General features: G+C 48.5%; 11 protein-coding genes, 1 non-coding gene and 1 pseudogene across 21 annotated transcripts in view; 8 read left to right on the top strand and 5 right to left on the bottom strand.

The window, feature by feature from the left end:
• adam9a (ADAM metallopeptidase domain 9a) overlaps positions 1 to 10417 on the top strand; it is a 12637-nt gene extending 2220 nt beyond the window's left edge. Inside the window, exons 2-24 of one of the 2 annotated variants that reach the window (XM_014974581.2) lie at positions 1323 to 1423; positions 2423 to 2481; positions 3462 to 3540; positions 4165 to 4241; positions 4350 to 4545; positions 4660 to 4725; positions 4961 to 5032; positions 5290 to 5459; positions 5538 to 5619; positions 5698 to 5831; positions 6092 to 6263; positions 6475 to 6567; positions 6649 to 6756; positions 7551 to 7641; positions 7710 to 7815; positions 7918 to 8101; positions 8185 to 8265; positions 8574 to 8679; positions 8740 to 8887; positions 9079 to 9190; positions 9523 to 9552; positions 9945 to 10012; positions 10110 to 10417. In XM_014974581.2, coding sequence (XP_014830067.2) covers positions 1323 to 1423; positions 2423 to 2481; positions 3462 to 3540; positions 4165 to 4241; positions 4350 to 4545; positions 4660 to 4725; positions 4961 to 5032; positions 5290 to 5459; positions 5538 to 5619; positions 5698 to 5831; positions 6092 to 6263; positions 6475 to 6567; positions 6649 to 6756; positions 7551 to 7641; positions 7710 to 7815; positions 7918 to 8101; positions 8185 to 8265; positions 8574 to 8679; positions 8740 to 8887; positions 9079 to 9190; positions 9523 to 9552; positions 9945 to 10012; positions 10110 to 10179 — 2405 coding nt within the window. In that variant the 3' untranslated portion in view covers positions 10180 to 10417. The remainder of the gene's footprint in view (positions 1 to 1322; positions 1424 to 2422; positions 2482 to 3461; positions 3541 to 4164; positions 4242 to 4349; positions 4546 to 4659; positions 4726 to 4960; positions 5033 to 5289; positions 5460 to 5537; positions 5620 to 5697; positions 5832 to 6091; positions 6264 to 6474; positions 6568 to 6648; positions 6757 to 7550; positions 7642 to 7709; positions 7816 to 7917; positions 8102 to 8184; positions 8266 to 8573; positions 8680 to 8739; positions 8888 to 9078; positions 9191 to 9522; positions 9553 to 9944; positions 10013 to 10109) is intronic. The other variant, XM_014974582.2, reaches the window with a different exon arrangement.
• Positions 10418 to 15022: 4605 nt separating this feature from the next.
• ogdha (oxoglutarate dehydrogenase a) lies at positions 15023 to 39491 on the top strand. Of its 2 annotated transcripts, XM_088008558.1 has the most exons (24): positions 15023 to 15142; positions 17647 to 18004; positions 20597 to 20770; positions 24420 to 24522; positions 27209 to 27253; positions 32451 to 32566; positions 32640 to 32794; positions 32862 to 33008; positions 33467 to 33557; positions 33684 to 33863; positions 33961 to 34089; positions 34167 to 34346; positions 34420 to 34572; positions 34676 to 34778; positions 34863 to 34991; positions 35071 to 35221; positions 35395 to 35522; positions 35594 to 35772; positions 35847 to 35918; positions 37119 to 37244; positions 37326 to 37398; positions 37504 to 37667; positions 38378 to 38532; positions 38605 to 39491. In XM_088008558.1, exons 2-24 carry the CDS (start codon positions 17765 to 17767, stop codon positions 38720 to 38722), a joined length of 3111 nt encoding a protein of 1036 aa, XP_087864684.1. In that variant the 5' UTR covers positions 15023 to 15142; positions 17647 to 17764; the 3' UTR covers positions 38723 to 39491. The 2 variants fall into 2 exon arrangements, with proteins under 2 accessions (XP_087864684.1, XP_087864685.1); XM_088008559.1 differs by lacking the exon at positions 27209 to 27253.
• A 2254-nt stretch (positions 39492 to 41745) lies between these two features.
• On the top strand, positions 41746 to 55575 carry LOC106908469 (zinc finger MIZ domain-containing protein 2-like). 2 transcript variants are annotated; one of them, XM_088008556.1, is made up of 21 exons: positions 41746 to 42248; positions 46249 to 46337; positions 46427 to 46541; positions 46627 to 46823; positions 46909 to 47068; positions 47581 to 47787; positions 47895 to 48036; positions 48114 to 48223; positions 48302 to 48394; positions 50442 to 50616; positions 50722 to 50863; positions 50932 to 51010; positions 51093 to 51224; positions 53198 to 53303; positions 53374 to 53531; positions 53612 to 53679; positions 53764 to 53832; positions 53948 to 54237; positions 54305 to 54546; positions 54620 to 54793; positions 54947 to 55575. In XM_088008556.1, the coding sequence occupies exons 2-21, from the start codon at positions 46288 to 46290 to the stop codon at positions 55049 to 55051; spliced, it is 2814 nt and encodes a 937-aa protein (XP_087864682.1). In that variant the 5' UTR covers positions 41746 to 42248; positions 46249 to 46287; the 3' UTR covers positions 55052 to 55575. The 2 variants fall into 2 exon arrangements, with proteins under 2 accessions (XP_087864682.1, XP_087864683.1); XM_088008557.1 differs by having other exon boundaries at positions 41747 to 42248; positions 48305 to 48394.
• A 2125-nt stretch (positions 55576 to 57700) lies between these two features.
• On the top strand, positions 57701 to 60832 carry ppiaa (peptidylprolyl isomerase Aa (cyclophilin A)). The gene is made up of 4 exons (XM_014968506.2): positions 57701 to 57863; positions 59997 to 60116; positions 60187 to 60359; positions 60428 to 60832. The coding sequence occupies exons 1-4, from the start codon at positions 57795 to 57797 to the stop codon at positions 60558 to 60560; spliced, it is 495 nt and encodes a 164-aa protein (XP_014823992.1). The 5' UTR covers positions 57701 to 57794; the 3' UTR covers positions 60561 to 60832.
• Positions 60833 to 65039: 4207 nt separating this feature from the next.
• On the bottom strand, positions 65040 to 68493 carry LOC106904238 (uncharacterized). Its single transcript, XM_014968493.2, has 3 exons — positions 68080 to 68493; positions 66132 to 66240; positions 65040 to 66065 (listed from the first exon to the last, which is right to left on the bottom strand). Exons 1-3 carry the CDS (start codon positions 68200 to 68202, stop codon positions 65752 to 65754), a joined length of 546 nt encoding a protein of 181 aa, XP_014823979.1. The 5' UTR covers positions 68203 to 68493; the 3' UTR covers positions 65040 to 65751.
• Positions 68494 to 73102: 4609 nt separating this feature from the next.
• On the top strand, positions 73103 to 81897 carry slc18a1 (solute carrier family 18 member A1). Its single transcript, XM_014968510.2, has 16 exons — positions 73103 to 73199; positions 73887 to 74125; positions 77008 to 77132; positions 77482 to 77540; positions 77618 to 77701; positions 77930 to 78022; positions 78117 to 78206; positions 78282 to 78325; positions 78460 to 78520; positions 80308 to 80403; positions 80478 to 80556; positions 80773 to 80824; positions 80945 to 81008; positions 81083 to 81202; positions 81281 to 81414; positions 81679 to 81897. The coding sequence occupies exons 1-16, from the start codon at positions 73103 to 73105 to the stop codon at positions 81796 to 81798; spliced, it is 1557 nt and encodes a 518-aa protein (XP_014823996.2). The 3' UTR covers positions 81799 to 81897.
• On the top strand, positions 79235 to 80027 carry LOC148157557 (uncharacterized; annotated as a pseudogene).
• tti2 (TELO2 interacting protein 2) lies at positions 81816 to 89410 on the top strand. Its single transcript, XM_088008435.1, has 11 exons — positions 81816 to 81894; positions 83519 to 83713; positions 84527 to 84957; positions 85026 to 85192; positions 85280 to 85337; positions 85695 to 85823; positions 86132 to 86224; positions 87313 to 87494; positions 87587 to 88390; positions 88464 to 88623; positions 89036 to 89410. The coding sequence occupies exons 1-11, from the start codon at positions 81816 to 81818 to the stop codon at positions 89123 to 89125; spliced, it is 2388 nt and encodes a 795-aa protein (XP_087864561.1). The 3' UTR covers positions 89126 to 89410.
• On the bottom strand, positions 88890 to 99508 carry cntrl (centriolin). Of its 2 annotated transcripts, none has more exons than XM_088008555.1 (15): positions 99337 to 99508; positions 94799 to 94956; positions 94626 to 94714; positions 94410 to 94517; positions 94241 to 94342; positions 93240 to 93340; positions 92890 to 92998; positions 90907 to 91009; positions 90743 to 90843; positions 90609 to 90670; positions 90406 to 90535; positions 90115 to 90182; positions 89912 to 90052; positions 89723 to 89786; positions 88890 to 89658 (listed from the first exon to the last, which is right to left on the bottom strand). In XM_088008555.1, exons 2-15 carry the CDS (start codon positions 94926 to 94928, stop codon positions 89551 to 89553), a joined length of 1416 nt encoding a protein of 471 aa, XP_087864681.1. In that variant the 5' UTR covers positions 94929 to 94956; positions 99337 to 99508; the 3' UTR covers positions 88890 to 89550. The 2 variants fall into 2 exon arrangements, with proteins under 2 accessions (XP_087864681.1, XP_087864680.1); XM_088008554.1 differs by having other exon boundaries at positions 94799 to 94946; positions 99337 to 99507.
• Positions 91379 to 91451, top strand: trnaa-agc (transfer RNA alanine (anticodon AGC)). Its single transcript has one exon. It is a non-coding gene; the product is annotated as a tRNA-Ala (tRNA).
• A 975-nt stretch (positions 99509 to 100483) lies between the features above and the next one.
• Positions 100484 to 124836, bottom strand: c5 (complement C5). Its single transcript, XM_014968497.2, has 42 exons — positions 124729 to 124836; positions 123230 to 123425; positions 122609 to 122762; positions 122457 to 122527; positions 122282 to 122379; positions 122121 to 122203; positions 121959 to 122049; positions 121769 to 121877; positions 121531 to 121663; positions 121342 to 121457; positions 120981 to 121169; positions 120563 to 120766; positions 120276 to 120488; positions 120045 to 120194; positions 119827 to 119953; positions 119689 to 119754; positions 119115 to 119318; positions 118957 to 119041; positions 116385 to 116470; positions 116148 to 116287; positions 115743 to 115976; positions 115549 to 115609; positions 115377 to 115466; positions 115082 to 115294; positions 114937 to 115012; positions 113478 to 113637; positions 110175 to 110276; positions 108478 to 108649; positions 107796 to 107920; positions 107326 to 107406; positions 107080 to 107232; positions 106940 to 107002; positions 106775 to 106868; positions 106644 to 106683; positions 106472 to 106574; positions 105529 to 105603; positions 103465 to 103570; positions 102215 to 102298; positions 102046 to 102135; positions 101284 to 101373; positions 100849 to 100987; positions 100484 to 100768 (listed from the first exon to the last, which is right to left on the bottom strand). Exons 1-42 carry the CDS (start codon positions 124788 to 124790, stop codon positions 100636 to 100638), a joined length of 5061 nt encoding a protein of 1686 aa, XP_014823983.2. The 5' UTR covers positions 124791 to 124836; the 3' UTR covers positions 100484 to 100635.
• Positions 124837 to 126914: 2078 nt separating this feature from the next.
• On the bottom strand, positions 126915 to 133588 carry LOC148157555 (PR domain zinc finger protein 12-like). Of its 2 annotated transcripts, none has more exons than XM_088008552.1 (6): positions 132822 to 133588; positions 131965 to 132030; positions 131710 to 131834; positions 130538 to 130693; positions 127775 to 127889; positions 126915 to 127672 (listed from the first exon to the last, which is right to left on the bottom strand). In XM_088008552.1, the coding sequence occupies exons 1-6, from the start codon at positions 133063 to 133065 to the stop codon at positions 127170 to 127172; spliced, it is 1209 nt and encodes a 402-aa protein (XP_087864678.1). In that variant the 5' UTR covers positions 133066 to 133588; the 3' UTR covers positions 126915 to 127169. The 2 variants fall into 2 exon arrangements, with proteins under 2 accessions (XP_087864678.1, XP_087864679.1); XM_088008553.1 differs by having other exon boundaries at positions 126915 to 127642.
• Positions 133589 to 136633: 3045 nt separating this feature from the next.
• LOC106930701 (far upstream element-binding protein 3-like) overlaps positions 136634 to 137087 on the bottom strand; it is a 16184-nt gene continuing 15730 nt past the window's right edge. For all 5 annotated transcript variants that reach the window (XM_088008551.1, XM_088008550.1, XM_088008548.1 and 2 more), the window contains one exon: positions 136634 to 137087. This exon is cut by the window's right edge and continues 3139 nt beyond it. The gene's annotated coding sequence lies outside the window, so the exon portion shown is untranslated.

Raw genomic sequence — 137087 nt, 5'->3', positions numbered from 1 at the left:
GAAATCTATTTTATTATTTTCCAAATTCCATTTTAATCATATTTATAAACCCAAAATAATGTAACTATGGTTTAAAATTGTTAAATTAACAGCTGGAGGTCAACGCTTCGTGTTATTCAGTTTCATAAATGCGAAATAAAGGAACTGCTGTGTTTCAACAGAATATTAGATGGTTTTATGAGGTGTTGGTTTAAAAAGCTTCAAACATTATGAGCAAAACTAACAACCTTATTTTTAACATGAAAGAACATTTTCTTTTTAAAAATGATTTAGAGTTGGACTGAACCAAAAATTATCACATGAAAAAAATGTAAATAAAATCATTTGGTTACTTTTATAATGATCAGAAACTTTGTTCAGTTTTATTTCTTCCATCTGTCACAAGAATCACTGAATATATGACTGAACTGATTCCTGACTGAACTGATTCCTGACTGAACTGATTCCTGACTGAACTGATTCCTGACTGAACTGATTCCTGACTGAACTGATTCCTGACTGAACTGATTCCTGACTGAACTGATTCTTGTCTGAACTGATTCCTGACTGAACTGATTCCTGACTGAACTGATTCCTGACTGAACTGATTCCTGACTGAACTGATTCCTGACTGAACTGATTCCTGACTGAACTGATTCCTGACTGAACTGATTCCTGACTGAACTGATTCTTGTCTGAACTGATTCCTGACTGAACTGATTCCTGACTGAACTGATTCCTGACTGAACTGATTCCTGACTGAACTGATTCCTGACTGAACTCTGACTGAACTGATTCCTGACTGAACTGAACTGATTCCTGACTGAACTGATTCCTGACTGAACTGAACTGATTCCTGACTGAACTGATTCCTGACTGAACTGATTCCTGACTGAACTGAACTGATTCCTGACTGAACTGATTCCTGACTGAACTGATTCCTGACTGAACTGATTCCTGACTGAACTGAACTGATTCCTGACTGAACTGATTCTTGTCTGAACTGATTCCTGACTGAACTGATTCCTGTCTGAACTGATTCCTGTCTGAACTGATTCCTGACTGAACTGATTCCTCACTGAACTGATTCCTGACTGAACTGATTCCTGAATGTGACCAGTTTTCCAACTGGTGGAATTAAAAGCTGATAAACAGTTGTAGGCGTCTCAAATTCAGTTTCTTTCTGTGTCTTTGGTCTAGTCCAATCATCAGGCAGTTTGGCAAAAGTAAAGTAAATGTTTTCGGTAAAGTGAGATTCTGATGTTAGCTGAGTCTAGCTAACCTGGCTAACGGTCCGGCGGTTAGCAGCAGGATGATAATAAGCTGAATGTTTCCTTCCTCAGACTCTCAGCAGACCGAGCATCTGGCCTCGTACCAGCTGACTGCTCCTCGGCCAATAGGAGGCCGGCTGAGGCGGGACGCTGAGGGCAGGCCGCCCAATCAGGTACTGGCGTTTTCCACGGCATCACACACACACACACACACACACACACACACACACACACACACACACACACACACACACACTGGTTCTGAAATGTGACTCCGACTCTCAGATATGATTCAACTCGCTTCCAGCTGAAACCTGGTTGCCATGGTTTCAGAGGAGGTGATCGTCTCTCAGATTCGTTTAAGTAAAGTTAGGTGGACTCAAAACTAAACTGTTCTGGACTGGACCAGAACCGGGCCCAGCGGGTCGGTCTGTGACTACCGGGCCTCGCTGAGTTAGAGGACAGAGGGAGCTGATGATGATGATGATGATGATGGTGTGTGGGTGGGGGCCATGCTGACTTCCTGTCCTGACTCACCTCTAACACACACACACACCTGGCAGCCGCAGTGTGTGTGTGATGACACACCTGCAGAGATCAGCAGCGTTTGCCAGGTGAGTCATGTGACCTCTTGACCTTGGAGCTGCAGGTCCAGCTCTGATGGTTCTGCCTCACTGATCCATCAGAGAAACATGGTGGCACAGCGGTTCAGCACAACCCACATATGGAGGCCTCAGTCCTCGACGCGGCCGTCGCCGGTTCGATTCCCGGCCTGGTGACCTTTGCTGCATGTCTTCCCCGTCAATTAAGTATCAAATAAAGGCCATTAGAGCCGATAAAACACGATGAGAGGATAAAGTAAAACTGACTTCGAGTTCCGTTATTCCCTCAGAAACACCTGGAGTCGGTTTCAGAAATCCTGCCGTCTCCATGGCAACCTCCACTGGGGTGCCGAAACACTCACTGCCACAAAGCGCCGCCTCCTTTCAGCAACAGTCACTCCACTGTTACCGACTGCTGCTGCACTTCACACAGAAACTGATTCTCAAAGAAAGAAAACTGCAGTCGGTGCACCCTAGATAACCCTGTTGGGATTAACCGAGTGTGTGTGTGTGTGTGTGTGTGTGTGTGTGTGTGTGTGTGTGTGTGTGTGTGTGTGTGTGTTTCTGCAGGTTTCCTTCATCATCCCAGTGGATGGAAACGATCTCCTCGTCCATCTGCAGAGAAACGAGTGAGTTTGGATGAAGGAACTGTTTCTGACCTCCATGATGCTTCACAGAAGCTGATCTGGTGATCCAGAGGAGATCTGGATGATCCCCTGTGGATCCTCAGACCTGCTGTGGATCCTGATCGTGATGCCGTCTCATCGGTTGTGTTTAGTAATGAGGTTCTGCAGTCGGTGCCTCAGCCAGAACCGACCCAAAGACTCTCAGCCGGCGTTAAAAGATGAGCTGCTGCAGGAACAGAGCAGAAATTCACCTGCTGGTGTCCAGAGAGTCTGAGGCTGAAGGCCAAACGAGCTCAGCATGTAGAGGAAGAACGGCAGCAGGAGCAGCTTCCTGATGATCGGCTGACTCAGCACTTCTGTTAGAGTGTGTGTGTGTGTGTGTGTGTGTGTGGGTGAGTGTGTGTGTGTGTGTGTGAGTGTGTGGGGGTGTGTGTGTGAGTGCGTTTGTTTGTAATACCTTGTGGGGACGATTTTCCTGACATATACTATGTTGTGGGGACCAATCGCTCCTCGTGGGGACCGGAGCCTGGTCCCACGAGGGGAAACCCTGTTTTTGGGTCAGGGGTCAGAGTTAGGGCTAAGGTATGAATTGAGTTTTGGTTGGTTAGGGTTAGGAAAAGGGTAAAGGTCAGGTTTAGGCTGTGGAAATGAATGGAAGTCAATGGAAAGTCCCCACAAAGATAGCCAGACAAACATGTGTGTGTGTGAGTGTGTGTGTGTGTGTGTGAGTGTGTGTGTGTGTGTGTGTGTGTGTGTGTGTGTGTGAGTGTGTGTGTGAGTGTGTGTGTGTGTGTGTGTGTGTGTGTGTGAGTGTGTGTGTGTGTGTGTGTGTGTGTGTGTGAGTGTGTGTGTGTGTGTGTGTGTGTGTGCCACATTTTCCATCCAAACCTCTTTGCTGCTAAATGTTTTAGTTTTGATCTTCCTGGTTCCTCGTTTCTGTTCTGCTGGTTCCGACCCGTTTAATGAGCTGCTGTCGCCTCCAGGGTCCTGCTGCCTCCACATTTCACCGTCTTCACCTACGGCCCAAACGGATCCCTGATCACATCCAGACCACCTGTCCAGGTGAGCGCTTTGCATCATGGGGCATCAGTCTGTGTTGATTTAACATTAACGAGTGTTTTTGGTTGGTGCTTTAGCTCAGCTAGCTTTTTGGTTAGCAGTGCCCAGCGCTGCAGGTTCAGAACCACAGGGACCAGAACCGGCTGGTTCTGAAGCCTCAGTGGGTCCAGAACCGGCTGAGAAGCTGGAGGAGGTTTTATTGCTGGTGAAGCAGCTACTGGTCTGTAGCCGACAGAAACAGGAAGCAGATCATCTGTGTGTCACTTCCTGGAGGCTGATGTGTGATCTGCTGACTCATCTGTTGCTAAGCAACGGTTCTGATCCAGTTTGACCAACAACCAGCTGGAAGCTGAGAGGATTAAAGCTTCTGCTGCTGTTCTGGGTCAGCTGGTTGGTGCAGATGAACACATTGATGATGGTCAGGGACCCAAAGCCTCAGGCTGCAGGGCCACTGCTGGCCCCCGAACCAGGCTTTGAGCTGCAACAGAGAAACTGATGGAGAGGAACTCAGAGACACTGAGTGTGATACAGGAAGTGGCCTCCTGTGGGACAGGAAGCTGGACTCAGCTCCTTCCTGTCAGGATCGGCTCCCCCTGCTGGCCTGACCCGGTATCCTCTCTGTTCCAGAACCACTGCCAGTACCAGGGCTTCGTTCAGGACATGGAGGGCTCTGCTGTGGCCATGAGCGTCTGCAGCGGCCTCAGGTACCGACCCGACAGAACCAGAATCCGGGTCAGAACAGACGGGCTCAGTTTGCCCTGAGTTCTGTCTGCCAGGCGTTTCAGTAATCGGTCCGTCTCCTGGTTTCTCAGAGGAGTGATGCATCTGACCAACGACAGCTACGGCATCGAGCCACTAGGCTCCGCCCCCGAGCAGCACCTGCTCTACCGCCTGCAGGATGTGACATCACAGCCCCGAGGATGTGGAACGCCTCACTACGGGCACGGCGACGCTGCGGAGCATGCTCAGTACGACCCGGAGGAGATCCAGCACCGCCGGCGCAGCAGGGTGAGTTCAGGCCCGAGGGCAGGCAGGAGGCGGACAGAGACACGTTGACCACCAGAGCTGTTTATAAAGACCGAGAGAAAACGGCGCGTTGATCAGAAACATGGCTGCTTCCAGGTAAAGAGAGCCGTTCTCCACAAGACTCACTATGTGGAGCTGCTGCTGGTGGTCGACAACGACAGGGTGAGACACACACACACACACACACACACACACACACACACACACACACACACACACACACACACACACACGCACACACACACACACACACACACACACACACACACACACACGCACACACACACACACACACACACCTACACACACACACACACACACACACACAGCACCTGTACTGTCAGTAAGCCCCGCCTCCCTCAGCCTCTGTGCTGATTGGTCGTCTCTTATTCTGCAGTTTAAACACATGAATGGAAACGAGACGGCGGTCAGAGAGCAGATGATTCACCTGGCGAACCTCATAGACGGCGTAAGAACACACACACACAGACACGGACACACACACACACACACACACACACACACACACACTGACTGCTTACTGAGACTTTTCAGACCTTATACAAACGATCAGCTGTGTCGCCGTTTTAAACTCCGAATGAAAAATCGAGTGAAACTTTTTGAGGTTCTGCTGTCAGACTGAACTTGGTAACAAACGGTTTCCGGATCGGCTCTCGGCGCTGCGCTCCGATTGGTCGCTAAGGTTCTGCGTCTGACCCGGTGCAGATCTACATGCAGCTGAACGTCCGGGTGGTTCTGGTCGGTCTGGACATCTGGACCAAGCAGAACCTGATCAGCACGGAGGGCGGAGCCGGCGAGGTGCTGAGCCGCTTCACCCAGTGGAGGGAGAAGGAGCTGGTTCCCCGGCGGCGCCACGACTCGGCCCAGCTCATCCTGTGAGTCAGAGGAGGAGGAGGAGGAGGAGGAAGGTGGTGATGATGATGATGATGATGAAGGTCTTGTTGGTGCTGCAGGATGAAGAGCTTTGGTGTAACAGCAGGAATGGCGTTCGTCTCCACCGTCTGCTCCAGAAGCCATGGAGGAGGAATCAACGCGGTAACGTTGCTTTTGACATGACCTTTGACCCTGACCCGTGTCGGCCGCCGGAGCCTCATCCTCTCTCTCGCCTCTCAGTTCCTGAACAACAACGTCGCGGCCTTCGCCTCCATCGTGGCTCATGAACTCGGACACAACCTGGGGATGAACCACGACGACGGGCGGACCTGCAGCTGCCCCGCCGCCGCCTGCATCATGCACTCCGGAGCCACGTAGGACGCCACGCCGCCCGGACAGAACCAGAGCCCGTCCGGACCTCGTTCCTCCCCGGAGCCTCCCTCTCCTGCTGAAGGGGTCAGAGGTCGGACACAGACCTCCTCTCCTAACCCCCGTCCAGACCTGAGATGTTCCCAGTTAGACCGCTGAGGAGCATGAGGGAAAGTCCGGGGCGGAATGAGAGCTGGATCGGACCGTCTGGATCGGACCGTTCCACAGAACTCACCATCTTCATCGCTCTCTTCTGTTTCTGCAGAGGATCCAAAAACTTCAGCAGCTGCAGCGCCGACGACTTTGAGAAGATGATCCTGTCGACGGGAGGAACGTGTCTCCTGAACGTCCCCCGGCCCGACGAGGCCTACAGCGCCCCCTACTGTGGAAACAGGCTGGTGGACGTCGGGGAGGAGTGCGACTGTGGATCAGAGAAGGTCTGAAGCTTTCAGCTCATCGAGGTCCTTTGGTTTCATGAGCTACGCTGAAAACCAGCTAACATGATTGGCTGGAGATCTGCTATTTGCTAGGGCTAACACTATCAGCTAGAGCTAAAACCATTAGCTACAGCTAGCATTATTAGCTGTATTATGAACCCAGAGTTCGGTTCTGAGAGCTTAGAGTCTGACCCGGATGGTTTGTGTGCAGGAGTGTGAGGAGGACCCCTGCTGTGAGTATCGGACCTGTAAGCTGAGGCCTGGGGCTCAGTGTGCGTCTGGAGAGTGCTGCTCCGGCTGTCAGGTAACCGCCGCCGGCCGCTGGAGAACGGCTCTCCGGAGCGAACCTCAGAACCAAACCGGGTCCGGATCTGTCTGTCTGCAGTTCCTCCCTGGAGGAACGGTGTGCCGCTCCAAGAAGGACCAGGAGTGTGATCTGCCAGAGTACTGCAACGGCTCCACCTCCTTCTGTCAGAGCGACGTCTTTGTCCAGGTGAGTCTCCGTCTCCCCGTCTGCCTCCCCACAGGCGTCCACAGGGTGGCGCTGCGTCCTCAGGGGCGTCCTCAGGGTGGCGCTGCGTCCTCAGGGGCGTCCTCAGGGTGGCGCCGCGTCCTCAGGGTGGCGCTGTGTCCTCAGGGTGGCGCTGCGTCCTCAGGGGCGTCCTCAGGGTGGCGCCGCGTCCTCAGGGTGACGCTGTGTCCTCAGGGTGACGCTGCGTCCTCAGGGGCGTCCTGAGGGGTTTGCCGCGTCCTCAGGGTGGCGCCGCGTCCTCAGGGTGACGCTGTGTCCTCAGGGTGACGCTGCGTCCTCAGGGGCGTCCTGAGGGGTTTGCCGCGTCCTCAGGGTGGCGCTGCGTCCTCAGGGTGGCGCTGCGTCCTCAGGGGCGTCCTCAGGGTGGCGCCGCGTCCTCAGGGTGACGCTGTGTCCTCAGGGTGACGCTGCGTCCTCAGGGTGGCGCTGCGTCCTCAGGGTGGCGCTGCGTCCTCAGGGTGACGCTGCGTCCTCAGGGTGACGCTGCGTCCTCAGGGTGACGCTGTGTCCTCAGGGTGACGCTGCGTCCTCAGGGTGGCGCTGCGTCCTCAGGGGCGTCCTCAGGGTGGCGCCGCGTCCTCAGGGTGGCGCCGCGTCCTCAGGGTGACGCTGTGTCCTCAGGGTGACGCTGCGTCCTGAGGGGCGTCCTGAGGGGTTTGCCGCGTCCTCAGGGTGGCGCCGCGTCTTCAGGGGCGTCCTCAGGGTGCCGCCGCGTCCTCAGGGTGGCGCCGCCTCTAACTCGTTGTGCGTTTCAGAACGGACATCCCTGCCGGAACCAGCAGGCTTACTGCTACAACGGGAGGTGCCAGCACCTGGACGGACAGTGCCAGGCCCTGTTTGGACCCAGTAGGTTCTGGATCATCTTCGACCCGGTCGGGATGTTCTGGAATCTTCTGACTCTTCCTCGTCTGCAGAGGCAACAGCCGCTCCGGACATCTGCTTCAAAGACGTCAACAGCAAAGGAGATCGCTTCGGCAACTGTGGCTACCAGCACTCCGGCTACAAGAAGTGTGAGAGCAGGTAACACACACACACACACACACACACACACACACACACCCTACCTAGCCCCGGCGCAGGCGAGGCCCATCCCCTCCGGGTCACATGACTCTGTCTCCATAGAAACGCTCAGTGCGGGAAGCTGCAGTGTCTGAACGTGAAGGGGGGGACGGTGTTCGGCATCCTGCCGTCCATCATCACCACTCCGATACACGGAGCCACCTGCTTCGGGGTCGACTTCATGCTGGGATCCGACGTTCCCGACCCGGGAATGGTGAACGAAGGGACCAAGTGTGGAGACAACAAGGTGATGGGAGGACTGGGAGGACTGGGAGGACTGGTTACTAGGAGACGCTGATGAAGCTGCTTTTCTTCTTATGTCGTGTTCAGGTGTGTATGAACTTTGAGTGTCGCAGTGCAGACGTCCTGAGCTACGACTGTGATGTGGAGACAAAGTGCCATGGACACGGGGTGAGACGGGGGGCAGGTTGGGGGTGAGACGGGGGGCAGGTTGGGGGTGAGACGGGGGGCAGGTTGGGGGTGAGACGGGGGGCAGGTTGGGGGTGAGACGGGGGGCAGGTTGGGGGTGAGACAGGGGGCAGGTTGGGGGTGAGACGGGGGGCAGGTTGGGGGTGAGACGGGGGGCAGGTTGGGGGTGAGACGGGGGGCAGGTTGGGGGAAAAGGGGGCAGGATGGGGGTGGATCAGGGTGACACAGCGGGTGGATCCGGCCTGCAAGGCGAACCGGGTCATGTGACCCAGTCCCTGTGTCCCTCCCAGGTGTGTAACAGCAACAGGAACTGCCACTGCGACTACGGCTGGTCGCCGCCGTCCTGCAAGCTGTCGGGCTACGGCGGCAGCGTGGACAGCGGACCCACGTGGAACGGTACTGTCCATGTGTCCCGCGGCGTCCCCGCTCCATGCTGACTCGGTGTGTCGTCCACAGATAAGGACACGTCTCTCAGGGACGGCCTCCTCGTCTTCTTCTTCCTCGTCCTTCCTCTGCTGGCTCTGGGAGCGTTTGTCTTCCTGCGCCGCAACGAGCTGCTGCGGCGCCTCGGACTGAGCCGCAGGAAGAGGTCGCAGGGATACCAGTGAGTACCGACCCGCTGCAGCCCGTCATGAGACAGGAAGTCCCGAGACAGGAAGTCCCGCCTGTAACGGTTTGAGTTCCTGCTTTTGATGAGATTTCATGAGATGAATCTCCGGGTCTTGAGCGCCCCCTGCAGTTTGCAGTGTTTGTTTGTGTTTCTGTGTTGTGAACTTTTCTCCGTTTCGTCTTCAGGGCCGACGGAGCGACTTCGACCAAACCGACCAATCCCGGCAGAGCCCCGCCTCCCAGAGCACAGCCGCCCCCTGCTGGCCGCGGCACTGCGAACTTCATCGTCAGGGACGGGGTGAGTCTGCTGCAGCGATGCTGCTGCTTCACTTTCATAGCTTCCAGGTGGAAGAGATGCTGAGATATTGATGTGTTGGTTGGCTCTTATTGATTCATTTCTGATGAACTTAGCAGCTGATCAGTAATCAATCACCACCAATAATCCATCTGCATTCTGACGCATCATGACACTAAACCTTTGATTTAAAATTCAAACAGATTGGCTTATTGAGGGGATGTGTGTGTGTGTGTGTGTGTGTGTGTGTGTGTGTGTGTGTGTGTGTGTGTGTGAGTGACAGACTGTTAAGTGGAGCTAATTTAAATAAACTAACATCCGGTGTTTTCTCACAGCATCACGCTCAGCTGCTGCCGCCGCTGCAGGTAAAATCCTCTCACCTCACTGCTGCAGGAGTTATAATAATATTAATAACAATAATAATAATAACAATAATAATAACAATAACAATAATAATAATAATAATAATAATAATAATGCAGTCACAGCTCTAATGTCTATTCTGTCTCAAACTTTAACCTTCTGACATTTTGACTTCACTGTTCTGCTGAATAAAAATAAACTGAGCTGGACTGAAAGTGAAGCTCCTTATAGTTGGACGTCTGTCTGTTGGACAGACGTCCCTGATGTCCTGATGTCCCTGATGTCCTGATGTCCTGATGTCCCTGATGTCCTGATGTCCCTGATGTCCTGATGTCCTGATGTCCTGCAAAACAGTGACATAAAATTGATATTTTACTTCCTGTTGTGTTTTCAGGTGGTGGAGACCAGTGAGACCAGTGAGAGAGCTCCGCCCTTCGCTGCAAGGCCGCCGCCGCCTCCTCTGTAGGAACGCTTACCTGGCCTACACACCTACACACACCTACACACACCTTGATGAGGAGCAGAAACCTGACATCTTTTCTGTCTTTGTCTTCTGTAGAAAACCGAAACCTTCTGCTGCATCTCAGCCTCTGGTGCCTCAAAGACCCGCCCCCGCTCCGCCTGTTTAGCCAATCAGGAGCTTCCTCTCGACTCCGCCCTCCTCCTCTTCCTCCTGACCTTCAGTCTGCTCTCTCTGGTTCCTTAGCAACACCCAGGGACGGATCAATGAGGCGGATCAGCCGACCTGGAGGTGCAGCCGGACTTGGACTGGGCCGACAGGTCGGACTTGGACTGGGCCGACAGGCCGGACTTGGACTGGGCCGACAGGTCGGACTTGGACTGGGCCGACAGGTCGGACTTGGACTGGGCCGACAGGCCGGACTTGGACTGGGCCGACAGGCCGGACTTGGACTGGGCCGACAGGCCGGACTTGGACTGGGCCGACAGGCCGGACTTGGACTGGGCCGACAGGTCGGACTTGGACTGGGCCGACAGGCCGGACTTGGACTGGGCCGACAGGTCGGACTTGGACTGGGCCGACAGGCCGGACTTGGACTGGGCCGACAGGTCGGACTTGGACTGGGCCGACAGGCCGGACTTGGACTGGGCCGACAGGTCGGACTTGGACTGGGCCGACAGGCCGGACTTGGACTGGGCCGACAGGTCGGGCGGGTCGCAGCAGGACTGAACCGAAGCGGCTCTTGCATTTGTTCACCTTAACTTGGTCAGGTGACCTCTGCTGTAGCCAAACCAGCCAATCAGATAAATCAAATAGCAGCTAAACAAACAGTTCATGTTCATAAAGCGGTTACTGGAGCAGAAATAACGCTGAGTTCACCCACTGCCACACGGAGCAGTTGCATTCAGATTCTACTGGGGCTGAATGTAACTGGGAACACTGGGCTCCCAGTGTTCCCAGTTACATGATGATAAACCTTAGCAGAAGCACTGGCCCAGCTCTAGTGCAACTTTATGATGCAATAAAATTATTATATTCCTTCATAAGTTTTACATAGCAAATCAACAATACCCATAAAATGCTAATATGTCATTCCCATCAGCTGCTGAGCTGTTAGCCTGTAAGCTAACAATTCATAAACTGACTGCTAATATAGTAACTTATAGCCTTGATATTTATGCAGTTAAATATAGACAGAAAATACTTTTTTAACTTTCCAATCATTCTCTAAAATTATTAAAATATCCAATTTGGGTGTTAGCAGGTGATGCTAACTACATTAGCATGCTACATTAGCATTTTCCAGACTGAGCAGCAGCAGTGTTTTTAATCAAACCATTTAAAACGTTTTATATAATGTTTGAGTTATTACTAATAAATATTATTAAAAACATACTAAATCAGTAATATTTACAATGCTGTCAGAAAACCACCGTATCTGTCTAGTTAGTGTTAGCATGCTAACATTAGCATCTTCTGTTACAGCAGCGGTGAATTAGACTTGATGACAAAAGTTTCAAACACTGTTTCAGTGCTTCATTGATGTTTATTAGCGACAATTCTGTATTATCTATTAATTCAATAAATAATCTTTAAAATATCAGAAAACCACAATTATGTTAGCATAACATTAGCATCTTCTGTTCTGGTGGCAGTGAATTAGACTTGATGAAAAAGTTTCAGTGCTTAATAAATAATCTATTAATCCAACCAATAATCTTTAATTATTATGGATTTCTTTATCTGAAAACCACAATTATCTGAGGACTTATTGTTAGCATGCTAACATTAGCGCTTCAGTGCATCAAGACTTAATGGCATGTGCGATTTTTGTAAATTTTTGCCATGTTTTGAATTTGTCAGGAAACACCAGAAAAATGTGGTTGAGGGTGTGAATTTTAAGTGTTAGCATGCTAACATTAGCATTACTGCACCTGCATCACTGGACATTACTGGAGTCATTGTCTACATCACACAGTAAAAGAGATGTTTAATAAAAAGGAGCATGACATCTTGCCAGTAAAAAGAAGGTAGCCTCGCTCTGATTGGCTGGTCTGTGTTGCAGGGGGCGGAGCCTTCACCTGCTTTCTGTAATCTTTTCTAGTTAAAGAGTCGGTGTAGTCGTGTTGAACTGCAGCTCCGCTCAGCACTGTCATAGGAATGTAACGCACCCTACAGGCGCCGTGTGGAGGTGCGTTTAGTTTCAGCACCCCGCCCCGCCCGGCTCACTCAGTATTCTCCCAGTATGCAACACGAGGAGCTCAGGGCGGCTCAGACTTTTGGTTTTCCATGTGTGGTACGCAGCGTCTGCACGATTTATGCAGCAGCGAAGAAAACGTGTCTGCAGCGCTGCACTGACTGGACCTGGGTCTGGATCCATGTCTGGACCTTGATCTGGATCTGGATCCATGTCTGGACCTGGACCCGGGTCTGGACCCGGGTCTGGACCTGGTGGACTCTCCCTGCTCTTCTTTGCACAGAACCCTGAGTACTCTGCGTTAGGGCTAGCTAACTTTGTGCCAACTGACTCTTGGATGCCAAACCGAGACGTGAGGCGGGCAGAAGCGTCCGGTCGGCGCCGGCCGGCCGGTCGGTTTGGAGGAAACGACTCAGATCTCATGCTGAGGCTCAAACCAGCTGAACGCTCAGACATCATGGCCGCCCGGTTCAAACACGGCGACTCCTCCTGACTCCTCCACCACTAGGACAAGATTTCCTCTTTAAAAGCTGGAAACTGATTGGGTTTTTAAAATCATTATTTCTCCTCTGTCATTTCAGTACGGCAGTCAAAAAGGGACAAATCTACCTTGGGCTCTTAATCAGATTTTTTACGGATAATTTTGACCTCTAGTTTACTTTTTACCTCTGGTTTGATGCTGATTCTACGATTCGCTGCTTTAGACGGCGTTACTGTACATTTTACTAGATGTCTCTGCGTTTCACAGAATGCTGCGTAGCTTCTGCTGAACGGTTCGTCCCGTCCGTAGCTCTGGCTCAGATATCTAATGTATGATCCAGGTAGGATCCATGTCAAGAATTAAATATGAAAAATATAAAATATTACTCAGAGATATTATCAAAACATCAGCTGCTAATACACGTTTCTTTTTTGGTAATTTCCAGTGGTGGACACATCTCTGCTAGAGCTAATATTTCATCCTTTTTAGCTTTTTCTAGCTCTGAAAACATTTAGCATACTTAGCTTCCCCTAAATTAATGTGTCCATATAAATTCTAAAGCACTGATTTATTTGGCTGTTTTGTAAAGTTTCAAGTGAATAACATTTGACGCCTGTGATTTGGACATTTATAGTCATACTCTTATTTTGAAAGTGGTGAAGATGCAGCAATTCTGCTTCCTCACATTCTATTTTTTTAATCAAGAAACTTTGAGCAACTGGCAAAATGCAACAAACAAGCAAACGGCGTTGGTGTAGTGCTTTAGCATTAGCTTATGCTAAATACCATGTTGGTGTAGCTGTTTAGCGTTAGCGCAGCTAACTTTGTAGTTAGCCATGCCCACCACTGGTAATTTCTTTTCCCCTGAACCTGTAGGGGGCGCTGGTGCACACAGTTGTCACTGTACAATACAATAAAGGATCATAAACATGAAGGTCAAGAATATTTCCATTAATAATAAAACTGAGAAAATATTAAACCCTTTCAACTGAAAATTCACGGAAACTGACAAATTTTCACCAGAAATTCTGGTTGCATTTAAACTTTATACTGTTACATGTCGAAGTACATTCAGAAGAGTAGAAACAATCATCCTGCAAATATATTCAAAATAAATAATACAATAAATTAAAGAAGTTATTTGGAGGTGATTTGTTTAGCAGGAGGCCAGAGATTAAAGCCATATCTTTAAATCTGATGGTTTGAGTCCAAACGTGAGATTTGTTCAAAGCGTCTGATCGGTTTGTTCACCGGGTCTGATCCCAGTTCGGTCCTTCAGGTTGGGATCATGAGCAGAGAGGAGAGGAAATCCATTCACTTTCTCTCTTTACATTTATAAATCAATAATATATATGGATATAATTCACGAGTGTTGAATGTAAAGTAGGGCTAATAGATGTGAGCTTGTTTCATTGATGGTGAACCTGAGTTGGACACAGAATCTTATTTTCTGTTACAAAATGATTTTATGGGATTTTTGTTTGTTTGGTTTGATTCTGTTTCTGGTCATCAAAAATATTTCATGTTTTTATGTCGGTGTTAAATAAAACTCTTTCTGCCCCGACTGGAGGTCAGAAATTCATACGTTCATTCATCCTGACAGGAAGTCTGACTGTTTTTAAACGAGGATGCTCATGGACCCACTGCGGTTGCTACGGCAACAGTGATGTATTTCAGCTTCAAACCGTAATTTAATAAACTTGATTAAATCTGATTGTGTTGGTTTGAATCATGTCAGACGCTTTTCATCTTTTAATAATTAATCATTTTTATTGAGCAGGAAACATTGATGAAGAACGTGTAGAAATGTTTCTGGACCGCTCAGTTTGTTAAAATGATTGTAACGGTCAGTTTGAGTTATTTTTGGTAAAACAGGAAGCTCAGGTTCTTATTCTCTGATCTACACAGACTCAAATATTTACATACACGCCTCATAAACCTTAAATATTTAATGAGGCAGAGGTCAAAGCTTTGGAAAGGCCGTTCTAGCATGATGCTGCCACCACCATGCTTTTCTCCTCCAGACAATGTTAGTTACTGTGACCAAACAGCTCAGTTGTTACCTTAATCACCCAAACAAAAGCAGTAAACTTAAAATATCCAGTTCTGCGTTCCCGTTGTACGCAGAACTGGGATTTTTATTTTATTTTATTTTTTTATTATAAATTTGTACAGTTCATCTGCAAGAAAAATAGACTTGGGGTTTAGTTACTCTATAAAAAAGTATGTCTTTCTTATTTCAAATACAGTATTTGTGGAAAAAATGTTTTTATGCCAAAGACCAGCATAAAATTAGCTTGTAGAAATTATAAAGTTTAACTGGAAGTTTTCCTGAGTCCCGCTCCTCCTGTTGTACGTCGTGACGTCAGCGACGTCCTCGCTGTCATCACTTCACCGGGAGAGAAGGGCGTCCGGGTAACTGGCCGAGAGCGGAGCCGCTGGACTCTTCTGGAGGTTAGTACCCGGCTCAGAGTGCTCTATGCTGGGCTGTAGTGTGTGTAGAGACGGCCTGCTGCTGTCTCTGTGATGAAGGAGGATTTCAGTCTGAGCTTAAACATTTTCTAAACCGTGTTTGGTGTTAGCATGCTGCGCTGCTAGCCTCGTGTGAGCTAACAGCAGTCCGAGCTGAACTCTGAGGTCACCAGTGAAAAGCAGCCCCATCTGAGGCGGCTCGGTCACTCTGGGGTTCGGTTCGGTCCGTTTTCATTTGCTGAGTTACTCTGGTTAGCGCCAGGTTATCTGCGGAGCTAACCGGCTAATTACATAACCTGATGTGTTAGCCATGAAGGTAATCAGCCTCTCTGCGGAGGAATATCCCGCACTATTTGGCCTGTTGGAGCAGTTTTTAACCGTTGAATCCCTCCCAGCAGCTGATTTTCCAGAGTTTTAATAAGCTGTCTGTAATTTTGAGGAACTTATGACTCGTGAAAGGACAAAGTTACCGACAGCTTCAGTAGCCAATAGCCGGACGGGCTTTCTGAGGAGCAGCCAATCAGAGGGCCGGCTGGACCGCTGGTGGGCGTGTCCAGACGGGGACTGCAGCCGCACAACAAGGTCAAAACAGAACCTCCAGCTGGGTCTGGGCGGAGGTTCTGACGGCTCTGACCGAACCAGAACCAACCGGGTCAAGTTTCAGCTGAGGGACACGAACTGTGGAGAAGTTCTTCAGAACTTCCCAGAACTCCAGCTGGTTGCCATGGTGACTGGACCAGAACCAGCTGGGTGTCTGAGCAGCATCAGGTCCAGAACGGAGTTTCACTCTGATGAACGTTCTTTAATGAACGTTTTAAATGACTAGATGCTGATGAGGCATAACATTATGACCACACAGTGAACTAATAATATGCGTTTGGTCTCAGAGCAGTTACAGAACCTCCGTGTTGGATCAGAACCTCCCCCGGTCTGGTCTGTCCTGGTGAACAAGTTCAGTAATCTGCTTCTGTTACATTCCACTCAGTACATCATTCATGGATCAGTACTGGAATAACAAGATCCCGGGTTTCATTTCCGAACGGGTTACCATGACAACCTGATCTGAAGACGTGATTGGTGGATTCACCTGTTCAGAGATGAACACCTGATGACCGCTGAAGTTCTGCCGGGTCCAAACGGTTGGCCGCTGGTCCTTTGGGCCGGTTCTGTTTGGAGGAGTGAACACTAAGCAAACTCTGGTTCAGTTCTGATGCAGATGTGAACAGCAAGCGGACCGGACCGCACCCAAAACAGGGAGTGGACTATAGAACAGGGCATTCTGGGTAAATGCAGCCAAAGCACACGTTAGCCTAGCGCTAGCAATTAAAATGTCTCGATTACATCATTGAGATGTTGTAGCTTCAGTCTCCAGTCGGTCCGGGTTCACAGGAGACCAGAACCAGCAGGAACCCGACGAGCTGATGGCTACGTCCTGGTTCTGACCCGGTTAGGGGAGTAACCGTACATCCATCTATATCCATTAAATGATTAACGATGCAAAATGTAAATATGGATCCAGACCATCATTTAAGAAACTTTTTACTTTGATTGTTTCAGTTCCTGTCAGAGATAAATCGGTGGAGTTTTAGTTTGGTTCATATAAACATGAAATATTGTTTGGGTGTCAGATCACAACAATGTGAATGAAAATGTATCAGAACAGACTTCATATCAGCAGTCCGGTCAATCAATCCGTTTATTGGTTTATCAAATTCAGCAGTGAGGCGGCTCCAGGTGTTTCACCTGAAAAACAAAATCACAAAGTTACAAAGAAAACTGCAAGAACTGATCATCATCGATCATCTGAACAGATCAATACGTCGTGATAAGCGATTAATCGTTTTAACCAGTGCCAGGACTGGGGGGTTATCTTAAACCAGTTAAACCAGCAGCTGACTGGTGGTCTGTGTGGAGCAGCTGATCAAACGATTAATTGATTATTTGAATAATTGATTAATCGTTAACTGGATTATATAGATAAATTAGCAGTAATGAAGCCAAAACTGTACAATAAGATAAACATTTTACATTTAATATAAAAACTGTTTAGTCTATGAATCTGTTTTACCAGAACCAGAAAAAGTCTCCCAATAATCACCTTCAACATCTAATTATTGATCAGGTAATCAATAACAATAATCAGATTTTCTCATGTTCAAACATTCACTAAAGGAATGATGTTGATTTTCTTATTTAAAAAGGATCAATGTGTATCAATCACTGGATTGATCATGTTAATGTTTATATGAATGGTTAGCTGCAGCCCTGATGATCTGGACCTTCTCTGGTTCTGTTCTGAACAGAACCAGCTGGGTCCAGACCAGCAGAACCGGAGCAGAACTTCCTGCTGGAGAAGCTATTCAGTTTCTGCTCAAACTGAATCGTTTGAGCAGATTGGTTGATCAGATCAGAACAAACGTCCGATTGGTTCCTCACATCACGACCATAACTCACACTCTCTGTCTCTCTCACTCTCCCTCCCTCAGTGGACGTTTGATTCGACGCTTCCTGTGCAGCGGCGGCCCGGGTGGAGCTTACTGTCTGAGGCGCAGGACGTCCGGCCCGTCGGACCGATCGGCACCACCGTGTGTGTGAGGACTGCTCATGCATCGCTTAAGGACTTGTGCGGCGCGGTTGCGCCCGCTCACCGCCTCGCAGGCGGCGCAGACTGTCGGCCAGCAGCGGCCAATCACAGCCACCGGCGCCACTGGCTCAAGGACGTTTCAGCCAATCAGGAGCTTCTCGGCGCCGGTGGCGTCGGAGCCGTTCCTGAACGGGACGAGCTCCAACTACGTGGAGGAGATGTACTACGCCTGGCTGGAGAATCCCAAGAGTGTCCACAAGGTGAGGCGCCCCCTGCTGGACCGGGGTCAGAGGTCAGGCCTGAGTGAACAACTGGAGAAATGGTGGCGCCTCCTACTGGTCTGATGAGAATCCTCCCTGGTTCTGGAGAGAAATGTTATTTGGGTCCAGAAGGTTCTGAAGATCCACATGCTTTTACTGTCTGGTCATGTGACAGCCGGTTCTGGTCCAGGTTCTGTTTGGAGGCATGACCTGATGACCTCTATTGTTCTGATCCGACGGGTCAGAACCCGTAAATCCCACGTCCAGACGGGAGTCTGAAGGCGACTCAGCTGCCATCAGAACCGACCCGATATCGTTCCAGCGCCGCTAAAGGACACCGGCTAATTTTAGCTCCCCGACGCTCCGACACATGGCTCAGCTGCTGCACTGGACCAGAACCAGAACCTCTGCATGTTCTGGTCCATATTTCCTGCCGGAGCGGTTGGGTGTTAAGTTCAGGTCAGAACAGGAACCGGGTCCAGAGCGGTTCCTGGCAGGAAGAGGGTTTAAATCTGTTAACCTGGCAGCAGCGACGCTTTTATTCAGTTATTTATCCCTCTAAACATGTTTAAAACACTAAACTGTGCCAGTACTGACGGGTTTTGGTTCCACCAGAACATCAATAAAAATAAAAAATATCAATTAGAATGAATAATAATCAATAATTGCAGATTAGTGATGGTCATCACCCTCTGGATGTACCTGCTGTCCTGCAGGTGCCTGTTTTTAAATGTTTCAGTTGAATTCAATCGGAGGCGCTGAACCACGTGGACTGATCGCTACCGTAATGTTTGGACTATACTGATCGCTACCGTAATGTTTGGACTATACTGATCGCTACCGTAATGTTTGGACTATACTGATCGCTACCGTAATGTTTGGACTATACTGATCGCTACCGTAATGTTTGGACTATACTGATCGCTACCGTAATGTTTGGACTACAGTGATCCTTCGCTCTATCGCGGTTCACCTTTCACCGTCTCGCTGCTTCGCGGATTATTTTTTTGTGCAGTTTTTTTCACAGTGCATTGTGTTCTGCGTCCTGATTGGCTAAACAGTCTCTGCGGTTCTTCTCTACCTGTGTGCCAATAATGTTACCGTATTTAAATACAAGTAATACAGATTGGCCATTCAGGAGATGAAAGCTGAAAACTTTGAATGCCTGCTGGAAAAAACTGGCCAGAATCAGAGCAGAACCCGACCGGAGGCTCAGATCCGTCGCTCTGCCGTAGATCCAGCTGTGAATTTCACAGGGCAGCTTGGAGGAGACGCTTTAATGACACGACTCCTGATCACATTAAGGCCCGATTGATGAACACGCACATCGCTGACCTGGAAACAGGTTTTGTTCTTTGGTTTCAATGAAGAGTATTTATTTATGCTGTGTAATAATCGTAAAAAATAAAAGTAACTACTTCACGGATTTCACTAATCGCGGGTTATTTTCGGAACGCAACCCCTAAGAAAAACGAGGGATCTCTGTACACTGATCACTACCGTAATGTTTGGACTATGAGCGGCTACAGTTTCAAATGCTTTGAGCTTTAACCACAAACTCTCCGGTAAATAAACTAACTAATGTTTGTTTAGGAAGTAGAGCGTCCTCACTCAGACACAAAACACCAGGTTTAATTTATTTTCCATTATTTTGTTAATAAAGGTGGGAAAATAAAAAGATTAATTAACTCAAAGGAAAACCTCAGGGTGCTTAACATATTTATACAACTTTTTCTCTTCATAGTTATCCTCAGGCTCAGTAGTAGGGAAATTACGGTAACCACCAGGACTGAATGAAATGTTATGAATTCATCATTTCAGCATCTCACAGGAGAGTCTGGAGTCCAAGTGTCACGAACTTGTGTTTTTCATGTCCATGTGATATTCAGCCTCACACCAGATATTAATGACATCACCATAAAGGTTAAAGGTCACAGAAGGATGGACCATTCAGCCCCACAACCCTCCAAACAGGATGTCCATCTCTTCATCACAGTATTGCTCCCATTGCTGTGATCTCAGTTAGTCAGCCATGTTGTTCAGCTTAGTTGAAAATGTCTGAAATGTTTCTATTAAGTTACATTTATCTGAGTTGAGTCGGGTCTCAGAACCAGAACCGGTCCTGCTCTGCATGGTTAAACATCATTTCTGCTGTTTATTAATAAGCATCCCAGAATAATCGCTCTGTTCTCCATGAGAGTGGGGAGAAATTATTTTTCACACTTTGCAGTTCTTGACCACCAAAGGACTTCTACACTTTTTCTTCTACATGTGGAATTTGAGTGAAGACAAAATATTGCAAATTCCTTGTAAATATTCCTAAAGTAGCACCAAAAAATTCACTAAAACTATTGTGAAATCTCCGAGGGACTGATAAAGTTTTGTAACTAAGAGGGTCAGAGATTTTTGTGGTTATTGACCCCTGTGGCGCCGACGCGCTAATGAATCTGTTTTTCTGATTCCTGCTCTTGTGTGATTTTCACAACAAATTTACGCCCAACGTGGGGAACGATAAGTCACATACATGCATACGTTAAAACCCTCCTCCCATCCATCCTGCCTGACCTCTGACCTCTTCTTCCTTCCCTCCAGTCGTGGGACGTGTTTTTCCGTAACGCCAACGCCGGCGCGCCCCCCGGCGCCGCCTACCAGTCTCCTCTGGGTCTGGCGGCTCCTCAGCTGTCCTCGCTGGTCGGCGCTCAGCCCAACGCGGAGAAGCTGGTGGAGGATCATCTGGCTGTCCAGACCCTCATCAGAGCCTACCAGGTACGAACTGTAACCTTCTGTGAACCAGTGAACTATGAACCTGAACTGATTCAGTTTCAGTCACTTTGACCTGATTCTGCTGAAGTTGGAACAAGTCTGTGGTTTTTATGTGAACTGCAGTAAACTCAGGCCCTGTTTGCACGATAAAAAGTTCTGGTGAAAATGGAAGTTTTGCTGAGTTTGTGCTTCACATTTACACGAAAATAGCGAATGTTTTCCCTGACAGTGGCACAGTTTGACAACGGGTTCCAAACGTACCGCTTGTAAACAGAGTAAATGGATCTTTTCTGTCAGGGAATCATGGGCTCATGCAGTATGACGCAAAACAGCTGCTGCTACAATCCACAGAAGAAGAAACTGCCGACAGGTGTTACGACGATCCGCGCTTCCCCGTCAGATACGTTTCCCCTCGTCTCCTCGCCGCTCTGCACCGCCAGGCGGCAAAATACGCTCCTGGTTGTTCAGCGCTTTTATCCAGAGAACTACGGACACCGTGAAAGCTCAAACATGTTTCAGCAAAGTTTCCCACTTTTTTTTTACTCTTTTGCAACTGGGCTCTCATCAGTGTGTGTGTTGGCCCAGATTCTGGGGAAATGCGAATCGACTGTCAGGTAGAACTTTGTTTAATGCAGAACCTAGCAGCCACTAGTGGCGTGGCGAAGGCACTGCACCTTTTCGATGTGTAAACAGAGATTGTAATTGGAATGGCTTCAAGTAAATGTGTTAATAGAAATGAAAAAAAAAAATTTGTTGGATCGTTGTCATGAAAACGGCCTCAGAAAAGATTCTCATCCTTTTCTGCACATTAACTGGTTGAAATCTCCATATTTATAAAGTGATTAATTATTTAGTGAAATTGTTTGAACTTGACTGAACGTCGGTGTGAAACTGAGCTGAAATCTTTAGCTTTCTGTTTCTTTCAGCCATGATTCCTCTGATTTCTCTGAACATGTCGAGTGTTTCTGTCTGGGTTATGAGAGAAAAGGGCCTAGTCCATGTAGCCGATACCTGGGAAGACATTTTCATTGGTTTTGGTCTTTCATCCACATGAAAACGCAGTTTAATATTAAAAACAATTATTTATAAAAAGTCTGACCAAAGTGAAGGTTTCAAAAACCTGTATCTGTTTGTGTGTTTATGGGAAACAGATTTAAAATCCGACGCTTTAAAGTCTGCGACAAATAATTCACAGATTTATCCACAGACTCACTTTAACATTTATTTCCAGTTATTACTTGTGATTATGCTCAGTCCAACATGATAGACTATAAATTTAACATTGCACCCACCATTAGTGTAACTTTAGCTGTGATGCTAATTAGCGACAGTAGGCACTTAAGGAAAGCAACTGCCCATTCAGTCTTGGTATGTTGATTATTTTCTACATACTGAGAGACTGTGAAGCTGTTTCTGAGCAGCCATTTCTTTCCACTGCTGCAGCGTTGTGGAGGAATCAAACCTTCCTCTGCACAGCCAGGTCAGAGAGGGAGCAGTTCTTCTCTTGAAAACAAATACTTCCTGCTTTCTGACTGAAGCAACACTGAAGGCGCCGCTGCACTGTTTCCATGGTAACAGATTACTGTACTAATGAGGCTTTTATTTTCCAGGTGAATTAATATGGAGAAGAAAAGCTGGGATGTGGCTTAAATAAAAATTAGAGCTGAAGTCTTTATTATGAACATATAATCTAAATTATAGAATCTATCACAGTATATATATATATAACTTTTATTTATGTTGGTTGTCTCATTGAGATCCAAAATCTCATTTACAAGAGCGGCCTGCTTATGTCTGTACAGTGATATTGAAACTTGTTCATCGCTCCATCAGCCAGCAGAGAGTCAGTTTCCCTCCTGCAGGCCGACAGTTTTCAGCTGCTTCAGTCCAGCTGCAGATTCATAACCAGTCACTTCCAAACCAAAGCTGCGTTTGGCCGCTCACCGTGGAGCAAAAACAAACCCTGACCCCGGATACGAGGCGGCAGCAAATCTAATACCCAGAGCTCACGGAGGAGAGCCCAGCTGACGGCATCGCAGCTGAACATCTGATCAGGGATCAGTGGCAGCATTTAAACTGACTGCATGTTTGTTACAGGAAGCAGTAGTCGCAGCCGGAGCTTCAGGTTAAAATAAGTCCAGGTGAATCTGAGCAGGAACTTGAAATGATTCATATTCCTGCATCATGAGTCATAAGACGAGAGCAAAGATCAGATGGAGAGATTAAATCAATCTCACAGTGCTGGGTCTTACTGTACAGCTGCTTCATGTATTTAGGCCCTTTTTAGTTCATGTTCTCATATGCAAATGAGGGGCGGGGCTTTCTCTGGGGGCGGGGCTAATCTGAGCGCACACACCTGAGAGACGTGAACTTCAGGTAAAGCAGTTCTGTCAGGGATGAGAACGTCGGCACGACTCCGACCAAAACACAACCAGATGTTAAATCAGTTTCATGATCCAGCCAGTCGAATCGCCTCCATGTTGACTTCTGTGAACGGTGTCCAAAGCGAAAGAGGAAGAACGTAGACGCCACGCAGCAGCGCTCTGTTTGCAGCAGTAAAGATGGCTGCCAGTGTCTACAGATGGATTTTAACGTTACTCGTCACCAGACAACAGAAGCTGATTAAAACTTAGCAACCATCGTTTGGATTCACCGTCTGGCTTCCTCTGCTGCTCAGTTTTGGCAGATGTCTCAATCAACGACGTAAAGGTCGGATAAAATGCAGACAAAACTATTGGATACGATTTGGTTCCTCATTTAGAAGCAGAACAAATCTGATGATGTGAACTCTGCCAATCACTGCCCTCTGATTAGCCCCGCCCCCAGAGAAAGTCCCGCCCCCCTAACCCTAGCCTGTAATTTAAACTGAGGTAAGAAATAAAAGTCTATGAAATAAGTAGAGCTGCCTTTAAATAAATGAACCAATAAAATGAGGATTAAACTAAACCAGAAGATCCTGGAATGAGATCTGCTGGTGAAACCTTCGTAACTCTGCAGCTGCGTTTCCATTGATCGTATAAATGCACAAATTGGGATAAAAATAAACTTGCTTAATGGAAACGCCACATCAAAAATAGTTTTCTGATAAAATGTTTTCTAGGATCCTGTGGTTTTTCAGCCGGATTTCATAAAATTGCCATGGAAACAGTTTTTTTCACACCAGTCATGTGATCAACAACTGGATGTTACTACTGGCGGAAATGAAGAAGACGACAGCAGGAAGGAAGGAGGGAGACGATGCTGCGCATTTTTTAATGTCGCGTGAATAAACTTTAACGTGAGATTCCAAATTTTTTCTTAGTTAATGGAAACGTAGCAGGAATCTGTTTTTCCACGTTAGCGGCACACATGAAGCGCAGCTGGAGAGTGTTAACGGTGTGTGTGTGCTCGGGCTGGGTGTGTGTGTGTGTTCAGGTCCTGGGCCATCACAACGCAGCTGTGTGAATTTTGACGACGCTCCGGTCAGCGCCGGCTTCCAGGACGTCGGTGAGACGCCAGAACAGAACCAGAACTCTGGTGTTAATGTTGCTCTTCCTCCCACCCATCCTCCTCCTCCTCTAACCCTCTAACACTCCCCCTCTGTTGTGACTCTTCATCACTCTTCCTCCTCCTCCTGTCCTGTCCTGGGTGGGTTCTGTGTCGCCCTCTGTAGATCCGGGGGCACCACGTGGCCCAGCTGGACCCGCTGGGCATCATGGACGCCGATCTGGACTCGTGCGTTCCCACTGACATTATCACATCGTCCGACAAGCTGGGTGAGGACCTCCACCCTCAGTCAGCCTCCACCTCTTTCCCTCCACACTCACCCCAGCTGGAAGGTTTCCCCGATCGGGAATGCGTCCCACACTAAAATCCTGGATGTGCGCCAGAGGAAGTTCCCTCTGAAACGTTCTCACATGCCAGGAAGGTTCCAGCGTCTCGTTCAATCGTCCATCGTGGCGTCTGGAAACTTCTGGCATATGAAGAACGTCTAGAGCATTAACCCACAGATCTCAGCTAACTGGAGCTTCTCTACTGGTTTGTCTTCTGTTGGAAGTCAAACCAGTTAGAGAACTAAAAGTTTGTAAAAATGGCAATCACTGTTTTTAATCTTCTGTCTCACTAAAACAACATAATTGTTGGCCTTATTGTTTTAGACGGTGGTCATTAAAATTCCTTCATAAAGACTCAAAGCTGGGAGAAATGATCAGATTATCTGTTTTCTGACTGAAAACTCTAGTTCAGACTAAAACCAGCTTTTATCCATTAAACGCCTCCAGTGGGATCGCCACCTAGTGGTGGAGTGTGATTTAAAACACTCCCGTCTATTTTTAGATTGGAATGTGAAACTAGACTGGGACTAAAGAATCCCAGGAAGTTGATCCACTTCCCCTCTCCAGCATCAGGTTGGCCCACTTTTACCTCCAGCTAATGTTTATGATCATCCCTTCAGGGTTAGCATAGTTGGCGTTTTAGTTAGCGGTGCTAATGTTCGGATTTAGCATAGCTAACATTTTAGTTAGCGGTGCTAATGTTCAGATTTAGCATAGCTAACATTTTAGTTAGCGGTGCTAATGTTCAGATTTAGCATAGTTAGCATTTTAGTTAGCGGTGCTAATGTTCAGATTTAGTATAGCTAGTGTTTTAGTTAGCTGTGCTAATGTTCAGATTAGTTAGCGGTGCTAATGTTCAGATTTAGCATAGCTAGTGTTTTATTTAGCGGTGCTTATGTTCAGATTTAGCATAGCTAGCGTTTTAGTTAGCTGTGCTTATGTTCAGATTTAGCATAGCTAGTGTTTTAGTTAGTGGTGCTTATGTTCAGATTTAGCATAGTTAGCATTTTAGTTAGCGGTGCCGACCACTGATCATAGTGAAGCCCTAGAATCCTGAGATGATCTGGGCTGTGTGACATGGATCAGAACGCGGTCCGCTGTGGTGACTGAATGATGCTCAAAGGTCCAAAGTGACCCAATAAACCCTCCACCACCAGCATGACCAGGTGGTTTCAGTAGAGACCTGGTGGTACCATCAGTGGTACCATCAGAACCCTGCAGTAGTTTTCCACATCAGGGTAATTTAGCTTTAGTTCAACTTCCTGTTGGAGGACCAATCAGGGCTGCTTTTGGTCTGAACCTGAGGAACCATCACCAAGATGTCTGATTAGTTCCAGCTCTGCTCTGACTGAACTAGCTCTATGTATAGAGGTATAAACATAGACCGTGGCTTCTTGTTGACTTGTCAGCTCTGAACGCTTGTTGGTTCTGACCGGCTGGAGGATTGTTGGGTCACTGCTGCAGCTTCCGTGTCTGTAATTAATGCTAACGATAGCAGCTAGCAGCTTTAGCTCCAGTTGATGTGAAGATCTGAGTCATGATTGGAGGAGAGAGGAGATGGACGTCATGTGACCCCGCCCCCAGAGCGGCTGGCAGGTCAACATGGCCGCCGCTTTGTTTAGTCCTGAACTGAAAGGAAACCCTGGAGATTAAATGATCCAGCATGACCAACCTCAAAGACCCGGAGGTCATCACCAAAGATGGACCATCAGAACCAGGAGAACCAGAGGAAGGTTCTGGTTGCTGTGATTATAAAGTTTGATTCAACATTTTTGGTTAAAATTTAAAAACACAATGTCTGAATCCTCCAGATGTATAAATAATTTTGAGCCGGGTACCAGACATACAGTGTTTAGAACCCGATCAGAACTCAGGTCCACATACCAACAGAACCAGCCCACTGTGACCCGGTGCCTCTGATCCACAGAGCCCAGAGCTTCAGGATGTTCCATAGTTTAGAAGGACCCCACATCAGTGTCTGACCTCAGAGTTACTCCATACCATGTGCCAGGAATCTGACCCGGTACCGGTTCTGCTGCTGGACTGGAGGCTCACCTGCTCAGAAGGTTCTGGTTCTGGTCCACACTATTGAACTGATCAGATGAATGGATCAGAACACATTCAAAACAGCCATAGCTTTAATTAACCAGAGAAGAAGAAACATTATGGAACCAAGAACCTGGTCCACAACGGCCAAGCAGAACGAACCCGACTCTATTCAGATACAAACGGTTCTGTTGGGCCAAAGTTAGAAATGCTGTTGCTTTGCTGAACCAGGAATTAGCCGCATCCCAGCGAATGGCTTGCTGCTGTGGTTCTGAACCAGGAATAAGTCGCATCCCGGTGGAACAGTTGTGGTTCTGAACCAGGAATTAGCCGCGTCCCGGTGGAATGGCTTGGTGCGTGGTTCTGATTGGGTCGAGTTCTGACTAACCCCAGCATGGTGTGGCCTTCATCTCTCCCTCGCTGCGCCGGAGCCGGAGGTTCTGTAGAACCGGGCGGTGCTGGGGGTGCAGAGATGCCGCGGGCCGGATGGTGTTGGTGTGGTGGTGGCGGTCGAACAGGCTGACGGTCATTAATGTTGTCTGGGTGTTTCTCCCCATCGCTGCCCCCTGCTGGTGACCTCCAGACGTGGCTGTGCTCAAGAAGAGGCTGAGGTTCCTAACGGTAGGAGGTATGAGACGCTGCTGCTGCTGCTGCTGCTGCCGCTCTGTAGATCGGCTTCACTTCGCTGCTCAGCTGTCTGCCGGTTCTGACCCGGTCCATCACATTGCAGCTGTCCTCTCCGTCTCGGTCCAATGGTCAGTCGGGACTGATGGACACCACAAAGCAGAACATCCTCCGGTTCTGTTCAGTTTTTATATAATTAGCTGCAGTTCGGTAGGAAGGTTTTCGACTCTGTGGATGTTTTACGTTTCGTTTCGTCTCTGAATCCATCAACATCAGATAAATTTGCTTTTTCACCTAGAAGAAAATAAGACGTTAAAGCTGTAGAACCTAACTTCTAATGAGACAGATGACCTGTGAAAAGATCCATCTCCTGGAGCTAGCCTGAGCTAGCATCGCTACCGACCAAAAACAGCCAATCAGAGCCCGGAGGCAGGTCTTAGCGCTGTCAATCATCTTCATGTACTCGCTGCAACATGTGCCAACGGCGTAGAAACGATTTACAGGAAAACTGTTAATCTGTCGTCATCAGTGGCTATGCTAACAAGCCTTAGCATTGATGACGGCATATGCTGGCTGCAGAGAGCAAGGGACGGGAGAGGGATGAGCAGCGCCATACAGGATAGTGATGTACAGCGCCAAGACCCGCCTCCTGGCTCTGGTTGTTTCCAGTTAGCACTGGGAACACTGGAAGCTCGATGTTTTCACAGATTATCTGCATCATAAGGTCAAAGTGAAACTGATTTCTACAAAATAATGACAGAAATGTCAACATTGAAATGAAGGATTGTATAAATATTCACAATCAGTTTAAAGTGACTGACCTAATCCAACAGAGGTCCAGCCAAATGGCGCCTCTGAACTGGACTCTTCGATAATGCAGCGCAGCATGCGTATGAAAACATGCGGCTCCGGATGCAGGCTGGTGTTTTTATTGGCAGTTTGAGTTACCATGGCAACACAGTTAGCCAAAAACCACGCCTTTAAAACACCGTGGGAATATTTGAGGATTTTCTGCGTCGTCACAGTTTCAGATAGATATGGATGAACCTGTTCTCCGTTCAGACGTTTAGTCTGTAGTTTTTCCTCTCGGCTCCAAAAGTTTGAGGAAAAACTGATTTCAGTGAAACTGCCGGTCAGTCAGGATGACGGTGTTTTTATATCACCAAGATTCTTTAATTCATTGTCATGACAGATTTGTGTTTACTGTCATGATGTTTGGTCGCATTGTTGCCCCGTCTAGAAGAGACGGTTTCCTGTGGAAATGAAAATCCAGTCTAATCTGTTATAGGGCTGTTGTAAACAAATATTTTAGTAACCGAGTAATCTATCAATTATTTTTACAATTAATCGAGTAATTGGATAAAAAAAAAATATTGGTTAGTTTGGCATAACGGAGGTGTTACTGTCAGATATATCAGTCAAATTTTCACATTTGATCTTCCCCAACAGTTACTTTTCTGTAGTTTAGGAACCAACCTGTAACAATAACAGCTCACTTTCTAAGTGAACCTGAAGAAAAGTTACACAAAGATCTGAAATTATATGTAATAATAAAGAGGCTCACAGATACGCTGATAAAAATGATCCAGTTTTTAGTTTCTGTTCATCTTCAGTGAGTTTAACAGATGAACTCTCACCTCGGCCCAAACCTGCCAAGCTTTGGGTTTGACAAAACGGGAAATGTCTCCTGGATTGGGGGGTTTGGGGTTGGAGGGCAGGCGGAGTAAGACCGGGGGGCAATTCGGGATATTTACGGCTCCTCCGTCCGTCACTCAGAAACTCATCTACCAGCCATGTGACATTTATTGTGCGGTTCGTCCTAAAGCTGCTCTTCCACTGTCAGCATCAGCCGCCCGCCGTGTTCAGCCTCTGCCTGTAGAAATCCTCCTCAGCTTCTTCCCGCCGTTCGCTTCCAGCTCCGGAGCAGAAAGGCTGCCGGACTCCCGGATCGCTCCGGTCATCTTAAGGATGATTATTGGTTCCCCGAAAACGATGAAAACCCGGAATTATCACTAATCAGTAAAATCCCCGCGGGCCGAACTTGAAGATTGGACATTATGACGATAGCTCTTACGTCACAACTCGGAGGCGGAAGTCAGAGCGACGCGCAACGCAAATAATGTTCCGGCCGGAACACGGCGCGCTAAATGATAAAACATAAACTAACGAAGCTTCGAGGCAGGAAAATTTTCCTGGAGGAATTTTAGTGATCGAGGAACTGGAATCATTAGAGGAATCGTTTCAGCCCTAATCTGTAATCCACTCTAGTTTTCACTTTAATGTTTTACAAAATTATAATTTTGTAAATTGTCTTAAACTCAGATTATGTTGGTCAGGATTTCTTTATGAAGTTCCCACAGAACTCCTTACTGGATCTGGACCGGTTCTGGTCTCAGAGGCCCGGTTCTGCTCCTACAGTTTAAAAGTCTGATCCACTTTAGAGCCGTTCTGGTTCTGGAACAGTTCCTGGAGCAAACATTCGGACCAGAGCTCGCTGCTGTCCCCCCTCCCCTCCCTGTTTCTGAAGCTTCTAGCTGAAGGTCGCTTCCTGCTCTGCAGATATGACAGGCCAGAACCGGGTTTTAACTGGGTCAGAACCAGATCAGGTTGGACATGGTTCGGTTCTGAACATAGGAGCTGTAGGAGCTTTTCCATTTTCTTGCTGAGTTCTTCTTAACGGAACCGGTTCCTGGATCCAGTTTATGACAGACGGATCCGACTGAAACCAAGAACTCGTCTGCTCTGACTGGACCAGGTCCTCAGGTCCAACTGACCTGGTGTCTCCTTTAGACCCGGTGTCTAAAGGTTGCAGGACGTCGGCGGCTCGAATCCGGGGGTAAAAAGTCCAGATTCCGTCCGAGTCGGTTCCCATGGAAACGGGAGAAAATGGGTCAAAAGTTTCTTTAGAAGAAAATTTTAAACATCAAACAGAAGAGAAGAAATCATCGGGGCACAAGATATCCGGAAGACAGAGACAACCCGAGACCAGAACCAGGAGGAAGAACCTGAGCAGCGTCCTACTGGTTCAGACGGCAAAACCAGTGAAACCAGAGAGACCCGACATGCTTCCATTAAACCTCCGGGGTGTAACCGGTTTGTCGTTTGGCAAGGAGCAACGCCAACACCTACCGACTTCACTCATCAACGTCCAGTCAGACAGGAAGTCTCCAACCCAAACCGGAGTAAACAAACATGGCCGCCGGGGAAGAAGCAGTGGAGACGGTTTGTGGACGACATTAAACGTCTCCAACGTCCATCGTTTTGGATTCCCCTCCACGTTTCCGTCACCTCGCACGTCACACTCAGCAGGCTACGACATCGGGCCAGGAATATTCTGGATCCGTCCGGATAGCCTCCCGTCCAGATCCGGTCGCTCTGAACTCTCATCATCCAGATCATCTTCAGATCGCCAGGAGGAAAATCTCAACCTAAAGCTCTAACCGCACGACCCAGGCTGCTCAGACTGTGGCGCCTCCATCAGCGGAGCGCCAGAGGTAGAAGGGGTCAGAGGTCATCTGGGGCGTTTTGGGTTTTTCCAGACTCTTCATCAGATGCCTCAGAGACTCTGTTGGTACCGCGATGAACATCAGACCTGAGATCTGCTGCAGGGCTTCCTGTGATTAGTTGAGTCTGTGAGCAGAACTCTCTGATTGGCCGAGAGGACCCCACCCAGGTCCTCTTTTCTCACCTGTCTCCATCGTAACGCCTCGCCCCGCCTCAATAACATGTTCATGTCATCTGTTCATGCGTCTGCAGAGAAGCGACATGTTACCGTCAGAACCAGATCTGGACCCGTCCTCTCTGGGAGAACCGCCCTACTGTAACCGTGGCAACACGTCAGCCTTTAATTTGTAGTTCATCCTCTGGTTTCTTCTCAGCTCTGGTCTCAGCTTGTTCTGTTTTGTTGGTCAAATTTCTGCGTCAGATCCTAAAATTCAGATTAAACACCAAGATGGCCGAAGGCCCGGTCAGAGACGCTAACGGGTCTCTGCAGAACCTGCCGACCCGGTCAGCCAACCAGCATCAGGATGTCCTGAATTCGCTCCGTCCCCGTGTGGAGACGCTCAGATTTTCTTGTTAAATTAGTTTGAGAACAAATATGTGGAGATTCTGCTTGTTGAGGAAAAACCTCCAGCCTCCAGGTCGCCCTCTGCTGGCCAGGCTAGGAAGCAGCTAACGGTTCAGATGTTGAAGGTTTCCTTCCAGTTCTGGACTAACGAGACCAGGACGAACCTGGATGAAAAGTTGGCTGCGCTAACCCAAAAGCATTTTTCAGAACTATTAGTTATGCTAATGCTGAAGCACTATACCAGCATCTCACAGAAGCTAATGCTTAATCAATATGCTAACACTGCAATTAGCAAAAGCTAATGCTAAAGCAATAGGCCAACGCTGTATTTAGCCGAAGCTAATGCTAAAGCAATAGGCTAACTCTGTATTAATGGAAGCTAATGCTAAAGCAATAGGCTAGCGCTGTATGCAGCAGAAGGTAATGCTAAAGCAATAGGCTACCACTGTACTTAGCATAAGCTAATGCTAAAGCAATAGGCTAGTACTGTATGCAGCAGACGCTAATACTAAAGCAATAGGCTAATGCTGTATTTAGCAGAAGCTAATGCTAAAGCAATAGGCTACCGCTGTATTTAGCAGAAGCTAATGCAATAAGCTAACGCTGTATTTAGCAGAAGCTAATGCTAAAGCAATAGGCTAATGCTTTATTTAGCGGAAGCTGAGGCAACATGGATGCGTTTCTAAAGCATCCTGAATCCTGGCGCGTCCCAACCAGGGATTTAAAACCAGGTTTCTGGTTTAGCTCCACCTGGATCCGTCTCTGGATTAAGCTGTAATTCACCCTGAGCAGCAGGACCGGTTCTGGACCGGTTCTGAAGAGGTTGAGGGGGAGATCTGGATCCGGCTGGTGTCATGGCAGCTCAGTCCTGAACATAGTGGAGGACTCCAGAGTGAAACAAAGTTTGAACCGTTTTGGTTCTGATCAGGAGGAACCAACATGTTTGAAGATCTGCTTCATGCTGATTGGCTCTAATCCTCTCACCTCTTCCTCCTCTTCCTCATCTGTCTGGTTTTCATCTCTAACTTCATTTCCTTCACCTTCAATCTTCTGGTTCTTCACCTCCTTCCTCTTGTTTCTCCTCTTCCTCCTCCCTCCCTTCCTGTCCCGCTTTGCATCATGGGACTTGTAGGCTTCTACGGTCTGGACGAATCGGACCTGGAGAAGGTGTTCCGGCTTCCCACCACCACCTTCATCGGCGGCTCGGAGACGGCGCTGCCGCTCAAGGAGATCATCCGCCGCCTGGAGGTAGGTGGGACGCGTCGCCCCCGGGGGGTATGTAAACATGTGACCCTCTGACTCAGACTGTGTGTGGCTTCAGATGGCCTACTGCCAGCACATCGGGGTGGAGTTCATGTTCATCAACGACCTGGAGCAGTGCCAGTGGATCCGCCAGAAGTTTGAGACTCCAGGAGTGATGCAGTTCACTCTGGAGGAGAAGAGGACGCTGCTGGCCCGGATGGTCCGCTCCACCAGGTAGGCCTCGCCTGCGGGGCGGCCGGGGCGGCGGGGCCGGGATCACCTGACCTCTGGCTCTGTTCAGGTTTGAGGAGTTTCTGCAGAAGAAATGGTCTGCAGAGAAACGATTCGGACTGGAGGGCTGCGAGTCTCTGATCCCGGCTCTGAAGACCATCATCGACAAATCCTCTGAGAACGGAGTGGAGAACGTCATCATGGGCATGCCGCACAGGTAACACACACAGGTGACACACACAGGTGACACACACTCAGGTAACACACACACACACAGGTAACACACACAGGTAACACACACTCAGGTAACACACACACAGGTAACACACACAGGTATCATATCCGACTGTTTCTAAGTATTTTATAATTTTAGTCAGTAAAATAAAAACCAGAGTTTTAAAGTGAATCATAAACATTTTAAATTTTTCAGTTTGTTGTTTCAGTCGGTAAAAAATAAATGTTTACTTTCTGCTTCGTAACGATTTAACTGAACATCCGTTAAATTTATAAACCAACTTGTTTGCCTGATGAAGACGTTTCCTCTCAGGTTGAGTTTCTCAGTTAAATGAAGTAAAAGCTGAAAAATGTCTCAGCTCGGTTCCTCTGGTTCTGGTCACCAGAACCAGAGGAACCAGGGGAAACTGCTGCTTGGTCTGATGCTCTTTGTGTTTCCAGGGGTCGGCTGAACGTTTTGGCCAATGTGATCCGTAAAGAACTGGAGCAGATCTTCTGCCAGTTCGACTCCAAACTGGAGGCGGCCGATGAGGTACTGCGACTCCATCAGGGGTAGAAACCCTGATGCTGTTGGTCTCTAATCAGTGTTGAGTTTCTGAGGTTTGAGGGATTCCTCATGTACACTAACAGACTGTGTGAACCTGCTGCGATTCCTCAGGGCTCCGGAGACGTGAAGTACCACCTGGGCATGTACCACCGTCGGATCAACCGGGTCACGGACCGGAACATCACTCTGTCTCTGGTGGCCAACCCGTCCCACCTGGAGGCCGTGGACCCCGTGGTCCAGGGCAAAACCAAGGCGGAGCAGTTCTACTGCGGAGACACCGACGGGAACCGAGTGAGTCTGAATGCAGGAAATTCCTGCAGCACCGCTGCACAAACCCAAACGGATCCGATCGGTCTGACACTGATCTACCTGTCCGCTCCGTGTCCAGGTGATGTCCATCCTGCTGCATGGAGACGCCGCCTTCGCCGGCCAGGGCATCGTCTATGAGACCTTCCACCTGTCGGACCTGCCGTCCTACACCACGCACGGCACCGTGCACGTGGTGGTCAACAACCAGGTGACGCCTGGCGACCAGCTGGGGGCGCAGAGTGAGACTAGCCTCCTATCGGCTCACCATCCCGTCTCCATCTGCAGATCGGCTTCACCACCGACCCGCGCATGGCCCGCTCCTCTCCGTACCCGACGGACGTCGCCCGCGTCGTCAACGCCCCGATCTTCCACGTCAACGCCGACGACCCCGAGGCCGTCACCTACGTCTGCAAGGTGGCGGCGGAGTGGAGGGCCACCTTTCACAAAGACGTGGTGGTCGACCTGGTGAGTGCCCCCGCCTCCCGCAGCGCGGCCCTGCAGCCTGACCTCTGACCCTGCCGCCATGCCTACCGCCCAGGTGTGCTACCGCCGGATGGGCCACAACGAGATGGACGAGCCGATGTTCACCCAGCCGCTGATGTACAAGCAGATCAAGAAGCAGAAACCGGTTCTGCAGAAATACGCCGAGAAGCTGATCGCAGAGGGAGCCGTGAGCCGGCAGGAGTACGAGGTGAACCCTGGACCGGAACCCTGGACCAGAACCCTGGACCGGACGGTCACAGGTTCTGTTGGTGCAGGATAAAGGTTTTGATGGGTTTTGTGTCTGAATGCAGGAGGAGATCGCCAAGTACGATAAGATCTGCGAAGAGGCGTTCGCTCGCTCCAAAGACGAGAAGATCCTGCACATCAAGCACTGGCTGGACTCTCCGTGGCCCGGTGAGCTCGGGGGGTTCTGGGCCGGTTCCGGGTCGGCCGGTGGTGCAGAAACCAGAACCTTGACGTCCTGAATGTCCTCCTCAGGTTTTTTCACTCTGGACGGGCAGCCCAAGTCGATGAGCTGCCCGAGCACGGGGATCTCTGAGGAGAACCTGAACCAGATCGGACTGGTGGCGTCCTCCGTCCCCGTGGAGGACTTCACCATCCACGGAGGTCCGCTCCGCTCCGGAACCGCTGCAGCCTCTGCTGGGTGGAACCGGCCCCTAAACGGACTCTGTTGTTGTTGGACCAGGTCTGAGTCGCATCCTGAAGGGCCGAGGCGAGATGGTCCGGAACCGGACCGTGGACTGGGCTCTGGCCGAGTACATGGCGCTGGGCTCCCTGCTGAAGGAGGGCATCCACGTCCGGCTGTCGGGTCAGGATGTCGAGAGAGGAACGTTCAGGTAACCCTGGTGGGAGGAACCTCTGACCCAAACAGAACCAGGACTGGACCGCAGCTAGCAGAACTTCAGGGTTAGAGTCTGTAGGCTCTCCATTGGTTCTGGTCAGGTCCGGTTTGTTTAGAGCAGCCCTGGTTCTGTTGGATGGGTTCTGTAACCTTCTTGTCCCCTCTCAGCCACCGTCACCACGTCCTCCATGACCAGAACGTCGACAAGAGAACCTGCATCCCCATGAACCACCTGGCGCCGGACCAGGCCCCCTACACCGTCTGCAACAGCTCGCTGTCCGAGTACGGAGTGCTGGGTGAGTCCCTCCGGGTCCTCGGGTTCTGCAGGTCGGTCCTGTCTCTGAGGTTCTGACCCGGTTCCCTGCAGGCTTTGAGCTGGGCTTCGCCATGGCGAGCCCCAACGCGCTGATCCTGTGGGAGGCCCAGTTCGGAGACTTCCACAACACGGCGCAGTGCATCATCGACCAGTTCATCTGCCCGGGTCAGGCCAAGTGGGTCCGGCAGAACGGCATCGTCCTGCTGCTGCCGCACGGCATGGAGGGCATGGTGAGGCTCCGGAACCAGAACCGGGTCTGGCCTTCAGAACTTCTCCTAACACGCCGCTCTGCTCGCATCCGCAGGGTCCAGAACATTCCTCGGCCCGGCCCGAACGGTTCCTCCAGATGTGCAACGACGACCCGGACGTCATGCCAGTAGGTTTACAGAACTCTTCAGCCACGAGGCAGTTCAGTTCGGTTCAGTTCAGTTTTGTTCAGTTCAGTTCGGTTCAGTTCAGTTCAGTTTGGTTCGGTTCAGTTCAGTTCACTTTGGTTCAGTTCGGTTCAGTTCAGTTCAGTTTGGTTCAGTTCAGTTTGGTTCAGTTCAGTTTGGTTCAGTTCAGTTCGGTTCAGTTTGGTTCACTTTAGTTTGGTTCAGTTCAGTTCAGTTCAGTATAGTTCACTTCAGTTTGGTTCGGTTTAGTTCGGTTCGGTTCAGTTTGGTTCAGTTCAGTATAGTTCACTTCAGTTTGGTTCGGTTTAGTTCGGTTCAGTTTGGTTCGGTTCAGTTCAGTTCAGTATAGTTCACTTCAGTTTGGTTCGGTTCAGTTCAGTTCAGTATAGTTCACTTCAGTTTGGTTCGGTTCAGTTCAGTTCAGTATAGTTCACTTCAGTTTGGTTCGGTTTAGTTCGGTTCGGTTCAGTTTGGTTCGGTTCAGTTCAGTATAGTTCACTTCAGTTTGGTTCGGTTTAGTTCGGTTCAGTTTGGTTCGGTTCAGTTCAGTATAGTTCACTTCAGTTTGGTTCGGTTCAGTTCAGTTCAGTATAGTTCACTTCAGTTTGGTTCGGTTCAGTTCAGTTCAGTATAGTTCACTTCAGTTTGGTTCGGTTTAGTTCGGTTCGGTTCGGTTCAGTTTGGTTCGGTTCACTTCAGTTTGGTTCGGTTTGGTTCAGTTCGGTTCAGTTCAGTTTGGTTCAGTTCAGTTCGGTTCAGTTCAGTTTGGTTCAGTTCAGTTCGGTTCAGTTCAGTTCAGTTTGGTTCAGTTCAGTTTGGTTCAGTTCAGTTTGGTTCAGTTCGGTTCAGTTCAGTATAGTTCATTTCAGTTTGGTTCGGTTTAGTTCGGTTCGGTTCAGTTTGGTTCGGTTCAGTTCAGTTCAGTATAGTTCACTTCAGTTTGGTTCAGTTTGGTTCGGTTCAGTTCGGTTCGGTTCAATTTGGTTAAATTTAAAAACACTTTTGAACCCAAAGGAAATTAAATTTAAGGTACAAAGATCTTCAAACTGGGAAACAGGAAATAAACATATGGTTCTGATAACAGAACCCAAACTGGTACCAGCACGGCGTTTGGGTCGGCCGGCTCTGGTACCGGTACAGTGTGTGAGTCTGTAGGTTCTGACTGTGGTTCCGTCCTCCAGAACCTGTCGGAGGACCTGGCGGTCCGGCAGCTGTACGACTGTAACTGGATCGTGGTGAACTGCTCCAGTCCTGGGAACTACTTCCATGTTCTGAGGAGGCAGATCCTGCTGCCCTTCAGGAAGCCGGTACCGCCCACAGCCTTCACTTCCTATGTGGGCTTTTATTTTGAAAACTGACCTGTTCTGTTGGACTTCCTGTTTCTTCAGCTGATCGTTTTCACTCCCAAGTCTCTGCTGCGCCATCCTGACGCCCGCTCCAGCTTCGACGGCATGCTGCCCGGTAACGCCGCCGCCGCCGCTCATGGTTCTGATGCTAGCAGCTAGCTGCTAGCCCGGGTTGCTCAGCCTGGCCTTCGGCCTTCCTCCTCTTCCTCCCTGTGTGCAGGAACCCACTTCCAGAGGCTGATCCCGGACGATGGGCCGGCGGCGCAGCGGCCCGACGCCGTGAAGAGGCTGATCTTCTGCACTGGGAAGGTTTACTACGAGCTGACCAAAGAGAGGAAGAAGAGAGGCCTGGAGGAGACGGTGGCCATCAGCCGCATGGAGCAGGTACCAGGACCGGCCCGCTGTCCTCCAGCTGCCCCTCCAGTCTGACTGGGCTGTGTTCCACCGCCAGCATGCAGGCGGATTATCACAGCAGAACTCGTAAAAATCAGTTTATCTGGGTTTGTAGCCGCGCTCTGAGACGGACCTGAAAGGTGAACATGAACGCCTCAGCTCTGACGCCGCAGGATGCTCTGCAGTCTGCAATGTGAAATCTGTTTGGGATGCAGACAGGAACTCCAACCGGACCTCAGTAGACGGATCACACGGCGCAGCAGGAATGCTGGTGTTTCCTGGTGGCACCAGCAGGGGGCAGCACGTGTTTCAATGCTGTTAAACAGCAGGATTTTTATTGATTTTGATCAGAAAATAATGAATACATGTTTCTTTATTATTTAGTTTTTTCCAAGCTTTCCTCAACATAACTAAACATATGAACAAAAAAATACAACAAAATGAAAAATAGGAGGATGTCGTACAGTGAGCATGGAAATGAAGTTCAGGACCGTTTGCCACCAGACATGTTCCATATTTATCCCAGATGTTCAGTTTCTGCCTGTTTGTGTTTAAACTCCGAGTCCAAACGGGTCTCTTTAAATCCCTCTTTAAAGGAAGATTCCTGCATTCTCAGCCAAATCAAATGAATAATAAATGTTTCCAGTTTTTGCTGAGCCAGCAGACGGTAAGCCCCGCCCCTCCCTCCCTCTGCCCTGCAGCTCTCCCCGTTCCCGTTCGACCAGGTGAAGGCGGAGTTTGAGCGTTTCCCCAACGCCGACCTGGTGTGGTGTCAGGAGGAGCACAAGAACCAGGGTTACTACGACTACGTGAAGCCGCGCATCAGGACCACCATCAACAAGGCCAAGAACGTCGGGTAAGCGCCGCGCCGCCTCGGCCAGAGCCGGAGCGCTGCCGGCTCTGACTCCGCCCCCTCTCTGTGCCTCAGGTACGCCGGCAGAGACCCGGCGGCGGCACCGGCCACCGGAAACAAGAACACACACCTGGTGGAGCTGCGGCGCTTCCTGGACACGGCCTTTGACCTGGAGGCGTTCAGCGAGCAGTAGACCGCCGTACTGGACTCACACACACAGATAAACACACACACTCGCTCTGCAGCAGGGTTTATCGTTTCCTCGTCATGATTCATGCAGAATCGATCAGATTTATCCATAAATTCAGTAATTATTGAATTGGAGTCGAAGCAGCAGAAACATTCGGGTTTCGGTTTGAAGTTTCCTCTGAAATCGGCTGATTTAACGTCGTCACAACAAACTCCACACACACACATCCCTCCGTCCACACACACACGCACACCAGCTGCAGATAACCGTCAGAGTGACGCCTCCCGTTTCCTCCACTCACTCAGAGGATCGGAGCTGCTTCTTCTTCTCCTGAGTCGTTTTATTTTAGCTTTTAAGGCTCTTTAGCATCGTTAGCAGGGATCAGAGGGAGTTTGGTGGTGCTTCTCTTCTTTGTAATTAGTCACCATGGTAACGCCTATCACTGAGATTTTATCCTATTTTTCTGAGGGTATGTTTGGGATGAACCAACCAGGCGCTGCTGATTTAGCCCCGCCCTCCCCGCGCCGGTCTGCGTTCATCTCGTGCCAAATTGCGCCGCCGTCAGTTTTTCTGTTTGGTCATTTTTCTGGTCGCAGCTGAACTGACAGCGGAAAACCGGAAGAATCGTCAGCAGAGGAGGAAGTCGGCTGCAGGTGGCGATCCGAGCTTCTGAGACACAAAGATTAAAAATCATTTATTTATTTTCATATTAGGGGATTGAAATCTGCTGCGTTGTTTTGCTTCATCCAATAAAGAAATCTGCTGAACAGACTGCCTGGTTTCAGGTTTTCATTTCATAGCAGTGCTCTCAAACATTTGATCATTTTAAGTATCAGATGTTACCATGGAGATCTGAGCTGCAGGAGGCCTCTGCAGCGCCTCCCCTCTGCTTTGGAGGAACTGCAGCTCCTGGTTTATGAGCTGCTTCCTGTCGGAGCCTCTTTGCTTCTTTCTTATTAAACTGCACATCATCACGTTCACTGATGCATCTTTTGGAAATGTTTCAGATGGGGTCACTGTTGTTGGGTGGGGAACAGAGAGAGTTAAGGCCAGAAACACCCTGCAGGTGAAACAGCCGCCATGTCGTAACTCAGTGCTGCTTGTACTATAATCTGTGTGGCTGATAATTTCTCTCTTGTTGAGGCTCTTAAGTCAGCTAAGTTTGTTGCAGGGAAACGGTTACACCTGGAAATCAGTTGAGTTAAAGAGCTGATTCAAACTAAGACAGTTCATCAGGTGTTGTGGTTTTAAAGACCAACTCAGACTTGATCAAAGGGAGCATCACCGACCTCACTGCTGTGTGAAGGACTTTGGGTTCAGTACATTCATTCACACGATGTTTCACATCAGGCTGAAACTGGTCCAACTAAACCGTTAACGGTTTCTGTTGGCTTCAGCTGACTCGTCCTCAACAGTGAAATTAAACGTTATATGTACATCATCACTGAATGTCTGGGTTCATTTATCTCTTTATCTTTTTGTAAAAGTTGTTGAACATGTTTGGTTAAAATGATTTAAGGCAATGGAAACAAACTGTTTGAAAATGTAGGAATGTGCTTTTTATCTATTTTTTTCCTTATTTACTTGCATCCTAACCAGTAAAGCATCACAATCCTGTCAGTGAACAGCTGAGACTTTCAGGACCTAAAATAATTTTTCAACAGAAATGAGACCTTTTGTTTCATTAAAATGTCACTTTGTTGATTTATTAATGAGTAAATGTGAAGAAAATAATAATTTACAATGAAATTATTCTGAGTTTCCATAATCTTTGACTCCTGATGAGATTCTGGTGTAAAACGTTTGGACACCCCGATGAAAGGTTGATGAGGCCATCTAGTGGCCAAGACAGGAAACAGCAGCACGAACAGAAACGATCCGGTAGAACCGGAACCCGCTTGGTTCCTCCGGGTTCCGGTTCTGTTTATGACGTCCTGACATAAATCCATTCTCCTATATCTCTGACGTCATATCCGAGGGTCTGTATGAGCAGAACTGATGACGTGATTGGTTATTCCAAAATTACCATTTAATGCTCTTTATTTCTTTAATGTTATCATCTGTGATCAGACCAGAATAACGAGTCATTCTGATCAAATACAATCTATAAATCATCTATAACATGTTTAGATTTAATAAGCAGTGCGTCACCCAGTGCTTCCCTTCATTAAACCTTCATAAACCCTGATTTATGTTCAGCAAAGCCAAATCCAAACCTTCCTGGAGGATCCGCTCCGTCTCAGTTTAGTTACAGAAACAAAAGTTTCTCTAGTTGACAGCATAAAACATCAGAGCATCAAATTATACTGATAATTTTAATCTATAAAGAACTTTTAACATAAAATCACAAACTGTGAGAAACTTTCAGCAGGAGTTAGAGACCCGAATGAGAGTAACGGATGTCTCTCCATGAACATCTTTAAACATCTTCATATTTCAGGAAATATTTAACTGACTACATGCTGATTGTCCATCCATTTTCGTTCCACCCCAGTGGGGTCAGGAGGTGCCAGTCTGTCGCAGAGCAACACAGAGACAGACAGGACAACCTGACAGTCATGTTTTTGGACTGTGGGAGGCAGGAGCAGAACCCAGAGAAAAGGAGAACATGCAGAAAGATCCCGGGCTGGGAATCGAACCCAGGACCTTCTGGCAGCAAATGCTACCTACTGCACCACTGTGCAGCCCCATGCTGATCCTCCAAATGTAGACACAAACAGGTCGGAATGTTTTCAGAGTCCTGCTTGATTGGAATAAAATAATATGTTTATATCTAAAAGCATAACTTCTTTGAATAAAAGTTTAAATTAATAAATGCTAGATGTTTTTTTCCCTTTTTGTATTGCGTCACAGAAAACAAATGTCCTGTCAACCAGATTTAGTGTTTTAGTGACTCTGCTCCATTTACATACTGGCGCGGCAGTCGGTGCGCTTGGTGGGCGGGGTTTGGACTCCGCTCTAATTCCCTTTTTCAACTCCAAAATGAATCATGTTGTAAATTGACTGAACGTGCTGAAAAACATCCGGTTAGCAGCAGGTTACTGCTCTGATTCACCGTCCTCATGTTAAACCGGAGGAACTCCGCCCCTGTGGCTTTTAACCGGATCGTTCTCCAGCGGATTGCCAAGGAGCGAACCCCCACACCGTGAGCAGTGAACCAGAGAAGGAAACACTAGCCGCTGCTAACCTCCTCGCTGTGGTTAACCCTCGTTGTTCCGGTTCGTTTCTCTGGATTTCTGTGTGAACTCTCCTAGAGCTCCAGCGGATTGCGGTTCCTTCTGAGGCCGGATTATCAGCCGCAGAAACCGGCTACAGGCAGTGTGAACTGGCCGGAGCTGAATCTCTCGATCCCGGATCTTTACTGGATATATTCTCTGAACATTTTTGGATCTTTCAGGACGCCCCGCGTCTTCAGTTGGTGGGACCGTGAAGGCTCATCGGGCTCTCGGTTCTTGATGCCTCGGAGGCCCCGCGGAGCTCAGACTGCGGAGCCCCGGAGTAGGGCTCGGACACCGGGGAATTAAAGAAGGTATGTCCGCTGTGTGACAGGAGTTCTGCCGGCTCCTGGGTGTGTGTGATCGGAGTGTGTGAGATGTGTGTCCCGTGGACTCGGGAGGTCTGCTCGATGGAGACTAACTGGGAGACCCTCAGCTGAAGGTTTCATGCTGGAGAATCTGCTGCTGCTAACCTATTAGCATTCCATTGTCACCGCTAGCTAGGCTGCCATGCTAACTGTAAAAATACAATAATTGTATGTAAAATATGTCAGGTTGAACGTATAAACAGATGTTAGTTGTGGATATTTAAACCACTTAATTTCATGTAACATTTATCGGTCGTGAACTTCCGGTTGTTGTTGTTTTCCTGTTAGCATGCTAATGCTAATGTTAGCATGCTAGTCCTAGCTTCCCTCAAAATGTCTCCGGTGGCCGTCATTGTTCCTCGGGGGAGCCGGAGGCAGAGGGGCGGCTCACGGAGGAGACGGGGCCCGCTTTGGACACTTTTCTGTTTTCATTATTAATTAAACGGTTGTTATTAATAACATTCATGTGTCACGATCGCGCTGGCAGTGGGGTTGGTAGTTTAAAACCCGTCCAGAGAGCAGAGCAGAAATAAAATGAAATCAGTTTTTATTCTCCGTTATTACGTGGTGAAACAGCCCGCGCGTGGTTTCACACTCAGATACACCCACGGTCTGCTGTCTGCCTTCTGTTTCACAGAATAATATTGACCTCTGACCTTTACAGTGAAACATGTTGAGTGATTCCTGATGAGGCAGCCCAGGTTACCCAGCAGGAAACTAGTTAACAACCTTAGCTGGTCATGGAAACCAGCTAAGGACCACTAACCCGTAGCCATGGAAACCAGCTAAGGACCACTAACCCGTAGCCATGGAAACCAGCTAAGGACCACTAACCCGTAGCCATGGAAACCAGCTAAGGACCACTAGCCCATAGCCATGGAACCCAGCTAAGGACCACTAACCCGTAGCCATGGAAACCAGCTAAGGACCCTTAGCTATGGTTAGATATTCCTGCAGCCAGTGTTGCCATGGGAACGTTCCTATGTTGGAACCCGACAGGTTCTGGTCAGAGTGGATGGTCTTGCAATCCAGTTCTGAGGTTCTGTTGGACCTGCTGAAGGCCTGGTTCTGGTTCTGATGAGGCTTCAGTGAACACGGGTCAGGAGGTTCTGCTGAGGCCCGTGTCTTCCTGGTTTTACTGCAACATTTTTCCCTGAATATTCATCTAAATAATATTCTGGTTCTGGTTCTGGTTCTGACGAGAAGAACCTTGGGAAGCCGGAGAACTGGTTCTGATTTGTCGGAGCGGTTCTGGCCAGTCTGGGTGTTAACTACAGCTGGACCGGATCACAGGGTTGGTTTGTTTTAGGAGAACTAGGAAGACTCTTGTTTTTGTTTCCTGCTTCTCAGAGCTACTTCCTGTTTCCTGCTTCCTGCGGTTCCACCCAGCAGAACTTTGATCTGTTGAACTGATGGACCTGTTTGGCGGTGAAACTGGAAGCAGGTCGGGTTCAGGGCCGGTCGGGTGACTCAGGTGAGTCAGCTGCAGGTGTGATCGGGCGGCGCCGGTTCTGCCGTTGGACCGGTTTTAACGTCGCTGTTCTGGTCAGAACCTCCCTGAGGAACGTAAAGGTGATTGGACTGGACCGACGGGAGAACCAATCAGATGCCTGCAGACAGAGACCATGAAAGATCCTGTGATTGAGGAGGTCTCACTCCTCCCACTGGTTCTGATCCGACTCCACCTGAAAACATCCTGCAGGGCGGCTTCCAGTTGAGCGCTGAATCACAGGGAGACTCAAGGATCAGGAACTTCCTGGAGGTGGAGCCTCCGTTGTTTACTTCCTGTCCTCAGCTTGCAGGTGAACAGGCTCACCTGGAGATCAGTTGATCTTCCAGGAACAAGGAAGAAATCAACCAAAACAGCTGATAGTTTCTCCAGATTGAGTTGATGCTACCAGTTAGCTTAGCTATCGCTGACAGGTTGAGCATCTAAAGCTTTTCCTCTGCCTACATCTCCCAGAATGCTGTGCGGTTCTGGATCAGAGTTCAGTGAAATATTCTATCAGACATATTGATTGATAGTAATCGTATGTCTATTGATTTATACATATTGTTATTGATTTATTGGTCAGCCCTACTTCCTGTTTTGTTTCTGTCATTTGATCTTAAATTAAAGAAGTTTAGTGAACTGACAGTAAAACTCTTTCCCGCTTTAGACAGAACTAACACTTTGATTCGTCGGTTTGTTCTCTAACTTCATATAAAGTCCTAACAGCAGATTAGTGTGAAATGTTTCTCCAAACCTTTATAAAGTGTATCATAACGGAACAACAGATTAATAATAATAATGTCTCGCTGTTGATAATGAAACATTTATTACTTTATTAGGCCAATAATTTTACACAGTTTGTGTTTTAAATATTTTATGAGGTTCTCAGTTTATGAGCCAAAATAATTCCTAAAAATGTAACTTAATTTATTCACTCTACTAGATTATCATTAATGGTTGTTATAATAGAATAATCTACTTTTTGTTACCAAAAATCATGAATTTTATTTAATTCCAGTTTATGGATTATTTAATTTATTTAGTAGATTATTTAATTTTAGTAAGTTCAGACATCTCATTAACCACAGGTTCTTTAACCCCTTAACTCTTGCCCCCTAAATCACCAAAAATGGCTGAAAAGACAAACCCAAATGAAATCAGCTGCTGTTCTTGAACAGTTTGGAGTACATGCAACAGCCTGGTCTCTTTATGAAGAAGACAAGCTAAATTTTCCATTTTTGCTCCCAAAAATACTGTAAGTAGGTTGTAGCTATTATGTTTGTAATACAAAAAAATAATAATTTTGCTTATTTCTTGTAAATACATATTGAGTGCTGAATGTATGGACTGGAAAATGCAATAAATCTGTAGAATCAAGTATTCTGCTCATGGATTTCAAGATAGCACAAAAAGAAATGTCATTTTGGATATATTTATTTATGAGGATGTACAGGTGTGGTCCAAGTGTGTCATTTGGAGTCTCCATTTGGCGTCTCCAAATGGCACACTTGGACAACACCTGGTATACAAACTTCAAATGACTGTAACTCCTCAGTGCTTCAACATACAGTCATCAATGAGGCTCTAATGAAAGATAATGACCAGAAGAATCCTCTGGTAAGGTAATTTTATTTATATAGCACATTTTCAGCAACTAAGCAATTCTAAGTGCTTGAGATGATTTAAAAGGAAATAAAAACAAAATAACAAACAAAAAAAGAAGAAAGGACACATTAGGGCAAATGGCAACATTCAGACAAAACAAAGGGCAAAACAAAGACACAAGTGAAGGCGGTGACATCACAGGGCCATGAAACCAGGTTGCTCAGCCTCCCAGCAAAGTCTGATGAAAATGTTGTTATCCAGGAATGTCCCTGGGACACTCAGCTCCATGGATAACAGGAGGGGGTGAGGAGGGAAGGAGCGTTATGTTTACATATCTTCAAGGAGATTAGAGATATGCAGCCCTTCCAAGGCCACACGGGGAAAACCAATTCAGAAACAGAACGTCTTAGGTCAGGAAGATTATAAATTTCAATCCTCCCTAAAGTCTCTCTGATACATCTCAGTTCCAATCATCCAAATTAGTTTGGCCGTTCCACTGAGCCGAAACCAGCAACTTCTCCAAGATCGATTCCGTCCCGTTAGTGAGTTTTAGAGTCCTCGTCTCTGTCCACACCAACAGTCTGAGTGTTCGCTAGTTTGACCAAATCTGTCACAAAATTGTCGATAATATTATATATAAAATATATATTTGATCAGGATGATTTGTAACATTTTAACTTAAATGTTCAGTTCTGAGCCCTGAGGGACTCCACAGGTAAATATCAGCAGGTTGAACAGATTGTCTCTAAATGTTTTTATCGTAGCAGAAACTGGTTCTGGTTGGTGCTGAGCGGGCCCCAGGTGGCTGATGGGAAATGTAGTTTAACACGGCCTGTCTCTGTGTGCCAGGGTTCTGTTTGCTGGATTGGGCCGCCGGTTCCGTCTGCCATGAACCCTCTGAACCAGATGAAGAGCGGCCTGGGCCCCAACCCCCACAGGTAGGTCTGGTTCTGGTTCTGGTCTGAGCCCAGACTCGATCTAACGTATCCCGCTCTGGTTACCATGACAACACTCTCCATCTCCACAGTGACGGGTCGTACCCCTACGACCCAGCCAGCTGGCAGCAGCCCCCCAACCAGCCCACCGGGTCCCTGTCAGTGGTCACCACCGTGTGGGGCGTCCCCAACCCGCCCGCCAGCCAGGTATGACATCATCAGGCATCTGTGACATCACCAGCAGGCGTCTGCGACATCACCAGGCCGGTCTGAGCTGTGTTTGTGTCCCCAGGGCCTGGGCGGAGGCGGAATGGGCCCCGGGTCCAATGCAGCCGGGGGCCCCATGATGCAGGGCTCCGGGGGCCCTGGCATGTCAGGGGGCCCCGGATCCTACCTGGGCCAGCCGGGCTACGGGGAGCCGGGGAAGGGCTACCTGTACGGCAGGACCGGCGGGGGGTACGGAGGGGCCCCGGGGGGCTACTCGGGCAGGTGGGGCCCTCATTGATCGATTGATTGATTGATTTTTGGTTCCAGATCAGCAGTAACCCCCCTGCTGCGGTTCTGTCGTCCCCAGTTACCCCCCGGCCCCCGGAGGCTCCAGAGGCTCTGAGTTTACCCAGGCTGCTGCCGCTGCCGCCGTGGCCGCCGCCGCCGCTGCCACGGCAACCGCCACCGCCACGGCAACCGTAGCCGCCATCCAGGAGAAACAGAACCAGGAGATGAGCTACGGACAGGTGAGCGGGCCGAGGCGCCCCCTACTGGACGCTCCGGGTCACCAGAACCAAAGTTACTAAAGCTAGAAAAGGAAAAACATTTTTATTAACTGGAATAAATAAAAACTGTAACTAACTGGAGCTTTAATGTCTATAAAACTAAAACACACTGGAATACAGATATGATGCGCTTTGTGTTTGTGTTTATGAATCCATTTTAGCATCTGAAACTGATGTTTACGTCGGCTGCTTACGGCTCCTCCTGGTGCTTGCGCTAGGCCGCAAAACGGCGACAGCAAATGTGCAGCTGCTTGTTCAACGCCAATGAATCCATTTGTTGAAAATGTGAACATCTGTTCAGTCCAATCGACGTAAAATGATCAAAAACAACCAAACATAAACATAAAACCAATTAAAACTCAATAAACTAAAACTAAGCTACAATTAAAAAGCTAAACCTGTTAAAACCCTGAACAGAACCAGAGCTGGTTCTGCTGGTTCTGCGTGTTGAACCCGTTTCCTGTCCGTCTCAGATGGCGGCCCCCGGCTACAGCAGCCAGTTCATGGGCATGTCGGGCCCCCGCGGTCCCGGCCCCACCAGGGGCCCGCCCTCCATGGGCTCCATGTACGGCCCTGGGGCGGGCCAGCAGAGGGTTCCCCAGCACCCAAACTACGGCGCCGGCCCCCAGCAGGGACACATGCGGCCCCCACAGGGCCTGAAGCGGCCCTACAGCGCCGAGGTGAGACTGCATGACGAGCCACCAGGTGGCTGGTTCTGTTGGTTCTGTTAGCTAACTGACCCGGTTCTGTTGGTTCTGTTGGCTAACTGACCCGGTTCTGCTCCCAGTCGTTCCCAGGAATGTCCCAGCAGTACGGCGTTCCCTCTGGGGTCAGCGTGATGAGCGGCCCTGGAGGAGCCGGGGCCTCCGGTGGAGCCGGACCCGCGGGGCCCGGTCAGTACTCTGGACCCAACATGCAGTACCACCCAGGTACCGATCCTCCAGAACCGTTTTCAGTCGATTTGGACCGAAATGCAGAAGTTAAACCGGCTGGTCTTCCTCCTCAGGTCCTGGTGGTCCAGGCTCCGCCCCCCAGTGCTCTGGCTCCGCCCCCTCCTATAAGATGCCCCTCCCACAGTATCCGCCCTCCGGAGGTCCGAACTCCCAGTTCTACAAGGTGAGCTCCGGGTTTGATCCTCAGAACTGCTGGACCGGACCGGACCGGACCGCATGGCTAATACTGGGTTCTGTTCAGCAGGACCAGTTCAACGGCCAGACTGGGAACCTGAACGCTCTGCCAGCAGGGGGCGCCGCAGGCGGCTACAACGCCTTCAACCAGCAGGCAGGGGTGAGACGCTTCACACTGACCCAACTGTTCTGGTTCTGGTTCTGGTTCTGGACGTTTTTAGTTAAACAGCTGAAACTGAATCAGTGAATGTCTATATTTTAATGAATTAGTTTAATCGATTTTAACACGATTTCCCCAGATTTGAAGGTCCGGTGAATCCTTTACGGCCCACCATATCCCATGATTCATTGCGGGTCCAAACCGGGCGTTCAGGCAGCGCATCAATGGCGATGAAGAGCGAATAATTATTTAGCTATATTACACTTTAAATGACACAACGTTTTTAGGAGAGAATGTAAACTTGTGTAAGTCTCAGATATCTGCTCGGTTCACCAAAACATAATCTGCTCTGACCTTTCCGGACCCGTCTGCTCCGCTGCGTTAACGGCCAGCTGCCCGCCGGCCGGGCGCCGCAGGTCCGGTTCACCGGAGGAGAACGCCTGACTCCCGGCACATTGCTATAAAAACTCCCGCTGGCTTTCCCCACTGGGTGGGAGTTAAACACCGACATTATTAGACAGGTTGTAAAACGTTTGGTTTACATTTCCTTTATTCCTGAGCAAATCGGTTTGATTGATTCAAGTTAAGCCGTCAAACATAATAGTTTTATTTAACTGTAATGGCTTTCCTGGAGAGCATTATGTTTGAAAATGAATAATTAGCTTACATTTATTCCTTGTAGAAAAGTGCAGTACACGTTTGAACATTTTAGAATCAAACATAAACTTTTTATTTTTTACTGTGGAACAGTCTTTACTGTAAAAGGTGAAGAATAGTACAGAAACCATAAATACATGACTGAAGAACAAACTTCGGCTCCGTTGTTTTTCTCCTCTCTGCTTTGCGCTGTCACGGTTGCTAGGCAACGTGAGTTACGCTGAGGTGGGGGCGGGGCAGTTGGTGAAGCTACACCTGTCCCAATCCACTGCTTTTCTCTCCTGGTCGGCGTTTATTCACGGTCTGTGAAGGATGCAGACCCTGAATTCGGACACAGCTTATGTTTTAAAAACATTAAAAGTCGACAGGAAATATGAAAATATGTGTGATGGGACGACATTATTGATAAGAGACAAACACACAAAAATGACAAACACAATAAAATACCACTAAAATAATTTACATTTTATACATTTCAGTTAAATCCTAATTATTTAGTCAGCCAGTTGATCTTCAAACAGTTTGATTGGTTTGGTTTAAGATTTATATCTCCAATAACTCCCACCTGCAGGGGGCAGCACTTCTGACAGTCTGTGATCGATGTGGAGAGAAGCAAAAACCGAGACATTTACCGCTTTGAATGAGCGCAGAGAACCGAGCAAAACAAATGATCCCCGCTAATATTTCTAAAATTTGGAATGAATTCAGAAAAACACTCAGCTTGAGACTGGTTTCCATAGCAACAGATTTGATCCGGGTTGAGACAAAACCGTAGAGCCAAACCATCCGGTCCAGGTTTTAGAGGAACAGGACTCAACAGAGTCCGGGTGAAATCCGGTCTAGATGAACTGATCCGGTCTAAATGAACTGATCCGGTCTAGATGAACTGATCCGGTCTAGATGAACTGATCCGGTCTAGATGAACTGATCCGGTCTGAATGAACTGATCCGGTCTAGATTAACTGTTCCGGTCTGAATGAATGAACTGTTCCGGTCTGAATGAATGAACTGTTCCGGTCTGAATGAATGAACTGTTCCGGTCTAAATGAACTGATCCGGTCTAGATTAACTGATCCGGTCTGAATGAACTTTTCCGGTCTGAATGAACTGTTCAGATCTGAATGAACTGTTCCGGTCTAAATGAACTGATCCGGTCTAGATTAACTGATTCGGTCTGAATGAACTGTTCCAATCTGAATGAACTGATCCGGTCTAGATGAACTGATCCGGTCTGAATGAACTGTTCCGGTCTAGATTAACTGATCCGGTCTGAATGAACTGTTCCGGTCTAAATGAACTGATCCGGTCTGAATGAACTGTTCCGGTCTAAATGAACTGATCCGGTCTGAATGAACTGATCCGGTCTGAATGAACTGTTCTTTCTTCCCAGCCGGGTCGAGGGTTACCTGGTTACCCATCCTCTCCCGTCCCCGGAAACCCGACGCCTCCCATCACCCCCGGCAGCTCCATGGCTCCGCCCTACATGTCGCCTGGCAACACCGATGTAAAGCCGATGGCGTCTTCCTTCCTGTCGGACATCAAGCCCAACATGGCGCCCCCTACAGGTAGACTCCGAGATCAGCTGATCTGTCATTCAGGACGGTGCTCCAGCTGTCCTGAATAACTGTGATGTCACAGGAATGCTCAGATGTGTGACTTCCTGTTTATAGGTAACCCTAGTGACGACCTTCGGCTGACCTTCCCAGTGAGGGACGGCGTGGTTCTGGAGCCGTTCCGGCTGGAGCACAACCTGGCCGTCAGCAACCACGTGTTCCAGCTGCGCGAGTCCGTCTACAAGACGCTCATCATGAGGTATTGGCCCGGTTCTGCCCCGGCTCTGACCCTGGTCTGGCCAAATTCTGACCCGGTTCTGTCTCCAGGCCCGACCTGGAGCTGCAGTTCAAGTGCTACCACCACGAGGACCGACAGATGAACACCAACTGGCCCGCCTCCGTCCAGGTCCGACCTCGCTGCCGGTCCTGCCCTCCCTCTGGACTCGGCGCTGCAGGTCAAAGGTTAACGGTGTATCTCCGTCCCTCAGGTCAGCGTCAACGCCACGCCGCTCACCATCAAGCGAGGAGACAACAAGACGTCCCATAAGCCGCTCTACCTGAAGCAGGTCTGCCAGCCGGGCCGGAACACCATCCAGATCACCGTCACCGCCTGCTGCTGCGTAAGATCACCGATCAATAACCGCCGATCAGTAACTCAATGGGTTGAACGTTAACCCTTTCTAACCCACCAGATTCTAACGCCTGATTTCACCTGCAGCTGCGTTCCATGATGCTACTTCCTGTTAGCACGTTTTTTACAAACAAGTTAGAAATGACAGAGATGGGAAAAAAATCAATTAGACAAGAGAGGCAAGTGTTTTTTGGTATATGGGGCCCCTGTGGCCCCCAGTCTCTCCGTGTGGCCCCCAGTCTCTCCCTGTGGCCCCCAGTCTAACGGCCCTCTGTGGCCCCCAGTCTCTCCCTGTGGCCCCCAGTCTAACGGCCCTCTGTGGCCCCCAGTCTAACGGCCCTCTGTGGTCCCCAGTCTAACGGCCCTCTCTCCCTGTGGCCCCCAGTCTAACGGCCCTCTGTGGCCCCCAGTCTAACGGCCCTCTGTGGCCCCCAGTCTCTCCCTGTGGCCCCCAGTCTAACGGCCCTCTGTGGCCCCCAGCCTAACGGCCCTCTGTGGCCCCCAGTCTCTCCCTGTGGCCCCCAGCCTAACGGCCCTCTCTCCCTGTGGCCCCCAGTCTTAACGGCCCTCTGTGGCCCCCAGTCTAACGGCCCTCTCTCCCTGTGGCCCCCAGTCTTAACGGCCCTCTGTGGCCCCCAGTCTTAACGGCCCTCTGTGGCCCCCAGTCTAACGGCCCTCTGTGGCCCCCAGTCTCTCCGTGTGGCCTCCAGTCTAACGGCCCTCTGTGGCCCCCAGTCTCTCCGTGTGGCCCCCAGTCTCTCCCTGTGGCCCCCAGTCTAACGGCCCTCTGTGGCCCCCAGTCTCTCCCTGTGGCCCCCAGTCTAACGGCCCTCTGTGGCCCCCAGTCTAACGGCCCTCTGTGGTCCCCAGTCTAACGGCCCTCTCTCCCTGTGGCCCCCAGTCTAACGGCCCTCTGTGGCCCCCAGTCTAACGGCCCTCTGTGGCCCCCAGTCTAACGGCCCTCTCTCCCTGTGGCCCCCAGTCTAACGGCCCTCTGTGGCCCCCAGTCTCTCTGTGTGGCCCCCAGTCTCTCCCTGTGGCCCCCAGTCTAACGGCCCTCTGTGGCCCCCAGTCTAACGGCCCTCTGTGGCCCCCAGTCTAACGGCCCTCTCTCCCTGTGGCCCCCAGTCTTAACGGCCCTCTGTGGCCCCCAGTCTTAACGGCCCTCTGTGGCCCCCAGTCTAACGGCCCTCTGTGGCCCCCAGTCTCTCCGTGTGGCCTCCAGTCTAACGGCCCTCTGTGGCCCCCAGTCTCTCCGTGTGGCCCCCAGTCTCTCCCTGTGGCCCCCAGTCTAACGGCCCTCTGTGGCCCCCAGTCTCTCCCTGTGGCCCCCAGTCTAACGGCCCTCTGTGGCCCCCAGTCTAACGGCCCTCTGTGGCCCCCAGTCTAACGGCCCTCTGTGGCCCCCAGTCTAACGGCCCTCTCTCCCTGTGGCCCCCAGTCTAACGGCCCTCTCTCCCTGTGGCCCCCAGTCTAACGGCCCTCTGTGGCCCCCAGTCTAACGGCCCTCTGTGGCCCCCAGTCTAACGGCCCTCTCTCCCTGTGGCCCCCAGTCTAACGGCCCTCTGTGGCCCCCAGTCTAACGGCCCTCTGTGGCCCCCAGTCTCTCCGTGTGGCCCCCAGTCTCTCCGTGTGGCCCCCAGTCTCTCCCTGTGGCCCCCAGTCTAACGGCCCTCTGTGGCCCCCAGTCTAACGGCCCTCTGTGGCCCCCAGTCTAACGGCCCTCTGTGGCCCCCAGTCTCTCCCTGTGGCCCCCAGTCTAACGGCCCTCTGTGGCCCCCAGTCTAACGGCCCTCTGTGGCCCCCAGTCTCTCCCTGTGGCCCCCAGTCTAACGGCCCTCTGTGGCCCCCAGTCTCTCCGTGTGGCCCCCAGTCTCTCCCTGTGGCCCCCAGTCTAACGGCCCTCTGTGGCCCCCAGTCTCTCCCTGTGGCCCCCAGTCTAACGGCCCTCTCTGTCCCCAGTCCCACCTGTTCGTCCTCCAGCTGGTCCACCGTCCCACCGTCCGCTCCGTCCTCCAGGGCCTGATGAAGAAGCGGCTGCTGCCTGCTGAGCACTGCGTCACCAAGAGTGAGTCCTCCTTCATCGCTGCGAGGCTCTGTGTCCTCCTGACCTCTGACCTCTGACCCTGTTCTCTAAGTTAAGAGGAACTTCAGCAGCGGCTCGATTCCCGGGACCACCGGGTTGAACGGAGAGGACGGCGTGGAGCAGACGGCCATCAAGGTGTCGCTGAAATGTCCCATCACCTTCAGACGGATCCAGCTTCCCGCCAGGGGCCACGACTGCCGACACATACAGGTGAGGGCGGCAGCCAATCAGAGCTCTGGCTGTGCTGTGATGTCATCGCGTGCCCACCCTGCTGCCGTTTGTCTCCGCAGTGCTTCGACCTGGAGTCGTACCTGCAACTCAACTGTGAGAGAGGAACCTGGAGGTGTCCGGTGTGCAAGTAAGGAGCTCGGTCCACAGAACCCATCCAGAGTTCTGCTGACCCGACCCGACCCAACCCGACCTGGCCCTGTCTGTGTTTCAGTAAAACGGCTCTGCTGGAGGGACTGGAAGTGGACCAGTACATGCTGGGAATCCTCATCTACGTCCAGAAGTCAGACTTCTTCTTCTCCTGTCCTGTTGCCGTCTGGTACCGGGTCCTGTTTGGTTCCGGTGCCTGGTTCGGTACCGGCAGAACCTGACTCTTCCTCTCTCCTCATCTTCCTCAGCTCCGACTACGAGGAGATCACCATCGACCCGGTCTGCAGCTGGAAGCCGGTTCCGGTGAAACCCGATATCCACGTGAAGGAGGAGTCGGACGGTCCGGTTCTGAAGCGCTGCCGGACGCTCAGCCCGAGTCACATGGTGCTGCCCAGCGTCATGGAGATGATCGCATCACTAGGCCCCGCCCCCTCCTCTTCGTCCTCCATGACAGCGCCTCCTGCCTCCTCTTCCTCGCCGATGCCCTACCCCTCCCTGCCACCAGGAGGCAGCAACACTCCAGACTTCCCGGCAACAGGTTGGTCATATGACCCCATCTGATCCAGGTTCTGACCCGGTTCTGATCCGTGTCTCTCGTCCCTCAGCTCCGTCTTTCCCCGCTCCGTCTGCCGCCTTCTCGGACTTCGCCGGGCCCGGTTCTCCCAGCATTCGGACCTTCACCACTGGGCCTGGTTCTCCCAGCATTCGGACCTTCACCGCCGGGCCCGGTTCTCCCAGCCTTCGGACCTTCTCCTCCCCTGGCCCGCCGCCGCTGTCCTACCAGCCAGATCTGTCCAGCGCCCTGCTGACGCCCGACAAGGCGCCGCCACACCAGCTGGGCCCGCAGGTACCGCTGCTGGTTCTGCTGGTCTATCAGAACCAGTTGGTGTTCTGGTTCTGACTTCCTGTCCCTCCCTCAGGTGCCGGCCCGTTTGGACTCCGTCTCCCATGGTGCCTCTCTCTCCCAGCAGCAGCAACAGGGTCTCCATGGCAACGGTCAGATGATGCAGCGCGGCAACCAGAACCCTCGTCTCCAAGGCGACGGCTCCTTTGGGCTCGGCGGGTCCACGGATGTTCCAGAACCTTCTCTGGATGTGAGTAGAACCGAGTCGGTCCAAAATGTTCAGGATCGGAAAAGGTTTGATTGACCGGGTCGGATCAGAACCAGCTTCAGCTAGCAGTAAATGCAGAGTAGACCAGAACTCTGGTTCTGGTTCTGACCCGCTTTCCGACCCATTTGTCTGCAGCTGCTTCCAGACCTGACGAACCCGGACGAACTGCTCTCCTACCTCGGACCTCCGGACCTGCCCAACAACAACGACGACCTGCTGAGTTTGTTCGAGAACAACTGAGGAGTCCAGAACCGGACCGGACTGGAGTAGCTGCTCCCTCACAGACGGAACCGCACAGACTGCAGAACTTTAAATCGTTTGGACCTGGTTCTGTGTGTAACTGAAGTCGTTCTCATTTTACTGGTTTTATCTCCTGATTCTGGTTCAGACCTGTCGGCCCGGCTGCAGTGCTGTGGACCGGTTCTGGACCTGAGGCTGGTTCTCGTTCTGACCCGTTGAGCTACAGAACCAAAATGAGGTCCGGTTCTGGTTCCAGAACCTGGGATCTGGTATAACTGTTAACTAGTTCCGGTACTGTGGACCCGCTCAGAACCAGCGCCTGCTGGGCCAGAAGAACCAGTGGCTGCCGGCTGCTCTCAGCCAATCAGAGTCTCTTCCAGACCAAGCCCCGCCCTCTGTGAGCTGATTGGCGGGGCGTGACTTCTGTGTTGCCGGGGCAACAGCTGTGATCCAGTAACAACATTAGCATAAAGAGTCATGAGACGAGTTCATAACCTTTGTAATTTAATAAACGCTGGAAAGACGCGAGTCTGCCGAGTGTTTCAGTCTGCAGGTCAAAGGTCACCAAAGGTCTGGGGTTCTGGGAATTATCCAGTTTCACTTTGGGTGCGTGTCTGTAGGGGTGTAACCATGGCAACACAGAACAACCAACAGGACCAGCAGGAACAAGGTAACTAATCCTGGTTTGGTCTGGTTCAGGTCCGGTTCGGGTCCAGGACCAGGTCCGGTCTGGATCCAGTCCAGGTCCAGTCTGGAATGGATCCAGACTGGACTGGATCCAAACCAGGTCCGGTTTGGATCCAGTCCAGGTCCGGTTCGGGTCCAGGTCCGGTCTGGTTTCAGTTTAACTCAGAGTTTATAAGGAAAGTTCTCAGAAGTTTTCCAAAAGAATTCGGATCATCTTTTCTAAAATGACTCCAGTCAGAGGCGTCTTCAGGTGTGCTGTAACACAGACTGCTACAGGAGATCCTTCCGCCATCAAGATGTATTGTTGCTCTGGGATTATTTATTTCAATTTGAAAGGAAATATTATATAATGTCTATCATGTTGTTAGTTAGCAGTTGGATCATGTTTTAGTTCAAAAGCTGTTTTCCAGTCAGGATTATGTTAGAATTATGGATTAAAAACCCTGAATGTGAATCCTTTAACTGAGCCGTCCTGCACCTCGCTGCAGGATGTCAGAACCTGAGCAGGTTTGATCACTGGGAGGAGAATCGAAAATGGCTTTTCCTCTTTTCAGGATACAAAGTTCTTCCTTCCACCAAATCATCTGGATTTGGTTCAACGTGAGCTCATTCCTGAAGGTCAAACCGAACCTCATCTGTCTGCTAAAGCTGCTGCTGGTTCAGCGGCGTCCTCTGGTGGCGAAGTAGAAATACTACAGTTCTCTGAGCAAGCTCAGATCATCCTGAGGTTCAAATCAATGGAGCAGAAAACCTCAATGAATTGATGACCTGAACTGTTTAGGATATTTTAAAGAAACTTTATTGCAGAAAAAGACAAATCTTACAAGCACACATTGTTCTTGTTCAGGTATGTTGAGTAACTGTCAGTCAGTGGTTATAGTAAGAAAAGAAACAGAATAACATGAAAGTCATATGAGACAATCACTGATTAATATTAGAAAATAGAATAAACACAAATTGTAATGAACTGAACAGCTGGAGTTTTTGTACGGGGTTTTAATGGGTAGATGTCAAAAGCCAAACAGGACATTGCTTAAACTTCAGCTGCCTTACCAGAGGAACCTGCAGACCTACGGGGTTCCATTGGTCCCAAAGATAAATTCACGCGTGACTCGCCACTAACTTAGAGCATTTCTAAATAAAGCCTTCATTTCTTCAAACGTTCAGATAAATCCCTGCAACTGGGAATATTTAGTTTCTATGGAGTGAAAAACATTCAGTTCAGCTCAAATTACCATTAACACTAAATAGAATAACAGTCTAGGAAATGCATTCGCCCCTTTGGATGTTAAACCCTCTTATTGCTTTAATAAATTAAATAATGATTAATAATATGTGGCTTTTTGACGGAGAAATTTCCAAAAACTATTCTATTCCTGTTCTGAGTGGTTCTATCCTGGTTCTGGGCGGTTCGACCCGGTTCTGGGTGAATTTCTCACCCACAATGCTCTGGGTCTTTTAAACCTCTGTGTTTCTCTTTCCCGGTGCTGTCTGATTGGCTGTCGGTGTTCTCTGTAATTTTCCGGTTATACCGGGACACGCGCACTAACTTTGTGCTGATTGAACCGGGCCGACCGACCGCACCCTGAGCGCGTGACCGCGCAGCCACATTTTCACCCCGGCATCGGGGGCGCGCCTTCACTGCGGGGCTCTGCGTGAGCACAAGTCTGTGATGCTTGGCGCGCATTGCCCGCTCTGCTGTGAGTTTAACTCTGTGACCGGGATGTCTAAGCGGGGCGGGGTTTAACGGGCATGTTTGAAAACATTAAATGCGTCTCCGAGCCGGAGTACGCTGTCATAACAATGCAACAGACTCAAAAATGTACGTCGCTATTAAAGCGCTTGCGTTGGCTGCTGCGGATGCTGATTAGCTCAAAAACGTGCCACTCACTACGTCCCCATAACTGATTGGCTGGCTGAAACTAAGTCCCGCCCACCAGGCTCTTATATAAATTTGCTCGGAACTCGGCCATCTTTTTCGGTTTCCTGTGGCCTGCCTCGTCCTCTCGCCGGAAAACTCCTTGGTCCAGCCATTTCAAGCCAGCCTGCAGTTATCATGGCCAAGCCCAGAGTCTTCTTCGACATCACCGCTGACGGCTCCCCTGTGGGCCGCATCGTCATGGAGGTAAGGCGGCTGACAGCCGGCGGTTGCCGCTGGCTGGTGTGCGTGGGTGAAACTGGTGTTCATCGGGGGTTCGCTCGGCTTCACGCCGCCCTCCAGCCGCCTCTGTCCCGCAGCTTTTTCCGGAGCTTTCCGCAGCGGCTGACCCGAACCGAAACCGGAGCCCGTAGCGGCTCCAGCCGCGGATACTGGCGCTCTGTTCCGGTATCGGTCCTATTAGACCCGCGGCTTTAACGGGACCCGTCGCCGTCACGCGCAGCCTCCACGAGGCGCGCGAGTCTTTGTTGCAGGGTCGCGCGGCCTACTTCCCGCGGCTGGAGCTGCGGTGCGCGAGGCCCGCTGCGGTGGTTTTTCCCGCGTGTAATCTGGGCGGGACCTCAGCGGCACGACACGCGGGGCGTGCGGGTCGGCAGGCGCGGCCGCTGCGGGCCCGGCCCGGTTCTGGAAAGTTCCACTGAGCTGGCGCGGAGGGGGAGGGGCGCCGTCTGAACGCTGCGAAATGCGGATGCAAGTAGGAAGATCCAGTTAAGCCCCCCGGTTCGGTTCGAGGATACCGAGGGGTTCAGGAACGTTCTCGGGGAGCCGGTCTGACTCATGAGTTCCGCTGCTGTTGAGCCAGGCTCTGGGCGTTCCCGGAGTTGACCCTTGGATCCTGCTGAGGGCTCCGGTTACCTCCCGGGCCGCAACCCGGCCTCCTGCAGCTGCTGCAGCCATGCGGCGCTGCAGCAGCTGCAGGTGCTGAAGTTGGCTTCCGATTCGGCGATAGGAACCTAATCTGCTGCAAGTTCAAAACGAAGACACTTCTAATCTGCTCTGGTTGCAGATTATTTAAAACAGTTAATTAGTGACACTTCAATAAAGGGTAATTATCTTTTTCTGGCTTTGGACCAAATTAGAAAGTCCAGGCAAATTTTTTCTTATATTTAGTTTGCAAGAATTCTTTACAGGAAAAATGAAGTTTAAAAACGGGCACAAGTTAAACTAGACAAAATGAGGTGTGAGGAGGAGAACTTGCTGTTGGAATAAATTGATAAACTGTCATTTTGCTTTGTAGATTAACAGTTGCAGATTAAAACATAAAAAATCTAAAATGTACATAAAATATGAAGTTAAAACACCTGAACTCATCAAACCTGGTCTGGATTATTCTGCTGGGTTTGCAGAATATTTCAGATAAAGTTTGTCATTAGACACTAAAAAGGAAATGTATCTGTTTTTATTCCTCTGAACCAGATTAGAAAGAATCCAGACCTACAACAGCTAGACTCTTAAAATCTGGACGGGATTATTCTGCACTGACTGCAGACAACTTTAGTGAATCGTTAATTGAAAAGTCACATTAACAGGTTAATTCTTTACATCTGGATCAAAGTAGAAAAACTTCAGATGCATAAAAAGCACAAACTGCCTTTTATTGACATTTCAGGATCTTTTTTAGAATATTCTGCTGTTGGTGTAAAATAATCCCGTCCATGTTTGAAGTGTTTCGGGTTTTAATCTGAAGCAGGTGAAAGACGCTCCAGGTGAATCGCCCAATCAGAAGCCGAATCATCCAGGTTCTGATCGGGCTGCAGAGGGTCTGGTTCTGTTAGACTTGATCCTTCAGGGTTAGATGGTTCTTCCATGTGAAACTTGAGCCCCTCTGGCCGAATCGGGCCCTCCATGACTCTGACCTTTAGACCTGGAGTCTAAAACAGCAGGAAATCGTCGTTTTCTCTCATTACTAAAAAAATTTTTATCAGCTTAGCAAAACGCCGTCTCGTGGCTTCTGGTTTTAGTTTCCAGGATGATCCGACCATAAATCTGTGTAGTTCTCAGTAAACTAGCTTAAAGAGCGAAACGGCTAGCTACCAAGTCAAAGATAAATGTGGAAAATGTTCCAATAAAGTGTTTAAGCTCATGTTTATGATTGAGAAACTGATTAGCATTTATGCTATAAATTTAATGTATGTTTTGTCCTCTAGGCGCCCCCCGGTGGCCATCACTCTGAAAGGCTGTGCAGGACATTGAATAAGATTTAACCTCTAGAAGTTCTCTCTGAATCAGATGAAACGTTAATAATTGATCAGTTTATTGGGTTTTATGGATGATTTGGTCGTTGCTAAGCCATGTTGCCAACTCTGCGCCGCTCTGCAGCTCCGTGCCGACGTGGTTCCCAAGACGGCGGAGAACTTCCGGGCGCTGTGCACTGGAGAGAAGGGCTTTGGCTACAAGGGGTCGTCCTTCCACCGCGTCATCCCGGACTTCATGTGCCAGGTGAGGCCGCCGCTCCGGCTCGACCCGCGGGTCGGTCCGATCACGCCACTCACCTCTGTCTGGCCTGCAGGGCGGCGACTTCACCAACCACAATGGAACCGGCGGGAAGTCCATCTACGGCAACAAGTTCGCCGACGAGAACTTCAGCCTGACGCACACCGGGCCGGGCATCCTGTCCATGGCCAACGCCGGGCCCAACACCAACGGCTCGCAGTTCTTCATCTGCACCGTGAAGACCACATGGTACGGCGCCAGCCCATCGCCGCCCGCCGCGTGGTGAGCCTCGGCTAATCCCTTCTCTTTGTCTGCAGGCTGGACGGGAAACACGTGGTGTTCGGCAGCGTGGTGGAGGGAATGGATGTCGTCAAGAAGATGGAGTCCTACGGAACCTCTTCAGGGAAACCCAAGGCCAAGCTCGTCATCGCCGACTGCGGCCAGCTCTGAGCGCCATGGCAAACCCCCCCACCCCAACACACCCCCTGCTGACCCTGTAGTCTGGCCCCTGTTAGGCTCCGCCCCCTCCATAAATCAACATTCCTATCGATGGAGATTCAGCAGATTTCGTCCTGTTTGTGTTCAGTCGACTGATAATGTTGCTGCATCTGTGACTTTGCCTTTCTGAAGTTTCTTTTGCATTAACGTTTTTCCACAAAGTCCTGACGTTTTTTTTTGTTAAATCAAATGAAATGAGGAAATAAAAGATGCCTTGATAATTACACCAGTCTCTGGGTTTTAATGTTAAACTGATTCTGCTGCAGCCACCTGCTGGAGGGTTCCTGGAACTGCACCCTGAATGACGCAGTGACGTCAGTTGGTGTCTCAGTGAATCTTGGTTTCTGATTTGATGCTTTAAGACAGGGGTGTCAAACTCAATTTCACCGAGGGCCACTTCAGCATATTGGCCACCCTCAAAGGGCCACATTGACGGTACAAATCAGGAGTACCCAGCTGCAGTCCTCTAGACTGCAACTTTTAGATGCATCCCTGCTAAAACACACCAGGCAAAAGGTTGACTTCCCTCATTAGCAGCAACTCAGTTCTGTAGAGCCTTATAATGAGTAAATGATCCAGGTGTGTTAGAGAAGGAACGCATCTAAAGTTGCAGATGGTAGCTCTGGAAAACTAGACTTGGGCAGCCCTAGCATAAAATGTATGAAAATACAATGTTAAAAATAAATTAAACACCTCATATTGTTAAATAACTCTTTGGAGCTTCTGGTTAGGAAGCCCATTCGAAACCTTTGTTTGAAATGGCACGTTAAATTCAAGTCTCCATTACAGACCAGAGAAAACTAAAGAGAATGCAACACTGTGTTAATCCATTTGAGGAGCCGGCAGTTTATCTTGAGGAAATAAATGACGATGCAAAAGTTAATTAGATTGTAACATGCGCAGTGCGCTGCTCAACCACTGCGGACGCTGCTCCGCTACTGCGAAGAATTAAAAACCGCTGGAAGTAACTCATCCAGCGGATTTAACAAATGGAGCCTTCTGGGTTCACGTTACCCAGGAGAGCGGCGCTCTGGAGGAGCTGCAGACGTGACATCTGTCCGTTTCGGAGAAGCGAAAAAAAAAAAAAAAAAAAATCCTTAAAGCGCACACCGGACCCCGCAGGGTAAAACACTCAGAGTCCAGTTGATCTGTTTGGATCAGACAGATCCAACTGACTGATGAATTAGCGCAGATTTTTCTGCAGATGGGAACCAGGAGGAAGTTGTTCAGACCCCAGCGGGTGAAGTGATGCTAATTTAAGTGAAGTCGCTTAATTTAATTTATTAAAAGTTATTGGGGCCTCAGTCAGTGGTTTTTTTGTCACTACGGAGAAAAATGTAGATACATTTATCTGTTTAATCTGTGATGGGATCTGGATTCACGGTGAATATTAACTAAACCGCATAAAATGCGGCTAAATAGCCGATGTTAATATGATTATAATTTAAGGGATAAAAATAGTACAGGGCCAATTTTTTTTTTTTTTTTTTTTTTTTATGTTGTCGGTCAAGATAATGGATAACAAAATAAGTCTAGCGCCACCTGCCGCCCTGACACCAACTCACACATCTTCATTCACAGTCTTACTTGTAAATCGATGTTTCTTTTCTTGGACGTTTTGATGTTAGCTTGTCGATGTCTCAGTTTTATTCGCTGGTAAAATCAATAAGCAGCTTAAGGTGACTCTGCTGCTCTCTAGTGGCGAGAAGCCGTAATGTTGGCTGGTAACAATCGGAATGCATTATGGGAGATGTAGTTTGTAGTCAATTCGTGCTCAAAACCTATTTTAAGTCAGTCATGGGCCTATAAAACGCTGGGGGGCCACATAAAATGACATGGCGGGCCACATGTGGCCCGCGGGCCTTGAGTTTGACACATGTGCTTTAAGATGAACCGACCTGATCAAGTTTTGGTTCATCCACCATTAACGGTACTTGATGTAAAATGTTGTCTTGTATGCAAGTTGTTCATATGGATGTCGCCGTGTTTCTACCGCACTGCATCCTGGGTAAGTGGAGCGAGCGCTAGGTGTTGCTGCGCTAGGAATGAGAGAATGAAGAGGACAAACAGGAAGAGGAGGGATGAAGAAGCTGGTTGGAAATGCTAACGGGACGGCTAGCTGCTAAGACTAGCGGTTTCCAACTCAACATGTTTACGGTAAACCTCGGGGTTAAAACGTCACCTGCTCACAGCTGAACACTAAACCCTGACTGGAAGGGGGAAAGTGATGCAGTCTCGTTATAAAATTCTATTTATCATTTTGTAAAACAAAAATTTTCATTTTGACATTAACCCTTTCATGCATAGTGGTCACAACAGTGGACAGTTATCTAAAAGCCATTTTCTTGAGCTTCTTGATTTTTATGTTATAAATGCACACAGACCACTGAAGTGGACACTAATGCGTCATAAAATACACCAACTACTGGCCATCAGCTGCAAATGCAAGAAATAATTTTTGTTAAATCAGTGATTCTTGAGCATAGGGACAAAACAGGTCCTATGGATAAAGCATGAAATTTGAATAAAATATACACAAAATATCTTTTTTTCAAATATCTAACTAAACTAACCTGGGTCATGTGAGCACAACAATGTATATTTTTCTTTTTTTTGCTGAATATTTTTTTATTTTAAACATTGTAGTCGGTGGATGATGCCTGTAAAAGCCCTTGTCCAGGAGCAGAACTCAACACATTCTTATAGTTTAAAACAATTAAAGAAATACTAAAATTATATATTATGACAATTAAGTATAAGTAGTCATATAAATAATTATAAAAGTATCGATAAATTGAATTAAAAATAATTTTTAGATATTTTCCAACTCCGTTGAAATTTGTCCTTAGTTTTTGTCAACTAAGGACCCCATGACGTTGTCTTTTCTCTTCCTTTGCTAAGAGGGCTAGTTAGCTCTGGTTAGCTTAAGTTATTCTTTAGTTTTTTCTTCTGTTTTATTCCTAAGTTGTTTGTCACAACCATGATGTGTCAACTCCATAACTGACAATTTACAAAACTTTGATGAAATTTTGCGAAATAAAAGCTTAATTTTGGTAAACTGTAAAGATTTCATGGACCTGACGAGCTACAATATGGCCTCCTTCAGAATAACATCATATAAATTGAGGTAGTTTGGCATTTCGTCAACTCCGTCAGATGTCAACTCCGTCAGAGTTTTTCTGACTCTTTCAGTGAAATTGTTGTCAAATCTCACTTAATTGTGCAACTAATTCATTTTAATGTATTTTACATGAATTGCATTACTTCACATGTACCAAGTTTTTCATTTTACTCACTAGTTTGTCACCACCTTCAGTTCTGTGTCAACTCCGTCATGCACTGTCAACTCCATCAGATGGACTTTTTCTTGTTTTTTGTTTTAAATAATATTTATTTTATTTCTTGAGAAGCATTTGTCTGTAAATTGAGTAAAAATATCACTAATGGGGTATTTTAAAAATCATTTTAGATTTATTTTTGTCAGATGGTGATGACAGTTTTGGGTCAGGTCGATTAAAAATGTAATTTTTTTTTTTAAATTCGCAACTGGGAGCCTGTACCTTAGCATCTTCATATTTTCTAAACATTATTGGTCATATTTGCATACATAAGGTTGAGAAATAATTTAAAAAAATATGGGAAAATTAAAACCCATTTTGTCCCTATTCTCAAGAATCACTGAAATCCAATATGGCCGACCGACCCGGTCCCTCCTATGTGGTCATCGGGGCCCTCGGGGCAGTCACCCCCAAACTGGAGCAGTGGCTCAAACAGATCCCAGGAACAACATCAGACATCTCAGTCCAGAAATGTGCAGTTCTAGGCACAGCCAAGATACTGGAGGAGAACCTGAAGCTCCCAGTCCTCTGGTAGAGGACCCGAGCTCAGAGGATGAAAGAGAGAGAGAGAGAGAGAGAGAGAGAGACCACCTGCAGAGGGTGAGAAGGGAATTTTTTTTAAATGTTTTCTTTCCTACCTTTTTTATGCCTTAAGAAAATAAAAAAAAATTGGAAAAAAATCCTGACACAAAGGATCATAATTCATGCATGAAAGGGCTAAAAAAAAAATCTTTTTTTTTTTTTTAAATCAAAATACAAAAATTTTGCTCCTGATTCATAAAAACAAGAGTAAAACATGGAAGGAGTTGAATACTTTCTTCAGCCACTGAGTTTAATCATTAGAAACAGAATTAGATCAAAGTTAAACAAAATGGATCAAAAAATATATTATTAAATCAGAATTTAATAAATTAGAATCTGGTTCTGAGATCAAAACGACCTTTAATTATTTACTGTTATGGAAAAATTAAATTTATATTCAGCTCAAATTTTACTGACGAGTTTCTGACAGGAGTTCAAAGGTCAGCAGCAGTTACTCTGCTCGTCCGCCAGGGGGCAGCATTTACATGTTTTCCAGAGAAAAAGTCAGATATTCAGATTTATAACAAATTAACTTTTATTGAGATTTAATCAGAAAAATATCAACAGGATGATACGAGTCATTTCTATATTTACAGGTGACCTTTGACCTCTGAATGACAGGAAAATATCCCTGATACCACCAGAACCTCGATTTGTTCATCTGAAACCGGGATGAACGTTCTCAGTTTATGTTCAGATGGTGACCTTTGACCCCCAGCTGAGTTCTGGTTGGAGGTTTTAGAACAGTTCCCTCCACAGTTTCAGCCTGGACCCGAGGTTCTGGTTCCGGTTCTTTCTGGGTCCGACCTGCAGATTTACAAGTCAGCAAAACCAGAACCGGGCCGATGCTAGAGTGGAGCCGTTCTGCTGAACAGAACAGAACCACTGTGTTTAATCCGGATCAGAACATCTTAGTTTATGCTAACTGGAAACAGAAGAAAGGCTTTATGGGTCGGTCCGTCTGGAACCAAAAGGTTCTGGTTCAGCTCAGGTTCTGCCATGTTGGACCAGATCGCCTGCAGACTGCTGCAGGGAGATGAAGTCAGAACCAGATCAGGTATTTGGGTCCACTCTGAGTTCTGATCCAGTTTTTGAGCCGCTCATGTGAACGTTTATTGGGTTTTCCCTAAAGAGGAGAAGAAGACAGTGTCCATAAGGTTGAATGGAGGGCCCGGTCACGGTCCCCAGGCCTCAGTTTGGACCCCAGCCGCGGCTCAGTTCCTTCAGCAGCTCCGCTCTGCCGTCCTCTTCTTCTTCCGGCCGGAGTGTCTGGTCTTCCTCTGGGCCGGTCCGGACCGGACCACGCAGACACCCTGCCGCTTGCTGCTGGTCTGGTCGGCGCCGCCCGCCGCGGCGCACGCCAGCCCGGCGGCGCAGTCGCAGCGGCCCAGGTTGCGGCGGCGCTTGGTGGCGCCCCGCAGCAGGCAGGCCTCGCCCTCCAGCGGGATCCTCTGGCACCGCTTCCCGGTCAGGTACCGGACGCAGCAGAGCCCGGCGGCGCAGTCCCCGGATCGGACGCAGCTCGACATCTCTGGAGCTAAAACATGCTAGGCGTTAGAGCGGGGCCACAGGGCATGCTGGGAGTTGGAGTCCAGAAACTCACCTTTGGTTCTGTTGAAGCTGTCTGTGATTCTGTCTTTGACTTGCTGTCGGTCCAGCTGTCGGTTGGTGTTGGAGTGTCTCCTCTGAGCTCTGTTACTGCAGCCTCCCCTCTGGAGAACAGAAGCGCATCGTCAGCATATCGACTGATGACGGAAACATACGGCTTCAGCAGCTCAGGTCGCTGATTAACAGTCTGCTTTGGATGTAAATCAACCGATGAGCTGCTAAAAATAAGTAAACTTTTTTTTTATCTGGACAGAAAATCAGCTTACATGAGGAAAAGTAGCATCAACTAAGCTAAGCTAGGCTAAAATGAGCTAATGGAAGCAAAAATAATATGAGCTAACCTAAATTAAGTTACAAAATGTGCTAAATTAGAATGGCAGTGGGGGAAAGTAAAACTAAAACAGACCAAAATAAATAAAGATCTGTAATGGAAAGGTAGGATAAACACTGGCCTAATTACAAGTTGCTAACTGAAACAACAGAATTTAGCTGAACTTGGAAAAATAGGTAAGATTATGTTAACCAATTTAAAAAATCAAAGTTAGAAAAACTAAGATATTCTAAATAAGGTCAAATAAATCAAGTCATGAAGAGCAAACATAGGATAAACTGAGTTAACGAGGCTAAACTAAAGCATGTTAACTAGAAAAGGTAAACTAGGGACACAAAAGACCAATCAAACTTAAATAAACTAAGCTTAGTTTAGCGAACCAACATTGCTAACTAATTAAACCAAACAAAGCTAGAAAACGTGAAGTAGGAAACACTGAGCTAACAAGCTAAGCTGAATGAGGCTCAGTTAGGAAAAGGAAAAAAACTGGAAAAAGTAGATGAAGCTAAGATATATTCAGCTAAGCTAACCCTGAGCTAAGACACGTTAAGCTAGGAAAGCTAAACAGAAACCCCAAACAAAAGCTGGCTTGATTAAAGTTAAAATGAGTTTTTAATGTTTTTGGGTCGTTGGCTGGAAAACGAGCTTTAAAAATAAACATTTAAAATGACGTCTAACGTTGTTGGAGCTAAAATCTCCTCTGACTCTGAATCTGTTTCATCTGTGGGATTTTCTCCAGATCACAGCTGTTCAAAGTGGATTAGATTTAATCCAAATTAAAATAAATAAGGACAAAACCAAAACTTTTAAATTAAAATCTACTGACAAAGATGCTGAATTAATGCGACACACGATGATCATCTTTTCCAAGCATTCTGCTTTCCTTTGGTTGCCATAGTAACTGGAAACACATCCTCATTGACTTACACTCTAAATTTCACCTTGGTTCTTCAGATCTGCTTTTAATTTCTGTATTTGGTTGATTTTGTCCCTCGGGACTAAACGTTTGGACACTCCTGCTTTAAATGAGCCTTCATGACTAAACTTTGAGTCTAAAACTGGATCTTTGATCATGAATCAAACAGAAACTGGTTCATCCTTTGAGTTTAGCAGCTTTTCATGCTCGAATCCATGAAAACACAAGATAAAAGCTTCACATACTGAAAGCTGGATGAATCTCTCAGGGTTTTCCTTAAATTAATTGATTCATCTCCGTTTTCTCTCTGTTTTATTTGCATCTTGAGAACATTGGACCCGAATCATTTTAAAATGTCTCAATGCCGGATCTTACAGCAGGAAAGAAACGAGTCTGGACTGCAGAACCACAAAAGAAAAAGATAATTTCTGTTGTTTATTTGCAGATGTATTTTATCTGAGATTCTCAGCATCATTAGATGAATGTTTAATCAATTTTTACCTCAAATGATAAAATACAGAAATGAGGAGTCAGAGAATATAAAGACAGAGAACAGTAAGATAAACTGACAGCAGATTATCGGGCAGCTAGCATTAGCAGAAACCCCTCAGTTTGATTCAACCGACAGGGGAGGAAGAGAAGAGGAGGAGGAGAGGAAGAGTTTTCAGGCTGGGGGTGTGAATACTTCAGCCTCACCTGCTGCTCGGCGCTCTGCAGCACCACCTCTTTGGACGACCGGATGGTGTTGGAGTCCAGCGCCAAACCGCAGACCAGCGACGCGCACAGGAAGCTGCGATAGATCCACATCCTGTGATCCATCAGCCCAAGCTTCCTCTGAAAACACTCCTCTTCCTCAGGCTCTATTCCTCTTCCTCAAGATCTTCTCCTCCTCTCTCCCAGCCAGCCAGGTGAGTGCTGTGCTGCCTTCAGGAGCCGTGGGGTTTTATAGTGCTGCGCTGCCTCTGATCCGTCTCCGCTGAGCCGGCAGAGCCTCAGAAGTCTGGCGTGGCGTTTGAAGCTCGACCGCATCAGTCGGTGGGACAGCGCCGCCTTCGCTTCCTTCCTGGAAGGCCTCAGGTGAGGCGGCCGTTTGAAACCCGACACCACAGAGACCGCAGAGAGATTAAAACACACCTGGGAAGCCGAGCAGGTAGCGCTGCTGCGTTTGAAGGCGTGTGTGGTTTTCCCTTCATGTGGTCCTGAGGTCACCATGGCGACTCATCAGGCTGGAGCTGCGGCGCTCCGGCGGCGGATGTGCGGCTGTTTGCGGGCGATTAAAGCCGAGTTAACCGATGATGAAAACAGATTTAAACCTCAAGAGCTCTTCTAACGGAGTGAGGAAGTTTGTTTCTGTCAGCAGAGAAGAAGAAGAAAGGAGCAGAGCTTAGATGGGATTACAGGAAGCTGCTTTAATCTCCAGATTTAAACACAAACTGATTTAAATTAGCTAAAAAATACTGGAAAACATTTCATGAAAGAACAGGATCAGAGAGAAAATCTGACATCCGTCCATCCTTCTGGACTCAGAGATGAAAGAATGAAACTGAGGCTCTACTTCTCCCAAACTCCTGCCTTTGACCTTTGACCTGAGTAAAGCCTGACGTAATGTTAGCTTGCAATCTAATCTTGTTAAAGCAACAACATTGTAACAGACACCCAACACTCTCTCACACACGCACACACGCACACACACACACACACACACACACACACACACACACACACATTTACTGAACCTTACAAATATACACGCTGTTGTTAGTGTGATGGCTGGTCATATAGCGGCATCTTCACAGGTCTGACAAACAAATCAATCCTCCAGCTGCAGCTGATCCAGAAGCTGCTGCTGTTGTTCTGACTAGAACCAGGAAGATGGAGACATAACACCAGTTATAAAGTCCCTACACCTGTAGCTCCCTGTAGCTCAGAAAACAGACTTTAAAATACTGTTAGTTTATAAATCACTGAACAGTTTAGCACCATAACACATTAAAGATCTGTTATTGCTGTACCAACCGTCCAAGCCCCTCGGGTTCTGGTTCTGGTTCTACTCTGCATCCAGAACCAGAACCAAATGAGGAGAAGCAGCATTCAGCTTCTATGCATCACAAATTTGGAACAAATTTCCAGAAAACTGTAAAACAGCTGAAACACCGAGAGCCTTTAAATCCAGACTAAAACCCACCTGATTAGAGTTTATTTGAAACATAGTCAGTTACTCATCGACTTAATGTGATGTTTTGATTAATTATATGCTGCATATCTTGCTGCTGAAATGTGCAGTGCAAATAAAATTTGATTAATGATTGATTTATTACGTTTTGTATATTTAGTTAATTTCATTAAAGAAATGAAACTCACCATTTCATTAATATTTAGCCTTCACTACTTATAGATATCTCTGAAAAATCTCTACAATAACTTATTAAAACAGTGGTTGCTCTTATTTTGAAATTTAATTAACAGATGTTAAATTTGTAGTCACTGAGAAACGTCTATGATGACATGTTCGGCCAATCATTTTGACTTGATTTTGTTCATCCAATCAGGTGCAGCCTTTGAGAAGCGTCTTCCTTTGGCCCCGCCCACTTCCTCTGTAGATGAAGAACAGATGAAGAACTTGCTGTGATCGAGTTCTACAGCCGGTCCTCCTCTGGTCTGGTCATTATCAGCAGCTCAGAACACCTGCTCTGTCAGGCTAATGTAGCTGGAGGCTCCTCAGTGCCCTGCTGTCTGGTTGCTGGGTGCCCCGGTGGCCCTCTGGTGGCCCTCCTGGGGGCCCCCAGTGTTCTGGGGCCTCCTGACATTATCTCCAGCCCTGTACCGCTGACCCAAACTGGGCTGCTGCCAGAAGGATGAGCGGTGGTGGACGATTTGGAAACTGATCAGTGCTGATGTTAAAACGGAGACATACTCGTCATCTAGATCACATCTGACCTTTAACCTTCTCCTGCATCTGTTTCATCTCTGCTCATATGTGGATCATGTGCCAACACAACATACATGAAGTGTGTCCTGCTGCCGTGTAAGCAGAGCGGCAGCGTGTTGAGAAGGGAGCCGGAGATAAGATCTGAAGCCCGCAGGTTGTTCCAGGACTTCAATAAGAGAGGAGCAGACGTTCGCAATTACAAGCACACACACACACACACACACACACACACACACACACACACACACACACACACACACACACACACACACACACACACACACACACACTGTGTCTCTCTCTCACACAAACACACATGTTTGCATGGCTATCTTTGTGGGGACTTTCCATTGACTTCAATTCATTTCCATAACCTAAACCTTATCCTTACCCTATCCATCACATACCTAACCCTAACCAAAATTTAATTCACACTTTAGTCCTAAATCTAATCCCTGACCCAAAAACAGCATTTCCCCTTGTGTATGTGTCAGGAAAAAGGTATTACAAACAAACACACACACACACACACACACACACACACTCACTCTCTTTCTCTCTCTCTCTTTCTCTTTCTCTATCTCTCTCTATCTCTCTTTTTGTCTCTCACACACACACACACACACACACACTCTCTCTCTCTGTCTCTCTCTCTCTCTATCTCTATCTCTCTCTTTGTCTCTCTCACACACACACACACACACACTCTCTCTCTCTCTCTCTGTCTCTCTCTCTATCTCTCTCTCTATCTCTCTCTTTGTCTCTCACACACACACACACTCACAACAACACTGACACACGTCAGCCAGCCTCCTTTCTGTGGCTCTGACCCAAACAAGGTTCTGATCTGAACCTGAAATGGAGTCAGACACGTTAAGCATCCTGAATGTCCCCATAATTCACAGAATCCTCACAATGACTGAAAAAGTCCCCATAAATTATAAAAACAAGAATGTGGGGAGTTTAGATTTTGAGACTGTTTGTCTCCATGATGTCTGAGTTTATCCCAATCAGAATGAAAAAGAGGAAACATCCACCTCATCTCCTCCTCCCCCATCTTCCCACTCCCTCCTTTCTGGGTGGGTTTATAGCCGGACGTTCAGCTTGTGGACGGAGAATAAAAGAGCATCTCAGCTTCAGGTAGGACCACCTGTTTGCTTCTGACTCAGTGTTTTTACCTTAAATTTGATCTGTAAATAAAGTGTTAACAGACTGCAGAACATGTTTGCATTATGGTAATAACATTTTATTCTGATCTTTCTTTTTAAAAATAATCAAATTTTAAGGTTTCATTTTGACAATTTTTTAATATTTAGTGGATTTAAATTTTATCTTGGTTATTTTATCTCAGGCGTTTTAACAATTTTTACTTTAAATTTTAATGTTTATTAAAATAAATTTATTTAAAAATGCTTTTTTTCATTTTAAGTTTATTAGTCTTTTTACTTTTTATTTTATTTGGATTTTCTACTTTAGTTAAATTTTTCTAATTTATTTTTTATTTTAAAATAGTCTTTGCTGGTGTTATTTCTGAATCAATCATCTGTCTGTTAAAGGAAAGGTTTCTGTGAAGTTCAATTTCTGGAAAATCTTTAATTTCTTGAAACTCCAGCAGATGATCTGCTGTGTTCTTTCCTTTTGTACCCAACAAATAACTGAAAAGAAAAATTAAATTTTAGATCAATTTTGTTGTGGAAACAGGAGAGCGGAGGTAGAAATGGGAAATGAGATGGAGGACGATAAGAGAAGAAGGCGGCATGTGGATGTGGGATAATTACATTACGGAGACAGGAAACAGCATCTGAAACAATCAGCAGACCCAAAACTTAACGAACCTGCTGCTGACGTTATGAAAGTTAATTTCTGGGAATAAATTCATAATGTTACAATTTAGTTTTTACCCTCAATGTCTTACAACCAAAGATATTTAATTACTGCTTTTATCAGTTTTTAAATAGTTTCTTCATCTGTCTCGTTATGATCCAGAGGAGTTTGATCAGAAACGTGGTTGAGTTAAATTCACTAACTATGATAGAAACTACCAAACACTGACGGATGTGCAGGAATAATGGGGTGTACATGATTTAAAGCTGGTTTTACTGTTTTTCTCTGAACATTTTTAGCCTGGTGGTGAGTTGAAATCTGTAAATCTCCAATCTGGTTATGAAAAAAACTTCAGCTTTAGAGAGCATTCAAACTCGACAATAAAACACGGAAGGAGAGCAGGAGGAGAAGAGGGTGATCACAGGATATCAGAGGCATCGAGTGAGAAATTATCACTAAAGACCAAAGCTGCTGACCGTCCAGAGTGTCGGGTCAGACGTCAGGCGGAGTGGCTGCAGACGGCGGGATCAGACTAATACCTGGATCATGCATGATAACAGCCCGGCTTGGACTTTATTAAAGATCAGATGTGATATGCAGGAGCAACAGAAGCAATATGAAGTCAGCATGAATGGAAATAAAACAGAAATTCACTTTCATCAAATGATAATCTGACAGAAAAACTGGTGAAAAACAGGAAACGGTTCAAATTACACTGTAAAACACAGTGTGTTATTATTATTGTCATTATTGTTGTCCTCTGCAGTGACAGGTGTTTGTGTTGGTTCTGGTGTGGGTGTGCGTGTGTGTGCGTGTGTGTGGGTGTGTGTGTGTGTGCGTGTGTGGGGGTGTGTGGGTGTGCGTGTGTGTGGGTGTGCGTGTGTGTGTGTGTGCGTGTGTGTGCGTGTGTGTGCGTGTGTGTGTGTGTGTGTGTGTGTGCGCGTGCGTGTGTGCGCGCGCGCAGGCATGGCGTGGCTGCTCCAGAGTCGTGGCTCTCCCAGGTTGGTGCTGGTGGTGGTCTGCGTTGCTCTGCTGCTCGACAACATGCTGCTCACCGTCGTCGGTGAGGGAACAACGACACACTCTAAACTTTGACTAGGACTGGATCGACGGGTTCTGAAATCTCCTTTGCTATTCAACCCTCTGAGTCAGAACTACAGGTCCAGTCAGGTTGGATGGAGAATATCCCATTTAAAGTGAGATTCAGGTCCAGACTTTGACTAGGCCGTTATAACCGCTGATCTGAACCATCCCAGGCTCGTTCTCCTGCTGAACTTTGACCCCTGTCTCAGGGATGAACTTAAACCTTTTACAAAGTATTCACCTTTAAATCTCTTTCCCCAGATGAGATCAATTCTGCTTTTATTGCTCCAAACTGATGATATTTACTGTTTTATAAAAATCACCTGACAAATATTTCCCATAATAAATCTGATACACACATTGAGTTTTTACTTAATGTTGCTGTTTTGGCACCAAAAATTTGGACTGCCTGTTGTAGAACCAGCCTGCCCCAGGGGAACCAACCCAGCTGGGCTCCTGCAGAACCGCGCTCTGACCCGGCGGGTCTGCGCTGTCACTCTCTGTTAGCCGCAGCGGCGCTCAGGTTCTGCAGGGATCAGAGGTCACACACTCACATGTTTCCCCTCCTGAGCCTGAACTTTAGATCGGACTGTTCCGGCTCAGACCCGTCCCTCTTTCTGCTGGTTCTGGTGCCTCTGACATCATCAGAACCGTTTTCCTCTTTCAGTTCCCATCATCCCGACCTTCCTGTATGCCATGGAGCATCCGGAACCGCAGACCGTCCCGGACACTGTGCCCTCCCGGACCTCCAGCAGCAGAACCGCCACCCTCGGTCCAGAGGCGCAGCAGAACCCCCGGCCGTCCCCTCTGGTGTCTTTATTTAACAATGTGACCTTTGACCTGCAGGAGAGCCGAACTGAGGTGACTGCAGACCTGCTTCTGGCCAACCAGACCTCCAACAAGTCGGTAGGTCCATCTTCATCGTCGCTCAGCCGGGTCGGCTCCGAGTCAGACACGGCTTCATTTAAACATCATGTTCCTTCAGCTCGCCTCCTGATGACCTTTGACCCGGCTGAAAACTGAAGTTTTAATAATTTGTCTCTGAGAATCTTACAGTAAAAATCAGGAATTCAAATTCTCCACTATTCCCACTTTATAACAGGAGTTTTATTAGACAGTCGGTGTTTATTGAGGATTTTAACGTTCATTTTTAATTTAGCTCATTTATTTATTTGATTTATTTTATTTTTAGTTATTATTTGTGATTCAGGTTATTCCTCTCATGTCACATCAGCACTAATAAACCTTTTGGTTCAGTGGTGAAGAACTTGAGCTCCTTCTTTGGTCTTTTTAGGGATTTTTTTTGCTTTCATCACTTCCTGTTTTGATCTTCTGTCGTCCTTGTCCGTATGAAAAGTGATCTACAAATAAAAATTTGTTGATTGATTGATGTTCGTCTGCTCATCTATAACCTTCCTTCCTCCCTCCCTCCCTCCCTTCCTTCTTTTCTTCCTTCCTTCCTTCCTTCCTCGCTCCCTCCCTGTCTTCTTTTCTCCTTTCCTCCTTTCCTTCCTTCCTTCCTTCCTTCCTTCCTTCCTCCCTCCCTCCCTCCCTCCCTTCCTTGCTTCCTTCCTTCCTTGCTTGCTTGCTTGCTTGCTTGCTTCCTCCCTCCCTCCCTCCCTCCCTTCCTTGCTTCCTTCCTTCCTTGCTTGCTTGCTTGCTTGCTTGCTTGCTTCCTTCCTCCCTCCCTCCCTTCCTTGCTTCCTTCCTTCCTTGCTTGCTTGCTTGCTTGCTCCCTCCCTCCTTCCCTTCCTCCCTCCCTCCCTCCCTCCCTCCCTTCCTTCCTTCCTTCCTTCCTTCCTTGCTTCCTTCCTTCCTTGCTTGCTTGCTTGCTTGCTCGCTCCCTCCCTCCCTCCCTCCTTCCCTTCCTCCCTCCCTCCCTTCCTTGCTTCCTTCCTTCCTTGCTTGCTTGCTTGCTTGCTCCCTCCCTCCCTTCCTCCCTCCCTCCCTCCCTCCCTCCCTCCTTCCCTTCCTCCCTTCCTCCCTCCCTCCCTCCTTCCTTCCTTCCTTCCTTCCTTCCTTGCTTGCTTGCTTGCTTGCTTCCTCCCTTTCTTGCTTCCTTCCTTCCTTGCTTGCTCCCTCCCTCCCTCCCTTCCTCCCTCCTCCCTCCCTCCCTCCCTCCTTCCCTTCCTCCCTCCTCCCTCCCTCCCTCCCTCCCTTCCTTCCTTCCTTCCTTGCTTGCTTGCTTCCTTCCTCCCTCCCTCCCTCCCTCCCTCCCTCCCTTCCTTCCTTCCTTCCTTCCTTCCTTCCTTCCTTCCTTCCTTCCTTGCTTGCTTGCTTGCTTGCTCCCTCCCTCCCTTCCTTCCTTCCTTCCTTCCTTGCTTGCTTGCTTGCTCCCTCCCTCCCTTCCTCCCTCCCTCCCTTCCTCCCTCCTCCCTCCCTCCCTCCCTCCTTTCCTTCCTTCCTTCCTTCCTTCCTTCCTTCCTTCCTTCCTTCCTTGCTTGCTTGCTCCCTCCCTCCCTCCCTCCCAACCTCCCTCCCTTCCTTCCTTCCTTCCTTCCTTCCTTCCTTCCTTCCTTGCTTGCTTGCTTCCTCCCTCCCTCCCTCCCTCCCTTCCTTCCTTCCTTCCTTCCTTGCTTCCTTCCTCCCTCCCTCCTTCCCTTCCTCCCTCCTCCCTCCCTCCCTCCCTCCCTTCCTTCCTTCCTTCCTTCCTTCCTTCCTTGCTTGCTTGCTTGCTTGCTTCCTTCCTCCCTCCCTCCCTCCCTCCCTCCCTCCCTTCCTTCCTTCCTTCCTTCCTTCCTTCCTTCCTTCCTTCCTTCCTTCCTTCCTTCCTTCCTTGCTTGCTTGCTTGCTTGCTTGCTTCCTCCCTTCCTTCCTTCCTTCCTTCCTTCCTTCCTTGCTTGCTTGCTTGCTTGCTTGCTTGCTTCCTCCCTCCCTCCCTCCCTCCCTTCCTTCCTTCCTTCCTTCCTTGCTTGCTTGCTTGCTTCCTCCCTCCCTCCCTCCCTCCCTCCCTTCCTTCCTTCCTTCCTTGCTTGCTTGCTCCCTCCCTCCCTCCCTTCCTCCCTCCCTCCCTCCCTTCCTTCCTTCCTTCCTTCCTTCCTTCCTTGCTTGCTTGCTTGCTCCCTCCCTCCCTCCCTCCCTCCCTTCCTTCCTTCCTTCCTTCCTTCCTTCCTTCCTTCCTTCCTTCCTTGCTTGCTTGCTTGCTTGCTTGCTTCCTCCCTCCCTCCCTCCCTCCCTTCCTTCCTTCCTTCCTTCCTTCCTTCCTTGCTTGCTTGCTTCCTCCCTCCCTCCCTCCCTTCCTTCCTTCCTTCCTTCCTTCCTTCCTTCCTTCCTTCCTTGCTTGCTTGCTTGCTTCCTCCCTCCCTCCCTCCCTCCCTCCCTTCCTTCCTTCCTTCCTTCCTTCCTTGCTTGCTTGCTTGCTTGCTTGCTTCCTTCCTTCCTTCCTTCCTTCCTTGCTTGCTTGCTTGCTTGCTTCCTCCCTCCCTCCCTCCCTTCCTTCCTTCCTTCCTTCCTTGCTTGCTTGCTCGCTCCCTCCCTCCCTCCCTCCCTCCCTTCCTTCCTTCCTTGCTTGCTTCCTCCCTCCCTCCCTCCCTCCCTCCCTTCCTTCCTTCCTTCCTTCCTTGCTTGCTTGCTTCCTCCCTCCCTCCCTCCCTCCCTTCCTTCCTTCCTTGCTTGCTTCCTCCCTCCCTCCCTCCCTTCCTTCCTTCCTTCCTTGCTTGCTTGCTCGCTCCCTCCCTCCCTCCCTCCCTCCCTTCCTTCCTCCCTCCCTCCCTCCCTCCCTTCCTTCCTTCCTTGCTTGCTTGCTCCCTCCCTCCCTCCCTTCCTCCCTCCTCCCTCCCTCCCTCCAGGCCTCCTCCTGTCTTCAGGACAGTGTTTTCCTGGAGGAGGAAAATGTTCGGGTTGGTTTGTTGTTTGCCTCTAAAGCTTTGGTCCAGCTGCTGGTCAACCCGTTTGTTGGTCCGCTCACCAACAGGTATTATCACATTAATAAACCCTTTATAAATTGTGGAAACATTTATTATTATTTATTTATTATTATTATTATTATTACGCTGTTGTTAAGCTAAATAATAAAGCTGGTATTGAGCTGTTTATTAGTTGTCTTTTAGAAGCTGGCCTGCTGTTTGCCATTTATTAGTCATTTTTCTGCTGTTCATCATCTTTTTATCTGCTGTTTATTATCTGTTAATTAGTTGTTAATTAGTTGTTCATTAGCTGGTTATTAGCCATTTATAATTCTGTAGAAACCTCCCAGTATTGGCTCTGAATTTCTGTTTAGATTGACTCAAACTGGGTCAGTGTTTGTCCTTGTGTGTCTGCAGGATCGGTTACCACATCCCGATGTTCGCAGGATTTATCATCATGTTTGTTTCCACCATCAGTGAGTTTTTCCTCTCAGACTCAGACCAGCCTCCTGCCGAGTGTTTCCGCGTGTCTCTGACTCCAGGTCCCTGTCAGTGTTTGCTTTCTCAGGGACGTACGCGCTGCTGTTCTTCGCCCGCTCGCTGCAGGGAATCGGCTCGTCCTTCTCGTCTGTGGCGGGTCAGAACCAACAAACACGGACAGAACCTGTAATCAGTCAACACGCAGCGATTAGCCGTCTGTTAAGTTAAACTATAAAACATTTGGGATCCGTTAAGGCAGAATCAGACGAAACCACAGGTCAGAGGTCATAGAACAGAACGTTAGAGATGGCTGCAGTTCCCACCCTGAACACTAGATGTCAGCGTTGGTTCCGCAAACGTCTCACTGCTCTGGTTTCACCTTCAGGTCTGGGGATGTTGGCCAGCGTCTACACCGACGATGACGAGCGAGGCGTGGCGATGGGCGTCGCCCTGGGAGGGCTCGCCATGGGAGTCCTGAGTGAGACACACACACACACACACACACACACTGCGACCAGGTGTGTGTTCCTCTGCGTCAGTGTGGGTTCATCATGTCCGCCTCTGTGTTTCAGTCGGAGCGCCGTTTGGCAGCGTGATGTACCACTTTGTGGGGAAGAGCGCCCCCTTCCTGATCCTGGCCTTCCTGGCTGTGTTTGATGGAGGTAAGAAGTGGCAGGAGGAAGTAGAGCCCCCTGCTGGTGGGAGAGGTGATGATCAGGTGTTTCTGTGTGTTGCAGCGTTGCAGCTGTGCATCCTGCAGCCCTCTAAGATCTGCCCTGGGGTGAGTCCAGCACTGATCCATCTGCCCCCATCCACCTCTTCTCCTCTCCGTCTGTTAGCTGTTAGCTTCTGGGCTTTTCCCGAGTTCAGTTCTGGTTCTGTTGGTTCTGACCCGGTTGGGTTTGTGTGTTTCAGAGTGTGGAGGGAACGCCGCTACTGACCCTGCTGAAAGACCCGTACATCCTGATCAGCGCAGGTACAGAAGCTTTGGTCCTTCACCTGGACCTATGCAGGACGCTGTCCAACTGTCCGTCTAACTGTCCCCCCATATCTATCCCTCCATCCCTTCATCCCTCCATCCCTTCATCCCTCCATCCCTTCATCCCTCCATCCCTCTGCCCCTCATCCCTTCATCCCTCCATCCCCTCATCCCTCCATCCCTCCATCCCTCTGCCCCTCATCCGTCCATTCCTCCATCCCTCCATCCCTCTGCCCCTCATCCCTCCATCTCTTCATCCCCTCATCCCTCCATTCCTCCATCCCTCCATCCCTCTGCCCCTCATCCCTCCATTCCTCCATCCCTCCATCCCTCTGCCCCTCATCCCTCCATCTCTTCATCCCCTCATCCCTCCATTCCTCCATCCCTCCATCCCTCTGCCCCTCATCCCTCCATCTCTTCATCCCTCCATCCCTTCATCCCTCCATCCCTCCATCCCCTCATCCCTCCATTCCTCCATCCCTCATCCCTTCATCCCTTCATCCCTCTGCCCCTCATCCCTTCATCCCTCCATCCCTCTGCCCCTCATCCCTCCATCCCTTCATCCCTCTGCCCCTCATCCCTCCATTCCTCCATCCCTCATCCCTTCATCCCTTCATCCCTCCATCCCTCTGCCCCTCATCCCTCCATCTCTTCATCCCCTCATCCCTCCATTCCTCCATCCCTCCATCCCTCTGCCCCTCATCCCTCCATCTCTTCATCCCTCCATCCCTTCATCCCTCCATCCCTCCATCCCCTCATCCCTCCATTCCTCCATCCCTCATCCCTTCATCCCTTAATCCGTCTGCCCCTCATCCCTTCATCCCTCCATCCCTCTGCCCCTCATCCCTCCATCCCTTCATCCCTCTGCCCCTCATCCCTCCATTCCTCCATCCCTCATCCCTTCATCCCTTCATCCCTCCATCCCTCTGCCCCTCATCCCTCCATCCCTCTGCCCCTCATCCCTTCATCCCTCCATCCCCTCATCCCTCCATCCCTCCATCCCTCTGCCCCTCATCCCTCCATCCCTTCATCCCTCCATCCCTCCATCCCTCTGCCCCTCATCCCTCCATCCCTCCATCCCTCCATCCCTCTGCCCCTCATCCCTCCATTCCTCCATCCCTCCATCCCTCCATCCCTCCATCCCTCCATCCCTCTGCCCCTCATCCCTCCATCCCTCTGCCCCTCATCCCTCCATCCCTCTGCCCCTCATCCCTTCATCCCTCCATCCCCTCATCCCTCCATCCCTCCATCCCTCTGCCCCTCATCCCTCCATCCCTTCATCCCTCCATCCCTCCATCCCTCTGCCCCTCATCCCTCCATCCCTCCATCCCTCCATCCCTCTGCCCCTCATCCCTCCATTCCTCCATCCCTCCATCCCTCCATCCCTCCATCCCTCTGCCCCTCATCCCTCCATCCCTCCATCCCTCCATCCCTCTGCCCCTCATCCCTCCATTCCTCCATCCCTCCATCCCTCCATCCCTCCATCCCTCCATCCCTCTGCCCCTCATCCCTCCATCCCTCTGCCCCTCATCCCTCCATCCCTCTGCCCCTCATCCCTTCATCCCTCCATCCCCTCATCCCTCCATCCCTCCATCCCTCTGCCCCTCATCCCTCCATCCCTTCATCCCTCCATCCCTCCATCCCTCTGCCCCTCATCCCTCCATCCCTCCATCCCTCCATCCCTCTGCCCCTCATCCCTCCATTCCTCCATCCCTCCATCCCTCCATCCCTCCATCCCTCTGCCCCTCATCCGTCCATTCCTCCATCCCTCCATCCCTCTGCAGGGTCTCTGTGCTTCGCCAACATGGGTGTGGCCATCTTGGAGCCCACGCTGCCCATCTGGATGATGCAGACCATGTGTTCCCCAAAGTGGCAGCTCGGTACGACCCTCTGGCCAATCAGATCTCAGCTTGCTGCCGGAGAGCTCTGATTGGCTGTCCTCCGTGTGTTGCAGGAATGGCCTTCCTCCCAGCCAGCGTCTCCTACCTGATCGGAACCAACCTGTTCGGACTTCTGGCCAACAAGATGGGACGGTCAGTACCAGAACTCCTGGTTCTGGTCCAGAACCTGAGCTGCTGGTTCTGATGGTCAGAGCAGTGAAACTGTATTTCCTGAAACTGAATCTCTGGAAGCCCAAACAATGAAAGTGATCCGACCCGGTTCTGACCCTGGTCTGACCCGATTCTGGTCTGGTTCTGACCCTGTTCTGACCCGACCCGGCTGGTTTCAGGTTCTGTGTGTGTCTGCAGGTGGCTCTGCTCCATGGTGGGAATGTTCATCGTCGGAGTCAGCCTGCTGTGTGTGAGTCCAAGCCCCGCCCCTCTGTTACCATGGCAACAGCCACTTTCATCAACAGATTAACCGTCTCGTCATCCATCTTGTCTCCCACTCATGGCGATTCTGATGCGTCTCGTCTCCCAGGTTCCCTTCGCCACCAGTATCTACGGTCTGATTGGTCCAAACGGCGGCCTGGGCTTCGCTATCGGTGACCTTGACCTCCTGACCTGATGTGACCTGTCTTGGTGTGGCGCTGTGGTGACGTGTGTTTTGCTCCTCCAGGAATGGTGGACTCCTCCATGATGGCCATCATGGCGTACCTGGTGGACATCCGCCACGCCTCGGTGTACGGCAGCGTGTACGCCATCGCGGATGTGGCGCTCTGCATGGGCTTCGCCATCGGTAACGGCACCAGGAGGACAACATGGTGGAGCGTCAGACTTCCTGCAGAATTCACCGTCATTCCCTCTGCTGTTCCAGGCCCGTCCACCGGGGGCGCTCTGGTCCAGGCGGTGGGCTTCCCCTGCCTCATGGTGTTCATCGGGGTGATCAACATCCTGTACGCGCCGCTCTGCTTCCTGCTGCGAAACCCGGCTGTTCTGGAGGAGAAGATGGTAACTATGGCAACCTGAGATGGAGGTCTGTGATTGGTCCAGTTTAGATGGAGGTTTGTGGTTGGTCCAGTTTAGATGGAGGTTTGTGGTTGGTCCAATGGGTCTGGCCCTACTGGCCCTTCTGGTTCTGGTTCTAATTCTGGTGTTCCTCAGGGATGACCCCTGAGCCTCTCCATGTTCCCTGGTTTAGTGATGACCAAACGTCAGACCGTCCAATCAGCAGCCTGTTCTCTGTCGCTGCAGCTGAGTGTTGGTGTGTTTCAGGCGATCATCGACCAGGAGTGTGTGATGCACAGGAAAAGCTACAACACGACCAGAGACAGCCGCGAGTTTCCTCTCAGCGACTACAGCGAAGAAGAAGAGGAAGAGGAGACGGAGGAGTGAGATGCTCGCGTCCCGCCATGGCGTCTCCCGAAGACACCACACTTCCTGTTCAGAGACAGGGGGGCTCGGTTCCAGCTGGAGGACATCCTCCGGGGTGTGAATACTTTAAAGACGCCTCTGCGGCTTCAGCTGCCGCTGCTTCTGGTTCCTCTTGTTGTTCTGTGTTTGTGCAAAAATAACAGGACGATTCAACAGGCCTCATGTCTCCTGTCGTCTCTGAGCCGAACGTGTCTCACCGGGTTTCAGTCTTCACAGAAATGTCCTATAAGTCCAGCAGAGGGACATTAGGCACAGCAGCAGGGTGAAGCCAGAGGAGGAGATCACAGATTTATACTAAAAGTAGTAAAATAGTAAAAACAGGAAAGGACCGATTCACGACAGAGCTGCAGTCTGCTGCAGCTGAACTGGTTTGGTTTTGTCCAGTCCGGTTCGGTCCAGTTCAACTCGGTGACCTGATGAAACGTTTCTACTGAGGATAAAAATAATTTATGTTTTTAAAACCAAAATATAAATATACATATTTTTTAATGATAGAAACATTTTAGTGACTGCTTTCATTCGGGTTCAAAGGTCGGCATGTTGTGATTGGACAGGTCAACTGTCCCTTCATGACACGTGTGTGTGTGTGTGTGTGTGTGTGTGTGTGTGTGTGTGTGTGTGTGTGTGTGTGTGTCAGCAGCTTCAGAGACCTCCTGCTCCTTTCAACCATCAAGGCGGCTCCTTTGGTCGCAGGAACCGCTGCAGGCTGCAGATCTGATGCTGATTCATCATTAATCAGAGGATCCAGATCATTTAATCTGGTGCTACTGCACACACACACACACACACACACACACACACACACACACACACACACACACACACACACACACACACACACACACAGGTTTCTGCAACACTCACTGCTGCAGAGCCGTTAAAAAAATTAAATGGATACATTATTGATCCCACAGGAAATGAAATGTTGCTGAAACTCATGTTGTTTATTGCAGATGGTGAAGGTCCGATCCGTTGCTGATAAAAACCAGAAAATAATAAAACTTTGACCTCATTCTGAATGAAGCGGCTCTGGATCAGCCTGTTTTCTGTTTACAATAAATAATATTTATGTTTTAATTTATTTATATATTTCTACTTTAAAGGCGACTGATTTTATTTTCAAGTCAACATTAATCAGATTTACTCGTTTACTGAACACAAATACTCAAATCATTTCATTAAGCATAAAGTTGCTTCTGACAGGATCCAGCGGGCAGCAACAAGAAAAACTTTTAAAATCTGTAAAAATGTTGCTTAGTTTCCATTTTTAATGATTCAACAGGAAATAAACGTGATTTCACTCAGCCGGACAGTTCCTGACGGAAGGAGCGCCACCTGCTGGACAAACATAAGAACTGAACCCAGATGGCTGGAAGTCCTGAATAAAAAGGGATTTTTTTAAATTTTTGGATAATTTGAGGACTATAAAAAGAAATCTACTTTTTACTAAAAATCCATGTTTTCTGGTAACCTGCATTTATTCAGCAAAGACAAAATGGTTTAAAAATACAAAACAAATTAAATATTCACAGAATTTCTTCATGGATAATATTTAATACGTTAAAATTAAAAATTTTCTGTTTATTTATTTATTTTCATAATAATAATGGACGGTCTCAGCTGGACCGTCTTTATAAAGGTTCTGTTTAAACCCTGACCCGGTCCGGTTTTCCTCCCTGAGGTCCAGATTCTGGTCCGGATCAGCAGAATTCCAGTTCCTGCTCCGTGTTTCCTCCGGAACACCAGGGGGCGGCACGGCGCTCCTCCTTCAGTCGGAAGTTGTCACCGGAAGTTCCCGCCAGTTGCATGTTCGGCTCGGCCAGCAGAAACCGAACTGAAACCGAATCGGAGCGGCTTCTGGTTCCGCGGATCCCAGGTCAGTTAGTCCAGCAGGATCCGGTTCATTTCGTTCCTTTGAGCAGTTCAGTTCTGACTCTTAAGATCCAGACCGGTACTGCCTCATGCGGGAAGTTTGGTTCCGAGCAGCTGGAGGTTCCTCAGACCGGTTCCGGTTCTGGTTCCGTTGGAACCAGCGGGTCCAGTTCAGACTGTAAATAGGGTTAGAAATGAAAACAGTATTGGAGTTCATTCATTTCTGTTTCTGTACCAGGTCCGTTTACCAGTTCCAGAACCCGACCAGAACCTCTCAGTGTAATTTACCGTGAGAAATAATGAGATTTGGTTTTATATGAAAAAAGGCTTTAATGCCGAAAAATGATGAGATGTTAGAAGCCATGCATGTCCAGATGGATCAGAACCAGAGCTACATTCACCGTCCATCGCTGGTCCACTGAGCTCAGCTGATGGACGGAACCAGGCAAAGACGGGAGAGTTCAGCTTTTATTCTTCTCTGCAGTCTGTTTATGTATGACTGCCGGTAGACACACATAAACATGGTTTTACACGCTGCAGCGGGTAAGCAGTTAAAAGATTTGGAGGAAAAGGAAGAAGAGAAACGGCAGCAGGAATCAGCTGCTTGACTACTTCCGGTCAGCGGATCTGTTTCTCCTGTATTTTATGGTTTATGTTCATTCATTTTGTTTATTTTATCAGTTTTTTGTTTATTTGTCTCCTCTTAACCTCAGATGACGATTTTTTTCTTCCTGCATCGTTTTAATTTTTCTTCTTCTTATCAGGATGGAGCTTTCACCTCTTCTTCATGACCTTCATCTCTCCTCCTCCTCCTCAGAGAAGCCACACCCCTCTAATCCCCTTCCACCAATCACAGAGCTCCTCTCTGAGCTGCAGAAGAAGCTGACTGGGGTGGCTGAAAGCAGCACTCTGATTGGCCAGGTTGAGCATCTGTTCCAGGCTGCAGATCCTGATTGGCTGTTCACTCCGCTGTTGGATGACCAGGACAGCGGGTGGGCGGAGCTTCAGGCAGGGTACAGCTCAGTGATCAGTGCTCTGATTGGCTGTGCCGCGCTGCCGGTGTGCGAGGAGGACTGCGGCTCGTTAGACGCCTCAGCCTATCAGAGCGTCCCGGAGCGGGCTGCCGCCGTAAGCTCCGCCCTCACAGTGCTGCTGGGGAACTGGGAGAAAGGGGGCGGAGCCAGAAGAGCCAGGCTGCTCCTCGCTGTGGCTCCACCCATCTACCTGTTCTCTGTTACACATTTCCAGGTAAGTTGCTGCTGACATCAGCATTGGTTCTGGTGGTTCTGGTGGTTCTGATGGCTCCATCTCTGCAGGACGAGGTTTGGACCAACGCCGCCTCCAGAACCGCGGCGCGGCGCCTTCAGGGGGCGCTGCTGAGGGCGGGCGGATGGAGAGACTCCGCCCACCTGCTGACGGGGGAGGAGGAGGACAGGTGCATTCTGGATGGAGTCCTGGACATCCTGCAGCCTCAGCTGACCAGGTAAGACCAGAACCTGTGACCTGGTTAGTTCTGTCAGAACCTCACCTGGCCGCTTGTCATTCCTCTCACTTCCTGTTTGTGTCTCAGGGAGTCATGGCGACGGTGTGCCGCCTTGAAGCTGCAGTTCTCCTGGACGCTGCTGCAGGTTGGTCATCGCGTTGCCATGGCAACAACCCTGTGATAGCAGCATGATGATGAAGTCTGAACGTTAATGATATAATATCACGGTGCTGAATATTAGTGAACATTTTAAGGAGTTTCTTTGTAAAATAATGAAATAAAACTCTTAATATGAATATGTTTCTGAATATCCAGAATGTGAAATCAGTTTAAATCAGCTTCTGTTTATTGACCAATCAGATTTATTATAGATTCATTAAGTTTTTTTATGGGCGGAGTCAAAGCAAATACGCCACCTGCTGGTAGAAAGTGTTTCCTACATAAATGACCGATTAAAGTGTCTGATGTGTTGATCAGCCAATCACAGCTCTGGTTTTCACAGGTGACCCGCCCCTTCCTGTCCCCCTTCCTGCCTCGCCTCCTCCCCCCTTCCCTCCTCCTGAATGACGACTACAGGCCGGAAAACTGCATGCTGGGAGTTCGCTGTCTGCATCACATCGTTCTCAACACGGTCAGAACTTTTCCACCTATAATTAGAAATTAATATGAAATGTTTTGAGAGCCTCACGACACACAGAGGGTATCAGTATTGTTGAATGCAGCGCGTTAGCATTAGCTTCCGCTGAATAGCATGTTTATATAGCGCCTTAGCGTTAGCGTATCTCAGGTTTATGATTAATGCTTTAGGGTTAACGCAGCTAACTTTTCAGCTTGTGGTGCTCACCGCTGCTCAGCCATTGTGGTGGTGGTGATGATGATGGTGGTGATGATGATGATGATGGTGGTGGTGGTGATGATGATGATGATGTCTATGTCCAGCCCGCTGCAGACCTTCGTCAGTTTAACAGAGCCGAGGTTCTGTACCAGGCTCTGTTCAGACACCTGTACACGAGCGAGGCCGCCGTCATCCAGGTAGCACACACACACACACACACACACACACACACACACACACACACACACACACACACACAGAGAGAGAGAGAGTCGTGTTTTCATGTCTTGTGGGGACTTTACATTGACTTGGTCTGAACTCTGGAAATTTGTATAAAACAAAATTCATCGTCTATGTACCTGAAACCTGTAGACAAAATAGAAATTAAGGAAATAGTTAATCAATGTAACAATAAAAAATAAATGGACTGGAATGAAATTAACATATCACTTATAAAAAAGATAATCGATGATATTGCAGATCCTCTGACTTACATCTGCAACTTGTCATTCATAACTGGGACATTTCCTAATGCAATGAAAATTGCAAAGGTTATTCCTCTATTTAAATCTGGCGATGTTTTTAAAAATTACAGACCTGTGTCCCTACTGTCCATTTTCTAAAATACTAGAAAAATGCTAGTGGTTAGATAATTTCATTGAAAAGCAAAACATTCTGACACCATGTGTTAATTCATAGTTTTGATGCCTTCAGTGTGAATCTACAATTTTCATAGTCATGAAAATGAAGAAAACTCTTTGAATGAAAAGGTGTCCAAACCTTTGGTCTGTACTGTATTTCAAAATATGTTCTATAAGATGACTGTTTTATAGTTTGTAAATGCTATTGATGATATAAATAGTGTTTAAATAATTGTACATATTTAAATATCATGTAAAATGGAAACAACCCAACAATCTTTTTGATGTTCTGACAGTTAATTGATTATAAATTGATGAGTATGAAAGGGCCAGGACATTATGCGATATATCTTTTACCTGCTCCTTTTTGAACAGAAAATATAAAATTTGCATGTCACATGGGCAAAATAATTTGTTTTACCTTTTATTTCCTTAGTTTGTTTCATTCTATTTTATTTTGGGTTTTTTTAATTTCTTGATTGTCTTTTCTGTCTGTTCGAAATAAAATAAATAAACTCTGACCCCTAACCCAAAAACAGCTTTTCCCTCATGGGGACCAAGAAATTGTCCTCACAAGGATATAAAAACCTGGTTCACACACACACTTTCTGACCCACTCTTCACCTCTGACCTCTGACCTGCAGCTCGTCCTCTCCTGCCTGCTCGACCTGCTGCTGGTTCTGGAGAAGCCCCCCTCCTCTTACTGCCACAGGAAGCCATGTCGCCATGACGACGTGCTGCATCTGGTTCTGACCCACATGGAGGCGGAGCATAAGGTGGCGCTGCGGCGCGTCTACGCCTCAGCCCTGCCGCTCTACGTGGAGAGGTGCGTTTGATTCTTACACCTCGACTCCACATCAGAACCCGACCCAAACAGAACCCGACCCAAACAGTGGCTTCATGCTGTGAGGTGTCCAGGGTGGGCGTGGCTTCATGCTGTGATGTGTCCAGGGTGGGCGTGGCCTCATGCTGTGATGTGTCAAGGGTGGGCGTGGCCTCATGCTGTGATGTGTCAAGGGTGGGCGTGGCTTCATGGTGTGATGTGTCCAGGGTGGGCGTGGCTTCATGCTGTGATGTGTCCAGGCTGGGCGTGGCTTCATGCTGTGATGTGTCCAGAGTGGGCGTGGCCTCATGCTGTGATGTGTCCGTGGTGGGCGTGGCCTCATGCTGTGATGTGTCCGTGGTGGGCGTGGCTTCATGGTGTGATGTCTCCATAGTAGGCGTGGCTTCATGCTGTGACGTGTCCAGGGTGGGCGTGGCCTCATGCTGTGATGTGTCCAGTGTGGGCGTGGCTTCATGCTGTGACGTGTCCATAGTAGGCGTGGCTTCATGCTGTGATGTGTCCAGGGTGGGCGTGGCTTCATGCTGTGACGTGTCCAGGGTGGGCGTGGCCTCATGCTGTGATGTGTCCATAGTAGGCGTGGCTTCATGCTGTGACGTGTCCATAGTAGGCGTGGCTTCATGCTGTGACGTGTCCAGGGTGGGCGTGGCTTCATGCTGTGACGTGTCCATAGTAGGCGTGGCTTCATGCTGTGACGTGTCCAGGGTGGGCGTGGCTTCATGCTGTGATGTGTCCAGGGTGGGCGTGGCTGTGTGCAGACACCTGCGGCGGCTGATGCCGGTTCTGTTGAGTTACCTGGAGATCGGGGATCCGCCGGAGGAGTCGGTTCGGCTGAAGATGCTGGAGGTTCTGCAGTCGACCATCAGGCTGGCGTGGCCACGGTAACGGGAAACCTGCCGGAACCAGTTCTCTCTGAAGAACCTGACCCTAAAATCTGACCTCTGACCCCATCAGGATGGCGAGCCGCGCCGATGCCCTGCTGCGCTGTTTGCTGCGGCTGCTGGTCGACGTCTCTGCAGACCCGGGACTCAGCGACTCGGTCCGGCTGCAGCTGATGGAGGGAAGCTCCGCCTCCCTGCGCCTGTTGGACGCCACTACGCAGCGACGCGTTCGGGTGAGTCACCTGGTGGTGGCGCTGCAGCGACGCGTTCAGATTACAGCAATTAAACACATTTTTATTAGTGTTTCTGTTTTTATCAATAAAAATAATCACAATTACAATAGGCCTTCGCAGCGCTTAGCTGCTCGGGCCTAATAACAAAATTGATGTGGAAAGATGAAACTGTAGAAAATAGAATAAAGATTGCAACAAATATCCATTTAAACGTCAGATGAACAAAACTGAAAATGAAACCATTAAAAATAAAATATAAACTGATATGGAACACAAAGTAAAATGTTTATTTGTTTTATCCATCATTTGTGTAAAAATTTAATTATTTTGTACAATAAAAATACATTAACAATGATAAATTGTGAAGTAAATCCACTGAGCTGATTATTGATTCAGGTTTCTCCGTTTGCAGCGGCTCCTCCTGCAGGTCGACAGCCGCCACTGCAGCCCTCAGGTTCTCTGTTGCCTGGCAACCGTGACAGCAGAGCAAGAGCACACCTGAAGTACCTGGAGGCAGAGCTTTAAGAGACCGAGCAGCACAAACACCTGAACCGAGCCGGAGCCGAGTCCGAAGTCCGGCCCACCAGAACCGGAACAAAACCAGCAGGAAATGGGGACTCACTTCCTACTGGGTTTTCAGAGTAAAACCCTGAGACGTTTTGGAGCAGAAGGTCAGATCAGTCCTGGGGAGACGGAAGGACCCAAACAGGCCCAGAGGATCAGCAGCTGGCTGCATAAATCGAATGTTTTTTTGGTTTCACACAATAAAGTTTTTCTGTAGATCTTCCTTTTTGTCAGTCTTTTATAACCCCGCCTCTTCCATGCAGCTCCTGCCTCTATGATGACCTTTTGTAGCTCCTCCTTTAGTGACCCACTGTGGCTCCACCCTCCAATGGCTCTGCCTTCTTCTGTAGCTCCGCCCCCCCCTCAAATGATGAAGGCCGGACAGGACGTTCTGGTCCCAGACCTGTCAGTGCGTCTCCTCCGGTCCTCCAGCTCTCTGCTGCCCCCTGGCAGCCAGGCGCTGCGCTGCTCCTGCAGGAGAACCCAAGCTGTAAACGGCGCCCCCTCCTGAAGGTTCTGAACCTCCGGCAGTTACCTGACAGGTGAGAGAATCCAGGCGCTCCTGAGCCTCCTGACAGTCTGACAGCAGATCAGCTAGTCTGCGCACACACAAACAAACACACACACACACACACACACACACACACACACACACACACACACACACAGTGAGCCTGTCTCCTGGCGGTTTTTATTGTGAAGGAGCTGCAGGTGCTTGCCTCACCTATTTGCAGCCCTCATGACCTTTGACTCCAGCTGCTGCAGCTCCTCCTGTCGGCTCCTCAGCTCCTCCTCTATCTTCCTGAGGTGCTGCTCCTCTTCCTCCCTCTTCCTCCTCAGCAGCTCCGCCCCCTCCTGCAGCTCCCTGAGAGGACATTCCAGCATGAGGAAGAGGAGGAGGAGAAAGAGGAAGAGAATAGAGTTTACCTGAGGTGCCATGTGGCCTCCAGCAGACAGGTGGTGCTGTCGTCCAGTCGGTGCTGCAGCGAATCAGTCTGACAGGAACAGAGGAGGTCAGGAGGTTCTGGTGCTCAGAGTGTGTCCTTGTATTTGATGCTGTGGGAACCAACGCCTGGTCCCCACAAGGGGAAATGCTGTTTTTGGGTTAGGGCTTAGGTTTAGGACTACGGTGTGAATTGAGTTTTGCTTAATAGAAAAAATGGAAGTCAATGGAAAGTCCCAGCAAAGATAGAAAGACAGGTTTGCGTGTGTGTTTACGTCTCTCCTGGCCGTCCGGCGGCAGCTCTGAGCCTCCAGCAGCAGCCGGTCGGCCTGGCGAAGCTCCGCCCGTCTCTGCAGCAGAGTTTCCTCCAAACACATCAACTCATCACACACCTGCAGCACACTCCTACACACACACAGGTCTGTTTCTATAGCTTCATCAGTCATTTATCAGCAGATAATCAACGTGAATCTGGGACCTGTGTCGCTGCAGGGACCGTTGCATCTTCTTCTCCATGCAGTCTGACACACATCTGCCTCCCTGCTGACACACACACACACAGATGAAAGCAAGTGCTCAGTGACAGCACCTATGCTGGTGTGAGACCGTCACCTTATCTCTACGCCGTGACATCCTGCCCCCTGCTGGAGGACCCTGGGAGGTCCCAGCAGAAACAACTTCAGTTGGGTCATTGGATGTCGGACGAATTCGTCCTGCAGGAAATGCATCATCAGCCTGTGATCCCACTCTGCCCACAGTGTCTGAGACACACTAACCTCCTGGAGGAAGCTCTTCCTGATGTCGCCCCCTGTCGGGAGAACTGAGGTACTGCAGCTCCAAACCGGAGTCCTGAGTCCCTTGAGAGGCCAGACTGGGAGCCTGAGACACAAAGCTGAACTTTAACCTCTCAGCAAATAAAACGAGATCTAATTAGCTGAACATGGCTAAGCATAAAAACAACACAAATAACTCCTGAACAAGTTCCTGAAACTAAGAGACACTGCTTTCTCTTCTCAAAACCCCAGTTAGTAGTGGCAGATGGCTGCTGGTACTGAGCCCGGTTCTGGTTCTGCTGGAGGTTTCTTCCTGTTAAAGGGGAGATTTACTCTGTCTCCCCCTGCTGGTCCAGTTCCTTCTGCTGAAGGACCAACAACATCCCAGCTGACAGAAACAAACTGAACCCAGAACCTCTGGGTCCAATCCACCACGGTTGCAGTTCTGTTACCGGCCACCCGCAGAACCACAGCAGGGGAATTAGCTCAGATGGTAGAGCGCTCGCTTAGCATGTGAGAGGTAGCGGGATCGATGCCCGCATTCTCCAGTGACCTTTTGACCCCTGCTGGTGCAGCCTGAGGACCCCGACCCTGGATCAGCCTGACATCCTGCTGGAGAACCACAGGAAGGAGGAATATCCTGTTTCCCATGATCCAGGTGTTCCTGTGGCTCCCGGCTCTCTGAAAACCCTTCAGGGTTATTTTTAGACTCAGCAGGAACCTGGTGCTGCCCCTACTGCGCCCTGAACTGCCCCTCCTCCAGGATTTATCTCTGTCTGCTGTGAATTTCTAATTCCATTGCAGGAAAAACTAAAATCAAACACAAAAACTCTTCCATGGCTTTTAGTCTTGAGGTTTAATCTGAAATAGAGCTTAATCTAGAAACCATGTTGATACATCGGTGCGCTATTATTACATCTATTACATCTGTGATTCTGACATCTTAAGACAGGCCCACTGATTCACTATTAGCTGTCTAAATGCAACGCTAAGGTAACTCATATTATGACATGCTAAACTAAGGTAACATAGGCTAAAATATGCTAAATTAAAATATGCTATCATAATAACAGCTAAAATACATTAAAGTGAAACAAGCTAAAATATTGCGAGGTAAAGCAAGGTGAAATATAACAAAAGCTAAAATATGCTAAGGTCACACAGCCCAAAATATGCTAAGCTAAAGGGAGCTAAAGTAAATTATCATAAGCTGAAATATGCTACACTAATCCATCCATCCATTATTGATACCTGATTTTCCTTGCAGGGTCACAGAGTTTGGGGGTGAGAGGGAGCTGTGTCTGTCTCCAGCGTCCATTGGGTCAGATGTCCCGTGATTGACCCCTCACCAGTCCATCACACAACATTTTATTATGTTTGTTTGATGCTTTTACACTATTCTTGTTTTCTTCTTCATTTTTATGTTAATTCTTTTTTATATAATTTGAAGCATTTTATCTGAATAAAACTGTTTTACTGACTTAACATGCAGGGCCTAAAGGTACTGTTCTTGTTTCAGAACCTTTGCCTGGGTCGGTTCTGGACCGGGATGAAGTGAAACAGCAAAACCAGAAAACTGAAAGATTAAAGCCGAAAACCAAAGGCTCAGATCAGATTCTGGTTCTGGTCCGGTCAGGACCTGGGATTATGTGGACATGCAGACTGTTGCCGATAAATCCCTTTTTAAATCGTTGTGATTTAAATTCTAGATTCTAGAAAACTGATTTGAAATCATGTTTGTTGTAATTTGGCTCAAAATAAATAAACTGAGCTGAAATGAAAACATGGAGCGTTTCCTCCTGACCTGAGTCTGTAACCTGACCTGTGGCAGGGGCCAGGGGTCAAAAGGTCACTGGAGAATGCAGGCATTGATCCCGCTCTACTAGAACCGGACCTGTGACTCAGATCCAGCATTGAGTTCTGAGCAGTCTGTCCGCTCCGGTCTCTGGCTGTTATTATAAGTGGACACACCCAGCTGGTACTGACCAGGTTCTGCTCCACTGTCTGGGTCTGGGCCTGTCGGACCTCCTGCCTGCCGGTCTGGTTCTGGTGGGCCGACCCGTGGAGCCGCTTGGTGCTCAGAGAGTCTGTAGAACTGGGAGAAGCAGACATGAAATCAGGTTCTGTTGACTGACCGACCAGAACCAACCAGAACCTGAAACATCTCCAAAGTAGAACCTGATGCTGCTCTGCAAACTGGACATAGTCAGAACCAGAACTTCCTAGTAGTCGGAATGTTCGGCTCAGAACTGCAGATCCAGACGGACCGGTTCAGGTCCAAAAGACTCCGGACTGCTTCACAGTAAATCTGCTGGAACCAGCAGCAGTTCTGGTACCTGGTTCCATCCTGTGGTTCCGTCTGGTTCTCTGGTTCTGGTAGAGTGTCGGGAAGCTGCTCCAGCTGGATCCGAGTTGGGTTAAACTGTTCCTGTTGGACCTGCAGACAGACAGAACCTAACTGCGTTAACTCTGGTTCTGGTTCCAGATGGATTGTCCTGCTGGTTTTGGGAATAAAGCTCAGCTGCAGGAAGGGGCAGAACTGGGTCAAGCATCAGAACAGAACCACATATGGAAATATCACATCTGCACTCCGGGACTGAAGGGGGCGCCATTTCCTACCCCAGCTGTGGTTTTATGTTTTCTGGTCGTTTCTGGCAACATAAAAGATAATTTCTCTGATAAAACGTCACACTTTATTTTCTAAAGGAAGAAAAACAAAAGGTAAAATAAAAATCGGTTCAGTTTATATCTGTGAATCTATGCCCGTGTATTCATTTATTTGATCATGCGAGGATCGTATTCTGCTGCATAACTCATTTATTTGTTTTTCCCATTTGCTAAATGAAGTTTCTTGAAGAAATCAAATATTTGTTGACTGTAAATGCTGCTTTGTTTTGCAATGTTGCTTTATATCTAATTTATTTCTATAATTCCTCCTGTAAATATTATTTATAAAGCCTGGTTTATTATGAGTGTAGTTTATGTTCTATTTCTATTGTTAACGTTTTATTTGAATAAAAAAAAGGCTGGCCCCATTGCAATGTGGAAGTCAAGGGGGCGCTATTACCATATTAGCTGTGATATTTCAGAAAACATAATTATAAATATCAATATAGTTACAACTAAACAGATCATGTATTTTGTATTAATCAATATATTTGATTTATTCAACATTGTAATATAAAATATAATTAAGAAATTAACTGTGGTTAATATAGTAAATGGCGCCCCCTTCAGTTCAGGAGTTCAAATGTGATATTTCCATATATGGTATGGTTCTGACTCCGCCCCTCCCTGCATCCAGGTGCTTCTTAAACCTGGAACCTCCCAGTGTCACCTGGTGGGCTGGCTCCGCCCTCCGCTGCCGAAGCTCCACCTCTAGCTCCGCCTGTCGGACCCTCAGAGCCTGAACCTCCGTCCACAGCGCAGACAGCTCCTCCTGCTGGACACAGAGGGGATTAACACCATGACTTCATGAGACAGTGACCTCTACTCGACCTTCTGACCTGAGGGTCCTGCACCATCCTGCAGTATCTATTGGAGTCCTGCAGGAGGCGCCGCAGGCTCTGGTTCTCCGCCTGAAGAACATGGACCTGCTGCTGATAGCGCCGGGCCTGAAACAAACAGAGACGATGGATGAACCAGGTCGTCCCCCAGGTGAACCGGGATGAACCCCCTCTGCCACCCTGGTAGCCCCTCCCTCTGCACCCCTCCAGGTGTACCTGCTGCCTCAGTCCTCTCAGGTACTCCTGCAGTCCAGTAGTCGCCTCCTGCAGATCCCTCTGCAGCGCTTCGTTGGCCAGAATCTGACCTGCAGCAGCACAACATGATGTTGTTTAAACACCCAATCAGAAGGCTGGAGGTCCGGAGCAGCTCTGTGATTGGTTGTCCTCACTGCTGGTCAGCTGCTGCTCCAGCTCTTTGATCTCCTGCGTCTCCATGGCGATGCGTGACAGGAGATCATCAAGGCGTCCCTCCAGCTGGCCGTCCTTCCTGCTCATGGTGCTGGGTAGCCGGACCCTCATGTGGTTCTGCAGCAGGTTCTGATTGGACCTCAGACACAAGCAACGAATCACTGGAATGATCTGGATTTAAAGTCACAGCGTTTAATCTGAGCAGCACCAGACGACCCGGTTAATGTCTGAGATAAGACCTAAGTTACGTCTTACGGGTAAGACGGACGCTTTTCCCTCCGGCACCTCCCTGCCCACCATGCTGTGGGACAGAGGTGCAAGTTGGATTCGTAACTGGCGAATCGCAGCCCAGCTGAGGAACTTAAAACTCACCAGCGGGATGAAATCGATGTTGAAGAAGTTGCTAGTTTCAGTCCGGCAGGAACGACCACACTAACTTGGATTATTGGAATGAACAGAGATGCATTGGTGAGACTGTAGGGTACATTGAAATTTAAAATGTACCTGGCCTAAAGCATATTGTCTGTATCTGAAATGGCTCCCCTGCGTTAGCCGTGGCTGGATGGCTATCTCAAATCTCCTGGAAGAAACGTAAACTTGACGCTCCAGCCCATCCCACTCCTTTCTGAAGACATCCGTGCTCCCAAGAGGACTTGCTCTTAGATAAGACCATCATAACAGAGACCGCTAGGAGAGCTAGCTCGTACAGGGTCATGGACATACACATACACAGCAGACACTCTCAATTTTTGTTTGCTGCCTCCATATCTGTGCCTTATCATCCTACTTATTCTTTACTTTTATAAATGGTGGCGTACTCATTACTTTAGACCAACAGTTAGCTTTATACTTTTAATATCGAAGTAAGACCCAGAGAAACTCCTGCTAGCTTACTTAGCAACCCAGAACAAGAAGAACCAACATTTAGCTTTATATTGCCCAAATCCAGAACTCACTTTTTCCTCCTGGTGGGACCTGAACTCCTCACCAGGGAAGCGTCCAGGAGGCATCCTGACCAGATGGCCGAGCCTCAACTGGCTCCTCTCGACGTGGAGGAGCAGCAGCTCTACTCTGAGTCCCTCCTGGATGACCGAGCTTCTCTCTCTAAGGGAGAGCCCAGCCACCCTGCAGAGGAAACCCGTTTCGGCCGCTTGTATCCGGGACCTCGTTCTTTCGGTCATGACCCAAAGCTCATGACCATAGATGAGGGTGGGAACGAAGATCGACCGGTAAATCGAGAGCTTCGCTTTTTGACTCAGCTCTTTCTTCACTACAATGGACCGATACAGCGCCCGCTTCACGGCAGTCACTGTGCCGATCCGCATGTCGATCTCCCGCTCCCTTCTTCCCCCATTCGTGAACAAGATCCCCAGATACTTAACCCTCCTGTTATGTTTGTTTCTGAGGTACAGCAATAATGTTCCTGGTCAATTTGACCCAGGGAGTGTTTAATCATGCAATAGTGTCAGAAACCAAAAAATTCCTCCCAAACATTTTTATACCTGATTATTAACTCTAATACTAACCATTTCAATCAATATTTGTGCTGTGATGTTTTTTTTTATTTCTCACAAATAAAGGATCAATGACGACAATTTACTCACTTGGACATAAAAAAAATTCATTTACTGAAAAAAACCTACAAACAAAAAATAATTTCCTTCAAATTGATCTTTTGTAAATTTTTTTATATTATATTTTGATATTTTTTTCAATGGGTGATCTTTATAATTGAACTTGAGACACGTATACTGTTCAGGGTCAAACTGACCTGGTGATTAAAATCAAGACAAATGAGTCATGCAGAGTATTTATGTTTCCCTCCACTTCTGCCAGTGTCACTCAGTGCGGGTGGAGTTTGTCCATGGAAACAGAAAATGTTCCCGTCAAAAGCTGTATGAACACCTGCTTTCTCGCAGTTTCCTAGTTAAGTAAAGACAATAGTGAGAAACTGGGTTTGTGTGTGTGTGTGTGTGTGGGGGGGACCAGGGGGTGAAGCATATAGAATTTGACTTTTTTTTTTAACCCTTTTTACCCTACAACTTGACTACCGGGTCAAATTGACCCGAACACTATCTATGTAATATGTAGACGCAGGGGGGGTTGCAAATGTGTAAAATTAATATATTTTCAATTTATATTTAGAGTGCACCTATTAAGACAAACAGAAAAAGTTTCATGCAAAAGAAATACTTCCAACTATTTTTTTTGGTCATTTTAAACTTTAAAACGGGGAACCCGGAACATAACAGGAGGGTTGAAGTGAACTCTGAACCGGTAGAAAACCTGTCTGAATGCAACCTGACTATAGACCGTTCCAAAAGCAGGAAGGTGGCCACAGTGCAGGACATTCTGGTCACAGATTACTCTCTGCTCTGGGTTAATGGAGATGGTGTCGGTTGTCATGGCAACGGGTCTGCATGCCGACACTAGGCACAGGAAAGCAGAATATAAATGGTTTGAAGTTGTTTTACAACTGCTTATCAGCTCAGTCTCATTGCTGTGGCGCTGCAGATGCTGTAATTTTTAAACCTTTAATAAATGACAAAAACTGATCTAATTGCCTCATTTATTTGAACATAATCATCAAATAGGATGGAGAAATTTGCTTAGTTCTCTCTTGCATCTTGATAGGAACCAAACTGCAGGGGTCCTGTGGTGGCGGACAAAGCACAACCCACGTATTGAGGCCTTGGTCCTCGTGGCGGTGGCCGCAGGTTCGATTCCCGGCCTGGTGACATTGCCGCATGTCTTCCTCCTCTTTCCTGTCAAACTACTTTCTAATAAAGGCCACTAGAGCCAACAAAACCTTTAAAAAAAGAAACCAAACTGCTTATATAGATTTATATTAAGGGAGAATACTTACAATCATCAGCAATGTCCTCAGCTTTAATTTAAGCATGTTTATAGAAACTGGCTAAGAAATAAAGGCGCTGCGATCATTTTGTGATTCCTGCTCATCCCGCACTGGAACAGCCTGGTTTAGTGGACAGACTCACCGCGCAGTAATGGCGCCTGCAGGAGCGTCGCTAGCGTTAGCGGCTAACAGGATGTACCGTATATGAATGAAGAAATCCTGCAACCGCTAAAATCTGACACCGCTGTTTTTGTTTACTTTTTGTGAAGAAGGAAGTTGCGCTGCTCTTCTTCAGAGGTTTTGTGTCAATTTCTTCAGTAGTTCTTGGTGCAGCGCCCCCACAGGTGATGGGGGGAACAGGTTTTTCAGTTAGTTTTAGTCGTTTGACTCAGTGCAGTGTGAATGCAAACTACAGTTCTTAAAATGTAACAAATGTTACAATTTTAGTTCCCATTCGAACCGAGTCTACCGGACTATCCGGTCTGAATACACCCTAAGACAAATATCTGGCCACTAAACTAAATATTCTATTTTGTGTCAAACTAAATAGTTAGCCATCAAGTTAAATATGTAGCTAAAACTTTATTTTAAGCTAAATAATTAGAACAAAAATAATATTTAATTGTCAAGCTGAATATCTAGATAAATATTTAGTTTGAGGCTAAATATGAATAATTAACCAAATTATTGCTGTTAATTTTGATTGGGTGGCGTTTGCAAACACAGAAATGTCCTTCAACATTTTTTAGCTGAAGCTGTCGGTCATTTATGATGACATCGTCACTTCAGATTAAAGACACACCATCCTGACTTCAACAATAAACACAAAGGGGAGTTCATGACTCCAAATGAGAACACATCCAGAGCTCCATCAGAGGTCAAAGGTCACCATCTGTAATGTAGAGGCAATCCGTCTTCATCTTTCAGCCAATAAAACATCAAATTATTCAGACCAGAACCAGACACGGTTTACTCTAGGTTTGGATCAGAACCCGGAGTAGTGAATGGAGGATGCTTGGATCGCACTTTAGCGTATTATTGTAGTTCGTAGGTTTGAAACTGTTTATCTTAATTGAAGGTGGGTCGCGACGTTCCTCTGCCACTTTGTGAAGCCGCTCACAGAAGCGTAGAATCAACGTAAATCTCACAATTTACTCAATTTAGTTCTACTGATACCTAAACATTAAAGACAAACCTGCAAAACATTTTTAAGTTTAGGATCTGTAATAATTTACACACCTTCCAGCAACAAGTCCAACTAATTTACTTGTTTAATTAATTAAATATTTTTATTGTGTTGTTGAGGAAGTACCTTACATGCTTTTTTTTTTTTGCCTGGATGTTGTTTGGACTCTCCAGTTCTGGATGACCTTTATAAAGTCAGTAAGATCCTAAGATGGTTCTGTTCTGTTGTTTTATTTTGGATTTATGAGTATAAAATTAAATTCTTCATAATTCAGTCTTAATGTGAAAAGCATATAACACAGAGACAAAACCTGGACCATGTTTTCCTAACAGTCTGGACTTCCGGTTGGAAGCTCCTCCTCTTTGTCTGATGAGGTCAGGTTCGGTTCTGAACTTCTGGATCAGAACCGAGTTTCTGCAGTTTTCCTGAGGAAGCTCCAGCTCCTCTTCCTCGGACCCTCGGCTTGTTTTACTCACAGCGTTCAGCTCTCTGTCCTCTTCTCCATCTTCTCCTCTCATTCCTCCATCTTCGCCTCCTTCTCTCCGTTACAAACTTCTGCTCTTCCCTTCACTCTGTTGAATAAAAACAGGAAATCGCTCTCTCTTTCTCAGCCAATTAGAGAAGAGTCTGCGGGGTGACCAGGAGCTGCTGTCCAATAGGAGCACAGAAAAGGCAGAGCGTGTCAGTACGTCTTAAAGAGATAGCGACCTGATTCGATTATCTACTTCGGGGATTTATGGAAGGAGGAATATTTACAGACTCGTTCAATAAATTATTAAACCATTAATAAAAAGCAAATTTATTTAAGGAATTTTGTCACTAATTCAAACACACTAAATAGATTAATAACACAGAGATCAATCTTTGAAAGCTTTTATTTCTGTAAATTATTTTTTCCTCTTATAGCTAATGGAAATAAGCAATTTAAAATTATATATTACATCCTGTGTAATATTAAATAAGACATTGATAACCAACAAAAATTAAGAATGAAACTAAAATAAACATGTTTTATTTTTTAAGATCTCAACTAAAATATTAAAAACAGAGCCGTTTTCTACTTTACACAAACATGTTCTATAAATTAGGACTTTCCTCCCAGTATGTCTTGTTGTCAGATCAAACTTACCTGTTTCTGTCACTCTGGTAAAAATAAATAAATAAATAAAGTCTTTACTTCCAGATACTATGAAGATCCGGTATAAAGAAGATAATTTATCCTCTTTATCCTGGACCTCATTATTTCAAGACACCAACTCGAAATTTCAAGATAATTTTTTTTTTTTTTACCGGAGTGGTGCAAACAGGCTTCCATAGATTTTTACTCCAGGTTTAACTCATTTACATCCATGCAGGTTTCCTCTCCTGTTTTCTTTTCCTAACCAGAAATCAGGAAGCGTCTGGAGTTGAACCAGAGACTCTTGATCTGTTACCAGCCCCTCCCCCACATGTTGCTGCTGTTCTGTGTTTTCAGTCAGGATCCAGATGAACCTCAGAATAAACTCTGAGCTGCTGCAGAACCTGAGCCTCCAGGTGACCTTTGACCCCTTCAAAACTTCTAGTGATAATCCAGATTAATTTCATTCTCCACCATCTTTGAGCAGAATAAAAACACTGCGATGCTTTTTAAGAGACATTTTTGTTTAATAACTTCATTTATTTTCCAACACTAGAAAAAATACATCTGTATTAATAATGAATGTTTAATAAATGCAGAGTTCTGCCTCGGACCCATTCATGTTTAAACCGTGTCCAGAAATGACCCGGTCCGTGGGTCAGGGGCAGCCGAACAGCTGCAGGTCCACAGCGTAGCTCATCAGCTGGGAGTTGTAGTCCTGACACTCTGAAGAACTACAAGCTGCGGGCCACAGCTCCACCAGCGCCTCCGAGTCCAGAGGCAGCCGGTACCTGTTGGTCCAGAAACACCACAGGTGAGACCCTAACCGAGCTGAGCAGAACCTGGGCAGAACCTTAGCAGAACCACCCACCTGGAGCCGCCACCCTGCGTGACCTCTGACCCCCCGGAGCCCAGTACCAGGTACTGCTGGTTGTTCTGCAGCTCCACACTGCTGCAGGTCACCTTCTTTACCAGGTCCAGGTTGCTGCCCGGACTGGCTGCTTCCAGCACTGGGACCAGAACCAGAACCAGAACCAGAGTCAGAGTAAAGTCAGGAAGGACCCGGTTCTACTGGGCCCACAGAGCCAGACCAGATCATCTCAGTCACAGAACCAGAGCACCGTCCTGTCGGACTCAGCGCTACGTTGCATGCTAGCTCCACTTAGCGCCTCATGAAGCGTTACAAGAGAAAAAAGTGAATAGAAAAACTAAACTTCAGTCATTCTGATGTTAGTGACTGAGTGAAAGACCATGCAGTGGCGTCCATGGTTGCTATTGCGTTTCCATGGTAACAAGCTGGTCTCACCTTCAGACTTCTTGAAGACCTCAGCTACGGTGGCTGTGTAGGTCATAAAGTCTCCCTCCGCTGCCGAGGATTTCACCGTCACCTTGAAGGCTGCAGAGGAAGCAGGCAGACCAATCAGAGCTGCATTCAGTGTTTTTATGAGAAGCCTCATATTTCCCTAATTTAATGTATTTGTTTTTATATTAATGCAGTGATTATTACTTTTCTGTAATATTTTAATCAAACTTTTAATATTAAAACAAAAACAAATTGAAACACCTCAAATCTACCAAACAGGCCCATGATAATTTATTATTATTATAAATAACATCTTTAAACTAATCATTAGTTATATTTCTGGGTCTCCTGACCTCCATCACCTGGCTGTTTGTCGGCCCCCATCTGTTTTCACATTATGGTAAGATCCCAAATCCTCACATGTGATTGGCTGCATGGCAGCCTAGTGGCCAATCAGATCAAAGTTCTACTGTGAGGAGGGCGGGACCACTGAGAGGGAGAGCTGAGGACCAGATGCAGCTCCTCCAGGAGCCTCTAGGGGGAGTGTTGGGGGTTTTCCAACATAATAATTAAACCATATTATTATTGCCTCACAATTCCTTTAACTTTACCTGTAAGAGATTATAAACCCTCCAGGTGAGTTTAGAGCTGCTGCTGTGACCAGATCATTTCATCTTTAACCTCCGATAACGATCCGATCTGAGAACCTCCATCTGTTTAACAAGACTGCAGCTAAAAGCATCCAATCAGCTTCCAGTCTCTCACCGTATTTGATATGCGGCTGGCAGGTCTCCTCGATGCGTTTGGCTGCGGTCAGAGTGGCGTCCATGCTCCCTCTGTAGGTTGCACATGCAGCTGCAGGGTCACACAGCACTCAGCTTAATAAGGTCAGCTGCAGCTGGAGCCAGCCATTCAGAACAGAAACCCGCCTCACCTGCCATGCACTGGCACTGTTCGCCCACACAGAGGCGCTGCAGCCTCTGCAGCTCACTGGAGAACTGCTTGGTGCACAGGCTGCCTGGAAACAGAAACGTTGCAGGTTAGCAGCAGATTCTCATCAACATGGAAACAGAGAAAAAAAGATTTTATGAGATTTGCTCAATGAAAACATTAGAAAAAGGTTGGAAACCTGGGAACCGGGACCGTCCCCAGGTAGGGCCAAATATTAACGTCCGGAGTGGGTTTGATGTAGGACCACTCTGGGAGAACAGTAGGACCCAAAGACACAGCAGACCTTAATCCAGAGTTTCTCCATCCTGGTCCTCAGGCCCCCTGTCCTGCATGTTTTAGGTGTTTCCCTTCTACCACAACTGGACTGTATCTCTGGGTGATTAACAGGATCTGCAGCACCTGGTGGTCATGTAATCATGTGAATCAGCTGTTCTGGAACATCTAAGACATGCAGAGCAGGGAGGTGAGGACCAGGTGGAGAAACTGGTTTAGCACTTTGCTAACGGGTAACCTTCAGAGCACTTAGATTCTCCTAAATTAATTTTCTCTATAAATTGTGAAGTGCTAATTTACTTGGCTGTTTTGTAAACTTTCAGTTGAAGAAAGTTTGACATTTTTATTGAAGATTTGGATACTGACTGTTAAGAATTCCCTTAATATTTATGCTCTTATTTTGAAGTCTGTTTACACAGCAATTTCATTTCCTGTCTCCACATTCTTTTTTTCTCAAGAATCTTTAGTAAATAAATGGAAAATATACAGCAAGCCAACAAATGAGGTACACAGAAGAAAACAACTCTGATATAAAAAACAGGGATGTTAGTTAAACTGTTGCTCTGCAGTAAAAAATTGTGCTGCTTCTTCCTGACCAGAGCTCTACCGCGGCTAATCAGGCTAAATCAGCAACAGAGTTAGCAAAACTCAACAAATATAAAACTGAGAGCGGGTTCTGATCCGAAGAACCACTTCCTGAAGCTGGTCATCAACACATGGAGGGCAACATGGGTGAATTTAGCATTTTAGCATTAGCCACAAATAAATCCCACGTAATGTTTACAGCTGAGGCTTTAGCATTCATGTAGCTAGCTTTTTAGTTAGCGGTGCTCAGATAAGAATAATCCAGTTTAATCTGAAAAATTTGAGCAAAACTTTAACACTCAGTTACTCACTGACAAGAAGATGGTTCAGGTCCAAATGTAAGACTACATGTCCCAGCATTCACTGCAGGCTCACCTTTGTCCTGAGGTTCTGTGACGGTCATCAGGGACTCAGCAGCACCAATCACCCTGAACCTGGTTCTGACCCGAAACTCGACACACAGGAAGACCTCAGAGGGAACCTGAGGGTCAAAAGATGGGAAATAACAAAAATACTGACGGAGGCTTCTAATCATCATCACCATCATCATCATCATGTGTAGGTTAGCACAATGCCAGGATGGAAAAACATCAGCGATGACCTGAAAGAAGCAACTGCTGCTGGGAAGGGTCAAAGGTCATCTCTAAGCTACCTGAAATCTGTCATTCCGGAGAGAGTAAGATTATTCCCAATGTTGTTGCTGGGACGTCCGGAGTTGTCTTTGTGAATAAAAATGGGTTTTATTTACCTCAACACAAGAAAACTCATTCTGCCACACCTGGTGCCTATCGGCTCCTCAGCAGAACGAAAAACAGAAGATCGGCTCTCAAACGGCACGTTGGAGGAGCAAAACAGGCACATTCAGTGACATGCAGGAAATATTAGTACAGAGGATCAAGGCACAAGACAGACAAAATAAAGTTCTGAAGGAATTAACTTAAAACAAATTGGGTGGAGAACCTGAGATACACATGAACAGTAAAATAAACTAATAAATTCAGTGTCTCTCCCACCAAGATGATAAAAACTAACAAGAACTTAAAATAATTACAAAATTAAAATTAATTAGTTAAAAAAAAAATAAATACTAAAAAACAAATAGAAGAAAATTAAAATAAAATAAGCCCTGCGACAGACAGGCGACCCGTCCAGGCCGTCCAGGCGACCCGGCCAGGCGACCCGGCCAGGCTGGCCAGGCGACCCGGCCAGGCGACCCGGCCAGGCGACCCGTCCAGGCTGGCCAGGCGACCCGGCCAGGCGACCCGGCCAGGCGACCCGGCCAGGCGACCCGTCCAGGCGACCCGGCCAGGCGACCCGGCCAGGCGACCCGTCCAGGCCGGCCAGGTGACCCGTCCAGGCGACCCGGCCAGGCGACCCGTCCAGGCGACCCGGCCAGGCGACCCGGCCAGGCGACCCGGCCAGGTGACCTGTCCAGGCCGGCCAGGCGACCCGTCCAGGCCGGCCAGGCGACCCGTCCAGGCCGGCCAGGCGACCCGGCCAGGCTGGCCAGGCGACACGGCCAGGCGACCCGGCCAGGCGACCCGGCCAGGCTGGCCAGGCGACCCGGCCAGGCGACCCGGCCAGGCGACCCGGCCAGGCGACCCGTCCAGGCGACCCGGCCAGGCGACCCGGCCAGGCGACCCGTCCAGGCCGGCCAGGCGACCCGTCCAGGTGACCCGGCCAGGCGACCCGTCCAGGCGACCCGGCCAGGCGACCCGGCCAGGCGACCCGGCCAGGCGACCCGGCCAGGCTGGCCAGGCGACCCGGCCAGGCGACCCGGCCAGGCGACCCGGCCAGGCGACCCGGCCAGGCAACCCGTCCAGGCGACCCGGCCAGGCGACCCGGCCAGGCGACCCGTCCAGGCCGGCCAGGTGACCCGTCCAGGTGACCCGGCCAGGCGACCCGTCCAGGCGACCCGTCCAGGCGACCCGGCCAGGCGACCCGGCCAGGCGACCCGGCCAGGCGACCCGGCCAGGCCGGCCAGGCGACCCGTCCAGGCGACCCGGCCAGGCCGTCCAGGCGACCCGTCCAGGCGACCCGGCCAGGCCGGCCAGGCGACCCGGCCAGGCGACCCGTCCAGGCGACCCGTCCAGGCGACCCGGCCAGCGACCCCGCCTCTCGCCTGGAGCGACAGCTGGAGGCAGCAGCGGCTCCTGACCCACTGAGGGACCAGGGTGTTAGGAAATGGATGGATGGATGAAATAAGATGAAAAAATTAAGATAACAGGAAAAGGTAAAATTGGATGATTCCAGAGAGGAAACTGTTTCAATGTTCAGCTCGGGGTCAGAGGTCAGAGCATGAAGCTCAGAGAGATGAGGAGCTCCATCTCTGACACTACAGGCCTCAGTCAGAAGGTTAAAGGTCACAACCCTGAACTGGACGAAGCGAGGTGCTGCGATGGCCTAGTCAAAGTCCAGAGCTCAGGGTGAGGTACTCACAGAGTCCATCTGGATGATGACTGTGTCTCCCTGGAGCTGATAGTGGGAGATAGACGGGTACTCTCCGTCTGTGAACTGAAGACCAGCAGAGAGAAAAGTTCAGCATCTCCTCAGAAATTCAAAAACCAAAAGATCAGATAAAAAATGACAGATTTAAGGTAAATGTGGCCACGAGCAGCTGAGACTCTCTGGCTTCACCTCGCTCAGACTTTACCGACGGCGGAGACGCTGCAGGGGGAGACGGCCCCAACCCAAGGGTCAGAGGTCAGAGGTCAGCCTGACCTCTGGTTTACCACTGGAACAACTGAAACTGGCTCTAGATCCTAAAGCTCTAGATCTATAGCTCTATTTCCCGTTATAACCTGAGCCAGTGGGAGCATGTAGATATTGAGTATTAGGACTAGGACTGAACCTTGGGGAACCCCACAGGTGACCTCTGACCTCTTTGATAAGAAGTTTCCTATTGAAACAAAGAAATCCTTCTTCTTTATGGGAGCATTCACACCAGCCCCGTTTAGTCCAATTCCATTAAAGACTTTATCAAAAGTTCTAGAAATTAGAAACTCCAATCCCGTTGGTGAGGTGTGAATGCTAACCGACCTCTGACCTCTGACCTCTGGTCCTCCAAACCTCAGTATCACTTCTGAGGAAGTGAACTCTGGTTCAGTTTGAATGTGAATCTCAAGCAGACCAGAGACCGCTCCAAAAGCAGGAAGTGGACTACAGAGCAGGGCATTCTGGGTAAACACAACCAAAGCGCTAGCAGCAGAAGGGCAGCTTTCCAGTTGTTTCAGTAACTGTCACGGTCAACAGAACCAGAACCAGCACTTCTTCCATGATTTGTATTTATGTGGATGTCAATGAACAGTTTGATGATGGCGGTCTCCATGGTAACCATGGAAACCGGACTGAAAGACGTCAAAGCGGTTTGTAGGCCGTTTACCTGTCTCAGGTCCTCCAGGTACGGCTCCACGCCTGTGGGCAGCTGGATCTTCATGACGGTCAGAAGCGACTCGGTGTAAACCTCGTTGGGTGGAGGTCGGTACCTGGAACACAAAGGTCACAGCGTCCACCACTGAGGATCCGGGGAAGCGGGTCAGGTTTTACCTTCTTACTTCACGCAGGCGACCAGGTGAGGAGCCTGCATGGTTGGATCTGAGGGGCAGAGCAAGAGCATGAGGTGGAAAGATCAAACAGAGTTTTCTTAAATCCAGCTGGGGGGGCGAGGGCCATGAGGAGGACGTACTGCTGGAGACGCCAGGTCCGACCAGCTCGATGGTCAGGTCAAAGTTACAGGAGGTCTGGGTGGACGCTGTGGTCTGATAGTAAACTGTCTTCATCTGGAGACACAGACAGACCGTTACTGGGAGCACATCTCACCTGTCAGGTGACCACAACAAGCCCCGCCCACCTTCACACTGGACACGCCCCTCCCATAGCCGGTGCTCACGATGATGTCATCATTCTTCGTTATCTTTGACAGAAACAGAGGAGAAGTGAGTGGTTCTGTTGGGGCTGTGGCCCCGCCCCTCCAGGTGGGCTGGGCCTCACCTGGAGGGGCGGGGCCACCGGGCGGCTGCGGCTCAGCTGGACTTGGCTCAGCTCTTCCTGCCTGCTGTTGCGGATTCTGATGTCCTGGTTGAGCACGGCTTTAGGAACGACCTTGCTGTACTCCGTCAGGGCCTCCAGGGTCAGAACCATGTCCTGAAGTCACACACCACCACAGAAGAAGAAAAGAAGCTGAACTGGGCTTGGAACTCAGTGTCGCCCACTGCTGGAGGAGTGGAACACTTTTACCTTGATGGAGTAGAATCCTTCTCCGTAGTGCTGATCCTGAGTCAGCCAGGAAACCACGGGGTTGGCGTAATGGATCCTCCCCTTGAAGAGACAAACCAAATTACTGAGGCAGTACCGCCCTCTACAGGCAGAGAGAGGAGCTGCAGACACACCGCCCTCTACAGGCAGAGAGAGGAGCTGCAGACACACCGCCCTCTACAGGCAGAGAGAGGAGCTGCAGACACACCGCCCTCTACAGGCAGAGAGGGGAGCTGCAGACACACCGCCCTCTACAGGCAGAGAGAGGAGCTGCAGACACACCGCCCTCTACAGGCAGAGAGAGGAGCTGCAGACACACCGCCCTCTACAGGCAGAGAGAGGAGCTGCAGACACACCGCCCTCTACAGGCAGAAGGGAAAATGATTGTGTGATATTATAAAAGTGTAAATTAAATGTTTTTATCAGCCTTATGAAGGGGAAGCTGTTTGCACCTTGAGCAGGACGGTCAGCAGGACGTACGCCGTTATCTCCACCGTCTGACCGCTGGATTTATCAGGCTTCAGCCAATCAGCCGTCACGCTGGGCTCCTGCCAGTACCGCTGCAAAACCGGGTTCCCTGGACATAGAAAGCAGCATCATGACACCTCTGGTATGTCTGGGGATTCAAAGACACATGCTGCCATGGCAACACAAACACAAACAAAAACAAATGCATAAGAAGAAGGGCTGCACAGTGGTGCAGTTGGTAGAGCTGTTGCCTTGCAGCAAGAAGGTTCTGGGTTCAATTCCCAGCCCGGGGTCTTTCTGCGTGTTTGCCTGTTCTCCCTGTGCCTGGTGGGCTCTCTCTGGGTTCTCCAGCTTCCTCCCACAGTGAAAAAAAACATGACTGGTTATTTGGTTTCTCTAAATCCTCACTATGTGTGTGGATGGTTGGTTGTCCTGTGTTGCTCTGCAACAGACAGGTGACCTGTCCAGGTGACCCCACCTCTCACCCAGAACGTTAGCTGGAGAGGCAGCAGCTCCTCCTGACCCACTGAGGGACAATGTGTAAGAAAATGGATGGACATCAGATTGAAAAAAAAGAACTAATAAATACTGAAGGAATCAACAAACCCAAAGATCCCTCAAACATGAAGAGGGAATCTTGGTTTTGAATGAATGTGAAACAATCACCTTTCTGCCGCGCCTGCTGCTCCAGGCCGGTCAGCAGCTGCGTCGCCTCCGCGCTGCTGGGGTCCTGCAGCGTCAGAGCGTAGGTCGCCACCGCACGCACATACATGCTCTTCACATTCAGGGCATGCTGGGAAAGGTAGTTTGCTGCTGAACGCTTGCTGCTGTCATGGAACTGAGAGGAGGAACAACAAGGAGACGAATCAACATGGAACAGAACCCAGTTAAAAAAAATCTTTTACTGCAGCTGCAGCTTCTCATGAAAATGAAAATCAAAAGTGAATCTATTCATGAGCAATTCAGCGAAAACCGACTCAGTTCTTTTCAGTTCATGGTAGGAACAAACCACGTAAACCAAGACTTCTTGTTTCCAGGGAAGAAGAAAACGCGACACTCGGGAGAATTTCTCTACCAAAGTTCAATATGGGAAAGACGAAGACAGAGACGTCTGCCGTCTTCATGCTGCAGCAAATTAAACTTTCAACCAACTGGAAAACTGACAGACTTTAGTTTAGTTTCCACCACCAGTTTCCATGGCAACCACTAAAGGCAGACTGCATGCTGGGTGTTTGGCTGGGTGGAATACTGACACCTGCTGGACATTAAAAATCCCTACAGGTGATTTGATGATCTAGACCAGGGTTGGGCAGTCCTGGTCCTGGAGGGCCGAGTCCTGCAGCTCTTAATGTCTCCCTGGTCCAACACACCTGGATCCAGCAGCTGAATCTCCTCCTGGTTCTCCAGTCCTGCTAACGACCTCAGTATTTGACTCAGGAGTGTTGAAGCAGAGACACATCTACTAGTTGCAGGAGGCCCTCCCCTGGTCTAGACCATACAATAAGATTTAAGTCTTTGTATTTTATTGTATATTATGTCATATCTTCAGTTAAATTTAATATCTGATATTGTTAGATACAGTCGATAAAAGAAGTTTTTCCAACATTTAGTCTGTTACGCTGTTTGGACACAACTTCTCCTGCTGTAATTGAATTAAATAATACATTTATATGACATAATTTATAAAAAGCACCTGAGTAATTTGTAGAATGGCTGCATATCTGAGTTTATCTGGACTTCATTCTGATGCCTCAGCATTGAGGAGGTGGATTTATTTAAATAGACAGTTCAGTCAAACATATGCGACATTTAACCTGCAGAACATGATATGAAAGTAAACTAAGAGTTTCAGCTGAATTTGGATTCAGATCAAGTAGAAACTGACAGAACCGGATGAAACAACAAAATGAAAACTCATTTATTTTCCAATATAAAATCAAAATGTTCCCACAGTGAGGAAACCTTTTATTTGAGGCTGTAAAAGGTTAAGAATCCGTTTGACAGATCGACAGATTGGCTTCCCTATAAACACAGTTTGGTGCGTTAAAGTCATTCCGGTCAGGCGACTGGCTGAAACGATACGTTTTGGTCTGAACGCATGCACCGACCATCACTAGTGCTCGGGAAATCCTCCTCTGTTCTACCATCACAAACACAAACATGTAACTGAGGCTTTAACTGGACAAGTGAACTCAGCTGATGAGCAGCTGGTGGAGGCTCCGTGATGCTGCGGGCCCAAACTGCTCAGACATGATTCTACTGACAAAACAAATCCATCTTCTTCCAGGGGCCTTCCCACCCTGACCTTTGACCTCTGACCCTGATGTTCAACTCTTTAGGACGACCCAGCAGTGAGTTCTCACCTGGAGCTGCAGGATGGGGTCTCTGATGCTCGTCGCTCGGTGTAAAGCCACCAGCACCAAGGAAGTGACGAAGACCGACTGCTCCTCATCAGACCCAAAAACCTGGAACACAGACTGACCATCACAGAGGAGCCGACCGCCAGAGGAGGCCAGAGGAGGCCAGAGGAGGCCAGAGGGGGACAGAGGGGGACAGAGGAGGACAGAGGAGGCCAGAGGAGGCCAGAGGGGGACAGAGGAGGCCAGAGGGCGGCAGAGGAGGACAAAAGAGGCCAGAGGAGGACAAAAGAGGCCAGAGGAGGCCATAGGAGGACAGAGGGGGACAGAAGAGGCCAGAAGAGGCCAGAGGAGGCCAGAGGGGGACAGAGGAGGCCAGAGGGGGACAGAGGGGGACAGAGGAGGACAGAGGAGGCCAGAGGAGGCCAGAGGGGGACAGAAGAGGCCAGAAGAGGCCAGAGGAGGCCAGAGGGGGACAGAGGAGGCCAGAGGGGGACAGAGGGGGACAGAGGAGGACAGAGGAGGCCAGAGGAGGCCAGAGGGGGACAGAGGGGGACAGAGGAGGACAGAGGAGGCCAGAGGAGGCCAGAGGGGGACAGAGGAGGCCAGAGGGCGGCAGAGGAGGACAAAAGAGGCCAGAGGAGGCCATAGGAGGACAGAGGGGGACAGAAGAGGCCAGAAGAGGCCAGAGGAGGACAGAGGAGGCCAGAGGAGGCCAGAAGAGGCCAGAGGAGGCCAGAGGGGGCCACAGGAGGACAAAAGAGGCCAGAGGAGGACAAAAGAGGCCAGAGGAGGCCGGCCAGAGGAGGCCAGAGGGGGCCACAGGAGGACAAAAGAGGCCAGAGGAGGACAAAAGAGGCCAGAGGAGGCCGGCCAGAGGAGGCCAGAGGGGGCCAGAGGAGGACAAAAGAGGCCAGAGGAGGCCAGAATAGGCCAGAGGAGGCCGGCCAGAGGAGGCCAGAAGAGGCCAGAGGACAAAAGAGGCCAGAGGAGGACAAAAGAGGCCAGAGGAGGACAGAAGAGGCCAGAGGAGGCCAGAGGAGGCCAGAGGAGGACAGAAGAGGACAGAGGAGGCCAGAGGAGGACAGAAGAGGCCAGAGGAGGACAAAAGAGGCCAGAGGAGGACAAAAGAGGCCAGAGGAGGACAGAAGAGGCCAGAAGAGGCCAGAGGAGGCCAGAGGAGGACAAAAGAGGCCAGAGGAGGCCAGAGGAGGACAGAGGAGGCCAGAGGAGGACAGAGGAGGACAAAAGAGGCCAGAGGAGGCCAGAAGAGGACAGAGGAGGCCAAAGGAGGACAAAAGAGGCCAGAGGAGGACAGAGGAGGCCAAAGGAGGACAAAAGAGGCCAGAGGAGGCCAGAGGAGGGCAGAGGAGGCCGGCCAGAGGAGGCCAGAAGAGGCCAGAGGACAAAAGAGGCCAGAGGAGGACAAAAGAGGCCAGAGGAGGACAGAAGAGGCCAGAGGAGGACAGAAGAGGCCAGAGGAGGCCAGAGGAGGACAAAAGAGGCCAGAGGAGGACAGAAGAGGCCAGAGGAGGACAGAAGAGGCCAGAAGAGGCCAGAGGAGGACAGAGGAGGCCAGAGGAGGACAAAAGAGGCCAGAGGAGGCCAGAGGAGGACAAAAGAGGCCAGAGGAGGCCAGAAGAGGCCAGAAGAGGCCAGAAGAGGCCAGAGGAGGCCAAAGGAGGACAAAAGAGGCCAGAGGAGGCCAGAGGAGGGCAGAGGAGGCCAGAGGAGGGCAGAGGAGGACAGAGGAGGACAGAAGAGGACAGAGGAGGCCAGAGGAGGACAGAAGAGGCCAGAGGAGGACAGAAGAGGCCAGAGGAGGACAGAAGAGGCCAGAGGAGGACAAAAGAGGCCAGAGGAGGACAGAAGAGGCCAGAGGAGGACAGAAGAGGCCAGAGGAGGCCAGAGGAGGCCAGAGGAGGACAAAAGAGGCCAGAGGAGGACAGAAGAGGCCAGAGGAGGACAGAAGAGGCCAGAAGAGGCCAGAGGAGGACAGAGGAGGCCAGAGGAGGACAAAAGAGGCCAGAGGAGGCCAGAGGAGGACAAAAGAGGCCAGAGGAGGCCAGAAGAGGCCAGAAGAGGCCAGAAGAGGCCAGAGGAGGCCAAAGGAGGACAAAAGAGGCCAGAGGAGGCCAGAGGAGGCCAGAGGAGGCCAGAGGAGGGCAGAGGAGGACAGAGGAGGACAGAAGAGGACAGAGGAGGCCAGAGGAGGACAGAAGAGGCCAGAGGAGGCCAGAGGAGGACAGAGGAGGACAGAAGAGGACAGAGGAGGCCAGAGGAGGACAGAAGAGGCCAGAGGAGGACAGAAGAGGCCAGAGGAGGACAAAAGAGGCCAGAGGAGGACAGAGGAGGCCAGAGGAGGACAGAAGAGGCCAGAAGAGGCCAGAGGAGGACAGAGGAGGACAAAAGAGGCCAGAGGAGGACAGAAGAGGCCAGAGGAGGACAGAAGAGGCCAGAAGAGGCCAGAGGAGGACAGAGGAGGCCAGAGGAGGACAAAAGAGGCCAGAGGAGGCCAGAGGAGGCCAGAGGAGGACAAAAGAGGCCAGAGGAGGCCAGAAGAGGCCAGAGGAGGACAGAGGAGGCCAGAGGAGGACAGAAGAGGCCAGAGGAGGCCAGAGGAGGCCAGAGGAGGACAAAAGAGGCCAGAGGAGGACAGAAGAGGCCAGAGGAGGACAGAAGAGGCCAGAAGAGGCCAGAGGAGGACAGAGGAGGCCAGAGGAGGACAAAAGAGGCCAGAGGAGGCCAGAGGAGGACAAAAGAGGCCAGAGGAGGCCAGAAGAGGCCAGAAGAGGCCAGAAGAGGCCAGAGGAGGCCAAAGGAGGACAAAAGAGGCCAGAGGAGGCCAGAGGAGGGCAGAGGAGGCCAGAGGAGGGCAGAGGAGGACAGAGGAGGACAGAAGAGGACAGAGGAGGCCAGAGGAGGACAGAAGAGGCCAGAGGAGGCCAGAGGAGGACAGAGGAGGACAGAAGAGGACAGAGGAGGCCAGAGGAGGACAGAAGAGGCCAGAGGAGGACAGAAGAGGCCAGAGGAGGCCAGAGGAGGACAAAAGAGGCCAGAGGAGGCCAGAGGAGGCCAGAAGAGGACAGAGGAGGCCAAAGGAGGACAAAAGAGGCCAGAGGAGGCCAGAGGAGGGCAGAGGAGGCCAGAGGAGGACAGAAGAGGCCAGAGGAGGACAGAAGAGGACAGAGGAGGCCAGAGGAGGACAGAAGAGGCCAGAGGAGGACAGAAGAGGCCAGAGGAGGACAAAAGAGGCCAGAGGAGGACAAAAGAGGCCAAAGGAGGCCAGAGGAGGCCGACCCCACTAACCATGAGCCGGCTGTTCTTGGAGGAGGCCTGCTCCATGAAGGAGCCGTCAGGCTGCTGAGTTTTGCGGATCAACCAGCTGACAGAGTCTGACAGCGACTGATGGTCCACGGAGACGAACGGGTCGGCCAGAGACAGAGTCCTGACCACCTCAGCGGTGACCCTGCAGGACAAGTCATCAGCTCACAGATACAACTTTATTCAGACAGCACTTTAAAACAACACCACAGGCCAATTCAGTGTATGATAAAAACACATAAAAACAATAAATAAAACATTAAAATCAACATCTAGAGATTCAAAGGACTGTGCCTAAAAATCGATTCACATAAGAATCACAATTCTCATTTACTACGATTCAGAATTTATTTAAAATGTCCCAAAATTGATTTAAAAAAATAGAATCAATCCACCGGGCTGCACAGTGGCGCAGTTGGTAGAGCTGTTGCCTTGCAGCAAGAAGGTTCTGGGTTCGATTCCCAGCCCCGGTCTTTCTGCATGGAGTTTGCATGTTCTCCCTGTGCATGGTGGGTTTTCTCCGGGTTCTCCGGTTTCCTCCCACAGTCCAAAAACATGACTGTCAGGTTAATTGGCCTTTCCAAATTGCCCCTAGGTGTGAGTGTGTGTGTGCATGGTTGTTTGTCCTGTGTGTCTCTGTGTTGCCCTGCGACAGACTGGCGACCTGTCCAGGGTGTACCCCGCCTCTCGCCCGGAACGTGAGCTGGAGAGGCACCAGCACCCCTCCTGACCCCACTGAGGGACAAGGGTGAAGGAAAATGGATGGATGGAGAATCAATCCACCATCTTTAGGCCTCCATTTTGTAACAACACGGGACGTTCTGACGTCGCCATGGAGATGGTACTGGAACGAGCTGGACTTGAGCTTCACCGCGCTCAAGGTTCACAAACTGGAGCTGGAAAACTTGAGGAATGCTACATCAGAGCTAAGGTACATCAGAGCTAAGCTACATCAGAGCTAAGCTAAAGCTACAGCGAAGCTAAGCTGTGTGAGGCGGGTTGTGATTGGTCAGAAGTTTGTTACAGTATTTTGTTGATATTTTTCTTCCACCATCTTTTCTCTGTATCTGCAGGCGCCATGATTACTTCTGTTTGTGATTCTTCTCTAAATAACTCCACAGGCTGTCAGATGCTAAAAACCCCTGGATGGAAATGTCCTGCCTGCAGAAAGGTGGCGCTCTTTTACTGACGCTTTGTTGAAACAAAATGGAGGATGCAGGGAGGAAGTGATTCAAAAGAATGGATTAACATTTAAAACTTAATAAATGTGAAAAAAGACACTTTAATGTCTCGATTTAACGGATCAGACTGGAGCAGATCAGGAGGGTCTTTGGACTCCGACAGACTGAAGAATCGTTTTGAATGAAAAACCTGGATAATGAGGTCGTAAAGTAATCGGGTCGGTTTGGTTCTGTGGAGCGGTGGGAGGTTCTGGTCCACTCACAGGGTGCTGGGTTCAGAGTTCATCCACATGCTGTAGCTGCTGTCTCCGTTCCTGAAGGACGTGAGGCCGACCTGACCTGCAGACACATCATCATCATCATCATCATCATCATCATCTCCAGAATGAACCGCCGCCGCCGCCCCACCATCTCTGATCTTCTGCCTCAGCTCGCCAGAGTTCTTCTCTACGTTTTCTCCCAGGACGTCCCAGATGCTGTTGGTCTCCAGGTACTGGTACACCTGGATGAGTGGGAGGAGCCTATCGACCTCTGCTGCTGCTGACCCAGGAGGAAGGCTGAGGAGCCGCTTGAGGCCCTCGGGGTCCAGTATGACCGACACGACTTCGCCGGGAAGCTCGCCTGCCGTTAGGAACAACCATCCTGATCATTTCTGCAGACCTGAAGAAGCTCGGCGGCTCGGCGGCTCCGCGCCTCGTCTCACCGTTTATGGTCAGCTGTCTCTCCACAGCCGAGTTGGGAACCATGTTTTCTGACAGGATGTTCTTCAGCACCACAGTCCGCTTCTCCGAACCTGCAACAGGAATCCAGACCAGCGCAGGTGAGACGATGATGATGGTGAGGATTCGAGGTGAACCAAGATGGAGTCCACAAACCGTAGAGTCCCTGCGGATCCAGTCTTCCCCCAGAGTTCACTTCCTGCCTCACTCCTTCAGGCTGCAAACAACCAAAGCAGAACTAATGTTTAGCCAAGCTGCTCACATGGTACGGACGAACGGTGTGCAGAACAGAACCACGGACAGGTTCAGACTTTGTATGCTCCAAGTAGAGTCTGTTAACGTCCACATACCACCACACGCAGCGTCTTCTTCACAACGTCTTTGACCCCTGACTGGATGGTCAGGGTGAAGGTCAGGGTGTGCTCTCCAGGCTCCAGGCCCAGCAGGGTGAAGGTCACTTTGCCCACCCCCCCCGCAGCCAGGCGGCTCCAGGTGCAGGCCGTGGTGTGATGCCCCTCCTGCCTGGGCGTCGGCCGGGACTTCAGCAGGCAGAACGCCGGGCCGGCCGTCAGCGTCACGCAGTACTGAGGGGAGAGAAAGCATAAATTAGAGCGCTGCAGGTGTGTTAGCCCCTCCCCTTCCTGTGGAGAGGAACAGCGGAAGTGAGCTCCTGCTGCTCATTGGAAGAATCAGCTGTAAACTCAGCCAGCAGTAAAGATCTGAGTGTTTATTATGGGATGTGTGGTTGAACTGACGGTGATGATGTCGTCCTGCTGGTTGTAGACGGAGCCCTGCAGCTCCAGCTGCTCCCCTCGGACCACCTGGTAGGGCAGCGGGACGTCCACGCTGAGCGGCTGGTTGACCGACACCTTCACAGGGTCCGACACACACATCCCTGAGAACCAGACAGAGTCGGCGGTTAGGTTGATTCTGCAGGCCACTGAGGGCACCGCGACGGTCTGAACCGATCGACACATGGAGAGGAGACCCACCGCCCTCTGGAGACATGCCGACGGCTTTAACCACCCAGGTGGTCAGAGAGTCCGGCAGAGCCCTGCTGATGGACAGCTGACCTGACCTGAAGAGACAAACGCCAAAGCTGGGTTAGCTGCTGCAGCTGATGGTCAGCACTTTAAACAGAAGCTGCAGAGTCTCCACAGCAGCCGGGCAACATCTGGCTGCAAAGCCTGAAGCTTCCTGAAGAAGCAGAGACAACTGTCCAGTTCAGGCTGTTGCAGGGCAACACTGAGGGGTTTCTGAGGCAGTCCACCACAAAGACATGGATACTAGGCGCCTCACTGAGCGCTGCGTTACGTCGCCGCCATCTTTTATGTGGCAGCAGATCGGAGCTCCTTCAGTCCTTTTCTCTGTGTTTCAACCGTTTTACGAAACAAACTGGATTCAATGGCATCACCTTCCACAGGTAAGGATGAAACATCAGAATTACTTTGCAGCCAGAAATTTGCTTCTAAACAACCGAACAATATTTCCTATGTATTGTCAGGTGACAATGACTTTCATAAATTTATAAATTTATCAATATCATATAGAAAAATAAATACAAGAAAATTATTTGTTTCTTGTCTTGAAATGTTAAATGTACATTTAATTATGGAATTATGTAAATATGTTATTTAATTAAACACTGTAAAAGTGTCTGTTCATCAATGTTAATATAAAAATGATCAGAATCATTTCTACCAAATAAAACATTGTGCTCTTTATTCAGAAATTAATTTAAAATATTTTGTCAAACGCCAATTTCTGAAGTTCGGTCCATTTACTTGTATTAGCTTACTGGCACATATTCCAGATTCAATATGGCGGACGCTGTGACGTATCACAGCAACGGGCCGACCCGCTCCGTGACCCATGACCCGCCCCGTGACCTATGACCCGCTCCGTGACCCATGACCCGCCCCGTGACCTATGACCCGCTCCGTGACCTATGACCCGCCCCGTGACCCATGACCAGCCCCGTGACCCATGACCCGCCCCGTGACCCATGACCCGCTCCGTGACCCATGACCCGCTCCGTGACCCATGACCCGCCCCGTGACCTATGACCCGCTCCGTGACCCATGACCCGCCCCGTGACCTATGACCCGCTCCGTGACCCATGACCCGCCCCGTGACCTATGACCCGCTCCGTGACCTATGACCCGCCCCGTGACCCATGACCAGCCCCGTGACCCATGACCCGCCCCGTGACCCATGACCCGCTCCGTGACCCATGACCCGCTCCGTGACCCATGACCCGCTCCGTGACCCATGACCCGCCCCGTGACCTATGACCCGCTCCGTGACCCATGATCCGCTCTGTGACCCATGACCCGCTCCGTGACCCATGATCCGCTCTGTGACCCATGACCCGCTCTGTGACCCATGACCCGCTCCGTGACCTATGACCCGCTCCGTGACCTATGATCCGCTCTGTGACCCATGACCCGCTCCGTGACCCATGACCCGCTCCGTGACCCATGACCCGCTCCGTGACCTATGATCCGCTCTGTGACCCATGACCCGCTCCGTGACCCATGACCCGCTCCGTGACCTATGATCCGCTCTGTGACCCATGACCCGCTCCGTGACCCATGACCCGCTCCGTGACCTATGATCCGCTCCGTGACCCATGACCCGCTCCGTGACCCATGATCCGCTCTGTGAGGCGTCTACTATTCATGTCTGTGGTTAAAACCAGATCTCTACTCAGCCTCTTGTCCATCTCTGATTCTCCCAACAACTGCAGAGTCATCTGAGTTTCTGCAGATGACCGAAGTCAGACTTGTCGAGAGAAAAGGAACGGTGAGGGTACAGAGGCCTGTGGAGCCAACAGCCGGGTCAGACACTCAGTCCTTCACTCTCACAAACTGTGGTCTGTCCGGTGGCCACAGATCTGCGAGATGCTTCCCTGATAAACTCCTGGCTCACCGCTGACCTGCTGCCTTGCCAAGAGGACGTCCTTCAGAGGAGCTGCACGCATTTCAGAAACACTAACAGCTGAAACGTCTCTGAAAGAAAGAGACGTGGAGACTGAACCAGCTAACACTGGGACTCTGCTGCTCAGGAAGCTGAAGGAGGTAAACAGGCTCACCTCCTTCAGTCTGAAGCTGACAAGCTCTGCTATTCCACCACCTTTACCTTGTTGTTGCTCTACCCAGGCAGAGAGACTCTGGAGTCATGGGAATGATCCACCAGTCATTTCTAAGTGAGAACAAATAATCACATCTTCCCGATTCTTCTGCTGGGATCCGATCAGATCCACCAGGAGACCTGAACTCCTCCTTGGCTAATAAGGATTGTCCTGGATGAAAACGACTTTAGACCCTTGAATGTGTCCAATCCGTTCAGGAGACGAAATTAAACTCCTCAGCTAACTCCGTTCAGTATGGAGGCTCTCCTGTATAATAATTGAAATAACTAAATGAAAACTAACATGACTGCAATAATAAACAGAATAGAATATTCTTTGCACCGTGATTCATTAATATTAACCGAACTGAAGAGAGTGGAGTTCCTCCCAAAGGAGCGTCGACCTGTTGAGGTGCGTTTGATTTGTGCTACCTTGCACGCTGCACCTCCCACAGCCAGCTCTCTGGAAAGTAGCTTCTCACCAACGACGGCGCCTGATCGAAGTCTGCACCCAGTTCTGGAGAGAAACACCAAGTCAGGCGTCAATCGGGTCCAGACAGAAGGAGCGGACCAGAACCGGCCGGACTCACCGTAGCGTCCCAGAACCAGCCTGTCGCCCTGGTCCAGGTGCTGCTGGTAGAACTCGCAGCACTGGCTGAAGGCCGCCTTGCAGGGCTCGTTCTTGATTCTGAGCTTCTGGAAGGCCTGGTCTGCGTACTGCTGGCAGCTCACGCTCTTCGGGATGTACTTCATCCCCGCTAAGCAGCAGCTCTTCTTGGAGCCGAAAGTTCTGGCTGCAGAGAGACGGACCCAGACAGAACCAGAACCAACAGCAGCGACTGTTTTTACATCATTGCTTCTGTTTCTGTTGTTTTACGTTTTTAGTCACTTTGGATGTTTGAAATCTTCACGGCTGTTTGCAGGAAGATTTGATTTTTATTATTTGGTCTTTGCTTGTTACAACAACCACACAAACAGTTGAATATGTCAAGCTTTCCTGAATCTTTGAGATGGTCTCAGGTTATAGTTAAATCAGCCAAACTTACAGACCAACCAACCAATCAAATCATTTGTTTATCTTTAGTTAGTTTTTAGACATAGATGTGACAGAGGACTAAACTCTGAACGGAAACGTCAGACGGACGTAGTGATGGTGGATCATACCTTTAGCCTCCTTTTGTGCGTCGGTCAATTCTCTCTTTGGACGAACGGCGGCGGTACACGGATCACCTGTGGAACAAGCCGCCATCACTGAGCAGATGCTGATAGTTTCTGATTCCTTACTCTAAGTGGTGGACGTACTGCTGGACGACGGGGCGGCGTTGGCATTGGTCATAAAGGTGAGGCCAGCCAATCGGAAGACGTCGGCGTTGTCTTTGCCGCCGCCTCCTCCACAGCCCAGGTCGCTGTGCTCGAAGTGACGAAGGACCTGCGGGCCACCGTACATCCTGTCAGAGCGCCGCCCGACCGCACCGCTCAACTCAACACAACAAACAAGCTCAGGTCAAACTGACTGTTACCATGGAAACAGGGTCCCTGTAATTGGGTCGTAGGCTTAAGACAGCAGAGTCTACCGCCGACAGAGCCACCATGCTGCCCTGATTGGTTCTGATGTCCAGCTTGATGTTCTCCTTTGGCTTGTAGAGTCTTTCCTGGAATAAGATGTTGGTCTGACAGACAACAACATGTTAGCCGACACATTTCAGATGAATTCCTGCTGATGAACCAGAGAGGCAGCCAGACTGCAGCACCTGGAGGCCGTTGACACACTTGTCTTTGACGTCCATCCAGACGGAGTCCGCCACCAGCTCTGTGGTTCCTTCTCCGTCCAGGATGTAGTAGACCAGCAGCCTGATGGATGGCACCATGGAGGTTGTCACCAGGAAGTTCAGGTTCTGTTTGCCATCAACGCTGGAGGCAAAGTTCTGACTTTTAAAAAACACCACCTTCCCTTTAGACAGCACCTACAGGGGAGCAGCGGCGAAGCCATCAGTAACTATGGCAACAGGGGAAGCAACGTGTGCGACCGCCTCCTCACCAAGTAGTTGAGAGTCCTGATGTTCAGGTAGGAGGGAGCGGCGGTGTACACCTGGATGTTGGCGTAGTGGCTGACCTGGAGGGTGTGGCCGAACATGGGCGTGTCGATGTAAAGGTACCGCTGGTTCGGGGAGTGATAGGCCACGGCCTCCAGCGCCAGACTGGCCTGACTCTGAGCTGGCAGGGTGGGGTCCGCCGTCTCAAACTGGGTCGACAACAACCAGACCAGTTACACCAAGAGTACCGAAAGACAAATCTCCTGTTTTTGTCCCACCTAACGTTTCAGATCATCAAGCTAACGTTAACATCAGGCAAACAGAACCTGAATCTATATGAAAAGCACCTTCTAAAGCTCAGCTCAATAAACCTGCAAAGGGGTAAATACTTTTCACAGCCCAGCAGTGGCAGATCTTCCTCACCTTCAGTTGTGCCCTGACTGCATTTTTCTGGGGGTTGCAGATAAAATACAAGAGGCCATCAGATCCACTGCTTCTGCTCTCCCCACAGGACATGGCCTCCCTTTCTCCTGTGTTCATGACCAGCTGACGCTCCACCAGACGCACCTGCACCAGGCTCACCGGCTCGTCCAGGTGATCCTTCACCATTACCTGCAGAGACAAAGGGCCTGTGGAGCTGAACAAGGTGTGGGCCACAGGGGAGTCAGAAGGTCCAACCAGATGTTGCCTCTGGTTCTGGAACAGCTTCATGCCAAATTCATGCCAAAGGAGCCCAGGCCAACTACTGCTAAACACTTTTCAGGTGGGACTCCATGATGCATACCTGGATTTTGTAAGGAAGTCCCGGTTTGATGAACGGAGGCGTCGAGATGAGGCTCAGACGGTACGGTGACCTGACAAATTTCACAGTAGCAAACTCCGCCTCCTGAGTGATCCCACCTGGAGGGCGACATCCAGTCCAAACGGTGAGAAGGGGAGGACCTGGTTTCAGGGTGGTATGATGTCAGCGTACCTGTGTCCTCCTGCAGCAGCACCGCTACATACAGGTAGCTTCCCACCAGGCTGTCCAGGTCTCTCGGTCCATCGTGTTTGTGCAGAACCTTCTGCATGTTAACAGTCACATCCAGTTCACCTGTCGGAGAGAGCTGAGAGAAGGAGACAAACGAACCCCATGTTGGGAGATGTCTCTTAGGAGTTTCAGCAGCTACCGTCAGAGAAGTCTTTGAGGCTGCTGCGTGTCAGGGCCTTACTCTTTCTCTGGTGACTGATGTGGGAATGATGACAGGAGCATTCTTCTCTCTGACGTATCCATAACGCAGGAACACCTCTCCTTCAGCCACCGGTGCGCCGTGGAGATACCTGCCAATGGTCAGAGCACCGCAGGGTAAACATGGCCGCTCAGGTCGAATGGCTGAACAGCTGGAGGAGATCAGGCCTCACCTGGCTGAAATCTTGAAGTGGAACTGACTGAACTGACTGTGGCTGATGAAGTTTGTCTGTGGGTTCATTTGGATGGAGAAACTAGGAAGAACTGACAGAGGAGGAGAACATCACAGATCATCACCTCCACCAGCAGGGCTCATATCAAACTCTGAGACGTACCGTATTCTTTAACTTCAAAATCTGTCTTTGCTTTTGTTGTGAAATCATCTGTGTAGGAAGCTTCTATTGTCCAAATTCCCAACCTGCAAGTACAGAGAACTCAGGAAAACCATCTGGGAATAACCCGAAGGTCTTCCCGCCTCGACAGAGGTCTTCCTTACTTTGGTTTGATGGGAATCCTGAAGGGGTTTTGCATCGACGGGATTCCATTGTTCACATCAACAATCTCCACAACGTCTACCGTGATGTGATCTGGATCCTGTCGGGAACAAAGACGTTTATTGACATGGCAACCAATCGTCAACTCATTTATGGTCCTGGGCTCATCAGGCTCACCTTGAAGGTTAAGAAGACGCTGCGATTGGCAGGTCTCAGCTCCTGGTTCATGGAGAACGCCCTCACTTTGACTGAACACATCACAAACAGTTTTATTCAGCAAACCTGAACAGTCTGTGTTCAACCTGAGTGAAGAACCAAGAAGGCCCGACCTTTCTGATGAGGCGTGTAGAGCGGTTTGTCTGTTTGGATGAACAGGAAGCCGTTGGATCGGGAAACCGGGATGGACAGGTGACGGTTGATCCCGTTTGATTGGACGTGAAGAATCACATGATTCAAATTCTTATTCTCTGGAAGTGGCAACAACTAAAGAGACACAGAAACACAGGAATCAACACCCAGGTGTTTTCAGATACACTCCATGTTGGGCTGCGGTTGCCACAAAGTACATCTGGTCTTAACTGCTTCCAGCGATGTTATCTGTTGCTATGGTTTCTCTGTTTTCTGTATTTTTTATTTTTTATTTCTCTTGTTCTGCAGGTGTGGAGGCAGACTTCTAGGATCGCCTGTCCCTTTAAACCTTTCTCTCTTTCGTTTCCATTTCTGTGTCCATTACATTGGAAATATACAAAACAAATGTCTATTAAGTTCAGGGTCATAGTGGAAGCCGCTGGGCTTCTCCTAACATTTTGAGCGCCACATATTATATATATATATATATATATATATATATATATATATATATATTTTTTTTTTTTTTTTTTTTTTTTACAGAAATCGTAATAATAATCAGTCAGATGAGTAATGCAGAGAGCTTCAGGAGGATTTCTCACCCGGACTTTAGCGACGCCCTGGTAGTTGTTCTGGCTGTTGAGCCGCAGGGAGTCCTTGGACAGTTCCCTGTGATCCCGAGCCATGGACGTCTTCAGGAAGACGTAGACGGTTTCCTCCGTGGAGGAACCGAACAGCTGAACAAACACCGTCTCCACTGCATCCAGGCACACCGACAGGGGCGCTGTGATCAGGAAGCTGTCAGAAAGAGACGCCATCACTGCTGGTGGTGAAATACCACAGAAGAAGAAGAGTCCGATCACCAGCTGGACTCCGTTATGAATCTGTTTGTTATGATAAATCACAGAAATCCTGACGATGAAACTTAAAGTTCCTAATCAGAGGCCAGTTAGACCAGAAAGCTGCAGGATTCAGTAAAAGAAATAAATGATGAATAAATGATGAATAAATGATGAATAAATGTTGAATAAATGATGAATAAAGCATCAGAATAAATCTGGACAGAAGGAAAAGTTCTGGAAACTTTAACGTGTTTGTGTTTCAAGGTTTTTGGGTTTTGAGTTCGTCTGAACTCTGATGTTTGTTGCCACTGATCGTTTTACTGGTTTCTGTGGTAAATATTTGCTCAGCAGGTGAACCCGCTGGCTGTGTGTGCGCCCCCTGCTGCTGGTCAGGTAGAAGGCAGAGTGGAGGGACCTCCACCCAGATTACAGCTTGCCAGGCTGGTTCAGCTGTAAACATGATCAAACATCCGCTCTGCTTCGCTGCTCAGGCTCGGTTCTGGTCCATCCGTCAGATGATTTCTCCTCCTGATTGTTTCTGTGCTGAACAAAAATAAACTTTCCAGAAGAAGGTCGTCATCCAGCAGAGGAAAACCAACCTTCAGGAAAATAGCTTCACATTTGCTGAGTTTCCTCCTTTAGTCCAGTCTGTTGCTGGATCAAAATGAGCTGAAAGGTTCAGACAGGCAGTCAGAAACACGTGGGGGAGGGAGCTAGAGGCTGACAGCAGCACTGGAGGAGCTGCAGGGTTTCCAACCCGTTCCGGTTCGGTTCTACAGGAGACGAGGATCGGCCCGGACCACAGCGTCGCCTTGCAGAACCATTTTCTGTTCACTTGGCCGCCTTCCCAATCGGACCGATGGACGTGTAACACGGCGGTGTGAGTGTCATGATGTGGGGTTTTTCTGGCAGGACTCCTTCAGCAGCCCAGAACAGCTGGAGGACTCCTACCAGGAAGACTTGGTCCAGTTAAAGGACAGACTTTGGTTTTCACATTTTTCTTTGCAACAAATTCAGTTTTACAAGATTTCTGTCAGATTAAAGCCAGAAATCCTGACAGAGTTTAAGAACATTTAAATGTTCTTAAATTTAAATTCATTTAATGTTCTTCATTAAATGAAGAACATTAAATTAAAGGTTCTTCATTTAATTTTATACCATAATAACCGTCTCCATAATCCAGCCACCAGCTCTCTGATCGTCTGTTTTATCTCCAAAATACAACAACCAATCACGTAGAAGACAGGAGCTTCACTTACGACTGAGCGTCCGTCCTCCAGCACAGAGTCCAAACCCAAACCAGCAGAACCAACGGCTTCATCCTGAGCAGCCAGACTGACGGCCGGAGGCTCCGAGCCTCTTTATCACTTATTGATCGGCTCAGACACGAGGACAGAGGACGGACTTTTCCTCTGGGACGGTTTGAGTGTCCCAAAGGTGAGTTTACTCAGCCTGCTGTGTTTTCCCATCTTACCCAACACCGATGACCCGACAGAGAAAAGCTGCTGTGAAAACTAAACAAAAAAACACTGAAATGTTTGGGTTTTCCAGAACCAGAACTTCCAGAAGCTGCTCTGGATCCCTGAAGAACGTGAGAACTTTTACCTGGACGGTCTCATTTGGGTTTCTGGCATTTCTAAAAATATTTATCTAGAATCATCACCTCAACATGAAGCTGTCAGAACCAGGCTGATCAGAACCAGGCTGATCAGAACCAGGCTGATCAGAACCAAGATGATCAGAACCAGGCGGACCAGAGGAGGACTGTCCAGTTGGACCAGAACCTGGAGTGAAAGCAGCAGGAACTAAACGGTTCAATCAATCAACTGAGCTCCAAACGTCAGCAGAACCAACGCAGCGCAGAGGAATGACACCTGCTTCATTTAGTAAATATGGAGGGGCAGGTTGACCTCTGATGACCTCTGATGACCTCTGATGACATTTATTAATATCCACAATAATCCTGGAACCGGAACCAGAACCAGAACCGGAACTGGTGTGAGCTGACCGTTCTGGGACTGGACCTCCACTGAGTGCTCCCGGGTCATTTTCATGCAACATGAAAGTTGCATCTCTTCAGGAACATTCTGCAGGTTCTGAGGTCCCACCTTCAGGTTCTCCCTGGTTCAGGTGGGACCTCAGAACTCATTTCTCACCTGCAGCTCCAGATCTCCTCCTGAACCGACAGACAGAACCTCTCCTAGAAGAGGACTGGATCGGCTCACATGGGGAACCTTGAATGTTTGCGTTGAGCCAGAAGAGGATTGAAATGTTCCCAACAGGATCTGGAGAACGTCCCTCTGTGGTTCAGCCTGCAGATATTTAGTTCTCAAATCTGGGCCTGGATTTGCTCCTTGTCTCTGTTAGACCAGGAGGTCCAGGTCCAGTCCTCCAGATCTACCATCCAGCAACTTCAACCAGCAACTTGAATAAAATGTATGGGTTGCTGGATCACCTCTGCAGAGCTGATGAGGGAATTCAGCCATTTGATCCAGGAATGATGGAGACGCATCTAAGGACGTTTTCCCTCCTTCAGTCCGGTCGACCCGGTTCTACTGGAACCAGAACATCTGCTCCTCCTCCAGCTGCTGTGGCTCTGAGTCAAACCAACCTGTTCCCCTCCTGGCCTGTGGGGGCGCTGCACCAAGAACCACTGAAGGAAACGACACAAAAACCTCTGAAGACACTGAGAGCAACTTCCTGTTTCACCAGATGGAAACAAGATGGAGGCGTCAGATTTTAGCGGTTGGAGGATTTCTCTTTAGGCTAAAGACCAGGAGCCATTTCTGCTGCTAGCGTTGGCTAGCACGTTAGCTTTGGTTGGATTTAGCCAAAATGCCCTGCGGTGTAGTTCACTTCCTGCTTTTGGAGCGGTCTCTGGTCCGCTTGGCGTTGACATTCAAACCGAGCCCAGACCTGGACGACCAGAGGTCAGAGGTCGATTAGCATTCATACCTCACCAACCGGACTAGACTTTGACTAGGCAGACGGACTGGACTCAGTCATCCTGTGTTGGAGATTCTGTTCTGGTTCCTGTCGGTGGAACCGGTGGCAGGAAAAGTCCAGAGAACCGAGTTCAGGAGGAATACTTTATTAGGACTTTATAGTCGTTTATAGAACATAACATCCTTTATGTACAGATACCAGTTTGATACATTAATGAAATAAAGTGACAGCAGAGTTCAGTCCATCAAGCATCTCCTGTTCTTCCACAAGCTGAACCGTTTCAGAACCGACATCCAGTAACTTTGTGTCAAAACGTCTCAAAGGTTCTGGCAGGAGAATCCGAGCCTGGAGACCCGGCAGCTCAGGCAGAACCTTTCTTCCTGCAGGTTTGGACCTGAGGTTCTGTCTCTGCAACATCACAACCTTCAACAGGAACCAGAAGCATGCAATGCAAACACGACATCAACAGAACGGGTCATCATGCAGCTGGGCGGTCGGAACCGGGTCCGGACTCGGAGTGCCTGATAAATATTAGTTTATAGGAAAATGATTAATAATCAATAAACCAAGGAGTTTATTTATTCGGTTTCTAGGATTTTATCAGCTGATCATCATTTGATCTGTTTGTTGGACTTTTAATCATCAAACAGAACCGGGCTCATCAACACCAACTGGACCTGCGTTTGTGCAGAAGTCTTCGGTCAGCTTGTGTTCGGTGATTGGTCAGCTGACCACATCGCTGGCCCTGATTGGCTCACAGCACCATGGCGGGGATGTGGTGGACCATGGAGGCGGGGTGAGGTACCGCGGTCAGCTGCGGGGGGTGGGCCGGTGGGGGCGAGTGGACCCCCGGGCCGCCCACCACCACCACGCCGCCCACCGGCGCGCCCGCGTCCCCGCTGGGTCGGTGCCGCGCGCTCTTCTGGTGCGCGCGCAGCCCGGCCAGCTGGGAGTAGGCCGACTGGCAGACGTGGCACTTGTAGGGCCGCTCCCCGGTGTGCAGCCGGACGTGGTTCCGCAGCGTGGACGACTGGCTGAAGCGGCGGTTGCAGAAGCGGCAGACGAACGGCTTGTCCAGCGTGTGAATGCGCATGTGCGAGCGCAGATTGCTGCGGGAGTTGAAACCGCGGTGACAGATGACGCAGCGCATGCGCCCTAGACTGGAGGAGGAAGCGGAGGAGGAAGAGGAGGCGGAGGAGGAGGAGCCTTCACAGGTGTGGAAGTCATCTGGAAGCAGGAGAAGAAGAACATCCAGACCTGCTGATCATCAAAACCTGACCTGCCGGAACCAGAACCAGACCAGCGGTTCTGGTTCTGGTTCTGAAATGTCTTCCGAGCTCATCTCTATTGTTAAGTTACCGGTTTTGGTTTTCTTTCCCTGCTCCTCGTCGGCGCCTGGAATCCCAGGAATTCCCAGGAATGTGTTGTGGGAGTTTCCATACCAGACCAGCAGCTCCTGGTCCGGAGGGATGGTCTGGGAGCAAATATGACTTTATTATTAAAATATAATAATTATGACTTTATTATTAAAATATAACAATTATGACTTTATTATTAAAATATAACAAATATGACTTTATTATTAAAATATAATTATGACTTTATTATTAAAATATAACAATTATGACTTTATTATTAAAATATAATTATGACTTTATTATTAAAATATAACAATTATGACTTTATTATTAAAATATAACAAATATGACTTTATTATTAAAATATAATAATTATGACTTTATTATTAAAATATAACAAATATGACTTTATTATTAAAATATAACAAATATGACTTTATTATTAAAATATAATTATGACTTTATTATTAAAATATAACAAATATGACTTTATTATTAAAATATAACAAATATGACTTTATTATTAAAATATAATAATTATGACTTTATTATTAAAATATAACTATGACTTTATTATTAAAATATAATAATTATGACTTTATTATTAAAATATAACAAATATGACTTTATTATTAAAATATAATAATTATGACTTTATTATTAAAATATAATTATGACTTTATTATTAAAATATAATAATTATGACTTTATTATTAAAATATAATTATGGCTATTATTAAAATATAACAATTATGACTTTATTATTAAAATATAATAATTATGACTTTATTATTAAAATATAACAAATATAACTTTATTATTAAAATATAATAATTATGACTTTATTATTAAAATATAATAATTATGAATTTATTATTAAAATATAACAATTATGACTTTATTATTAAAATATAATAATTATGACTTTATTATTAAAATATAATAATTATGACTTTATTATTAAAGTATAACAAATATGACTTTATTATTACAATATAATAAATATGACTTTATTATGAAGCTGAAACATACTCTGGGTAATTTCATAAATATTCTACTACTATATTTGGTGAATTTAAATAATTTCAAATCAAGTAAATTTCAGGCTTTCAGTGTTTTTCTGTCTGCGGCCAGCAGATGGCGCCACTCACCAGCGGCAGAACCGTTTCGGTTCCAGGTGTTCACTTGTCCTGATCCGATTCATGCGGGAACGTTCTGGATCTGCTCCTCATTTCATCTTTTTAGTTTTAAACATTTCATCGTAAATTTTTTTTATATCATTTTATTTCAGTTTATGCAGATTTCTCTTCGCGTGTTGTCAATAATTATTTCCGATTTAATTCAATTTTGTTTGTTAGGATCTAATTACAAAATAATTAACTGCTAATTTATTCTTTAGGCCGTTCAATTTACTTTGACTTTTGTTTTCTCTTTCTTTTTTTTATTTAAACATTTTTTTTCTTTTTTTATTTTCAAAAAATCAACTAAATGTATTTTATTAATTTTTTTAAAATAAATTTAATTAGAACAATTTTTTGACTTGATTTATTTAAAGGAAGTTTTTTGTGTGAATGAATGAATGCATGAATTAATGAATGAATGCATGAATTAATGAATGAATGCATGAATTAATGAATGAATGCATGAATTAATGAATGAACGGAGAGCTTTGGAGTCCTCTGGACTCGTTAACTTGTTAAATTAAAACAGAACATTTGATATGAAGTAAATATGATTTTCCTGCAGCTTCAAACCGACAGATGAAAATAATCTGGTAGAATTATTTGTTACTTTTATTTCTGTAATTTACCTGGCAGGGACTTTATTATTATTATTATTATTATTATTATTATTATTATTATTATTATTAATGTAATATTGGACATTGCACTTGAATTTTTCCACTGGGGGACAATAAACGATATTCCTATTATATTGTTATATTATTAGATAAAAATAATAATTATATTATTAATAATAATGTTATTAATTTATCCCTTACATTCCCAGGTTGTTTGCTCATGCTTTAATAGATAATTCATTTTCCAGTTTTGTTATTAAATCAGTTTTATTAAATCGTTTGATTTATTAAATTTGCATCTTTACAAAAACCAATAAGAGCCAAAAATCATCAACATACTGAACCTAAATCAACTCGTAAATAAAAAATAACACGTTTTCACAGATTAAAAAAATAAAAAATGAAAACGATGCCATATTTATAGTTTTACATGTCGAAAGATGAAAATGATTTATTTTTAAATTCCAAAACAGAAAAACATTTCATTTGTTTTATTCTAATTATTATTTATTTAGTATTTTTTTGGCTCAAAAAGAAAAAAAATTGAAATGATTTTGTGTTTCAGTTTAAAGTCTGAATAACTTCAAACAGTTTAAAGTTATTTTCCAGCCGCTTATTGGAGCTTCAATCAACCAAATTTTATTTGTATAGCAGCGAGGCATTTCAAAGTGCTTTACATAATTAAAATAAAAACAGCACGTGACATTGAATAAACAGTGAGAAAGAGAAAGACATTTTGAAAAGGATTTAAAAAAAGATAAAAACATTAAAACCCCTTTGAGGACTTCAGTTAAATGTCGTTTAACTGGGACTCCAACCCTCTGGGACTTGAGTCAAAAACACCGTTTGACAAGGACTCCAACCTCTAGGCTTCTGGTTGAAACGCCGTCAACTGGGACTCTAAACCCCGAAGGGCTTCAGTTAAACATCAGCTTCAGACAATAATAGGTGATATTTTCTGACCTCCACCGCCTTGTAGAAGACGCTGCTGCCGACCTGAACCACCTCCAGGTTCTGCTCCTGCTCGTTCCGGGCGCATTTGATGTACGTCATCCAGCTGCGCTGGTCCTCCTGACTGGCATCGATGAAGAACCGGACCGACCCGTCTTCATTGAACACCTGGAGACAAAAACAGGCCGATCAGAAACCGATCAGAAACCGATCGTGGAGCGATTTGTGTTCCAGATGTATGGATTTTAATTAGATAAATATTTTTAGCAATAACATCAAACGTCCTCGGGGAAACATGTTGAATTAAACACATTATTTATATTTAATAAAAGGAATCAGTTTCACTAAAATCAGTTTTATTTATTTACTTAAAGTGGCTGATTTTTTCCCCCCAAGATTTTCTGACTGTTGAGAAATTAATAAAAGTTAAAAATGTCAAAAGTTTTAATTATTGCAACAATTTCATTATTATCATTATTATTATTATTATCATTATTATTATTATTATTATTATTATTATTATTATTATTATTATTATTATTATTATTATTGAACTGCTGCATTCTGTAGTTTATTTCATCTTCTGTAATATTTTATAGTTTTTCTGCAGAATTTTGATTCGACAGTCAAACAGTTTGAACCCTGATTTTAATGTTTAATAAATTAAAATATTAATCATGGCTGCACTTTGTTGCTGATTCTTTGTGTTTTTCGGCTCCTGTAAAAATGAATTATTATATTTATTATTATTTATGTTTAGATAAACTTATAAAATAAAACGTAAATAAATTTCGCACCGTTTGTTGACTTAACTGATATTTTTATATTTTGACGTGATGGAAGTCCAGAACTGGTTCCGATCGCTGCTGCAGCGGGAAAAACCGCTGAAGATTCGGCTCATTTAAAGAATCTTTCCGGAGCTGGTTCGGTTCTGTCTGGTTCTGGTTCGGTTCTGTCTGGTTCTACTGGAAGTGTTTAGATGTTCCGAAAAGCCTGAAATTCGCGAACAGAACCGGAGGTTGGGGTGTGTAGGATGGACTGGACCGAGCCTCACTGGACCGAACCGAACCAGATCGAACCGGACCGGACCTTACTGGACCGAACCGAACCGGGCCGGACCAAACCGAACCGGACCAAACTGGACCAAACCGAACCGAACCGAACCGAACCGGGCCGGGCCTCACCTCCCACATCAGGTTGTTGTTCTTGTACAGGTCCACGTGTTCCGGTGAGACCAGGCGGCCGGTAAATGGACCCATCTCGGTTCCGGCTTTGATCCAGGTCTTGGAGAAAATCCCGAGTCCTTCTCCTGCAGCACAGAGAGGTCCAATCAGCCTGCGGACGGACCGAACCGAACCGAACTGAACCTCTACAGGGTGTAATATTATCTCTGCTTCGTTTCGCAGAAACATAAACTATTCCGTTAAAGTTCTGCTTACCCGGAACCGAACTCTGCGCGATGATGACCTCGCTGGGCAGAACCAGGCTGGACAGCTTCTGGACCTCTGAACACAAACAGAACTTCACTTAGCTCAGGTTCTCTCCGAACAGAACCAGGTTCGGCTCTGGCTCAGCGGAACCAGACCGTCCCGCTGCTCGCGGAACCCAGTTCCGAGGTTCGGAACCAAATGACAATAACTGGAAAAAACAAGAATAAAACTGCAAGAAAAGTTCGGCTTCTGTGGATCTCCTGGCTCGGTTCGGTTCGATTCGGTCCGGTCCGCGAAACTAGCACAAACAGAAAAAACATTTTAGATTATAGAAAAAAAGAAGGGAACCGGAACCGGAGCGGCGGGTTGAGCCGGAACCGCCTTTAAACTCCTGCAGAGAAACAGAAATAATTCCGTCAAAATGACAGAAAATGATAAAAATGACAAAATCAAACTGAAATATTTTCTCTGGAATTATTTCTAACGAAATTCACCAAAAACAAAAACGAATCAAACGATAAAATTAAATAAAATTTAACCAGAAATCAGAGAAAAGTTCCGCGCTGAGCTGGAAAAATCATCTTCATGTTCAGAAAAGTTTCAATATCTGATCAAATTAATGGATCGGAACTTTGAGCAGAAAATATTTTCCTTCGTTTTTCTATTTCAAATCAAATTATGTTTAAAACTAAATCCAAAATAAAAACGGAATGAAATTTTCATCTAAAGTCCCTAAAATATGAATTGAGGCGATCATGTTTTAACTTGGAAATAATAATAATAATAATAATAATAATAATAAATATTATTATTATTATTATTATTATTATTATTAACTCTTTAGTTCCCCGGAACCGGACCCTCACCTCCGGAGAAGGACTGGGCCAGCACCTCTGCCGTGAAGGCGGTCTTGGGGCTCGCGCTCGGCCCGGTTCGCTCCTCGTGCTGCAGGTGATGCTGGTGCGCGTGCGGCGGCTGCTCGCCCAGCACGTGCCTCCAGCGGCCGTACAGGAAGCTGTGCAGGATGTCCGAGGTGATGATGTCCGCCAGGGAGAGCGGCTGCTGCGGCTTCAGGGCCAGAGAGGAGCCGGCGGGCAGCACGGAGCCCATGGCGGCGGGGGAGAGGAGGGACCGGGGCGGCGGAACCGAAGTTGGGCGGAAGTTCCCTCTCTGGATTCACCGGTGAAGAAGATCCAGCCACTTGCAGCCCGGGAGGCGCTGGCAGGAGTCGAGAGGTTCTGCAGGAAAACCGACCTGAGGGAGAGTGGGGGGGCCTTTATACCGGAGCCGCTGAGGAAGAGGAGGGAGAGGAGGGAGAGGAGGAGCAGGAGGCCTGTTATTGGCTCCGCTGCGGTCTCACGCTCAATTAGGACGGAAAGAGCCGATCTGACCCAGACCAGCAGGTAGACACAGCCCAAACACGCAGCACTGACCGGGGGTCACCGGCCCGCCGGGGGAGGCTCCGTCATGCTCTGGGCTCCAGATCCGCCTGAAAATGGACCCGCAGAACCTCCCGGAACCAGCAGCGCTGGAATCCAGGCTGAGTGACGGAGCAGAACATGAGATTAGAGGCCAGATTACAGAGAAACAGCTGCTCTTCATCCTCCTCCTCCTCCTCCCGACTCAGACATTATTCCCGCTTTCACTCTGATCTGTATTTATGAGCTTTTAAACATTTATTACCCCCCCGAACACACACACACACACACACATTACTGTCGCCCGTCACTGAAACATCGCTGGATGTTGAATAGAATCTGATTTTAAATGAAACCTGAAATAAATCCGAACCGAACCTGAACGGACCGGATCCAGAAACTTGTTGATGTTTGAAACATTCAAGAGACTCGGTGTAGTTTTATTTTAACTGCGGGTTTTTATTTTTGAAATAAATCGACATATTTATATTCCAAATTGATTTAATGTCAGGCGAAACAAACCAAGTAAAAACTCAGAATAATCCTTTATTAATCCCATAGTAAAATATGTATCCCAGTAAATTAAATAAATATATACTTAAAACATTCCTACAAATAAAATCAAAACTATTTTAAACATCATAAATTTTCCTCCAGGAGCTCCGGGTGGTCACCGAGCCCTGCAGCCGGGTTTCACGGATCCTCTCCCGGCGTCGGCCCCGGCTCCGCCCCGCCGGCCTCTGCGGAGCTCCGTGCGCCCCGGAGCGGGCCGAACCAAGTCGAACGGGCCGGACCGGGGGCTTTTGTCCTGGGAGTCTGAGAGGAGAGAAAGGGGAGAAAATCCGGGAATAAAAGCAGATTTGCAAATGTTTTTCAATTCGTTTAAGTGAGAAAGGCTGGGTCCTCCTTTCTCTCCCGCCTTTCTTTGCGTGGCGCAGAGCGGGGCTCCACCACGCGGACCCAGGCGTTTCGGTTCCTTAATGGAGAGGCGCGTCTGGGCCGCAGGAGGACACGCTTTAATGAGCTTCCCAACAAAAAGCTCCGCGCCGCCGCGTCCCGCCGCAACAACGAGCCACTTCAGCCCGAAAAGACGCCGGGAAGTCAGAGGCGGAGGGAGCGGCAGGTGACTGGCACGCGCACAGACAAGGGGGGTGGGGGGGGGGCTGGGAATCGGCCCAAATGGCGCACTAATATTGTTCCGCTAACGTGATTAAGTGGCGCAGCGCCTCATTAGTATTCATGCGGCGGACAGACGCAGCGCGCGCCGCTAATAATCCGCTTTAAAAACCTTTTAATGATCCGAACCGAACCGAGCCCACCTTCCTCACGACCAAGGGGAGGAGGAGGGTTCGGTCCAGAGCTTCAGCTTCTCGCCGGAACCAGCAGAACTAGAGAAACTAAAACCAGAACATCGTCAGGGTTCTGCAGAACCGGACCCAGAGTCCTCGGTTCCGGACGGTTTCTCAAGTCCCGTTTTTTTTAAATCTCTCTTTGGAAAAAGTTCTGCTGAGGTTCTATGACCCAGATCCTCAACATCGGCCTCTTCTTCTCCACCAATGTTTCCGAACCTGTCCTGGTTCCGTCTCTGGTCCGATGACCTTCAGGACATTTCCAGGAAAACTTCTGGTTCCGAAATGTTCTGCTGGAACCGATACCCGCAGAAAACCAGAACCAGGAAAACGTCATCGATCAGCAGAGAGAAAATAAAGTATAAAATATAAAAGTCATAAACGGAAAAATAAAAACACGTTTCCGTTTTCACCTCAGATTCCAGGTTCCGGTTCGGTTCCGTCTGGCGGGACAAATTCACGAGAGAAATCAAAGATTCATTTCTCAAAGCTCATAAACCCGGTTCTGCTGAGCCGATCAACCCGTCCGGTTCCGAGTGGACCTGGACTTCAGTTTGAACCAGGAATCCGGTTCTGGTTCCGGTCGTCTCAAACTGAGGTTCTGGAGGAATCCCTCCAGGTTCAATCCAGGGTTCTGATCCAGACGGTTCGGGGTAAATTTCAGTCTGTAATCTCAGAACATTTGGGTCAGAACCGCCCCCCCCCCCTCAGGGAAAACATTTGGACCGGGTCCAGATCTCCATCACGTTAATGTTTAATCAGGTCTCCGCTTCACCGGTACTTACCGAACTCCTTCCGGTACTTTATGACCGCAGAGCTGCATGCATTAGCCGAACCGGACCCCTGGGCCCAACCAGAGCTCTGAAACCACAAACAGAACCGGCCGGTTCCGCCTCTCCATGAAGCTTCAGTCAATCAGGAAAACATCCAGAACCGGACCGGAGTCGGCTTCCCACGAACCGAACCAGAATCATCAGAACTTCTGATTGTTTAATAAATTCATCAAAATCAGTTGGAGGAACCAGAACTACGGATCGGAACCAGAACTACAGCAATAATTAATTATTTCCGTTTCTGCCTGTTGATCCGATTCTTGAATTTAACCACCGGTTTCATCAGGAACTGAGTTCTGGGCCTCGTCGCCCCCGTCTGGAACCGGTCCAGATTCTTCAGAACCTCCTCGGTCCCCATGAGGCGTTCATGTTCCTGAAAATATCCGTTTCCACGGTGAGGCGTCCTTCATCTTCCTCCTCCTCCAGCGGCCCCCCGGGCCGGTCGGCGGTGATTACAGGAACGTTTTAGCGACCCGATGACATCACGCCGTTATTCGGACCAGAACCATCTGCGCCGCTCAGGGAGCATGAATTAATGATCAGAACCATGTTCATGTCAGGACATGAGGAGCCGCTCTGAGGGGCCCACCTCCGGGGCTCAAGCAGCGGTCCGCGGGCCGGTTCTGATCCAAAACACACGAGTTTGGTCCTTTGAAGCCAAGCAGGAATTTCATCCATAATTTTGATAAAAACAAATCTGACCCAAATGGACAGAAAATGAGTAAGATATGAAGTCCAGACCCTAAAGAGGTTTTTCCTTCATTTTGATGTTTTTATACATATTTACGACACTAAACAACATAAATTATCTGGTTGAAGTTTAAATGCGTTTTGATTTTAGAAGCGTTTTCTATGGTTTACAGTAAAATCCTCATGAATGAAGCCAGTTAAACGTCTTCAGTTTGTGATTTAAACATCCGGCTGCAGCCGCCAGGAGAGAAATGAAGATGAAAAATAAACGCGGATCTATAGATCTAACATAAAACATCCAGATGTTTCAGCTCCTCACGTGAAAACTTCAGTTTGTCCTGAAACCAAAATCAAGAGATAAAAATCAGTTTCACTCAAACAGACACGATCAGAAAGAAGGAGCCGGTTTATTAGCCCTCATGTGAATCAGCCTGGCTGGTTCATCTATCTGTCAATAGAATCTAATAGAAAAATCTGCAGGTTACAGTCGGACGTCTGTCCATTAGAAAAACAGAAACCAGAAGCTGCCCTCCGGAACCCAAGTCTCCGGATCAGGAAGCCGGACGCTGAAGCGGGCCGGTGCTCGCAGGTCCGGTTCTGATCGCAGCTGTCGGAACCAGAACCGGACACCCGGCATGAATCCACTCCAGCTGTTTTAACAATGCGGCGCTGCCCGACCCGGAGCCGCCCCATCTCTGGCCCAATTACAGGCGGGTCAGAACCGAACCGGGGCGGAGCTCCGGGGGCAGAGCAGGAGGCAGTTCGCCTAGCAGTCTTGAGGAAACACACACACTCGGTTAAACACAACATGTGAATTAAACAGAACAAAAAACAAAAACATT

Source organism: Poecilia mexicana, unplaced genomic scaffold, assembly GCF_051168715.1.
Source record: "Poecilia mexicana isolate PSO_F unplaced genomic scaffold, ASM5116871v1 scaffold_9, whole genome shotgun sequence".
Classification (NCBI taxonomy): domain Eukaryota; kingdom Metazoa; phylum Chordata; class Actinopteri; order Cyprinodontiformes; family Poeciliidae; genus Poecilia; species Poecilia mexicana.
The sequence above is the reverse complement of the archived record's forward strand: the minus strand, read 5'-3'. Positions and strand labels throughout refer to the sequence as shown.

Coding starts and splice junctions, on each gene's coding strand:
- ogdha (XM_088008558.1), top strand. CDS start 17,765: ATGCATCGCTTAAGGACTTGTGCGGCGCGGTTGCGCCCGCTCACCGCC. Junction 24,523..27,208: donor CACATCGTCCGACAAGCTGG/GTGAGGACCTCC, acceptor GGTGACCTCCAG/ACGTGGCTGTGCTCAAGAAG. Junction 35,222..35,394: donor GTCGAGAGAGGAACGTTCAG/GTAACCCTGGTG, acceptor GTCCCCTCTCAG/CCACCGTCACCACGTCCTCC.
- LOC106908469 (XM_088008556.1), top strand. CDS start 46,288: ATGAACCCTCTGAACCAGATGAAGAGCGGCCTGGGCCCCAACCCCCAC. Junction 46,824..46,908: donor CCGGGGGGCTACTCGGGCAG/GTGGGGCCCTCA, acceptor TGTCGTCCCCAG/TTACCCCCCGGCCCCCGGAG. Junction 51,011..51,092: donor ACTGGCCCGCCTCCGTCCAG/GTCCGACCTCGC, acceptor TCCGTCCCTCAG/GTCAGCGTCAACGCCACGCC.
- ppiaa (XM_014968506.2), top strand. CDS start 57,795: ATGGCCAAGCCCAGAGTCTTCTTCGACATCACCGCTGACGGCTCCCCT. Junction 57,864..59,996: donor TGGGCCGCATCGTCATGGAG/GTAAGGCGGCTG, acceptor GCCGCTCTGCAG/CTCCGTGCCGACGTGGTTCC. Junction 60,117..60,186: donor TCCCGGACTTCATGTGCCAG/GTGAGGCCGCCG, acceptor TCTGGCCTGCAG/GGCGGCGACTTCACCAACCA.
- LOC106904238 (XM_014968493.2), bottom strand. CDS start 68,202: ATGGATCACAGGATGTGGATCTATCGCAGCTTCCTGTGCGCGTCGCTG. Junction 66,241..68,079: donor TGCAGAGCGCCGAGCAGCAG/GTGAGGCTGAAG, acceptor TCTGTTCTCCAG/AGGGGAGGCTGCAGTAACAG. Junction 66,066..66,131: donor CAGCTTCAACAGAACCAAAG/GTGAGTTTCTGG, acceptor AGCATGTTTTAG/CTCCAGAGATGTCGAGCTGC.
- slc18a1 (XM_014968510.2), top strand. CDS start 73,103: ATGGCGTGGCTGCTCCAGAGTCGTGGCTCTCCCAGGTTGGTGCTGGTG. Junction 78,326..78,459: donor CCTCTAAGATCTGCCCTGGG/GTGAGTCCAGCA, acceptor TGTGTGTTTCAG/AGTGTGGAGGGAACGCCGCT. Junction 80,825..80,944: donor TCGGAGTCAGCCTGCTGTGT/GTGAGTCCAAGC, acceptor CTCGTCTCCCAG/GTTCCCTTCGCCACCAGTAT.
- tti2 (XM_088008435.1), top strand. CDS start 81,816: ATGGCGTCTCCCGAAGACACCACACTTCCTGTTCAGAGACAGGGGGGC. Junction 84,958..85,025: donor TCTCTGTTACACATTTCCAG/GTAAGTTGCTGC, acceptor CCATCTCTGCAG/GACGAGGTTTGGACCAACGC. Junction 86,225..87,312: donor GCGAGGCCGCCGTCATCCAG/GTAGCACACACA, acceptor TCTGACCTGCAG/CTCGTCCTCTCCTGCCTGCT.
- cntrl (XM_088008554.1), bottom strand. CDS start 99,378: ATGAGAGGAGAAGATGGAGAAGAGGACAGAGAGCTGAACGCT. Junction 94,518..94,625: donor TGAGAGGACTGAGGCAGCAG/GTACACCTGGAG, acceptor TGTTTGTTTCAG/GCCCGGCGCTATCAGCAGCA. Junction 89,787..89,911: donor GTCATGAGGGCTGCAAATAG/GTGAGGCAAGCA, acceptor GTGTGTGCGCAG/ACTAGCTGATCTGCTGTCAG.
- c5 (XM_014968497.2), bottom strand. CDS start 124,790: ATGAAGCCGTTGGTTCTGCTGGTTTGGGTTTGGACTCTGTGCTGGAGG. Junction 113,638..114,936: donor AACTCTGAACCCAGCACCCT/GTGAGTGGACCA, acceptor CTTGTCCTGCAG/GGTCACCGCTGAGGTGGTCA. Junction 106,684..106,774: donor CGGACCTGGCGTCTCCAGCA/GTACGTCCTCCT, acceptor TCTGCCCCTCAG/ATCCAACCATGCAGGCTCCT.
- LOC148157555 (XM_088008552.1), bottom strand. CDS start 133,065: ATGGGCTCCGTGCTGCCCGCCGGCTCCTCTCTGGCCCTGAAGCCGCAG. Junction 131,835..131,964: donor CGCGCAGAGTTCGGTTCCGG/GTAAGCAGAACT, acceptor TCTGTGCTGCAG/GAGAAGGACTCGGGATTTTC. Junction 130,694..131,709: donor ACAACAACCTGATGTGGGAG/GTGAGGCCCGGC, acceptor TTTTGTCTCCAG/GTGTTCAATGAAGACGGGTC.